The sequence below is a fragment of the Microcebus murinus genome, chromosome 1 (genome assembly GCF_040939455.1).
Source record: "Microcebus murinus isolate Inina chromosome 1, M.murinus_Inina_mat1.0, whole genome shotgun sequence".
In the NCBI taxonomy this organism is placed as follows: domain Eukaryota; kingdom Metazoa; phylum Chordata; class Mammalia; order Primates; family Cheirogaleidae; genus Microcebus; species Microcebus murinus.
The window spans coordinates 2,777,669-2,919,974 of NC_134104.1; the positions used below are offsets into that span (position 1 = coordinate 2,777,669).

The following is a 142,306-nucleotide window of genomic DNA, read 5'->3' on the forward strand; positions in this document are numbered from 1 at the left end:
GGCCCCGGCGTCCGGTCTGACCTCACCGGTCGGGTTCCCAGGCAGTTCCCCAGTTCCCACGGCTACGGGATGGAGACTGGCGTCCAGGGCACAGCTGCTGAGCGTCAAAGCGGACAAGGCAGGCCCCCACAGCCAGTGTGGCCGGCCGCTGTCACTGGCAGGCTCCCTGTGCGTCCCGCCCTCTCTCTGCCGCTCCTGCGGCACCTCCGCTTCCTAGCACACACCTCTGCGTGCTGCCCCAGGCCCTGCCGCCACTGCGACTCCACCGACTAGCATCGTGCACCTGGGCTGAGTCCCACCTCTGCAGGGAGCAACTCCAAAGCGTGTGATTGTGAGAACAGGCTTTTTGAAAACCAGTGAGCCAGAGATTTCATGGTATCTAGTTCTAAGACAGGCCAGGCGCGGTGGCTCACGCCTGTCATCCTAGCACTCTGGGAGGCCGAGGCGGGAGGATTGCTCAAGGTCAGGAGTTCAAAACCAGCCTGAGCAAGAACAAGACCCCCTGTCTCTACTAAAAATAGAAAGAAATTAATTGGTCAACTAAAAAAAAAATACATAAAAAATTAGCTGGGCATGGTGGTGGATGCCTGTAGTCCCAGCAACTCGGGAGGCTGAGGCAGCAGGATTGCTTGAGCCCAGGAGTTTGAGGTTGCTGTGAGCTAGGCTGACACCACAGCACTCACTCTAGCCCGGGCAACAGAGTGAGACTCTGTCTCAAAAAAAATAAAAATATAAAAATATTTCTAAGACAGTTTAATGTTTATCTCTCACAACCATTATTAAGAAATGGGAACCCAGAATGTCTCAAACCAAGCATTTAGTTCTTTAGAAAGTATGCTTTGAAGTGTGATAATAAGTGAGAGGAATGATTTGCATTTGTGTGGAGCTGTCAGCCCCAAACACTGTCCTCTGAACAAAAGGATCCTAAGAGCTAAAGCTGCACAGTAGAGAGCTCTACAGCCAAGTAAGTTTGCCAAGTACAGGGGGAAACAAAGTTACCTATCTTTTTGCAGGACTTCTCAGGGCCTTCAGTGTGCTGACAAGCATCATGTCCCTGTATCAGTTACAACTTGGTTCTGCTGCCAGTGCTAGAAAACCCTAGGTGACGATGGCTTCGTTCATTAGTTTCTCTCACGGAGTCAGTCCAGAAACCAGCAGGCCAAGGCTCATACGGCAGCTCCATCAGCAGCAGAAACCTAAGACCTTTCTACCTTGCTCACTCTCCATCCTCAGCACATGACTTCCACCTCATGATTCAAGGTGGCTGCTTGAGCACCAGCCATGATGTCCACATTCCAGGGAGGAGGGAGGAATAAAGAAGAGTGGACACTTCTCCCTTTGTGCACACTTCCTGAAGTCACGTGTGATACTTTCGTGTACTGTTGCATCCCATTGGCCGACTGGGCTGTCAGCCAACATAGTGCCTTCAGGTGAACCTGAAAACAGGAGCCTGTCTAAATGCAGCCCTGAGGGCACACAGCTTAACAGTCAACAGTGCCTTGTGCAAACTAGAAAAACAGCGAATGGGCCCCAGGCTGCCTTTCTGCAGCCCCACGCAGGGGACTTGCCTGGTCGAGGAGAGCTCAGACGAGTCCAGCCCTAATGTGCCCTGGCCGCCTCACGCCGTGCTCTGGGCTCACCCTACGCTGACGAGCACAGGCAGCCGCCCGCCTGCTGGCCCGAACGCAGCGGCCGCGCAGCTGCAAGGGAAGCTGGCAAGGCAGCCTTTACTCTGGAGGCCAGAGGCCCAGGTAAGAATGGGGCGGGGCTCTGGTCCTAGGGAAAAAGATTTGGCTCTGGTCCTAGAGAAAAAGATTTCTTTTTTTAAAAGAAAATTTTTGATGCCAGTTTCAGTCTCTGCACCTGCCCACGAGGGTCAGCACCCACACACCTTCCTAAGTGCCCTTGCAGTGACACCCCAGAAGTGACACAGGCGGCACAGGACTCTCGTGTCCCATAGGGTGGGTCCACGGAGCGCCGTGGCTCTAGCCGTGATCAGCCACGTGGCAGGCGGGCCCCTTGCTCCCCGAGCTGGGGTGGCGGGCTTCGGGCATGTCTGGCCAAGCCCGCCAGGCGGGGCTGCTCCGGGCTGTGATAGACTCACGTCATGATTTGCGTCCTGGTAGGAGACGGTCACCTCCCTTCCACACCCACCCTCGGGCCTGGACGGCGCTCACTACTCTCCCCCCATCGCCCCTGCAGCTGAGGCTTGGGAACCTGGCAGCGAGGCTGGCCGATCAGATACGCCTCAGGAGACGGGAATGCGCGGTGGCCCCGGCCACCAGGGAGGAGGCCGTGCCAGCCCTCTCTGCAGGATGTGGCTGCACACGGCAGCGGCACTCCTGCCTCCACCTGCCGGCCTCCACCTCACTCTGGGTGTGGCCCGGCGCACTGGCTTCGGGGCCACCCGGAGTCCTCACATCGGCAGTCCCCGCAGGCCTGTTTGCTAAATGGCCACAGGCTGTGTCTGCAGCGGGGCGCTGGGGTAGGGACGTTCCCTCCATCACGGACTGGGACGCCGTAGTTTTCGTCCCTCCCCCAGTCTCCGTCACAGCCGAACGCTCAGCACACCGGGCCCCCGAGGGACTCGGTCTTCCCCGAGTCAGGGCTGTGGGAGGAGCGGCCGGCTGTCTTGTGGCAGCTGGACACATGCTGAGGGGACCCCCGCCCTCAATAGCTCTTCCCCAGTTTTCTCAGCTCGCTTAAAACTCCGCTGATGGCGCCGCGTTCCTCAGGAGGCCGGTCTGACGCCGGCCGTTACGGGCACTCGGGCAAGCACGCTGGAAGCGAGGGTCTTTTTTGCCTGCGAGCTGACGGCCCAGGAAGGAGGGAGAAGACGCCGGGCAGCGGGGAGCGCGGCGCACCGCCGGCTCTTGGGCTCCACTCGGCTCCCGAAACCCCGGGCCAGAGGGGCAGGGGCGGCCTTTGGGGAGACAGCGTGGCCAGGCACAGGGCCCTAACAGATGCGCTCAGCACGGCTGCCCAGCACCCGCCGTGGGCCGGGACGGCTCCGGGCCCTGGAATCGGCGATGGACGACGCAGGGAAAGCCACCAGAGCTCCCTGCCCGGGAGAGGAGTCGAACATGACGCAAGACCAGCACGTGGCGCGGCCTGCGAGCAGGTGGCCAGCGCCGTCCGGAGCAGCCAGCAACCGTCAGATGGGCGGACACGCACGAGAGCTGTCAGCCAGCCTTGGAGAGGACACCCGGCCCCTGCTACAGCAGGGAGGGCCCTGGCGACTCTGCCAGGCGACCTGCCCGTCACCGAAGGACAGGTCCTGCGAAACCCACTCGTGTGAGTCCCCAGAGGGGCCAGACCCAGAGACAGTGGCGTGGTGGGGCCGGGGACAGGCGGGGCCGGGGAGTTGGTGTTTGACGGACCGAGTTCGGTTTGGGACAGTGAGGACGCCCTGGAGGACAGCGTGAAGCTGCACTGCCGCATGGACGTGCTTCCCGCTGCGGAGCTGTGCGTCTCAGACTGGCTCAGCTGATGCGTTTCACATGGATTTTACCACAGTTTAAGGAAACAGAAAAAGGCCTGGCGAGTGCTGGCAGGTGGGGGTGGCCCTCACCGAGGCCACATTGAGCAGAGACCAGACAGAGGTGACGGGCTGCCCGGTGGACACTGGGGGGAACAGACTCCAGGCTGCAGGCACAGCTGGCGCACGACCGAGTCAGGAGCGTGGCTGGCGGTCAAGGCAGGAGGGGAGGGCGAGGGCGGGAGCCACGGGTGCCGGCGAGGGCAATGGGGTGAGTCAGATTGCGGGAGGAGGGGCGGTGTCAGCAGGCTCTGCTGGAGCTGGCCAGCCAGGAGCACTGAAGTTGGAGGGAAGCTGAGAAACTCCGCACAGGGCTCTGCACGTGCCTGCCCAGGTGTAAAGTGACGGGCACAGAGGCACGAAGGTGTGCAGTCCACCACCTGCACGCCCAGCCACGGCGGCCCGGACTCCAGGTGGAGATGACTGCTCACGTCCTCCCCAAACCTCTGCGGCCGCTTATGATACAGCACCCCTCCCTCGGTTGTTGGTTATGGAGCAAGGAAACTGGAACTGACCCCCAGCCCCACTACGGAGGGGCCAGGCACGCAGACAGCCATGGCACAAAGGCTGGGAGGGGCCGGGTGCCGAGTGGTTTTCTAAATGTCAGAGCTCAGCCGGCTTCGTGTTCCTGGTCTCCAGGCATCTTAGCAACTGCTTGAATTGTGCCCTGGCGTCGAGCCTGCCCTCGGGGTGGGACAGTCTCTGTGGACACAAACAAGGGCCTTTTCTCTGCAGGCCAGCGACATCCTTGCGGGGTTGTGGCACGGCCCGGGAAGCCCCCGTCACGGCGCTGCTCCTCCCCGCTCCGCTGAGCAGAGGCGGCCAATGGGCGCAGCAGGCGGGGTTGGGGGGCCAGGGCACGCGGGAGCGACTAGAGAGTGTGTTTGTCCTGCTGCAGGGCCCCAGGCCAGGGCCCCCGCCTTCCTGGCACCCCAGCTGTCCTCAGGCGCTGATCTTTTGTCCGCGCTTGGCCCTGCTGTGCAGGCTCCCTTGGGCCAGTGGGAAAGCGGATCCCCAGCCTGCAGCCGCAAGCCAGGGATCACCGGCCAGGCAGAAGGGGGCTGGGAGCGGCTGCGCCTGGACGGGCTTCAAACCGACCGGCACGCGCCCTTCCAGGAGCCTGCACCACGGTGTTCCCGAGACGCCAGGGTTGTGTGGACAGGCCTTGGAGTCGAGGCAGTCACGGCCCCCGGGAACTGTGAGCCCTCCTGGCCTTGCAGTACGACAGGGCCATGCACAGCACCTGCACACAGTCGGTGCCCAATAATCACTTGTGCGTGAAGGCATCAGTTTCCACAGGGGCCGGACTGCACGCTCCCGGGCAGGCGTCACGGGGACAGGCGCCCGCAGCTACTTCCTCCGGATTCGCTACAGTTCTCTAATTAATTTTTCTAGTTTATAGTTAAGTCGGAATTTATGTCATGTGCAATAACAAATACATGCCGGCTATTTTTAACCTAGTTTAGTGGGTGAAACTGAGGCTTGCCTCTCACTGACCACATACTTCACGCGCACTACCTACATGAGGACGGAGAGGCGTGCGTGCGAACAGGACGGGCCGGCGGGGACCGGCAGCTCCCACGGGGCAGAGCTGCAGGCGGGCGCTGGGTGCTGAGGGCAGACCAGGAACTGCAGGGAGCCAGCAGAGCACACGCTGCAGGCCCGTCAGCCCGCCGGCCAGGGCGAGGACGAGCAGCCACAGACACGCCAGGCCCGTCGAGTCTCTGGGACCCCACGCAGGACCCTGCTGTGCGGGGCCGAGGGGCTCAGCCGGCTCTCACCTGACTGGCCCCGGCTGCGGCCCCCTCGGCCCACCGCCTTTCCCCGCAGCCCCGCTCCGGTCTCGCCAAAGCCCTCGCGCAGGGACGGAGGACACCAGGGGCGTGGACACTGCCGGCCTGCTGTGTCTGCCCTTCCTTCATCCACGGCCGTGGCAGGCGGGGTGGGCAGCAGTGGGGACTCCCTGTGGCCTGGAAATCCGTGACTGGCCACCAGGCCCCGGGCCTGGCCGGGGAACACGCACACACGGAGAACCGGAGTCAGCGGTGTGGAGCGTGGCCACAGGCAGGCAGCACAGGACAGTGCTCCACGACTGATCACACATGATTCCCAAACCTGAGTCTTCCTCTCCCTCACTCCGTGTGTCTCACTCTCAGCCCCGGCTGAGCGCAGGGTGAGCGCTCAGGGCCGCAGCCGCCTCACTGAGGATTCTCCCGACCCAGCCCAATGCCGCCCCTCCTGCCGGGCCGCCGGCATCTCCGGCGCGTGAGAATCCTTGCAGAGCCCAGTGTGTGCGGCGGGGGAGGTCTGCTTCTACTGCTTTTTGCTCTGCTCCAACCGGTCTTAGCATCTTGTTTCCAATTCCCACTCTGTGGCTCTGCTCTCGCTAAGACGCGAAGGCCCTGAGAAAAGTGCTTTTCCCTAACGAGGAAGAAACGTGGCCAGTCCACGGACTCTGGACTGCTCTTGAGCTCAGGCAGCAGCAAGGCCACGGAGCAGACTCAGCTCCAAAGAGGGGCCAGCCCCCACGGAGGGAGGGGCGCAAACCGGTCCCCTCCGGCAGCTCACAGGAGGGAGGGGCGCAAACCGGTCCCCTCCGGCCGGCAGCTCACAGGAGGGAGGGGCGCAAACCGGTCCCCTCCGGCCGGCAGCTCACAGGCCCAACAGCAGGGGAAGAACAGCCCGGACGTGGCCGACTTCTTACTGGTGAGTGTGGCAGTCAGAGTGAGCAGGGCTGGGAGCACAAGGGACGGAAACCCAGGTCCCACCCTAACTCAGGCACCGTCCTGCCCAAGCCCCTGCCCAGAGACAGGTGGCGTTTGGCGGCAGGGGCGGGCGCGGGCCTGTGCCGGGGTGCGGCAGCGCCGTCCTGAGGGGTGGGGCGGGCACTGCACGCCAGGCGGGACCTCGGGACCCACTGGCACCCACACCGCGCACAGCTGGCCGCAGCCACTGCTGGAGGACGGAAAGCCCGTGGCGTAGGGAGAGCAGCCCCACGCCTACAGCCCGCCCATCGGGGGACGCGCCGGGGCCCACAGAAAGGAGTGTCCGGTTCAGGCGCGAGGACCACCTGCCTGGGTCTGTGCTGTCTGCAGAAAGAACAACCAGCATCCGGCACAAAATTACGAGAGACATAACAAAGAAAAAGCCGCCCACTGCCTAGAAACACAGCTGCCAACAGGACAGGACCCGACAATGACCCCGGCCTCACATTTCTGGTGGCCAACTGCTGCCGTCACCCAGGCCCCAGGCGTAGGGACCCGCCACACTACACAGGCTCGCGCTGCCATACCATGCTTCAGCCAACGATGAAAATCTCGATCTGCCAGTACTGTCGTAGCTGCAGTGACTCTGCACAGTAGCTCATCGCTCACGGCTTGTGGTGCTGCCAGTTGTGTACATAAAAGTGCGAAATCCCAGGCTCGCACACTCGCTCACACTCACCCGCAGACTCACCTGCAGCAACTTCCAGTCCTGCAGACTATAACCTATGGCAAGTGCCCTGCACCTGTGCACCATTTTTCATCTTTTTTTTTTTTTTTTTTTTTGAGACAGAGTCTCCCTCTGTTGCCCGGGCTAGAGTGCCGTGGTGTCAGCCTAGCTCACAGCAGCCTCAAACTCCTGGGCTCAAGCAATCCTCCTGCCTCAGCCTCCCGAGTAGCTGGGACTACAGGCATGTGCTAATTTTTTCTATATAGTTTTAGTTGGCCAATTAATTTTTTTCTATTTTTTAGTAGAGACAGGGCCTTGCTCTTGCTCAGGCTGGTTTCAAACTCCTGACCTTGAGCGATCCACCCGCCTCGGCTCCCCAGAGTGCTAAGATTACAGGCGTGAGCCACCGCGCCTGGCCTAAATATATTTCTTATTTTCAGGATTTGCTAGACCATTATTCATTTCCTCACCTCTTTTTAGGTAGGATCTTATTAGTTATAACCATGATTTTAGAGCCAGAATAAACCTTATAAGCCAAATCGTTCCTGTCCACAAATGAAGCCTTGAAGCCTGGAGAGGTCAGGTCTGGCCCGAGGTCCTCGTGGACAACATTCATGTCCACCCTTCACCTCTGACCTAAAGCAGTGGAGAAACAAGACAGTGCCTTCATTTTCTGGAAATCAGTCAAAACATTTCTTTAAGCAATGTGCTCTTAGCTGTCACTCCTAATCACCAACAGGATTCACAATTTTGGATGTACTTTTAAAAAATACTTGAGTCTGCTGACGTACTCCAGCCTCAAAGCAGAAACAGTTGTTAGGAGTGACAGCAGTCTGGACACCAAGGGTCACACGCCCTCCGCCGTGACGACACGCCTCTTACACACGAGTGGAACCGCACTGTCAGGAGATTCGGCAGTGTGATCAAACCGTGGGAGGCAGCACACCACCGTACCGACGAACCGCTTCCTTCCCACTACTGTCAGAATGATGAGATTTACGGAAGACTACAATGAAAAACAAAGAAACCTATTTCATTTTCTTTCCTGGAAAACCAATGAAGGCAGCAACTTAAGAAAAGACTCGAAAATGCAAACGGGTCTGGCTGTCCCGTGCAGTGTGATCCTGCCCACTCTTCAGGCGTGCGGGGGCACCTGCCGTGTCAGCGCAAGGCATGCAGACAGCCTCAAGGTCGCACTCACGGCGGGAAAGCGGCTTTTAGTGACACGGGCTTTATAAAATAAAACATCCATAAAGCATGTTTCTATTTTTAATTTTTTTGCTTTGATAAATCAATTGCTTCACAAAAATCCTTTTTAAAGACAACAATCCAAGAAAACATATTGTTACAGTATTCACATTTTAAAGATTGTCAGTTTCAAAGACCGAAAATAACTAGAACAAAGGAAGATTGCGGAGTTGTTTCTGTCACTAACTGCCAGGCTGGGCCTTCCCGGCGGGCCGAGGCCGCGGGCGCCGCCGCGCGGGTCCGGAAGGAGACAGTGCTCCTCGCCTCCTGCACAGCTGGGAGGCGACCGCACAACAGGTCGCACGGAACGGTTCCCGGAATCCTTTGTGGTCAGGGCTCTCTGCACACTGGATAAACACTTCGACTTATTTTACTATCTGGAACTGAAATGTGGGAAACTGAGCCGGGCCGACGCCCGGAGCCTGCTGGGGCGCGGCACTGCCGGCCCAGCTATCTGCTCGACAGCCGCACGGGGGGAGTGACAACAACATGCTCGATTTGGGTCTCAAGACACGTTCAAAAGGGTCCTTCATAAGGAAGAATTTAACAAGAACAAAGTTGGGATAGAATCCGATAATTTAAAATCTTACAGGGGACCTCCTCTCACAGACTCCTCGCCGTCCAAGGTGGGAAGACAGGCGCCCGAGTGGTGCACGCTGGCACAGACGTGCATGGGGCGGCTGTTTCAGAAACTGCAATGGCTTGTGTGTACAAGCTGTTTAAAAGCATCTTAGTTATTCATGGAGAAAGAAAGGTTAAAGGGTGCACAAGCGCCCTCTCTCTAAATCTCTATCCTATTCATCTGAATTTAATAAGAAATAGAAACAGGTTTCTGCTGAAGAGAATCGCACCATGCCATTCAGCATGGAGTTCCACTCTGGCCAGAGCATCCCAATGCCACCAGGTCCCCAGGCAGACGCTGTCTCACCATGTCGCCCAGGCTGGAGCGCAGTGGCAGCTCCCAGGTGCAATCACAGCTCGCTGCAGCCTCGAACTCCTGGGCTCAAGCGATCTTCCTGCCTTAGCCTGCCAAGTCGCTGGGACTACAGGCGCACGCCACTGCACCTGGCCTGGGCAGCACGCGTGAATACCGTCTGCTGCTCCAGCAAATGTGATTTCTCCCAGGTGAAGAAATAGTGACCAATCCACAAGTCCACGTTCTGTGAATGTCTCCACTAATCTACACTGCAGAGCAGCAGCCAAAGAGACAGGCGTGAGGGAGGAAGGAGGAAGGAGGAAGGCTGGCTGGCTTTCACACGTGCTCACTTTAAGTCCAAGAAAGCTGGGACTTAAGTAAAGCTAAAATGATGTTTTAGACTTGTATAGACCTGACTTAAAATAGTAAAAACTGTTTATAAATAAGGAATGCAATGGCTGCTTAAAAATGTTATTCTCTCCCCAAAAGAGTTAATCAAGTTTTTCTTTTAGTTATAGATCTTGAAACATTTTTAAAGAAATTTCTATGTATATTTTGCTCACTTCAAAATTACCTAGGAAGTATTCCCTTATGATTAATACATTTTTGGGGAAAAATCAGTTACAGAAAAGAATTTGCACTGGCTGAAAATGTCTCTCAACACAACCCTGGTTTATAACCAATCATTGTTGCTGAATCTCAGAACTGTTGATTTTCCCAACCAACCCTATAACTGTCCTTTACTAACAAATGGAACCTCAGCATCCCGTTTAAGATGATATAAAGGGATTCCATTTGAAACAAGGTGCATGTTTTCTGCCTGAGAAATCCCCACTCCTAAGTAAACAAATCGAAACCAAAGAAAACAAAACCCAGCCTACTCTCTCAATTCATCTTGTTACCAGAAAACAGAAGTCCTAAAAAATCATTCCAAGTCTTGTACTAGAAAATGGAAGTGCAAAAGTTATTTCAAATCTCATGTGATCAGTGAGAAAGGGAAGGCTGTGGAAATTCTGAAACAACGTATAAAAAAATAATGACACCAGGAGACCAATTGCAAATGTGTGTGAACCAACCAGGTGGGAAGTCTGCTGTCATGCCACTGTCACAGTTCATCACTGCAACCTCATGCATGTCTGCTAACTATGGAACAAAGTTTGAATGTTTGCTACTTACCCCAGCTCTGAGCCGACGGGGTAGAGCACATTTTGTATTAGTTTATGATAAACATTCTATGCATGACGTACTTCGAATAAAAAAATCCTAAAATGATACACAGATACCATGGTAAAACAACCATGTAATTGTAGTCAAATTCAGATTAGACTGGAATATGTATGGGGAGAGCTCCTAGCTAATTACCGGCTACCATTCCATCTCACCTGAAGACGTGTTTAGCAACTACCTTCAGATATATGTTTAGATCAGGTGTAAAATGCAATCTGAGTGTCACATATAAACAAAAATTTGGAGATATCAGAATTTCATTGAATAGTGTTTTGTTTTATAGTAGTAAGTGTGAATTGGTGCCCTGCGAGAGCAGAGGACCACGGAATGGGGGCTGGCTTTGGGCAGGTTCACTAAATTTGGTCAATTCAGAACATTCCAAATTGAAACAGCAAGCATGTATTGTTTCTTCTCTAGAAATTTCATCCTCAATATAGTCATAATCCAATTCATAATGAATTTATAAAAATAGCTTTTTATCCAATAATTCCAGCAAGGTAAAAATAGGAGTTTCTTTTGATATATAGCAAACGAAACAGGCTCACTGGGTATGCGAGAACTGAGCTTGTTTACACTGCCATCCACTCGCTATGAATCACACTGAGGCTACACGGGGGCTGTCGCCGCCTCACACTGGCAGTTTCGGGTGCAGAAGCTTCTTTCAAATCCACGGGCCACGCAAGTAACCAGCCCGCCGAGATGTGCCGTAAACCACGGAACTAAATTAAAACTGCATAATTTCTTAGAAAATGGCAGCACTATTCCTTAATCTAACCAGGGGAGGGGTATGTCATTCGTCACATTTCTAGAGTTAAACCTGCAAAGAATCTCTTTAAAAACCCGCGCACACTCACTCGCACTCACACACGCACACTTGAAAGAAGTCGCTGCTCCGGCAAAGACGCGCTTGAAGCTTACTATGAAATACAAAAGTGCACTCTTCTATATCTACATATAAAACATATTAGAAATAAAACTGTGTAAAATGTTTGCTGTGCAAACTATAAAAAGTCAGGTGAGTCCGCGCCGCCCTACTGCAGCGAGTCGCTGTTCTCCAGGACCAGCCCGCCGATGTGGGCGGGGGCCAGCGCGGCCCCGTCGTCCTCCGCGCTGTCCACAGACTCGTCCTCGCTCTGCCCCGCCATCATGACCTGCTGCACCGCCAGGGTGGCCCCGTCCGAGGACAGAGACTGCAGGCTGTCCACGTTCATGTTCACGGGCGTGGTGATGGTTACGACGGCTCCTGCAAGGGACACAGGCGTGTCACTACTGAAATGAGCACTTGCAGAGAAAAGCAGCAGTGCTTCATCACTCGACTGGGTACCGTGTGCTTGCCTGACCTGAAATGGAAAGACCTCTATATGTTTATGGAACACTCGACAGGGATTTAAGAAAGCGTCTCTGGACTCGGCCTCGGGCCGTGCTCGGCTGACACGGCGTTGGCCTAAGGACGGCCTGGTGGAGCTCGGGACTGGGAGGCACGCAGGTCCCGAGGCAGGGAGCGCTGCAGGGAGAAGAGAGGAAGCCAAACCACAGGGCAAGGATGTACGAGAGGAATATGAACAGGGAACAAAAAGGATAGTAAGGTAGAGTAAGATCAGTTTGAAAGAGAAAAAAAGCAAACCTGTAACACGCAGATCCCTGTCGCACAGCCCAATAGCAAAGGAGGGAAACGGCCGTGGGCCACAGCGGGCCCACGTTGAGACGCGGACCCAGGCCGCCGTGCTGCGGTTAAACACCACACAGCCGGTCCGACAGGCCAAGTCGCAAACATCTCCAAAACGTGTTAGTGAGAGATGAAAGCAGGTGGCCACAGTGTTACATGCTAACGCTTGGCTGAGGGTTTGGGAGACACATTCACGCATGCGTGTCATCCACGCGCTGGGCTCGTGCAGGAAGCTGGTAACGACGATCGCTCTGGAGAAGACCAGACGCCAGGAGAAAGACAGAGTGATGCCTTTCTAACCAGTTCTTGGATTAAAAGAGAAAAAAACCTGAATATAAATTCTTTAAATATGACGTGGGACTACTTCCCACCAAAACCTAAATGAAGAAAGCAGAGCAGCACTTGGAAAACTTCACTTTAAATGCATACGGTAAACTCAGGAGAGGCCAAATGGGAACAACGCAGGTGTGATCACGGCCCCACCTAGCCGCAAGACCAGCACCCCCACGCCAAGTCCCCCGCATCCGAGGAGAACCATCAGCACAGGTGTGCAAGAGACCACCTGAGGCCGGGGAGGAACCATCTGGAAGGATGACGAGCACGGCGTGCAGCGCTCACAGAGCCGGCCTGGGAAGCTCCTCACCCCAGGCTCAGGAACTCAAGGAGGCCTGGCCTCAAGCGTGGGGGTACAGCCCTTGCCGAGCTCTGCTGTGGGCCACCAGACACCGCTCCCAAGTGACCTCACTGTACCCCAGAGCAACGCTCAGGAAGACATACAAGAACACAAACACAGCCTGCACCCAACAAGGCAAATTCACAGTGCCGAGCATCCTTTCGGGTTTACAGGCGTACAAACAGGCAGGAAAGCGCATAATGGGGAGGAAACCAAGCTGGTCCAGGACTGAGAGATGCTGGAATTAGCAGAGAAGGACAGCAAAACCGTTACTGACTGTATTCTGTTTTGAAACCTTAAGTAGATTCATGAATGATGTAAAAGACTCAAATAGAACCTCTGGAGAGATGAAAATGACAATGTCTAAGATGAAAACCATGCCAGATAGGATGGACTCAAGATTAAACAGTACAGAATAGAAGACTGGTGAAGCGGAAGGAGAGTAACAGAAGCCATCCAAAATGAAACACAAACAATCTAACAAACTGAAAAGAGCCTCAGTAACGTGAAACTTTAACCACCTGCTACGCACAGGCAACTCAAGTTCCTGAAAGGAGCAGGGGTCAGAAAACAGTTGATAAAACCATGGCCCCAACCCCCCCAACTTAATAGCCGTGTATTACTGCATGAGGAACAGTGGGAAGCAGAATGCGCTGACACCACCATTGACACACACGGTTTGGATTGGAAAAACAATCCAAACCACGAAGAACTCCTGCGAACAGACAGGTGCTCGTGAAACACAACAGACTGGGAGGAAGGGACAAGGTCCCGGGCAGCAAACGAAAACAGGAGAAGGGCGTGGGACTAAGAAGGGTAAGAAGTCACGTGGTAAGGACGGGGACCTCCCATCCCCTGCACCCAGAGGCGGAGGGAACAGAAAGCAAACACGGAGCGAAGGACGGGACACGCTGTCGAGGACTGTCTCTGACACGGCCGGTGAGCACAGATCCGGACTGTGCTGTGAGTTCTCTGCTGCCCACGCCTGCCCCCGCGGGGTCCCTCCCACACGCGTGCAGGACGGCTCGGCCGTTTCAGGTGCAGACACAGAACCCGTGTGTCTTGCTCGCAGCGTTTGCTAAAGCCCGCAGCTGGCCATGCCCAATCCCAGCTCCCGCGTCCCCCCCACCCGCCGCGTCCGGCTGGGGCCACCCGTACCTTCCGTCATGGCGAGCTCGCTGGGCGGTGGCTGGGCGACGCCCGAGGCGATGGAGTCGGGCCAGAACCTCTGCACCGGCCTGTTCTGAGCAGTCTTTTTCTTTGCTTTGGGGGTCTCTGAGCAACTGGAATCCAGCATCGGCTGCAGGATCCGTCTTCTGGCGTTGATGAACCTGGGAGCCAACGGGGCCTCCGTCAGGGCAGGCTGCGGGCCGAGGGAGCCACGCTCCAGCGACGCGCGCCTTGCCAGCGGGCTATGGAGAACACCCACACTCTCCCTGTGACCCGTGCTTAAGAGGAATCAAAGTCATTCTCAGTTACCTAAATTATCGCCTTAGAGTCCAGATAAACAGGGCCTGCTATTTTAAAAGTCATTCATTTAAATAAGGACCAACTCTTCCATGGCATCTTTTTCTTAGCCTCAACTGATTTGTTCCATGTCTGTGAATTAGACATTCATAATGACACTGATGATGCTGTTTTGTGAATTTGACATTATTTTCTCTAAGGAAAATAAATGTTAAAGCATCGAGACGTTATGATTCCTGTGGTCTCGCTGTGCGCGAGGCTGTCTGGACAGGCAGCTCGGCCGCCCCGGCTGTGACCAAGGCCTGCGTTTCAGGAAACGTGAGTGACGCCAGCCACAGGCAGGGATCTGAGGCAGGGCCTCCCCCTTGCACAGGCTGCTCCAGACCACGCGCTCTCTCCCAGACGCCCACAGCCGTGGCCACCCGGAGGTCACCACACACGGGGCTGGCAGTGCCAACGTGCTGGCAGCGCTGAAATCCCTGACAGACGTCAGCTGCTCCGTGACACTGAGAGCTCATGCTGGTGACACGACCCCACACAGAAAGAGACCAGCAGAAATACAGACTGGCGAGGCAGGCTCGGCCAGTGAATATGGCAGCAACCTTGAAAAACATTAAAAGACTGGTCTTCAGTCTCCATCCCTCTGGGTGCCCCGAGCTGTGCCTTCCAACGCGAGGAGTGTGGGAGGGTGCTGGTGCAAGCAGGAGACTGAAATCCCCAAACGGGCTCTTCCTCCTGCGGTCAGGGCCGTGTGCGGCAGGGGACGGCCTGGCCGGACCTGGCACTCCTGCCGCACTGCCATTCATACTCCCTGGGGCCACCTTGCTACAGTGATGGAAGGAAAAACAACAGCGGCCCCATAAACGTGCTCATCAAACTAGAACCTGTCCCGATTCCTGCCCATTCCTACCCTAACACAGGAACGGCCATGCCAACCAAGCTTAAGGACTCATCTCTGTCTTCTTTTTTCAGGAGTAGGAGTGACAAGGTGGTCCCCACTTGGGAGAGTCACACACGCTAATCTATTAAAAGCTACACCTCTGTGGACAACCGTGGAGTCCTGTTCATGGCATCACAGAAATAAAAGCATCGCTTTTAGACTCAGACTCCAGTCCGCTTTGTCACTGTGTGACAACTTCTCTTTTAATGCCCCCACCTGCAAAACAACAGGACTAGAACTGGATCGGCTCTAAGGTTGCTTCATTTTAAAATTATAAAGATTAAAAAAATATCTAGAATTACACGAGGACACATTCTAGTATTAACAAACGATAGTGACTTGCTGGTCCCGCAGTACAAGCGTGACCAGGAAAGCAGACTCGGGAGTAAAGGCCGGTGGCCCCGCAGCTGCCCATGACGCTGCCCCGCAGGGCAGGGCCTTGGCGGCCGGTCCTCACATGCTGCTCGAACCCTCCTGCTCTAACGCTCCTGCTACTAGGCAGCGGCACAGGCTAACGACTCGCAGGTGTGTCGATCTCACCACTCTGAGATGTAATTGTAAATATAAAAGGAAAGAAAGTCACACAAGGTAAAAGTAGTTATAGATATTAAAAGATTTTAGAAATCTAGAATTTAAAAAAGTAATGTTATTAAACTGTTATTAATTCTAAAATTTAAAAGCTGATACCTAACCTGGTTAAACTGTTAACGTAACAGAGTGGCACGTTGGGAACAAGGAAATCATGAAGAACAAAAGGTAACTGCAGCACCTGGATATCCACCCCCATTCAACCCAACGATCACTCAACCAAATGTGACGTTTCTACATAAGACCACATGGAGAGAACCCTACACACACTCGGTATGCTTCAAATATCACAGCAACTATCTACTTGAACCTTTAAATTCTTGTTAACACTATTAAAAAGATTGAACAGGAAATAACTCAAATAGCATGGTCTGTTATTGCTACCCAAATCTAAAATAACAGCCTGAAGGCAAGATAATAAAAACATTTAGTGCAATACCAAAATATACCTCCTGCATGTGTAATTGCATAAATAGGAAGATTTTATTGTTTATATTGGAACTTCAATAAGCTTACATTTTAGCCTCATTAAAATAAAAAGGCCGGACGGGTGGCTCTCGCCTGCAATCCTAGCACTCTGGGAGGCCAACGCAGGCAGATTGCTCGAGGTCAGGAGTTCAAAACCAGCCTGAGCAAGAGCGAGACCCCGTCTCTACTATAAATAGAAAGAAATTAATTGGCCAACTAATATATATAGAAAATTAGCCGGGCATGGTGGCGCATGCCTGTAGTCCCAGCTACTCGGGAGGCTGAGGCAGGAGGATCGCTTGAGCCCAGGAGTTTGAGGTTGCTGTGAGCTAGGCTGATGCCACAGCACCTCACTCTAGCCTGGGCAACAAAGTGAGACTCTGCCTCAAAAAAAATAAAATAAAATAAAAATAAAATAATAAAAATAAAAATATAATGTTTACAAGTGGCAGAATTTGTGCTTTCTTTTATGCATGCCAATTTTATTAAGCTGAAATTCCTTCCTATATCTGAGCAACAAGTAAATAAAAATGAGGTGACTAATGATCACAACGGAGCCCACCCCAAACCCCAGCACCACTCAGGAACGTGCATTACGTAATTATTTAAGGGAGAACACAGGGTCCAAGTGTCACTGCAAGGTGTGGCAGCAGACCTCTAAGAGGAGGCTTTTATCGATAAGTGCCAGCGACCCTCCAGGCGCCCCCGTGGCGCAGGTTTCCAAGGCAGGAGAGCGGCATAAGTTCCCCAGAGGTCAAGACCCCTGGCTGCCAGCGCCCACCGACGAGGCCCAGGCTTGTGCGGACGCGGGACCCGGGCAGTACCTCCCCGAGGAAACTGCAGCCAGGCGAGCAGGACACGGGAAGGGGTCCATGATCACGCCGTGATAATGAAAACTCAGGCTGAGAGTGAGCGCTGGTTTGCTCTTAAGTACCCCGCCTCCCATGCCAGCACCCTGACAACAGAGTACTGCCTGCTACGAGCACTCGCATTTTCAACGCCACTGTACCATGTGTCAGTGCCAGGGTTCCCAGCACCCCACTGTGTGACAGGCCCGTCTCAGTCGCCTTACCAGTTGTTGACTTGGAGCAGGGTCAGATTCGTTTGAGCGGCGATCTGTTTTTTCTCATCCTCTGTTGGGTAGGGATGCTGAAAACAAAAAGGAGGGTTACCATGACCTTTGACTGTTATACAGGACATCAAGATTATCCAGGCAAAATACGAGGATCAAATAACCATCACTAAAAACCTGTGACAGCGATAGGCTTCCAGCCAAAACCTACCTCTCGGCCCACAGACGTAGCCACCAAAGAATGTGCTGCGGCAGTGGGTCAGCACACACGCCAAGGCGTGACCGGCCACAGCATCTGAGGTTCAAAGGTGACAGTAACCACAGCCACGGACAGCACCGGGAGCGGCCGCCCAGCGACGATGGCTTCTCCGTGCCAGGCGCTGAAAGGCGGAACCCTCCTGGGCTGGCCGGAGGGGCCAGCGAGAGGCTGCAGGGCGGCGTCCAGCCCGCCCCAGCCAATCTCTCCCTCCTGGGAGCCCACCTGCCGCTGTGCCTGTGTGCACTCCCCGCCGAGAGCCACGCCTGGCTGCTCCAGACTGGCTGCCGGCCTGGGGGGTGTCCCTCCGAAAGCTGCCCTGGGTCAGCAGGCTGGCAGCAGCCACGTCACACAGGGTGAGGAGCATGTCCTTCCCGTCAACTTGGCAGGCATGTCCCTTTGCTGTGCCTCCTGAGGCCTCCTGGGACAGGGAGAACCTGCGGCTATGACCCAGGGAGGAAGGGCAGCGAACGCACACCCAGAACACACCGGGCAGACTCGGGCCATGTCAGACACGCCCACCGCTGACCCTCGTGGACATGCTCAACACCACGTCTGCATGTGTAACCTTGCCGTGTCCTTTCAAATCCAACATACAAAAACACAGCAACTCTCCCAGGTTTTGCCCAAACCCATCTTCCGTCTGCCCCTTCTCCAGCTAACCTCACCCCGCCCCAGTCGCCTTTGGTGGGCAGGGCCCGCCTCCCGCACGCGCAGTTTACGCGGCCACGTGCTCTCCCTTTCACCACAGCCCCTCGCTGCGCTGTGAGTCTTGAAGCAAAGGCCTCCATCCGTTGGCTGCCTCCCCTTCTGCCCCACGCTCCCCCGTCATGGACACTCCACAAAGCACGGATGCTGAAGGTCAGCCCCACCAGCCTACGAGAGCGACGTTTCCCACGACACGCAAGCCAGGAAGCAGGCCCCGGGCCCGCCGAGCGCACGCCGCGCCCTTACCCCTATGTGCTGGAAGAGCCACGACCGCATCACGTTGGTGGCGTGCTTCGGCAGAACTCCCCGCTTGTTCTTCGATGAGCCGTCATCTTGATGCAAGATGCTTAGATCTTGGTTTAACTGCAACTGAAGCTTTTAAACAATTGAGAAATCACGTTAGAAAGCACAAAAAAGACATACCCAGGTAGCTTCCGACCTCAGGTGGAGACAGTGACCTCGCTCTTCCAGACAGGTGACTTATGTACAGCAAGGGCCAATACCCGGGCCCTGCACACACTGACCCCGTGCGGGTCTGGCTCCTCCGCACGCAGCTCTTCACGCCAGCGACGGTCTGCACGGGCCCCGCACCTGGCACGGCTCTCAGAAGGCCGCTCTGCGGGCAGGTGAAGCCTGTGTCCTCTAGCCACCACCCGGTCCCACCCGTGCCTCCTGTGGTGAGGGGGAACATCAATTTCCTCGGCTAACAGAGACTTCCAGCAGCTGGTGGCAATGGACAGAGACGCCAGGAAGCTGCGCCCAGAGAGCAAGTTGTGCCAGGCGAGCGGGGGGACTGACGCACAGAGCACCAGAGGCCGATGGAGGGACCCGGAGCAGGAGGGTGACGCCCGTCCCCTGAGACACGGCGGCAGGCACTGAGGGAGGGCAAATGACACCCTTTCAATTCTATTTGAAAGAAAAGCACCAGTCTGGCCCTTCTTTGGTGAGTGTCTTATCAGAAAAGCATTAAGAAAAAATCTGTTCACAAGGCCATGCTTCGGGGCCCCAGCACGTCCCCCAATCGCAGCACCTCCGTCCCCGGCACGTGCAGAGACGACGTCATCGCTGCCCACCGCACAGAGCAAGGAAGGAAGGAAGCAAACCGTCCTGCAGGGCCACGGCACGGACACATCAGGCCGACATGAGAGCTCACATATGAACCGACCTAATAAATAAGTGACATCTAATTCTACAGGTCAATTTCAGTATACTGTATTCATAAATATGGTTTAAAGGATTTAGAAGTTTATTTTGGAGAAATTTTTACTATATTATTTTACCTTTACTTCCTCTGGATTTATACCTTTTTGGATATATTCTTCAAAAATCTGAAAACCAACATCTACAGAAACAGCTGACAGGGACTGAATTTTATGACCTTAAAGGACATACTAATATCGTACATCTTAAAACGCAAGATTATTACTAAGGGAGTAATTATTTCATGAATGTGTGTGTTTAAGGACTGAGAGCAAATCGTATTAAGAACTGCCTATAGCTCAAATTTGTGCATACAGGAAAAGGAATGGAAGTGAACTTTTAAAACGAGTTCCAAAGCATCAGGGCCAAACTTGAGTTTGTCTGCTGCGTCTGTCTCAGTCGAATCCACGATGGTGATCTTAATGAAACGAGACATGTGCTTCAGCGTTGACTTTTCCGGTTCGAGGCTAGAGCAAGCCTGGGCTCCTGGACAGGCACTGCGACACTCGACTTCCGAAGTGCTGCCCACGGGGTCCCGGGGCGAGGACTAATTCGAGAGAAGGAAGCTGGCTGAGGGCCGAGAGAGGACGGTCTGTTCGCCCCGCTCAGCTCCAGAGAAGCCCAGGCACTGGACACGGCCGGGCGTGGAGGCCGGGCCTGGCTGGAGTCTAAGCAGCAGCGAGGGCAGCTCACTTCTCCATGGGCCCACAAGGACGCGTGGGGGTTGGCGCGCCCGTCGAGGACAGTGGCTGCCACGGGGCAGCAGCTCTGGGCTGCAGCTCTCTGCAAGTTTGCTGTGGCTATACCAGGAAAGAAGGCATGTGCAGATTTCCATGGAAATTATGATTCTATGAAAGATTTTGAGGAGGTGAGGAAGGCTGGTATCTTCCAGAGTGCAAAGTGATTTTGGAATATAAAGAATTTCTTTGGGCTGATTTACATAGAAGTTTGTCACTGACCCGTGCTCCTGAGCTGTATGTGGGCTGAGCAATAATTTCTCTTGATTATTAAACTTAATTAACAAATACTAAAAAAACAAAACAAAACAGAACAAAACAAAACAAAACAAAAGCAATGAGGGCAGTCCTGGCAACCCATGCCTGTAACCCCAGCACTGTGGGAGGCCAAGGCAGGGGGATCACTTGAGCCCAGGAATTCAAGACCAGCCTGGGCAACACAGTGAGACCTCATCCCTAAAAAAAAAAAAAAAAGAGAGAGAGACAGGGACAGGAAGGTCTGCACACAAAACGGGAGCCCCGCCTACTGCCGCTCTGGGCAGGGATGGGGAGGCCTTCTCTGGAGAGACTGAGCGAGATGAGACTGCCGGCAGTTGAATCTGGGGGTCAGTCAGGGAAAAGCCGCTGGCCTCAGCCCAGCACCTGAGAAGCACCAAAGAACTTTCTGGGGGCTCGTGTCTAAATTTAAAAAGACAGCCAGGTATCCCCAAACACTTGAAAGCCTCTGCCACAACAAGCAGAGGCCACAGTGAATGAGCTCTGGGTGCAGGGGAAACGGAGAGCATGCAGGAACCAGAAGAAAGTCTCTGCTGCCCATGAACCTAGAGGTGGATGCTATTAAAAAGAAAGAAAAACATATAGAAAGCAAGGCAAAGCTCTTAGAAATTAAAAATACACTAGAAGGTTAAAACTCAATAGATGGGCTGGAAAGGAAAACACAATCTTTCAGAAAATAGGAGAAAAGTGACAGTTGGAAGAAAAAATATATTTAAAAAATCAAGCGAGTCGGTTCAGGAGGTCTAACGTTCAGTGCGTAAGAGCCTGAGAAAGGCAGAACGTGCGAGCGGGCTGGGGCAACACCGCCCAGAAAACTGCAGGGACGCACCGCAACTGCGGACTCTGGGATTAAAGGACACGGAGGGCCAGCCCAGCCCGCGAGGAGACCCCGCCAAAACACTCAGAGCACCGACGGGAAGAGGGAAGCGTCCCAAAAAGGAGAGAAACGCAAGCGGTGAGAAGAAAGGGTAACAGCCTTCTCAAAAGCAGCGCTGGCCACTGAAGACGAGGAAGCGACGCCCTCCCTACACCCACCGCGTGGGGAGCATTTTCAACCTGGAACTCCAGGCTTAAACAGACTCATCTCAAATACGAGACCAAATAAAGTCATTTGAGGATTTGCAAATATTTCTCGTGCACATTTTCTAAGGAAGTTTTGAGGGAGGGAATAAAAAGACGTGAGGGGACCCTCAAGGTGACACCCAGGCAAAGCTCCACCCACGCCGCCGGGCACAGTGCCGTGTCAGAGCTGCAGGGAGGACAGCCCAGCGCCGGTGCGTCCCCAGCTGCCGGGCCCACGGAAAGCTGCTGAGAGGCTGCTGGCGAGGCCGTGACGATCTGGCCACTGATACAACAGCTCAGCAAACGGACAAACACAAGACGACGACTAACTTGGGCAAAGAAGCCATTTGAACCAGAGCACCGCCACAGTCAGGGCAGGCGCTGGCTGGGCGGTGACACGTGTGGACTTGGAGGCGCATCCCCCTCCCCTCCACGACCAAACGCCAGAACAAGGGCCGAGTTAGGAGATGAGATTTTTCACTTGGAAACGAAAAGTGGGTAACAGATTTGTCTGGGCCTGGGAGGTGGACAGCTGTCAAGATCCGTTCTGAGCTCTTCGGCATCTCTGATGGCGGAAGCTACGACACATGGTAGCTGGATAAAAACATTAAAAATAACCACAGGCCGGGCGCGGGGGCTCACACCTGTAATCCTAGCACTCTGGGAGGCCGAGGCGGGAGGATCGCTCAAGGTCAGGAGTTTGAAAGCAGCCTGAGCAAGAGCGAGACCCCATCTCTACTATAAACAGAAAGAAATTAATGGGCCAACTAAAAATACATAGAAAAAATTAACCAGGCATGGTGGCGTATGCCTGTAGTCCCAGCTACTCGGGAGGCTGAGGCAGGAGGATCGCTTGAGCCCAGGAGTTTGAGGTTGCTGTGAGCTAGGCTGACACCACAAGCACTCTAGCCTGGGCAACAGTGAGGCTCTGTCTCAAAAAATAAAAAGTAACCATAAAGAGGAAACAGCCAAAAAACTAAAATGCATGAGTAATAGCTATACAAAGACTCTGCCTGGGAAGGGTGGGTGGGGGAGAGGGAACCAACGAAACCTCACCCCCTTGTTATTTCTCATGTTCTCAAAAACGGTTTTTACTGGGTTTGCACTAGAAGTATCACTGAAGACTTTCAGCGGGACAGCCTGGGAGATCCGCCCACCGACAGCCCGGCAGTGCGCAGGCCAGAGTGGCAGCAGGGTCCCTCCTGGCAGGCAGCTCCGCTGCACTCGAGTCACCCAGAAGCAGGGCTACTGCAAGAGCCAGACACGCTGCCAGCAGGGGACCCGGGAGACAGAACGGGCACTGCCGTGGGAAGAGGGTTTCCGGGTTATTACGACTGCCACCCACACAGCCGCCGTTCTGTGACCTCCGCTGCGACTACCGACGAGATTCACCCGTGAATAACGCTGGCCGTCAAACAGCAACGTGGGAGGAACAAAGACCGTCACCAATTTTTTGACAAGACCAACTCTGATAGTTTCTGACACAAAACGCAGAAACCCTCATCGGTGAGCTACCCACCTTACTTACCTGAAACACAGCAAGAACCCAAACTCTGGCTAAAAAAGAAAAAAAAAAGAGCCCAGAGTAGCCCAAGTAGCTACAAGTAGAACTGCAGGTATCATGTGTGGGTTTATCCAAAGAACACCTCCCTCCAGACCCTCGACCGAATCCACTTGCTTCCGCTATTCAGACACGCGTCGGCTCGGTTTGCCTTCCTGGCAAGAAACATAAACTCCGAGGGGCAGCCAGGGGCGGTGGTGCCTGTGGTCCCAGCTACTGGGGGCGGGGGCGAAGGCGGGGGGACCGCTTGAGCCCGGGGTTGGAGGTGTAGTGTGCCATGATCACACCCATGAATGGCCACTGTACTCCAGCCTGGGTGACACAGCAAGACCCCCCCCCCGAAAAACAAACAGAAAAAAAAACAAACATGGGGGGATGCAACGCGCAGGAAAGAAGCCAGACAGTGACCTGCTGGCCCCGTACAGACCAAAGCAGAGGCGGCTCCCAGGCGGCGACCAGGGCGTTACGTTCACTGGAGTCCAGCTATGGGGGCTGGAGGGAGTCACACCACGACCTCAGGTGAGAAAGTGTTCAGCTGAAAAAACTCAAACCCCGTAGGCTTGCAATTTAATTCAGTTAATCGGAAAACTTCTTTTTTGTTTTTTGATCCACTGTCTCACTCTGTCGCCCAGGCTCACTGCAGCCTTGAACTCTTGGGCTCAATCTATTCTCCCACCTCAGCCTCCCAAGTAGCTGGGATTATAGTCATAAGCCACCACACCTGGCTAATTAAAAAAAAAATTTTTGTTTAGAGACAGGGTCTCACTATATTGCCCAGGCTGGCCTTAAACTCCTGGGCTCAAGTAACCCCCTGACATCGGCCTCCCAGAGTGCCGGGATTACAGGCGTGAGCCACCGCGCCCAGCAAAACTTCCTTCTTAACAGGACAAATCGACCTCTACTAAGTCAGGCATCTGACTGTAAAATGTTTCCTCTGAAAGAGCATATTTGAGACGAGAAAACCACACACCAGACACTGATTTATTTTCACAGGCCTTTTAAACGGACAGGCAGGCGGGTCCCGGAACCCAGGCCGGCACTGGCAGCGGCACTGGGAGTGCTGGGCAGTCCCTACCGCCCACGGCGAGTTTGCGCTGTGACTCTGAAGCCCCGGCCAGGCCCTCTGCTATTTGCTATTGCATCCACAAAACGCCAGCATGCCAAGGCTGGGGCTCAAAGGCGCTGCGGCGGCAGAGGCGTCTGTGCGGGTGGGAGGCGAAAGCTAACGCGAAGAACAGATGGATGAGTCGGAGAGCTCTGGCCTCCCCGCTGGTCCGGCCTCGCGGGCGCGGGGTGGCAGAGAGGCCCCGGCGGCTTCACAGGGCGTGGGTCCGGCCCAGCAGGACGCGCTCCCGCTGGAGGCGAAACCCAGAAACCCAGCCTGGTGGCCGAGCTGTGCCCCCCGTGGGGACCCTGGGAAGAGTGTGCCTACAGGACCTCCCATCTCCTGATGGACAAGCGCGAAATCCAACGCTGACAGCGGACAGTGGCTGCTCCGGGGGTGGATCATGGGTTATTTTTCCCCACTGCTTCAGAATTTCCCAACTGCGCACACCCTCCACAGCGCGGGAGACGAAGAGCACAAAGAAACCAAATGCTGGCGTCGGGATTAACTGGCGATCACCACACCAGCAAATGCTCCCCGTGCCCAGGGACGGGCCGCTCGCGCTGCCTGCGCCCCACACCACGCAGCGCTGGCCCCCACACGCCTCCCACCACGCCACACGCACCTGGGAGTTCTGGATCCTGATCGTCCCAGGTGACAGCGCCTGTGTCACCACTTGGCCCTGGGGAGTGACAACCGTGACGGGCTGGTACACTGTGCCACCTTGAAAGGGAGAGGGAAAATAAGCCGCTTTGAAGTCTTAATGCTGTAAAACCTTCTTCCTGACGTACTCACAGCAGCACTAAAATCTCTAGTTTGACGAGTTTTAACCATGTCAGATGACCAACATCACTCTGCCAGTTGACTTGTCACTGTGAATCCTCAGAACTCCCTGGCGGGGAGGACGGGCGCCGAGCCTGACAGCACACGAGGCGCGGCCAGCCGGCGGGGCGGGCTCCGTCCTCTGCCCTGCCTCTGCTTTCTACTTTTCCTAAACATTTGGCCAAAGGCACTGAACAGTGCCTATCCATGCTTTCTAACTGAGCTTTCGAGCTCTTCCCTGCGAGCTCTTCCGTGTAACTTCTCCCCCGCCCGCACGCCCACCCGTTCTCACGGGGCTGCGCTCGCGACCATGCACCTGCACCGGGACCCTGGTTTTGTTCCACAAGTGAGACTAAAACTAAGACGGCGTTTGTATTTCACTGTCATCAGTAATAAAACTTAAGATTTCAGGGTGCTGCTAGAAGCACAATTAAAAACTATGATATCTGAAAATGATAACTGGTTTCTGCTATATATTTTCAACTCCCATACGAAACCTTTTTTCTTTCCAATATATTTTTCACAAAGAAACACAATTTACATAGAATATTTGTTATTAAGAATTAACAAGAAATGGGCAAAGAGTACCAGCTTCTAACACTACTCCATCACGGACTAGCATCAGTTAAAACCCATATTTATATATGATTTAAAACCCTCATTCTAACATACAGGACCTTTTCTCTGTAAAAGCTCACGGACAAAGTGTCCATCTGCCCGTCACCGTACCTGCCACGGTCGCCATGGCTACGTTTCCCTGCTGCAGCGCAGACGCTGGCACCACGATGCCTTGGGGGCTGATGGTGCCCGTGATGGCACTTTGAATCTGCTGCAAGTCAGAACACACATGTTGAGGCACTACTCGAAAACAGAAAACCCAGGTTTAAAACTTCAAAATAAGTGAGATGATGATATCGTTCATAAAGGAAAGAGACGCATGGGACAAACGGCGTGCTCAGGTGACAAGGCTTTCAGAAAGCATGCACCACATATGTGGAAACCAAGACGTGCAAGACGAACTGTGCATTAAATACAGCTGTCAGTACTGAAATGCGGGTTTGCACTGTGGCTCCAAAAGATTATTTTTCACCTCATTGCCATATTCCACACACCTTAAAGCCCTGGAGGTGTGACTAGGAAGACCCGATTTCTGTTACCCTGATCACAGCACAGACCACGTGTGAGCACCCCTGTTCTTGTCTGTAGAGTACTCGGGACTGGGCCTGCCTGCAGCAAGCTCTATGCAGATGTTTGCCAACTCTACCCATCGGGAATCATCCATGTGGGCTACATTATCCGTTTGCTATGATGGCTGGGTTTGCAGCTGGCAGGGGAGAGGGGCGTCTAGCACAAGGCCTGGCACAGCACGCACCCCAATTATTTGAGTAGTTAAATAGCAAGGTGGATATCAACCAAAGGCGATTCCTCTGTGGGCTACCATTGATTTGAGTGTATAAGCTTTGGTAGGCGTGCTTAAAATCTGCTGCATAATAAATGTTAAGCCATCAGACTCAATAATCTAAGCTGTAACCTTAAGATCCTAGTAAAAGAAAAACATAATGAACCCAAGGCAGAAGATAGGAAATGATTAAGATCAGAGCAGAAATAAATGTAATTGAAAATAAAATTAAAAAAAAAACAGAAAAATCAATGAAACAAAATGCTGGTTCTTTGAAAATTTCAAAACATAAGCCTCTAGAAAGACTGACCAAAAAAAAAAAAAAAAAAAAAAAAAAGAGAGAGAAAGAGAGAGACAGAGAGATGACTGATAGCAGGAACAAAACAGGGAGATGGCCACAGACCCTGCAGACGTGCAGAGGCTGAGAGGGAGTGCTGGACACTGCTAACAGAACTGTACACGCCTCAGTTTATCCCCTGAGATGGAACGGACCAATGCCCCAAAACACACCAACCACCATAACTCATCCAATATGAAATAGATAATTCAAACAGTCCTGTAACCACTAAAGAAATTGAATTCATAATTTTAAAACTCCTAAAAAAGGACTCTCCAGGTCCAGTTTTACTGGGGAATTCCATCTTTCAAATGTTTGAAGAAGAATTAAAAGCAAGTCTACATAATTTCTTCCAGAAAACAGAAGAGCAGGGGACACTCCCCAATTCATGTTATGAAGCCTATATTGTCCTGATACCAAAACCAGACACAGTAGGAAAAAGAAAAATACACATTAATACTCTTATGAACATAAACATAAAAATGCCTAACAAAATATTAGTCAATTGAATTCAGGAATATATATAAAAAGAATTGTGCGCCGTGACCAAGTGGAGTTTATTCCTGGAATGCATGGCTTGTTCAATGTTAAAATAAATAAATAAATAAATCCATGTCATCTCCTATTAACAGCATAAAGATGAAAAACCACATGATCACATCAATCCATGTAGGAAAAGCATTTGCTAAAATTCAATGTAATAAAAACTCTCAGAAAAAGAGGAATAGAGGGGAACTTCCCCAAATTGATAAAGAACATCTAGAAAAAACCTACAACCAGCATCATGAATGGTTAAAAGCTAAAAGGTTCTCCCTAGATTGTGACAAAGCAAGATGCCTACTCTTGTCACTCTTAGTCAAGAGAGCACCAGAGCACGGTCTGGCCAGTGCAACACAGCAAGAAAAAGAAAAGGCATACAAACAAACCAGGAAGAAAAAACAGAACTATCCCTATTTGCAGATGACATGACTGAATAGGTAGAAAATCCTAGGGAATCTACAAAAATATCCTCCTAGAACTAATAAATGAGTTCAGCAAGGCCACAGCATATAAGATAAACATACAAAAATCAATTGTTTCTCTATATATTTGCATGAATACATGGAAACAAAAATTAAAAATATAGCACCATTTAGAATCACTCAAAAACCTGAAATACTTCAGTATAATTCTAAACGCATGTATAAGACTTATGTGTCAAAAACTACAAAACACTGATGAAAGAAATCAAAGAAGATGTCAATAAATGGAGAGACACACCATGTTTGTGGATTGGAAAACTCAACATACTAAATAAAGACATCAATTCTCCCCAAATTGATGCACAAGTTTACTGCAATTCCTATCAAAATCCCCGTAAGATTTTTTTGTAGATCTAGACAAGATTATTCTAAAATTCATATGGATAAACAAAGGAACTAGAACAGTTAAAACAATTTTGAAAATAAGCTATAGTGATCAAGATTATATGGCACAAACACACAGATCAATGCAACAAAACAGGAAACACAGAAAAGGGCCCCACAAATATGCCCAATTGATTTTTGACAAAGGTGCAAAAAACAATTTAGTGGAAGAAGGATCGCTGTTCAACAGACGGTGCTGGAGCAAATGGAGACCCACAGGGCAAAAAATGAGCCTCAGCCTAAACCTCGTGTTTTATATAAAAGTAAACTGAAAATGGATCGTGGACTTAAATGTAAAACTATAAAACTTTTAGTAAAAAACATAAAATCTTTGGGGCCCGGTGCTAGGCAAAGAGTTCTTAGACTTGGCACAAAAAGTGTGACCCATAAAAGGAGAATAAATTGCACTTTATCAAAGTTAAAAGTGCCTGCACTAGGCCAGGCGAGGTGGCTCACGCCTGTAATCCTAGTACTCTGTGAGGCTGAGGCAAGAAGATCGCTAGAGGTTAGGAGTTCAAGACCAGCCTGAGCAAGAGGTGAGACCCCTTCTCTACTAAAAATAGAAACTTAGCCGGGCATGGTGGTGCATGCCTATAGTCCCAGCTACTTGGGAGGCTAAAGCAAAAGGACTGCTTGAGCCTAGAAGTCTGAGGTTGCTGTGAGCCAGGTGGACCCCATGACACTCTAACTGGGTCAGAGTGAGACTCTGTCTCAAATAAAAAAAGTCTCTACTCCAAAAGACTTGTTAAGAGTATGAAAAGAGGGCCAGGCATGGTGGCTCATGCCTGTAATCTAGGAGGCCAAGGCGGGAAGATCACTCGAGGCCAGGAGTTTGAGATTAGCCTAAGATCAAGAATCCATCTCTACTAAAAATAGAAAAATTAGCCTGTATTCCTAGCTACAGCTACTTGGGAGACTGGGGCAGGAAGAGCCCTCGAGCCCAGGAATTAGAGTTTGCAGTAAGCTATGATGATGCCACTGTACTCTACCCACAGTAACAGAGTAAGACTGTCTCAAAAAAGAGGATGAGGCCGGGCACGGTGGCTCACACCTGTAATCCTAGCACTTTGGGAGGCCAAGGCGGGCGGATTGCTCGAGGTCAGGAGTTCGAAACCAGCATGAACAAGAGCGAGACCACGTCTCTACTAAAAATAGACAGAAATTAATTGGCCAACTAAAAATATATAGAAAAAAAAAATTAGCCGGGCATGGTGGCACATGACTATAGTCCCAGCTACTCGGGAGGCTGAGGTAGGAGGATTGCTTGAGCCCAGGGGTTTGAGGTTGCTGTGAGCTAGGCTGATGCCATGGCACTCACTCTAGCCTGGGCAACAAAGTAAGACTCTGTCTCAAAAAAAAAAAAAAAAAAGAGGATGAAAAAGATACTTAGCTACAGACTTGGAGGAAATATTTGAAAACCACATATCGAGTAAAAAACTAGTATCTAGAATAACAAACGAAATCCCAAAAATCAAAAGTTTTTTTAAAAAAATTAGAAAATGGGGAAAACACATGAGCATTTTACCAAAGAAACTATACGAATGGCATATAAGCACATGAAAAAATATTCAACATCATTAGCCATCAGGGAAATTAAAAATTAAAACAGCACTGAAGGCCGGGCGCGGTGGCTCACGCCTGTAATCCTAGCACTCTGGGAGGCCGAGGCGGGTGGATTGCTCGAGGTTGGGAGTTCGAAACCATCCTGAGCAAGACCCCGTCTCTACTAAAAATAGAAAGAAATTAATTGACCAACTAAAAATATATATACAAAAAATTAGCCAGGCATGGTGGTGTATGCCTGTAGTCCTAGCTACTCGGGAGGCTGAGGCAGGAGGATCGCTTGAGCCCAGGAGTTTGAGGTTGCTGTGAGCTAGGCTGACGCCACGGCACTCACTCTAGCCAGGGCAACAAAAGTGAGACTCTATCTCAAAAAAAAAAACAGAACAAAAAAAACACTGAAGAGTCACCACGCAGCATCGTAATGGCTAAAGTGCAATAGTGCCTCAGCATGGGTGACACTTAATAGCATTTTGCTAAATGAAACGAGCTGGTCACAAGAGGACACTGTTCGATTTCACTTGTATGAGGGACCTGGCGTACTCACATCCGCAGGGACAGACGGGAGAACGGCGGGTGCCAGAGGTGGAGGAGGGGATGGGGACTTAGTGTTTAGCGGGGCTGAGTTTCAGTTTGGGAAGACGAGAGAGTTCTGCAGAGGGATGGCGCTGCTGGCTGCACCACGCTGTGACCGTGCTTCACACCCCTGAACTGCGCACTCACAGACAGGTAAGATGCTAACTGTTACGAATATTTACACGATCTTTAACAATAATAAACACACATTTTTAAAAGAAAGAAATTAATGGTACCGTACCCTCCACCAACGTGGGACTGGGGGCCCAGTACGCAGACTGAGGACTCACTGCGCACCCCGAGAGGGTTCATTCCCAAACCAGGCCGCGGTCAGGGCGCTACAGGGCCCTTCCGGCAATGAGTGCGGCGTCTGCCGGGGCGAGACGTACGCACCTGGGACTGCACGGGCGAGTACGGGCTCCCCGGCTCTCCACTCAGCAGCGTCTCACTGTTCATTTTCGTTTTCAGGCAAGCTATATATCGACTGCAGAAATCTTTGCAGAGTTCATTAACCTTTTCCAGCTCAAGAAGATGAATGCGCAAAACCTGGATTGCTTTTACCATCTAGAACAAAGAAAATAAAGACCTTCAGACAAGACAGAGGCAGCAGCGTGGTAAGCGACCACTGTCACACGTGCCAGCTCTTAGTCACCACGTGGAACCACCTTTACCGGCAGCGACAGAATGGACTCGCATCAGCAGCCGCACACACTGAAGTTCTAGTGCTGTGTGTCGGCTGCACCCGGGACACAACAGCGCCCGGTGCCGACCTCAGCACGCCCCGGCGCCGGGAGCGCGGGCTCTGGGCCTGTGGACAACCGGCTGGGGCCCAGCTCCAGCGCCAGCTGGCTCTGCAGCGGCCGAGTCACTTACCCTGGCTACTCCTGCAGCGGGCGAGTCACTTACCCTGGCTACTCCTGCAGCGGCCGAGTCACTTACCCTGGCTACTCCTGCAGCGGCCGAGTCACTTACCCTGGCTACTCCTGCCGCTGCGTCCATAAACAGGACGTGTCCACACCCACTCCTAGGTGGCTCTGAACTTTCATAATGTTCACTTTTGGAGCCCTAGATCTTAAAGATTTTCTCTTATGGTTTTTCTAGAAGTTTTTTATTTTTGTATTAAGTTGCTAATGGGGTAATCCGTCCCACAGCAATAGCCAACTAACATCAACAACAAAACCACTTTCGTAAGTGGCACATGCCTGCGAAGCAACAGCCCCAAAGCGCCTCTCCTTCCCTAGCAACGCCATGGTGGCGATCCACACGTTTCTGCACACGTATCTGCGCAACGAGTCATCAACTGATCAACAGCAAGAGTCACCGAGCGTCAGGCTCTGCTGGGCCCTGTGCTGACCAGTCACCAGTGAGGAGAACCTCGGTCCCTGCCAACCCCGAGGGGCAGTGAGGACACCGCCCGCCACTCACTGAGCCAAGGCAGGAGTGGGCCGACGGAAAGACGGTGCCCGACAGACTCAGGGCAGAGCGCGTTCTGACCGTCGCCCCAAAGGGCAGGCTCTGTTACTCTCATTTCGGGGAATGTGGAGACAGACTCTAAGTCAGACAGCTTGCTTATAAAATCTATTAGGTGGCCAGGCGCAGTGGCTCATGCCTGTAATCCCAACAGGGAGGCCGAGGCGGGCAGATCACTTGAGGCCAGGAGTTTAAGACCAGTCTGAGCAAGAACGAGACCGTGTCTCTATAAAAACATAGAAAAAATTAGCCAGGCGCGGTGGCGCATGCTTGTAGTCCCAGCTATTCAGGAGGCTGAGGCAGGAGGATCACTTGAGCCCAGGAGTTTGAGGTTGCAGTAAGCTAGACTGATGCCACGGCACTCTAGCCAGGGCAACAGAGTGATACTCTGTCTCAAAAAATAAAATAAAATCTGTTAGGTGGTTGGGCACAGTGGCTCACGCCTATAATCCTAGCACTCTGAGAGGTGGATGTGGGAGGATTCCTTGAGCCCAGGAGTCTGAGGTTGCTGTGAGCTAGGCTGACGCCACGGCTCTCTAGCCTGGGCAATATAGAGAGACTCTGTCTCAAAAAAAAAAAAACAACAACAAAAACCTATTAGGCAGTAGGGACTGAGTATATCATAAGAATTTTTATTTTTGTATTTTTTTTTTAAATAATAGACATTAACCCCAAGGAACCTTTACAAATACACAGGAGAGAACTGAATCCCCTAGACCAGGGGTCCTCAAACTTTTTAAACAGGAGGCCAGTTCACTGTCCCTCAGACCACTGGAGGGCTGGACTATAGTTTTAAAAAAAACTATGAACAAATTCCTATGCACACTGCACATACCTTATTTTGAAATAAAAAAACAAACGGGCAAAAACACCCACATGTGGCCCGAGGACCATGAGGACGCCTGCCCTAGACCAGTTAGGGTGGAGGCTCAAATTATTTATTTGGTTATTAAAGGGCAACTAGAGATAGCTAGAAGACGTAGGGACATCCAAGTTACACGCACTACAAAATAACTTATTCTATAATGACATGGTTCCCTCCTTTAGCAGAACTACAAGCAGTCCAAAGTTCTAATTATAAGTTTAAAACTCTACTTACTAAATTGTCAGTTTCTGGATCTTCACAAAAGAAGGGTTTCCCTTCTTTTTCTTGCTTCCTTACAAAATTTTCAATGTCCACATCAAAACTGGCAGAAGTTGTGCCTTCAGAGCCCTGGGTAGATTGTTCACATTTTTCAAACAACAAAGCTAATAATGGGAATAGTGGATGCCTGGTGGAGGAAAAAAAGAAGAAGAATAAACATGTGCTTTGCATCGCCATGAGAATGCTTTGGTATGTATGCATGCGTTATTTTATGTAACACTTTTGTTGGGCTATAATTCATATACCACACAATTCATCCATTTAAAGTGTAAAATTCAATGGTTTTCAGTATATTTATAGAGTTGTGCAACCGTTGCCACAGTCAATTTTAGAACTTTTCCATCATCTCCAAAAGAAACCTTGTACCCATTAGCAGTGGGTCCATTTCCCCCAAGCCCCAGCCCACCACAAATCTACTTGCTCTTTATATACATTTGCCACTTCTAGACATTTCATATAAGTGGAATCATTTAATACGTGGCCCATGGCGATTGGTGTCTTGTTTTTGAGGCTTATTAATGTTGTAACATGTACCAGTACTTCATTCCTTCTTATGGCCAAATAGCCCATCACATGGATGTACCATACTTTATCTGTCTGTCCGTCAGGTGATGGCCATGTGGTTATTACGGTTAACGCTGCTATGAACATTCGTGTACAAGTTTTTGTGTGGGCGTATGTTTTCATTTCTCTTGGTATGTGCATACAGTGGAACAGCTAGCTAGCTCATAGGTAACTCTACGTTTAATTTTTTGAGGAACTGCAGGACTGTTTCCCAAAGTAGCTGCGCCATTTTCCATTCCCACCAACAGTGTATGAGGACACTAATCTCTCCACACCCTCAACACTTGCTATTTTCTGTTTTTTTAACTACAGTCATCATAATGAGTGGTGTATCTCTGGTATTTTATTTTATTTTATTTAGAGTCAGAGTCTCACTCTGTTGCCCGGGCTAGAGTGCCGTGGCGTCAGCCTAGCTCAACAGCAACCTCAAACTCCTGGGCTCAGGCGATGCTCCTGCCTCAGCCTCCCAAATAACTGGGACTACAGGTGCATGTCATGATGCCTGGCTAGTTTTTTCTATTTTTAGTGGAGATGAGGTCTCGATCTTGCTCAGGCTGGTCTTGAACTCCTAGCCTCAAGCTATCCGCCTGCCTCGGCCTCCCAAATTGCTGGGATTACAGGCGTGAGCCACTGCACCTGGCCTTTGGTATTTATTTTTAATTACACAATAAATGAATACATACCTCTTAAAAAAATTCAGACCATACAGATCAAGCAGAAATCCTCTTGGGTACCACACTGCACTCCACCCCCCTCCCCTCTCCCCCAGAGTGGTCACTATAATGTTTTAATGGGTGGCCTCTTCCTGAGGATGCTGTACCTTCACACAGTTCTGTAACTTGATTTGTTCTTCAAAATGTTCGTATGTCACACAAACAGGACTGGCTTCATAGGTATAAGATTTGGGAGCTGCCCAGGGCCTCTACTCAGTGGAATGTTCTACTATTACTGTCCTTAAAACTCTGGCTGCATTTGGAACAAAAAGCACCACGCTTTCTTTTTGCACTGGGCCCCATAAATTCCATAGCCAGGGCTGCTTGCAAGACTGTGTCCGTACACAGAAATCCGTATCTTAACTGCAGCAATGCAGGACACAGTATGAAATTCCAACAGTGTGACCATTCATCTATTTGCTGGCTGTATGCAGATAATTACTGTTTACAAACACTGTAGGAGAGACATGGTATACAATTGCAATGACCATCCAGGAGCGCTATCTAGAAATGGAATCGCATACACATTATACAAGTTATTACCGTCACATGCTACAACAGGGATGCCTTGAGGACATTATGCTAAGTGAAATAATTTGTCACAAAAGACAAATATTGCATAATTCCACTTACATAAGTCTCTAAAATAGTCAGGTTCCTAAAAACACAAAGTAGGATGGCAGTTACCAGGGCTGGGCGAGGAAGGAGGAAAAGATGACTGACAGTTGTTTAGTGGGCACAGAGTTTCAGATCTGCGAGATGAAAAAGTTCTGATTTGTTTCACAGCAATGTAAATATACTTTATACTACCAAACTGTGCACTTAAAAATGGTTAAGGTGGTAAATTTGTTATGTGTTTTTTACTACAGTTAAGAAAAAAAGAAAAGAAAAAAATGGGATAATCAATTAAAAAGAGTTGTTTGAGAGCCAAAATGCTCTGCAGAAGTCAGCTCCACTCACAACGACAGAGATTCTCATGGGTCTTGTCTTATTTTGGCCAATCTGATGAGCCAAAAGTATATCCCACTGCTGAATGTTTTTTGTGTGTTTGGCCATTTACTTTCCTCTTCAGAAACCTGCCTGCTTTGTCACTTATAGGCTGTTTTTCTTTTATTGATCACTTTAAACTTTTAAGATATTAATACTTTGTCTTTATGTCATACAAATTTTCTCCCATTTTGTCACATAAATGGTTTATTGTGAACTATTTGAATTTATCAGTTTTTTTTCAATTTGTGCCTTATTTAAGAAGGCATCCTCAACTCAAAGTTATATAAATATTTTTTTAATTTCTTATACAATTTTAATCTTATAAACACTGGGATCTTTAATCTAACTGGAATTTATTTTTATGAACAAAGTGAGGTAAGAATCTCAGGTTTTTCCCCAAATAGCCAATAGTTCCTACAATATTTATTAGTTTGTCTTCTACTGATTTGAAACCTCCCATTTATTATATATTATATTTCCATACATATACTCAGCTCTGAACTCTCAGTTCTGTACACTGAGGCACTCCCTATGTGCCCTGCATTAATGTGCTGGTGAAATGACCGTGACTAACAGATTGTTTTAAATTTTGTGGTAACTTTACTTCCATTGTTCTTTTCTCAAGTTTCTTAGCTATTGTTGCACATTTTCTTCTACCAGATGAATTTCAGAATCAGTTTCTTTTTCAGTCCTATTTGGCGTGGATTATATCGCCTTCAATTTATAAAATAATTCAGGAAAGAGTGTGCTTGCATATGGGGACATGCGGAAGCTCTCCCCTGAATCAGGTTTTTGTTTACATTCTTCATTAAAATTGTCATAGTATTCTCTATGTAGTTCTTGCATACTTATTATAGGTTTATTCCTAGTTATTTTATAGTTTTTTTAGCTATTCTAAGTGGAATTATTTTATTTAAAAAATATTTTTGGGCTGGGCGCGGTGGCTCACGCCTGTAATCCTAGCACTCTGGGAGGCCGAGGTGGGCGAATTGCTCGAGGTCAGGAGTTCCAAACCAGCCTGAGCAAGAGCAAGACCCCGTTCTCTACTAGAAATAGAAAGAAATTCATTGGCCAACTAATATATATAGAAAAAATTAGCCGGGCATGGTGGTGCACGCCTGTAGTCCCAGCTACTCGGGAGGCTGAGGCAGGAGGATCGCTTGAGCCCAGGAGTTTGAGATTGCTATGAGCTAGGCTGACGCCACAGCACTTACTCTAGCCCGGGCAACAAAGCGAGACTCTGTCTCAAAAAAAATAAAAAATAAAATAAAATAAATAAATACATAAATAAATAATATTTTTGTTATTTTTTTCTTTCCATTTCCACAGGTATCAATATAAAAAATTTTTAATTGCATTAGTTCTAAGGTATATGAAACCAATTTGTTAAAAAATCTGACCATGGTATTTATCTTCCAAATTATCCAACAGTGAAGCTGACTGTCCTTGAAGTGCAGGCACATGAATTCAGCACGTGTGCAGCTGGCGCGAGCTCTACCGAGGTCAGGACACAGGGAACCCCACCTCCCCCCCACCCCACAGTCCGAGCCCCAACCCTGCAACCACCGGCTGGTCACCATGACTACATTTTGTCTTTTCAAGAATGCCATGTAAACGCAATCTCACAACATATAACCTTTCGGGAATGGCCTCACTCACGCGGCATGATGCAGCTAGAGTCCAAGTTGTTCCGGGTACCCACGTCCCTTCCTCTCTATTACCGAGAAACATGTCATTGCACGGTCACACGGAAGTCCTCACTAACCCTGACAGGTTCTTGGAAGCTGCTGCCTACAGCAGGTCCTCAAATAACACCATGTTGATGAGAAAAAACAAACTGGTTTCGTTACATGTCGTTTCGCTTCAAGTCACAGATTCCAAGTGGCTGGATGCTTAGTGAGGACTTACTATAACACCATTTGTCTGTCCATTCATCAGTTGGGAAACATTTGGGTTGTTTCCAGTGTCTGACAAGTATGAACAGTGTGCATGTGCAGGTGACAGATACTTGTACACCACTGTTCACAGCAGCAATACTGACAGTAGTCACAGGTGGAAACAACCCCAGTGTCCACTGACGAATGGCTAAACAACGTGGCAGATACACACAATGAAACATCACTCAATCTTAAAAAGGAAGAAGAATCTGACACATGCTACAACGTAGATGAACCCTTATGACATTACGCTAGGTGACATAAGGTTGTCACAAGAGGACAAATACTGTATGATTCCACTTATACGAGATACCTGGAATCATCCAATTCACAGACAGAAAGTGGAACGATGGTTGCCAGGAGCTGGGAGGAGGAGGAGGAAATGGGGAGTTAGTGTTGAGTGGGGACAGAGTTTCAGTTCGGGATGAAGCAGCAGCTCTGGACACAGATGGCTGTACAACAATGTGAATGAACTCAATACCAATCATACCCAAATAGGTTAAGATAGTAAATTTTGTTATATATATTTCACCACATTAAAGAAAAACTCATACATAGGATTTTGTGTGAATTTCACTTCTCATTTCTCCAGGGTAGATGCCCAGGAGCACTGGGGACGGCCCAGCCATATAGAATGCACGTGTTTGTTAGAGAGGACACACCGCTTCCACGCCCACAGCCCGTCGGTGTCCCACGGGCAGTGCAAGGGAGGCTGTTGCTCAGCACTCTCTGCCAGTGTTAGTTCCATCACTTTTTTCACTTCAGTGGTTCTAACAGATGCACAGTGGTACCGTCTCATGGCTTCCGTGTTCGTCTCCCTGACCACTAATAACTTTCACAACCCAAACCAGTCTTGCCTTCCTGGGACAGACTCCACATGGCCACTGTGCATTATTCTTTTCATATAGTGCTAGGTTCGACTTGTTAATATTTTATTCATCATTTTTACATCTAAGTTCGAGAGGAATATTGGTCCGTATTTTTCTTGTTTTGTGTTACCTCTGTCTGTTTTTACTATCAGAGTGATGCTCAGATCACAAAATGAGCTGGGAAGAGATTGTGTGGACTTGCTGTTCTTTTCTTCTTCATATGTTCAGTAGAATTTCCCAGTAAAACCATCTGGGCCTAAAGATTTCCTTTACAAAGTCATCTAAAATGTAGTTTAGGCTGGGCGTGGTGGCTCACACCTGTAATCCTAGTACTCTGGGAGGCCCAGGCGGGCGGATTGGTCGAGGTCAGGAGTTCGAAACCAGCCTGAGCAAGAGCGAGACCCCATCTCTACTATAATTAGAAAGAAATTAATTGGCCGACTAATATATATATAGAAAAAAAATTAGCTGGGCATGGTGGCGCATGCCTGTAGTCCCAGCTACTCGGGAGGCTGAGGCAGCAGGATTGCTTGAGCCCAGGAGATTGAGGTTGCTGTGAGCTAGGCTGACACCACAGCACTCACTCTAGCCTGGGCAACAAAGCGAGACTCTGTGTCAAAAAAAAAAATTAAAAATAAAATGTAGTTTATATTTCAAAACTTTTTAATAGATTTTAGAAATAACATCGTAATCTGAGATTTTCACCCACGTCATCTCTGCTCTGCCTGGCAGTAGCTCCAGCGTCCACCTAACGCGGGTCTCCATTCTCTTTCCCCCTGCGAGAACCCCGCCCGCCCCGCAGCCCTGGAGGGCTACCTATAAATGGCCTGCTTGTCTGCGTCCATCGGGGTCTGAGACTCCGCAGGGGGCGGGCTCACTCCTTCCGCATCAGGTTCAGAGCAGTTTGGATCTTGCTCTGTCTTTAACTCTGTTACTACTTGCATCTGTAAAGGAGGAGGACAATTTTTGTTACCAAACACAAAATAAACCGCTAAGTATTGTATTCTCCAACAGGAATGCAATCAGAATGGCAAATTGCCAGACAGTTATACGACTGGCAGCAACACATAAGGAATATTGCCAACAAAACTCTCTTCGATTTAATATGCTTTAAAAATAGATAAAAATAAAGGTTAAATTCCAAAACTGTTTAAGAACTGAGATGACCAACCAATATCTCTTAAATACTCACGATTTTTAAAATCAAAGTAACTGTACACTATTGAAGGGAATTCTTGCTACGTATCCTCACTTTTAATAATCCTACAGGGCCGGGCGCAGTGGCTCAGGCCTGTAATCCCAGCACTCAGAGAGGCCAAGGCAGGAGGATAGCTTGAGGCCAAGAGTTCAAGACCAACCTGGGCAACAGAGTGAGACCCCATCTCAACCAAAAAACAAAACAAAACAAAAACAACAAAATAATACTAGAATACAAGTAAGAGAAGTATGAAGTATAAAGAAATAGTCCAAGTTCTTATCATAAAAACAACTCAAACCCAACATGCTACGTATTTGGACAGGGATGAAATTCTCCCACATATACCTCAAATCTCAGGAATACATAAGCTATAAAAATGTTAAGAAATGTCACTGAATTCAGAACATAAAGGCCAGATGTGTTTCCTTAAAGTCTTAAAGATACTACCATCTAAATTGTTTTAAACAAGCTATGTGTTTATCACTTAGGTAAAAAGCATTTAAGTCCTTAAACAAAGAATTCAGTTTACAAAAATATTTTGCTCCAGTAAACTATTAATTATCCATGAGCAGCAGATTATATTGTCCTGACCTCAGATTCTTCAGGCCCAGCCTGGCCATCCCTCTGCCCCCAGCGGAACCAGCCTGCGAGGAGGGGACAGGCTGTGCTCTGTCCCTCCAGTGAGAGGAGACAACTGTCCTCCTACTGCCCTGGGATGGCACAAAACACCTGGGAAACTGGTTTTCTCCTGTCTCTTTGGAGACAGAATCTCACTCTGTCACTTGGGCTAGACTGCCATGTGATGCCTAACTCACTGCAACCTCAGACTCCTGGGCTCAAGCGATCCTCCTGCCTCAGCCTCCCGAGTAGCTGGGACCACAGGTAGCACTCGCCACCACGCCCAGCTATAGATGAGCATGTTAGAAAACAAATCACTTGTAAATGCTAAAGGACTTCCAGGCTGGTAAAGCAGGCTAAAACTTCATCATGGAACGCTCCTCCCTCAGCTCCTGTAAGAAGCAAAAAGCACTTAAAAAGTGCCAGTAAAGGCCAGCCATGGTGGCTCACGCCTGTGATCCCAGCACTCTGGGAGGCTGAGGTGGGAGGATCCTTTGAGCTCAGGAGTTCGAGACCAGCCTGAGCAAGAGTGAGACCCCGTCTCTATGAAAAGTAGAAAAATTAGCCGGGACAGGGAGGCAAGGAAGGCAAGCCCCCTCGGTGCCCCAACACCCTCCGCAGACGCTCGGGGCGGTGCCAGTGAGCCGCCCTGCCCTGCCCGACTCTGCAGTGAAAACCACTGCGCAGGGAAGCAAAGGGCAGGGCCGAATCTCTTCACCGGAGATGAGCTTCAGAGCTCCCGAGTCTAGCGGGCTCGGGGGACACACGGAGAAATGCTCTTGCCCAAATGCCTCAGCTGAGCCTCCTCCTGCCTCCTCCTCCTCCTCCTCCTCCATTCCTTCAGGTCACAGGGCACAATACGCAGATACTCAAGAACACAAGTACTGCAGCTTCCAGGAAAACAAAGTCCATCTCCAGCGGGAGGACAGCGCCATCCAGGCATGTGCAGGCAAGAGCGCGAGAAGCGGGGCTCGCACATGCATTACTGGGATGGCCCCGCGTGCTCCTAACTGCGGACACGAAACCACCGAATGCCCATTAGAAAGGTGACCGAGTAAGACATTCAGATTGGTGACTGGTCAACGTGGGAATCTGTGATTATCAAAACCAATCAGCTTGTCTTTAAAAGCAACAATACAAATTAATACTGATGTCAAAAAGGTAAATTCCAAAACAACTATCATGTTTGGAGGGGTGGGGTTCAAAATTACTGGCAATCTTGGTATCACGTAAGGAAATGATATGAATAATTCTACAGTTTATCTTTCTGAACACCAACATGGAGCAGGTGCATACCATACTTAAAATTGAACATGCAGCCTCATGGAAACTGCATTATAAACACACAAAGCACGTCCACGTGTTAGTGCCGGCCGGCTGTAAGGAGAATGCAGAACTAAGTTCGGGTCTCACTTGCTGCCCGTCCTGATAGCTGTCTATGCTCAGCGTCTGTGTGGCCATCATGGTTCCCGAGGGCTGTGCGAGAAGTCAGATCATCCTGAGTGGCGGCACATGGAGTCTGGGGACAAAAGAAGAAGAGCGTCAGTCAAGAGGCGGAGAGCGTGCCTGGTCTCCCTTCCTCCACAGCATCCATATAACTTTTTAAAAATACACACTTTTACATGGAGAGAAAAAACTCATCTTTAACACTATGTTCTAAGCCAAGTCTGGCCTGGCAGCATCTCACCTACTGAGCAATGACTTACTTCACTGTGCCGGGCCCTGACTTGCTGTTACATTTTCAGCCACCTGCGTTCACCACCCAACACCTCTGCCAAACACCGCCGGGTCCTGGGGTGCAGCAGCAAGACAGGTGAGCCCCTGTGTCCTGGAGCAGGGCAGGCGAGCAGGGGACCACACGCAGGGGAAGCAGCAGGTAGCAGCACGCCCAGGAGCACATCGCCGAGTGAGACAGGGCCGTGGGTCCCTTGCCCAGGCGGGTGGCCGGGTCAGGCCTCTCTGGGATGCTGTCATTTCAGCCGAGACCTGAACGACATGCTGAGATCGGGAAGACTGGTGTTCTGAAGAGAGGGTCGGGCCAGGCCGTAGACCCAGACAAGGGGGCCACGCTGAGCACTCTTCTAAACACAGGCACGTGATACAGACATGTAAGCAGTGGCTCATCTGCTTGATGACATAAAAGCTTGAACGTAAAGCCCTGAACTATCGCTCACAGGCTGCAGCGAGGGGCCGCCTGAAACGTGGATGCAGAACGGCACGCAGTGTCGGTGCAGGGCAGCCGGGCCCCAGCGCAGCCGGCACAGGACAGTGACATCGGGGGCAGGTCACACAGACTCAGAGTCTAGGCTACGCAGAGAAGGTCATGTGGAGCTCGAAGGTGGTTGTGCCACCTGTCCAGTACAAGCAAGAGCACCGGAGGTCCCCAGGGGAAGCAACACAGTAGGACTGTGGCACCCAATCCCCGGACCGTGGACGGGTACTGGTCCATGCCCTGTTGGAACTGGGCCACATGGCAGGCGGTCAGTGGCAGGTGAGAGCGAAGCATCATGTGTATTTACAGCTGCTCCCCAGCGTCACTGCATGAGCTCTGCCTCCTGCCAGATCAGTGGTGGCATTAGATCCTCATAGGAGCGAGAACCCTACTGTAACCTGCACATGCTAGAGGGATCTGGGCTGTGTCTCCTTATGAGGATCTAAGGCCTGATGATCGGAGTGGAGCTGAGGCGGTGCTGCCGGTGCTGCCAGCCCTGGGGAGCGGGTGCAAATGCAGATCGTCATTAGCAGAGAGGTTTGACTGCACAATAAATGTGATACTCTTGAATCATCCCCAAACCATCCCCACTCCCCATCTGTGGAAAAACTGTCTCCCATGAAACTGGTCCCTGATGCCAAAAAGGCTGGGGACCACTGCAGTAGGACACTGTGCTAACCAGAGGCAAATCCAGTCCACGCCAAGCATGGTGGGGAAGGAACAGAAGCATGTGCTAAATGGAACAGTTAACAGGAACAGGCGTCCAGCCCACTAACAGCAGAGTGAGGCAGCAGCCCAGCCACTGCCCGAGCCCCTGACACATCCTGGCTCAATCTGCCCTCACCCCACCCTGGAGGGAGGCACTCCTGGGGTGCCCCTTTACATCTGGGCACCTGAGGCATGTGGCCAAGGCTGTGGAGCCAGCCAGAGGCTGAGCTGGGACTCGACCTCAGCAGGAGGGACACAGGCCTCCCGGTTCTGTGGCCGTCACCAGGAACAGAGCCTCTCAGGGCCTGAGGAGTCGGCATGTGTGGGGCAGTCACACAGCATGACTTCATAAGGAGCCATGGGGCAAAAGATCCTTCCGTATAGCCTTCTGCAAATGCTTCTCATGTGCCCGGAACCCTCCCGTGCAGTGCCGGAGTGAGGGCTCTGGGGCACACGCACACACAGCAGGTACGCAGGGAAGTAAGGGGTGAGGGGTGCATGGGAAGGGGTAGAGTGAGTACACGGGGAGGGCGGGTCGGCGAGTGCACAGGGAGGGGAGGTCAGGGAGTACACTGGGAGGGGCAGATCAGCGAGTACATGGGGAGGGCAGGTCAGTGAGTGCACAAGGAGGAGCAGATCAGTGAGTACACGGGGAGGACGGGTCAGCGAGTACACAGGGGAGGGGAAGTCAGCAAGTACACGGGAAGGGCAGGTCAGCGAGTACACAGGGAGGGGAGGTCAGTGAGTGCACGAGGAGGGGCATAGGCACAATCCTGGTGACAAGTACGAAGGCAAATATCTTGCTTCGAGGGGGGGGGGACAGGAAAGGCCCTGCAAAGAAGGACCTGATGGTGCCGGCAGAGCCACCCAGAACAGGTGTGGCTGGGCAGAGCAGTGAAGGAGGTATGGCGGAGCAGGGAAGTGACCTGGTGACATGGGAGGGGACCACAGAGTCTACGTGCCACAGTGGAGACTCTGGGGTCTGAGCGGACGGGAAGGACTGAGCAGAAGGGCGAGGTGGCTCACGCCCTGACTATGTGAGAAGCACTGCCGTGTGACTTGGGGCCAGGACAGCTGGGCGGCTGTGGCTTGGTCGGGGCAGAGGCGGTGGGCACTGCAAAGCAGGTGTGAGGGTGGAGCCCAGGGCCGGCGGATGGACGGGGGCAGGGTGGAGGTCGGGGATGGGTGGGAGAGCAGAGCCGCGGGTTCCGCGTCGAGGCAGACAGGGAGGAGCGGCCTCCGTGGCCTCCGAGGGGAGAGGGAGGAGGGACACGCAGGTCTGAGAAGCTCCCCGGACGCCCGCGTGGAAAACCCAACAAGGGGCTCTAAGCTAGAAACACAAGCTGCATCACCAGAGCATGGCGGGTCTGTGCAGAGGGCTGAACTCCAAAAAGATGCGCCCAGGTCCCAACTCCCAGGACCTGTGAGGGACCTTATTTAGCAACGGGGTCTTCACAGATGGAATCCTGTTCAGGATCTCGAGATGAGACCACCCCAGATCTCAGATCCCGTGACTGGGCCGTGCAAGAGGCGGGAGAGGAAGAACCGAGGCACGCAGCGGGAACAGCACATGAAGCCGAGTCTGCAAGCCACGGGAGGCTGAGGACGGCTGGGCCGCCAGAAGCTGAAGAGGTAGGAAGAAGCCTCCTCTGCAGCCTCCAGAGGGAGCCCCGCCCTGCTGGCCCCTGGATCTCGGATCTCTGGCCTCCAGACCACGAGAGAACAAATTTCCGTGTTTAATCTACCCAGTGTGTGTTGCTGTCACAGCAGCCCTAGCAAATGAACACAGTGTGTAAAGCCCTAGCTGGGGGAGGCCACGCAGGCAGAGACAGGAGGCCGAGCAGATGTCCTGGAGGGCGGGAGGGCTCGGCAAGGGATGAGGAGCAGCAGCCAGTGGGCCACGAGTGGAACCACACGGAGCCCCTGAAACCTCATGGAGGGGACCAGGAGGCGGGAGTGCCAGCCACGTGACCGCTGAGGGTGGAGCATGGGGGTGGGCAGGAGAGCCTGAATGGGAAGGGCCATGACTGAGCAGTCCCAGTGCCAGTGCCGGGGTGACCCTATCGACACGACACAACGGCCACTCGCAGCAGCAAAGGCTGGAAACCACTTTCAACAGAAGCCTGGAACACCGGGTAGTGGCCACCCAGGAAATGGAGAATGTGCAATCAGAAACTGTGGAGAAACTTCACGAACTGCAGAATCATCATCAAAGTTGTCCTCTATTCCCCAGGACCCTACACATCTGCGAACTTGTCATTGCACATCTCCTATGGCCTCGCTGTGACCCACACTGGCTCTGCTCCAAAGCCCTGACCTCCAGCCTCACTGCCACCTGCTGGCCTGCCTAGCGCAGTGGGTTCGGCACGTCACCATCACCCCGCATCCCGCACCACGGTCGCCCCGATGGCCTCCTGCTGGTTGTGTGAGCCTCCTGTCTGCCTTCCTCCATCCTCCAAGCATTCTTTTTTTTTGAGACAGAGTCTCACTCTGCTGCCCTGGCTAGAGGGCCATGGCGTCAGCCTCGCTCACAGCAACCTCACACTCCTGGGCTCATGTGATCCTCCTGACTCAGCCTCCCAAGTAGCTAGGACTACAGGCATGCGCCACCATTAATTTCTTTCTATTTCTAGCAGAGACGGGGTCTCGCTCTTTCTCAGGCTGGTCTCAAACTCCTGAGATAACAGGTCACCGGCCCCTCCAAGCTTTCTAAACTGCAAGTCTGATCATGTGACTCACCTGCTTAAAGTTGCCTCTGCCCAACCCCTACCCTCAGGCATCAGCACCCCCACTGGCCCTCCCCTGCCCCGGGAGTTGTGTGAACAGTCCCCAGAGGCCACCCCACCTCCCACCCAGGCCCTCCTCAGCCTGGCAGCTCTGCCCACACACCGCCCCTCTGCACGGCCAGCTCAGGACCTCACTGCACCACCCATGTCACCCTCCCCAGAGTCTCCGGTGGGTTGCGCGGCCCCTAGCGTCGGGGCCTGCACACGCAGCCTCCGCCCGGGCTGCACAGTGCCCGTTGCTGAGGGAGCCTGTCTCGCTGCATCGCAACGAGCCCAGTCTCTGACGTGCAGTAGGTACGACATAAAATGCTTCTAGAAGAATGAAGCGTAGGCTTAACCTGAAACTAGTCGATGAGCGGACACATTTCTGGACACATAATGTGCAACAGCTCTGCTGCCTGGATCCCGAGTCTCCTTGTTCCGCTCACGGCCACTTGTAACCTTTCTTGTTACTTCGCGGGCTCTGGGTCTGCGTCGCCTCCGCCTGCACAGAGGCGGTGCCGGCTCGAGCACGGGGCCAGTAGCGGGCCGCCGGACGGTCAGAAGAGGGCGTGCGGGACAATCTACCGGAGGAAAAGAAAGGAAGGGCACACGGAAGAAAAACGAACGTTCCCTCAGCACCTCTGTCAGGAGGATCGGCCGCGTCTATTTTATTTGATCCTACACGTGCTGGAGGGAGGTGTGAACTCCACCTTCCAGGGAAGGCAACTGAGGCTGGGCCGCTGGGCCCAGAAATGAGGAGCCGACACGGAACCTGAGAAGCGGTTTCCAGCCATCAGCCACAGGAGGTGCGAATCTCTGAAAGTCTGAGCCTGGTAGAGATGGAAATGAGCGCTACTTCTAACACTTCCGTTCAAAAACAGGAAAGGACACTGAACTCCCTTCTGTGGCTGAGTCCCCTCCCCGGCCATGCTGGGCGAACAGAGTCCAAGTGATGAGTGAGCTTCCATCGTCAACGTCACCGAGGTACATCTCCCGGGACGTGGCCAAACCTAAATCGGATCCTACGGCAGACAGTTCTACATCAAAAGTCACGTCAGTCTAGAAACAGCGGTGCCAGTGTCAACTCTGCTCATCTACTGGGCTCCATAACGCGTGCTGCTCCCGCCCCGTTGTGCTAGCTCCCAAACAGCTGCAACTAAGCAGACGGCCAGCATCCGCATCCGGCGGCAGCCAGAGCCACACAATGCAGTCAGCCACTTTGTTGGGAGACATTTCTCCAGGAGTATTTTCAAGTCTCACCATCCAGGCTCTCTGAGCAAACTTGGTAAAAGGATGACGGACCCACAAACACGCCTGGGAAGGTAGGGTCGAGCGTGTCGCTCAGGAGAGACCAGACTCCCACCTCTTCCCATTCCGGAGCAGGGACACTAGGGACCCTGCCCTACTCACATCCTGAGTGGAGAGGCCTCATGCGTTCACACACACACGCTTGCTCTCTCCTTCCACAGTGGGCAGGACGGGTCCATGTTCAGGCACCCTGTGAGTTCAGTCTCATAATTTTGGGATTTCTCTCCTGGGGTGAACATCTGGTCTTCACCATATCGCCCTGCAGGGAGGTGGGGTAGGAGGAAAAAGAGCTGACCCAGAGGCCTTGCATCTCCTGCAAGAACATGCACACACCACACACGCGTGTGCACTCACACGCGCCACGCGTTTATTCCTGCCCTACAAGCAGGCGCGATGCTCGCCCGCACAGGAAAGCACGGTGAGCAGGCGGCACCACTGCCGTTCTGCACCGCACCCCCAGCGCGCAGAGCAGTCAGCTCGGAAACCGTTATCCTGCCAGCGACAACGGCCAGCCCTTCACTCAGGGAGCGAGCCACAGACACGCCCCACAGACAGAACACTCTGGCAGGAACACCTACACCAATAAAGACAATCAACTGACTCTTAGATGTAAAGAGCATATCTCTTTGGGTTCCTTTTTTTTTTTTTTAAGTTAATGGTTAAACATGCAGGAGTTCTTTTGAGATTGGGAAAGCTGTTCTAGTTTGAAAAGACTATAAAGATGTGGTGCGCACTGAGAGCCAGGGTTCTCATGACAGAGCCGGAGTGGAGAGGCTGGGACGCACCCTGCGGTGCTGGGATGGGAGCAGAACGCCCACGGGAGTTCCATGCGAGTTCAGGGCTTTTCACAGAGAAGGAAATAGAAATAGACACGGACAGCCAAGTGGCGGTGGCTCACACCTGTAACCCCAGCACTGTGGGACTGTGAGATGGCAGGAGCGCCTGGGCCCAGAAATTCAAGACCAGCCCAGGTAATAGAGCAAGACTCTACAAAAACATTAAAAAAATTAGCTGGGCATGGTGGCACACATCTGTAGTCCTAGGTCCTCAGGAGGCTGAGGCAGGGGAGCACCTGAGCCCAGGAGTTCAAGGTTGTAGCGAGCTATGATTATGCCACTGCACTCCAGCCTAGGCAATAGAGATCCTGTCTCTTAAAACAAAAAACATAGATACATACGTATATCATGTGTATATCACATACATGTATGCATGCACATACATGCACACCCCATTGCACAGCTCCGTCCATTGAGAGGGCCTAGAAATAATGATACCCCAGTAGTAATGAACATTCAGCACCTACATTTTGGGTGTGATATCACTTTCCAATAAAAGGAACCAAGGCTCCTTAGAGAAAAATCTGATTCAATTCCAGAGCTGGGACAGGAAAAGTTCAAGATGAGCCAAGAATTTGTTGGGCTCCAAAAATTATGAAGACTGGCTGGGCGTGGTGGCTCACGCCTGTAATCCTAGCACTCTGAGAGGCCAAGGCAGGAGGATCCCTCAAGGTCAGGAGTTCAAAACCAGCCTGAGCAGAGCAAGAGTCCATCTCTACTAAAAAAAAAAATAGAAATTAATTGGCCAACTAAAAATATATAGAAAAAATTAGCCAGGCATGGTGGTGCATGCCTGTAGTCCCAGCTACTCGGGAGGCTGTGGCAGAAGTATTGCTTGAGCCCAGGAGTTTGAGGTTGCTGTGAGCTAGGCTGGTGCCACAGCACGCTAGTCTGAGCAACAGAATGAGACTCTGTCTCAAAAAAAAAAAAAAAATTATGGAGACATGTCAAAGGGATGGACAAACCATCTTGCACGAGCTCTCACTGGCCAAATCTGAAACAATTTGAGCAAAACTATGACTGTAACTGGAACTAAAATATGAATCCATGAGTCCATACTGATATTGACAAAGAGCCTATCCTAGGCTAACTGTAGTCAGGCTCCTCTGAATCCTCTTCCCAACTAGGTGTCGACTTTTGGACTTCCGTGTTCATCTTTGCATTGCCTATTGATGAAACCTGCATCAGTTTTAGCCATTTAGTCATTTTAGCCAAAACCTCCCATTCTTGATATCTGAACACTATCAATATATAATCAAACTCCTCGTTCCCTGCCATCCCCCTAGTGATGTCTGAGCACACTTGCCTGTCTTCAGCAAAAATTCTGTTAGGCCAGTTTAGCAAGAACCTCCCAACCCCTAGTGTTTCCTCTTAGTAATTTTCCATCCACAGACTGCCCCCGACCTGCTCCCTGGCTATAAATTCCCACTTGTCCTTGTATCCAGAGTTGAGCCCGATCTCTCCCTCCTGCAAAGCCCCACTGCAGTCGTCCCTACGCCTGTCGCCACAGTCCTGAATAAACCTTTAACAAGGGTCGGAGTAACCTTTTCTTTAATAATATAAATACATAAATGAATAAATGGAGAAAAGGAAAACCTGAATTTCAACAGTTCCCTAACGTGCAGAGAAGGATAACTGCGTTCAGACACAGCCCTTGGCAGCCAGCATGATCGCTGCTTCAGGCGGAGCCACCAGCAGGTGCTGGCACCAGCCGTGGGCTCTGTGAGGATCGGGAGAGGCGTGCAATCTCAAAACACCCGCCACAGGATGCTTGTTAATGACAAAGGGAAAACAGCAACCTCACAGGGGAGAGACCTGGCCAAAAACACCTGGTTAAGGTGTTGAAGGGTGGGAATTACACCATGGGCCTCCCGACACAATGCACGGAAAAGGACAGTGCCCGGGGCCTCGGCGCAGTCCTGCCCAGAATGCGAGCCAGGAGTCTCACCCTCAGGATGTGCACGCAAACCCAAACTGACGACGCCCCATGCCGTGAGGAAGTCCCGCCCCAGTGCCATGAGAAAGCCCCCAGTGCTGTGAGGAACACCTCCTCCACCCCCGTGCCATGAGGAAGGCAGGTCACATGAAGAGTCCACACATAGGTGCGCTGGTCAACTCCCCATCTTATGTCCCAGCTAACAGCCACCAACTTCCGGATTTGAGGAAAAGCTTCCACAAAGACCCCATCCGTCAGCCATCAAGTCACCCCCCACCTCTCAGTCTTCCCAGCTGAGGACCCAAACGTCCTGGAGAGGGAATGGGCCGTGTCCTCTGTACCTTTCCAAACCCCTGGCCACAGGATCTGTGCGCTTCATAAATGTTTTATGCCACTAACAGAGTTACCGGGTTTACACCGGTGGTGACCAGACACTCCAGCAGATGCTTCGTAACAGATGTGCCCACTGTCCTCATTTCACCGATGAGGACACAGATGGCCAAAGAGGGGAAGTAACTTTCCTAGGTCAGTCTGTCTGGCTCTAAAGCCCTACCCAGAGACGTTATCTCTGAGAATAAAATAATTTTCTTCTAAGATAACATAGAACTCACAAAGAAATCAGGGCAGTAGTTAAGAATCTGTACAACTCTGGAGTCAACAAAGGTTAATTACCTCCATTCAATCTGTGAATTATGGTGTCCTTCAAAACACGAAACACTGCTTAAGTGAGCTGATGGAGAAGGCGGTCCGTCACTAAACACCTGGGCCGAGGCGGGAGGATCGCTTGAGGCCAGGAATTCAAGACCAGCCTGAGCAACATAAGGAGATCCCATCTCTACAAAATATTTTAAAAATTAGCCGGGCATGGTGGTGTGCTCCTGTAGTTCCAGCTACTCGGGAGGCTGAGGGGAGAGGATGGCTTGAGCCCAGGACTTTAAGGCTGCAGTGAGCTCTGATCACATACTGCACTCCGGCCTGGGCAACAGAGTGAGACCCCCCATCTTAAAAAAAAACACACCTTCATGAATGACTTTTGATTATGATGAGGATATATCTTTCAACGTTGTGCACGGTTATTTCTGCCCTATAAACACTGAGACTCTAAAGAAAATGATGGCCTATTTGCTGAACTGGCATCTCCCAATAACAGTGAAGGTCTGGAGGTCGAACAGCTCCAAAATACTGTAACACTAATGACTGCAAGGAAAGGAACGCTCCTCCTCCATGCCCCACCAAGACATGTAATAACCATATGAGGTAGTGAGCACATATGCTCTGAAACATACATGCATACGAAGGACTCTTGACACTAACATGAGTACATAAGGGTTAACATCTTGGGTAACAAAGACCCTGACTGCAATCATGAAGATTATTTTCCGGAATTTCACTCTGGAGAAGAGTCATCTAGCCGTAACCACCAAGTTTACAGAAACGCTCAATTGCCTCACAAAGAGTGGGTGAAGTACCCCCGCCATGACTCCAACCCCCAAATCCCCAGCGACGGCCCCTGGACCTTTTCCTTACACCACTCTTCCCACCCACACCCCCAACTCTGTGCCCTACCTTGTCGCCCCATGGTGGGATTTTAAACCCCTGCTTCTCTCCCTTTCGCTGTCAGTTTTCAGAATGATGCGCTAGTTCTCTGGTGTTCTCCCAATAGTGCCCAGTGAGGCTGTTTTCAGCACATTAAAATCTCATGAGTTTAAACGTTTTTAAAATGAGGTTTTTCACATATATGCATATTTTATGATGCTCCAAATTATCCCATCCTTGGCCAATGCAAGCCCCTTCTGTTAGCTCCCACCAGCTTTAACACAACCCTAGTAATTCTTGATAGCTTTCTTGCTTTCAGGTAAAACAAGATATTCCAGGTTCATTTTGTTCATTTTCTATGCTAACGCTGGACTCTGCATTTGTCCAAGGGGCTCTGATTCCTCACAGTGAGGATATTTAGAGACCATACTCTAGGAGCTATGTGTGCTTACTGCTACTGGTTGGTCACTGTTTGTAGGCCTTTTCAGAGAATGGAGATAGGAAATATTTTCTCATAAATGTTTTTAAAAAAATAAGTTAATATTGGTTGGGCACAGTGGCTCCTAGCACTTTGGGAGGCCAAGGCAGGAGAACTGTTGAGTCCAGAAGTTTAAGATCGGCTGGGCAACATAGCGAGACCCTGTCTCTACAAAAAATAAAAAGATTAGCTGGGTGTGGTGGTACATGCCTTAGTCCCGGTTACTTAGGAGGCTAACGTAGGAGGATCACTTGAAGTCAGGAGTTCTAGACCAGCCTGAGCAAGAGCAAGACCTCATCTCTACCAAAAATAGAAAAAATTAGCTGGGTGTGGTGGTGTGCACCTGTAGTCCCAGCTACTTAGAAGAATGAGGCAGGAGGATCACTTGAGCCAGGGAGTTCAAGGCTGCAGTGAGCTGTGATGATGCCACTGCACTCCAGCCAGGACAATAGAGCGAGACTCTGTCTCAAAAGAAAAAAGTTAACACTGGTATCTCCAATTCAAACTTAGGATTAAAAGGTATTTACTTAACTGCGCTGATTTCATATTTACTTCTCAGTCTTTTGGCTAAAATCAAGTGTATACCTTTTCTCTTACCCTAGAAGTCTTGTTTCCTAACAACAGTAAAAAGATGACTTATTTATCATGTGATGTATATATATTTCACAATAACAATATGAATATTATTGCTAATAATGTATGTGCTAAACACTGCCTAGGGTTTCTTTGTAGATACTGTCTTTAGGATTTACCCTGCTAGGATGTACAATACAATTTGTTTTGAAATCACTTGAAATAATTCTTCCCTGTACAGTTCAGCCACCAACTCAATTCCCTGTTAGGTTCTTTTGATTCGTTCTGCTTTCAGTTTTTGGAGACTACTTCCTTCCCCTCCACTTTGATTTAGTTTTATTTTAAAACTATATAAAAAACATTCATATTGTTTTGACAAAGTTCAGGACATATTATACTATCCCCAAATATGGCACCTTGGCATACTGAATATTTTAAGCTGAAAGAAACAGCATGTGCAGGATGGTCTTGCTGACTTTTCCCGATCCTTCTCCTCTGAAGCAGGTCCTAAAACCTAGGAAGGATTTTCTGACCTTCCCCTGAAGCAGGTCATAAAACCCTCACGGGAGAGGTGCCTCCCTACATTTGGGGGAAGGCAACATGCTTATCAAAAAAGAAAGGACACAGAGAGAAATCTGAACAGGCCTTGCTAAATTTCCCTAAGTTCATTACACTTAGCTCACACTCCCTTTGTCCAATCATATTTCCCCAGGACTTTTCCCTGTTCATCAAACCTAGCACAAAAACACTCAGGCTTAACCACTTCCTCAGGTCATTTTCTTATAAAGGCTCCCACATCATCTAAAATCTATATTCAATAAATTTGTGTGGTTTACTCTTGTTAACCTGCCTTTTGTCACAGAGGTTCCAGTCAATGAACCTAAGATGGGGAGAAGGAAAGCATATTTTTCCACCCTTACAGTTGTAAGATCAAAACTATAAGCTGGGTGTAGTGACTCATGCCTATAATCCCAACACTTTGGGAGGCTGAGGCAGGAGGATCACTTGAGGCCAGGAGTTTGAGACCAGCCTTGGCAACACAGCGAGACCCCATCTTTAAAAAAAAAAAAAAAATTATCCACACGTGGTGGCATGCATCTGTAATCCCAGCTACTCGGGAGGTTGAGGCAGGAGGATTGCTGGAGCCCAGGAGTTTGAAGTTGCAATGAGCTATAATCATGCTACTGTACTCTAGCCTGGGTAACACAGCAAGAACCCGTTGAAAAATAAATAAATAAAATAAACAAACTATAGAAGATATGGCCAGAAATCCAACCTATAACCTTGCCCTCTTCCTCATCCACAGAGAACCCCATGCTTACTAGTCTAGGGTTAGCTTATTTTTTAATCATAAGCCAATATTCATCAGCCTTTCCTAGATAAAAGGCCATATGCTACACAGGTGAGCCTTTTTTCACTTCCTATGTTAAAGATGCTTCCCAGCAGGGTAGAGAGCCCTTTCATTCCTGTTTAACACTGCATCATACTCTATTATGTAGACTGACCAGTTTCCTGGAGTGTTAAAGAGAGCTTCTGGAAACCTCAACCTGGTCATGATATACCTAAAACCCTTCAGGGGGGTTCCATTGGCTGCCAGATAACGATCATAATTCTTAACATAGCCAATTACTCTGGGGCCCTCGCCTTCTCCTCTTCCCTCCCAATCCCACCCCGTCCTTTTATTTAGGTGAGTCTTTGATTAACTTGCTCCTTTAATACTCCCGGGCAGGCAGGAACTCTGTCTGACTTTGTTCACCACCGTGTTCTCAGCCATGGCCACAGACTCTAGCACACAGCAGGTGCTCGGTTTTCTGTTTAGGACATGGTTGCTATAATTTACACCACACCGGAGTTACTTGTTCACAGACTTTGATCTAACTGATTCATCTGTGCCTAGTGCCTTTCTAGAGATAAATCTCTGACCACCTTCTCATTTTCATCCAAAGTCCTGGTCTGTACAGGATTACCACCCAAAGGTCAATTCTATCATTCATCTCCTCTTCACGTAAAATACCCACAGCTCCTCAAATTGATTGCCATCAAGTTGTACACGGTATACAAATCTTCACATCTGTATTTATAACCTTTTCAAAAATATTGTATTCTCATTTTTTTTTTTTTTAAACAGAGTCTCACTCACTCTGTTGCCCAGGCTAGAGTGCCGTGGCATCAGCCTTGCTCACAGCAACCTCAAACTCCAGTCAAGCGATCCTCCTGCCTCAGCCTCCCGAGTAGTTGGGACTACAGGAGCAGGCCACAATGACTGGCTAGTTTTTTGTTTCTATTTTTAGTAGAGACGGGGTCTTGCTTTTGCAGAGGCTTGTCTGGAACTCCTGACCTCAAGTGATCCTCCCACCTTGGCCTCCCAGAGTGTTGGGATTACAGGATTACAGGTGTGAGCCACCACGCCTGGCTAAGATTTGCCTCTATTTTCTTTGGATTTATTTTTCTAGTTTCTTAAGTTGAAAGCTGAATTCATTTATTTTTCTTGTTCTCTAATAAACACACTTTAAGCTATATACACACTTCCTTCCTCATCCCATGAGTTATGAAGTGGTACCCTCTTACTGTCATTCATTTACACAGAGTCTGAGGGGAGGTTTTGTTTGTTTGTTTTTGAGACAGTGTCTCCCTGTTGCCTGGGCTAGAATGCTATGCCATCAGCCTAGCTCACAGCAATTTCACCTCCTCTTTAGCCCAAGTGATATACAAAAGGGGGACTTAAAATGTCCAGATAGATATTTTAGCTATCCTTAGGTTACAACTAGGTGACATCACTGTGGTCTAAGATTCTGGCCTATAGGATATACTTTTTGAAACTTGAGATTTTTCTTTGTGGCCTAATATATGGCCAGCTTTTGTTAAATGTTCATATGATTGAAGAGAATCCATATTTTGTTTGTTGCATACAAATTTATGTACATATCCAATAGCTCCAACACATTAGCCAAATATTTAAATCTTTTACATCAGTGGTTCTCACCTAGAGACAACTGTGGCCCCCGGGGCAAATTTGGTGATGTATGGAAACATTTCTGGTTATCACAGTGAGAGAGGGGGTAACTATTAGCACCTACTGAGCAGAGGCCAGGAATGCTACTAAATATCTGAAAGTGTGCAGGGCAGTTCTCAAAGAATGATTCGCCCCAAATGTCACCAGTACCGGGTTGAGAACTCCTGCCCCACAGCCTGACTTCTTTCTGATATATTCGGTTTATGAATTTACTGAAGAGTCACATTAAAGTCTCTCCCTCTGTGTTTAGAACTGTTAATTCCTCCTATTTCTGTCAACCTTATAAGTTTTATTTTTAGGTATACAGAAGTTTATGATTATTAACTATGCCTCTGAGTAATATGTTAATATCCCTCTGTTTAATATTTTCACTTTGAGTTTAGCTTGTCTAACATTTTAAACCTGCTTTCTGTTAGGACTGATAGATTTTAATAGTTTTCCATCCCTTTGTTTTGCACGTACTTGTGTTAGTTTTACACATCTGACAATGTAGAGCACTTAGCTAGATGTCATTTTTCTACTAAATTTGAAGTTTTATCACCTGGAAGACTTAATCCTTTTACATTAACTGTGGTTCCTGATATATATGGACTTATCCATGCCATTTTAGTATTAGGGTTGTTTTGTTTATTTTTAAAATATATTGGGCTCATTCATGCAGTCTGTTGTTAATATACCATGCAAATGTCCTTGTTTTTTTCATTCTCCTTAACTTCCTTTTGCTGAAATGGTAAAGTTTTTCTTTATTTCATTTTTCTCCTCTGGTGCTTTGGGAGTTATATAGCCTATCTTCAGTCATCAGTGGTTACCCTCATACTACCTAAAATCAACACTTAAAACCTATATTTCAACTGGTTTCTAGAACAATCCTTGTATCATTAAATAAAGTTATGTTTGTTAAACTTCAAGATTTGAATTGGCACTCTTTGGCAACAGGGACTATGACTTATTCATCTTATTCTCAGTGCTAACTGTGAGTACATAACACTTTGGGAAGGCAAACACAGCTGGGATCATTTCAGAAACATTTCTCAAACCCTTAAAATGAATTTCAGGGCATTTAAAGGTTAAACTTTATTATCTGTGGGGCTCACTTAGCTGTAATGTTTCATTCCCAATGGATGCCATGTAACCTGTATAATATGATACATACACATTCCATACTATCCATGTTCACTCATACGGTACTGACTTAGTGAAGCATCTTACACACTGTAAATATTTTTGAGCATCTGATTATTTGGACTAGATTTCAGATAATTTAATGATACTTTCTTTATTCCTGTAGATCCTAACCCCCCATACTTGAAGTCAGCCTGCTCCCTGCCATCCTGAGAACTTGGCTTAAACAGCCAGGTATTCCCGCATCAGGCCAGGTGGCAAACAGTCAGACAGCATTTCCCATACACATCTCCAGTTGCCCTGTGCAGCCTCGCAGAGTAAAGCTACCATCCGCCGATGGCTTGCCCTGCTGGTGGAGGGGGAGGTGCCCAAGGAACAAGGCCTTTGGGTGATGGGTGATAATTTAATGATACTCTATCAGAAATAGAGTTAAAAAGAAAAATATTAAAATGTTTTGTTTAGGGGGAGGAGAGGAAAGGGCATTTATTGAAACTTTAAAATTTGTACCCCCATAATATGCCGAAATTAAAAAAAAAAAACTAAAGGCTGGGCGCGGTGGCTCACGCCTGTAATCCTAGTACTCTGGGAGGCCAAGGCGGGAGGATCGCTCGAGGTCAGGAGTTCGAAACCAGCCTGAGCAACAGCGAGACCTCGTCTCTACTATAAATAGAAAGAAATTAATTGGCCAACTAATATATATAGAAAAAATTAGCTGGGCATGGTGGCGCATGCCTGTAGTCCCAGCTACTCGGGAGGCTGAGGCAGGAGGATCCCTTGAGCCCAGGAGTTTGAGGTTGTTGTGAGCTAGGCTGACGCCACGGCACTGACTCTAGCCTGGGCAACAAAGCGAGACTCTGTCTCAAAAAAAAAAAAACAATAGTCCTCACAAATTCAAAAAAAACAAACAAAACAAAACAAAAAAAATGTTTTGTTTGTACTATGTCACTTTCAATATTATTTAATATTATATGAGAAAATTACATTAGAAAAACATTTTAAGCTTTGAAGGGAGAGGTACTGGGAAGATCCCATATTATGTATTCTATTCCATAGAAACAAATCCAACAACTGAATTCTCTACTTGGAACAAAATTCAGATAGAATAATTTTTTTAAATAAAAAAAATACATAAAATTGAAGAGACTTTTAAAGTCTAAAATAGATACTGATGATATTCTTAAGATACAGCAGACTAACATCAAAACCGAAGCAGAAATATATGTTTAAATAAGTAAAGGACATGCTCAGGCAAGTTAGCTAAACATTATCCTGACCAGTCAAAAGGTCCATGAGAAAGCTAACACAAAAGCACTGAAAAAAGAGTTGGGGATTATTCAGTCTCCTTTCTTCATTCCTTTTACAGAAGAAACTCTAAAAGAGACATGGAACAAAAAATACGGGGGAGGGAGATTCTACAAAGAAAGAAGCCCTGAGAAGCCAGAGAGGCCCTCACCCAACGCCACCACCCCAACCCTGCAGGCGCTGACCAGCCCTGACCAAGGGCTGCCCTGCTTCCCAGGGGCCTGGGGCAGCTCAGCACCACTGCTCTGGGTGAGGCCTGGAAGCCACAGGGAAGAACGTGACCCTCCACACTGACTTCATCAGCAGAGCAGGCTTCCCAGCGCTCAACGGGAACCAGTCACTAAGCAGACTTTAGCATTTATTTATAAGTATTCCTTTATAATTCTACTGATGCTTTAAGAGCTATCTCTTCAGGGATTATTTTTACATAGACAACATAGTACACCAATCACAGCAAGGTGTGAGTCCGCTGAGGAAGAGTATCTTACCTATTACCCATCTGTTGTTCACATTTCCCCAACAGTTATGCTATTTCATTCCATTTAGATCCAGACCAATTCTGATTTGTTTCAATTAAGAACTGGGGGGTTAGGGTTAGGTGTTGACCAGCAAACTTTTTCTGTACAAAGGGCCAGATAGTAAATATCTTAGGTTTTTGGGCCACATAGTCTATTACATATTCTTCTTATTCTTTCTTTACAGCTCTTTAAAAAAATAAAAATAAAAACGCATATACATACCATTCTTAGTCCTAGTGCCATACAAAAACAGGCCACAGTGGATTTGGCCCATAGACCTGTGGTTTGCCAACCCCTGGCCTAAATTATAGCTTTCCAAAGAGATGTTATGTTTTTTTAAAAATATATTTATATTCTATATTATATTTAAAAAATCTATACTTTAATCCATCTAAAATGTGATAACTCAGTTTGGTGACACTGTCCATGTGATGAGTCCAAGCAGCCTGTCCCCCTCAAAGGACCACCTCTTGCAGAGCAGCCACTCAGCTGCTGGAGCAGCTGCTCTCCAAAGCAGAGTGAATGAACGAGCACCCACAATTCCACCACCATCAAAATGTGGGAAATTCTGGGTCACTTCAGTTCCAGTACCTGCATAGGGCAAAAGGTAACCTGGAGACTCCGGAAAGGCGCTGGAGGTAACACACTGTAACTCCAGACTTTTCTGATACCAATCTTCCCAAAAACATTTAGTTGATGATCCTTTCCCAACTAAACCTGTGTATTAACACACCTACGAAAGCTGTCAAGGTATCCAAGAAAACTGCCAAAATTCTACATGTAAAAAAGATACCTTCTACAAGGTACCCTTTATGGATAGTTAGTGAACTTGTTTATCCCTATAGTTCAGTGAGTTTTCATTTTGTGTGTGAAAAATTTGGGCGATTATGGCTCAGAGCTTGTCCATCTCTCTTCAACGCTGGCCTTCACACCCCCTCCCAGAGAGCTGTTCGGTCAATAAATTACTCATTCCGAGGAAAACATTTGTCAAGAAATCACTTTATTTTTCAAACAAGGTTTGGGGAGATGCATTTGAACTTCAATATTCAAAGAAAATTTACAGATATTAAATCCTGTAAAACAAAATCTGTACAAAAAAGGATTTCTAACCCAAAGGTCCACATGTCCACATATATCCACAAAGCAAAATTTTATTAACAAAGGCATTTTAATGGTTTTACAATTTGTTTTAATAGACTTTGAGCTGGATGGCCTATTACAGATGGTAAATTTAAATTCATATCAAAACTTTAAGACTATCATTGGCATCATTAAACACTGACACTCAAACCTTTCATAATGCACTTATCATTAAGAATGAATATATTTTATGAAAAACAAGAACTCTAACCCTTTGACGCAAGGGCCCCTTTCCCACGTTGCTTAGTGGGTCAGAAGCACCTTAAAGTGCCAGCTTTAAGATGGCAAAACACATTATCAAAATCTAAATGCTCTAAAGGCTCTGAAATACCAGGCATGGCCATAGAACAATACAAAAAACCAGAATCACAAAAGTGTGTGAGATTTTAAATTTTTAAAATAAGAAATGGCAGATTATGTAAATATGTGTAAACGAGCCAACTAAAAATATAACTAGCTTAACTAGTTAATATGTTTAAAACGTATGCAAGTAAACAACCCAATTCAAAAATGGGCAAAGGACTTGAATAAGTATTTCTCCAAATAGCCAATGAACATGTGAAAAGATGCTCAACATAACTAATCACTAGGAAAATTCAAATCGAAACTATCATGCGATACTACTTCACATCCATTAAGATGGCTACTATCAAAAAAAAAAACAAGTGCTGGTGACGATGTGGAGAAACCGGACACTCTGTGCACACTGGCGGGAGTAGAATGGTGCAGCTGCTGTAGAAAACAGGATGACGCATCCTCAAAACATTAAAAACAGAATTCCCGTATGACCCAGCAATTCTGAGTCTGCACCCACAATGACTGAGAGCAGGGTCTTGAAGAAATGTTTGTACACTTACACTCATAGCAGCATTATTCACAATAGCCTAAAGGTAGAAGAAACTCAAGTGTCCATTGACAGGTAATACACAAAATGTGGTATAGACATTGAATGGAACATTACTCAGCCTTAAAAAGGAAGGAAATTCTGACACAACAACCATGAGGACATTATGGTAAGTGAATAAAGTCAGTTACAAAATGACAAATACTGTATAATTCTACTTGCATGAGGTCCCTACAGTAGTCAAATTCATAGAGATAGGAAGTAGAATGGAGGTTGCCAGGGCTGGGAGGGTGAATGGGGAGTTGGTATTTAACGGGTATGGGGTTTCAGTTTTATAAGAAGAAAAGAGTTCTGGAGATGGATAGTGGTGATGGTTGCACAACATGAATGAACTTAGTACCATTCTACTGTACACTGAAACATGGTTAAGACACAACATACATTTTGTTATGTGTATTTAACCACAATAAAAAAAATTGGAGGCTGTGTGCAGTGGCTCACGCTTGCAATCTTAGCACTCTAGGAGACTGAGGTGGGAGGATCACTTGAGTGCAGTAGTTCCAGACCAGCCAGAGCAAGAGCAAGACCCTCCCTTTACCAAAAAACCAAAAGAATAGAAAAAATTAGCCAGGTGTGATGGTGTGCACCTATAGTCCCCTTATTCAGGAGGCTGAAGCAGGAAGATTGCTTGAGCCCAGGAGCTTGAGGTTGCAGTGAGCTATGATGATGCCACTGCACTTTAGCCAGGGGCAACGAGGCAAGACTCTGTCTCAGGAAAAAAAATTTGGAAAAAAAGTACATAAACACCTAACAGAGTTTAAAAGAAATGTGAAGTCTGGCAATTTAATGTGTATTACATTCCTTTCTCCTGCAAAGTTAAATTCCTAATTTCTTTAATGCAAAAAAATGCAAATCTTCATTAAATGTCTCAGACAACATGCAATAAAATATATTAAGAGCCTACCAAGCTCTCAGATAGGCGATACTTTTATACCACTCTTCTGGAAACTGCAATCACAGACCCTACCAATCCACAGCCCTTCTAGGTGACCCAAGCCATTTGCAGGCCCTGCTGAAAGGGGGCCTTGTGCAGATGGCAGAAGCCACCCCTGCCCAGGCACCACTGTTGGGCCCAGGCAGCCGTGCAGCCCCCAGCCCCAGGGACAGTGTCTGGTCGGTGACGTGCAGGGAAAGAGAGCTCGGTCACTCTCTCTCAGAGGTGGGTACTGGGATAAAGGAAGTGGGCAGGGCAGGGAGAGCTGGGTGGGGCCAAGCTGTCCGGGAGACAGCACGCAGGAAGGAGCAGACAGTGGAAAGCACCAGTCTCACGTAGTAGGGAGAGCCAGGACTCCCAGTGGGCAGCGGGATCCTGCCAGAGCCCAAAGCGTGTTTCCACTGTTCACAGGCCCAGCAATATGGTAGTCCCAGGGATCCCACTAGATTCCTGTTTTCTTTATTCCTGTGAGATCCTAAACCCCCATACTTGAAGTCAGCCTGCTCCCTGCCATCCTGAGAACTTGGCTTAAACAGCCAGGTATTCCCGCATCAGGCCAGGTGGCAAACAGTAAGATAGCATTTCCCATACACATCTCCAGTTGCCCTGTGCAGCCTCGCAGAGTAAAGCTACCATCCGCCGATGGCTTGCCCTGCTGGTGGAGGGGGAGGTGCCCAAGGAACAAGGCCTTTGGGTGACGGGATCACCCTGAGCAGCAACACTCTCCCGCAGACAGGAGCACTAGCAACCCACGCTGAGCAGCTCACCCTGAGAGGGAAGGCAGGGCCTGGCCACATGACCTGTGGGGATTACAGCACCGTATGTCATTTTACATAAAGACCCAAGACAATAAAATGAATCTAAAATTTTTACTAACTCACAGACTCTCAGTCTCTCAACCTCGTAGGCAGTAGGCCCTTTTCTCAAAGAAATCTTAGGCAGAATTAAGAAGCGGCTCTGTCCCCTTCCCTAAGGCACGTCCTCAGATCCCCAGAGCTTTAGAGCACCTGGAGTTTTAAATCACAAGTCAGACAACACATCTGCTGTAATACCACACTGCCTTCTGTGTGAAGTTTCCAGAAAGCACAACTAAACCTGCAGGGTCTGACAAATGGAAGCAAAGGCGGACCGCAGGCCAGGACAGGGGCCCTGCAAGCAGGACCCAGCAGGGTCACAGTCTCACACCCAGCCTCTGCAGGCTTGTTGGCTCTTCCCACCAAGTGCCCCCAGCCCTGACACGTTGATTCTAACAATGTCCAGACTGAACTTTTTCCACTTCTCACGTCTTCTTAAACAGCATACACAAGATACAACTGCCCCTCATCCATTCGGAGCCATAACAACTGGGGCAAGACGGGACTCCCAAGTGGCTATGGCTATATCCCTCACCCCACGATGACCCCACACTGCTAGGCCTTGAGTTCCCTATCTGCACTGTCATTATCTCCTTGTCACCGCTGCCATCAACTAAGGAAGGAAAAACACGATACATACAAGTTCCCACTAACAGAGGGGCTGAGAGTTAATCAGCGCGTAGTGAAGAAGTTCTGAACTTGGAGTCTCTGAACCTCAGTGAGAAAAATAGGTCAGATCTTTATTTGCAATAACTTCTAGCTAAAATTTAGCAGTCTTTCAATTATGAAGCCTGGAGTTTTAGCAGGACCAGTGACAGGTATTTTCACAAAGCATTGAGTTGTTACAGAAATCTTACCACTATTAACACAAGAATTACCAGAGCCACTGCTGGATCTGGTTACTTAGTGAGCTAATAAATGGGACTCTCTCACCAGTTTGGTTCAATACAATATTTAGTTAACTGTATTCCAACACAACTGGTTCTCTTCTTTTTTTTTTTTTTGAGACAGTCTCACTTTGTTCCCCAGGCTAGAGTGAGTGCCGTGCCGTCAGCCTGGCTCACAGCAACCTCAATCTCCGGGGCTCAGCGATCCTACTGCCTCAGCCTCCCGAGTAGCTGGGACTACAGGCATGCACCACCATGCCCGGCTAATTTTTTGTATATATATTTTTGGTTGGTCAATTAATTTATTTCTATTTTTGGTAGAGACAGGGTCTCGCTCAGGCTGGTTTCGAACTCCTGACCTTGAGCAATCCGCCCGCCTCGGCCTCCCAGAGTGCTAGGATTACAGGCCTGAGCCACCGCGCCCGGCCTCTCTTCTTGATCAATTTTATTTTAACACATTGTTAGGAAGTGTCCAGCCCTCCTGAAGTCTATACTTTGCATCATTTTAGCAGCTACAGTTTCAAATAGTTTAACAATTTGCAACAAAGAGAAAGTTGCAAATAAAATGTTACTTCTCAAACCCAATACTTTTCTATTTCTACTATTCACAAGCACTACTTTGCTAAAGTTACAATAACTGTCACAGAAAGGTAAACATATACTCAGGAATCCCAACAAAATACCATCAATGAACCCAGTACCATTAACCACACAACCTGCTGACACTTAAATCATTAACCACGGAATATTAATCTTTGAAATAAGTCATACTTTGATGACCATGTTTCATCAATTCTAAAGTGCACTTTTAAACCTATGGAGTGGGAAGCGTCCTGTAACTGTGGTAAGAGCACCGTGTCAGTAGGTATCGTGAGCATTTTTTAGTGGTATATAATAAAATGGTTCATTTTAGATTCAATGAACTACACGTAGACCTTGTTTTATTTCGCTTCTTCACTTCTTGCCTCCCCCACACACACACAAATTGAAGGTTCCAGGCAACTCTGCACCCAGTAAGTCTGTTGGCGCCACCTTTCCAACAGCATGTGTTCACTTCATGTCACACTTTGGTAATTCTCACAATATTTAAAACTTTCTCATTATTCTATGTTATGGTGATCTGTGCTTACTGAGCTCTGATATTACTACTTTAATTGTTTTGGGGCACCACAAATTGCACCTATATAAGATAGTGAGCTGAATCGATAAATATGCTGTATGTTCTGACCACTCCACTGACTGACCACTCTCCTGTCTCTCCCCCTTCCCTCAGGCTGTCTCCATAACATGAAAGTGCAAGGTGAAACAGCGAAGGCTGATGCAGAAGCTGCAGCAAGTTATCCAGAAGACCTAGCTGAGATCACTGATGAAAGCGGCTACACCAAACAACAGATTTTCAATATAGTCAGACAATATAGTCTACGACTTTCATAGCTAGAGGGGAAAAATCAATGGCTTAAAAGTTACAGAGAACAAGTTGACTCTCTTGGTAGGGGCTAATGCAGCTGCTGACTTTAAGTTGAACCAATGCTCATCTGTCATTCTGAAAATTCTAGAGGATTTAAGAATTATACTATAACTACTCTGCCTGTGCTCTAAAAGTGGAACAACAAAGCCTGGATGATAGCATATCTGTTTACAGTATAGTTTATTGAACATTTTTAAGCCCACTGTTGAGATCTATTGCAAAAAAAAAAATAAAAAAGATTCATTTCAAAATATTACTGCTCATTGAAAAAGCACCGGGTCATCCAAGAGATCTGACGGAGATGTACAAAAAGATGAATGTTGTTTTCCTAACAAACCGCCATTTTGCAGCCTATGATGGAGTAATTTCAACTTTCAAGTCTTGTTATTTAAGAAATTCATTCCACAAGGCTATGGCTGCCATAGTTCAGTGATTCCTCTCATGGTTCCGGGCACAGTAAATTGAAAACCTTCTGAAAGGGATTCACCATTTTAGATACCTTTTTTTTTTTAGACAGGGTCCCACTCTGTCACCCAGGCTAGAGTACAGCGGCATCAGCCTATCTCAGGGCAACCTCAAACTCCTGGGCTCATGTGATCCTCCTGCCTCAGCCTCTCGAGTAGCTGAGACTACAGATGTGTGCCACTAACTCCAGCTAATTTTTTTTTCTATCTTTAGTAGAGATGGGGTCTCACTCTTGCTCAGGCTGGTCTCCAAATTCTGACCCCATGCAATCCTCCCACCTTGCCCAGAGTGCTAGGATTACAGGTGTGAGCCACCACACCCAGCCAAGAACATTTGTGATTCATGAAAGAGGCCAAAATGTCAAAGTTAACAGGAGTTTGGGAAAAGTTGATGCCAACACTCATAGATGATTTTGAGGGGTAAAGGAAGTAAATGTAGATGTGATGGAAATAACGAATAAGGAGTTGCTTTTTATGGATGAGCAAAAGAAGTGGCTTCTTGGCCAGGCACAGCGGCTCACCCCTATAACCCTAGCATTCTGGGAGGCCAAGGCAGGAGGATCAACACCAGCCTGAGCAAGAACGAGATCCTGTCTTTACAAAAAATAGAAAAATTAGCTGAATATGGTGGCATGTGCCCGTAATCCTAGCTACCAGAGAGGCTGAGCAGGAGGACAGCTCGAGCCCAGAAGTTTGAGGTTGCAGCAAGCTATGATGACACTGCTGTACTCTAATCAGGGTGACAGAGTGAGACCCTGCCTCAAAAAACAAAAACCAAACAAAAAACAAGTGGTTTCTTGAGAGGGAATCTACTCCTGGTGAAGACGCTGTGAACACTGTTGAATAACAAAGGATCTAGACTATTACGTAAACTTAGTTGATAAAGCAGCAGCAGTTTGAGAGGACTGACTTCAATTTTGAAGGAAGTCTTACTGCGGGTAAGACGCTATCAAACAACATTTCATGCTACACAGAAATTTTTCATGAAGGGAAGTCAATTGATACAGCAAACTTCACTGTTGTCTTATTTTAAGAAACTGCCACAGCCACCTCAACCTTCAGCAAACGCCACCTCACCATCAACATCGAGGCAAGCTCCCCCACTAGCAAAAAGGCTCGGATGAGCACAGCATGCTGTTGTTTGAGACAGTCTGTTTCTGTTGCCCTGGCTAAGCTAGAGAGCAGTGGCATCATCACAGCTCACAGCAACCTCAAACTCCTGGGCTCAAGTGATCCTCCTGCCTCAGCCTCCCCAGAAGCTAGGATTACAGGCGTGAGCCACCACACCTGGCTAATTTTTTCTATTTCTTGTAGAGATGGGATCTCACTGTGTTGCTCAGGAAGCTCTCAAACGCCTGCGCTCAAGCGATCCTCCTGTCTTGGCCTCCCAAAGTGCTGAGACCACAGACTGGAGCCACCACGCAGGTCCATCACTGGCTTAAGCCCTAAACTATCTTCTAATTAAGGTATGCACATTTTTTTAGACATAATGCTCCTGCACACTTACTAGGCTACAGTACAGTGCAAACGCAACTTTTCTATGCACTGGGAAATCAGATAACTCATCTCACTTGCTCAACACCTTTGCTCTACTGCAGTGGTCTGGGACCCATCTCGCAGCATCTGAGACAGGCCTGTGCTGCACTCTCCAATCCTTGGAGAGGACTCACACATTACTCTCCAGGCTAACTGAGGTAAAGCGATGAAAGGCAAATTTGAGTCAGCCTGCCATCTCCCAAAACAATGCACCGTGACTGGATTCCCGAGTCACCCATGACTGTAATTACGCCTTGCGGTGTTTAAAGACCCTCTCAACAGGGCAAGAAAAGCCATGAGATTACACCTCGCCAAAGCTGGGGGCTTCTTTCACCCCCAAGTGGAAAGTAACCACTTCCTAGGGAAAACCTCTTACTTTCATAGAAAGCTAACTCTCAAGGAAACTGGTTCGAGCCCCCTCGCCGCGGCTCCGCCGCCCAATTTGGGAAAGGCACCTCGCTTCTGCCGCCGCGCGGACGCGCCCTCGGAGAGCCCCTGGGGCCAGAGGAAGCCGACTCACTTTTCCCTCATTTCTCTCAAGTGACGGGGTTTCCTCGAAAGGAATGTGCAAATCCACCGAGCGGCGGCCCGCCAAACACTTCCTGTCACCTGTCGTCTGACAAGTGCCACCGCGCCGCCAACTCCGGGAGAACCGGGCCGCGAGACCCCGGCGGGGCGCCGCGGCCCGGCCCGGCCGAGCCCCCGGGGTCCCGCGAGTCGGCGCGCGCCGGGCCCCCGCTCGCCCCCGGGCCCGCCGCGCCCGCGCGTCCCCCGGCGCCGAGGCCCGCGGGGAAGGGGTCGGCGGCCGCCATCTTCGCGCCTCCGCCCGCGCGGCCCACTCGCGCCCGCACGCCGGCCCCGCCCCCCGCCCCGCCCCGCGGCCCCGCCCCCACAGCCCGCCGCGCGCCCCCGCGCCGCCCGCGCGCCCCCGGCCCCGCCCGCCCGCGCCCCCGCCCGGCTCGGCGCGCCCCCGCCCCCGCCCCGCCAGGGGCGCGCGCCGCGCTCCGAAAGGGACGGTTAGGAGCGCGCGCCCCGAGCGGGCCCAGCGCGGCAGCCGCGGCGCCTTCCAGAAATTTCCGCATCCCTAAACCCACCCCGAAGAACCAGCGGGGCGCGCCCCCGGCCGGCGGCGGGCGGCGCCCCCTCCCCCTCCCCGCGCGCTCCCCTCCCCCACCGCGCCCCTCCCCGCCCCCTGCCCCGGGCGGCGGGTCAAGTGCGGGCCTTGGGGCGCCGCCGGCCCGGGAGGCAGCGGCGGCGGTGGCGGCGGCCGCGGGCCGGTGTGATTGATAGGGACGGCGGCCGCGAGAGCGGCGGCGGCGGCGGCGGAGCGGTTGAGTGACAGCTTACCTGGGTGCCAATCTTCATCACACTGACAAGCGGCTGCAGCAATCGGGACCCGCAGTGCCGCGCCCGCGTCCAACCGTCACGCCGACGCCGGGCCACGCGACACAGCCTCGCTCAATGGGAGGAGGGCGACGCCGACGCGCTCCGCATCAATATTCAGGCGGGGGGCGGGGCCTGTCGGGGCCGGGCCCCGCCCCTCCCTGCGCGGCGGCGGGCGTGGGGTGGGGCCTGCGCGCAGGAGGCGGAGAGCGAGGCCGGGGGCCGGGCGGGGGCCGGCCACGCCCCCGCCCCCGCCTCGCGCACGGAGCCAGGCCCCGCCCCCAGGCGGCCGCGCCCCGACAGGGGTAGGGCCTGTCCCGCCCCGAAGGCCGAGCTTCCTGCCTCATGACTATGCAGCAGGGGGCGGGGCTAGAGCGTTGCCACGCCCCCGCGCGCTCTGCCGCCGCGGAGTGGTTGGCCGAGCCGGGCGAAACCATCCGCGGCGCTCAGGCGGGGAGGGCGGGCCGTACCATCTGACGCCAGCCCGGGCCGAACCCCCTGCCGTGCGCATCCCTTTTGGGTGCAGGCCCGCGGCAGCCTCGCCGCCTCCTCCCGGGCTGTGGAGCCCGGGCGGGCGCGGGCGGGAGGCAGGGTGGATGCGCACGTGCGTCCCAGCCCGGTGGCGGGTGCGTGGGGCACCTGAGCCCCCTGCCCAGGGCGGCTGATCCCAGGCGCCAGTTGCCCCTTCCTCGCGCTCCGTTTGGCGGACAGGCGCGCTTCCGCCGGCCTCTGGCCCTCCTGGAGCACACCTTCCGGCCCAGGTGACCCCAGCGGGCCCAGCCCCAGGTCAAGTGGCCTCCCTTAGGGGCACGTGGACGAGGGTGGGCTGCGTTCCAAGCTGAGCTTTGAAAGACGGCGCTCGCCGAGCCTCGGTCGCAGTGCACCGCCAGTCCCCGCGGCTCCCTCTCCGCGACCAGGGCGAGCAACAGGTCCCTGATGGGAGGGCCGCCGCTGTTGCGGACTTTCATTTGCACAGTGGCCCACCGAGTGCAGCCACTGCATTGAGCCCACGCACAGCGTGCAGAAGGGCAGCTCTGCGGGCCCTCGCACTGCCCCAGGAGGAAACGCAGGCCCAGGACGGAAACCGCTGGAGGCTGCCCGGGGCAGGTCTACGCAGAACAGGTGGGGAGGACATCCCTGTGTGTCCAGGGCTCCACAAACACCGTTCCCCGTGGCAAAGTGAATGCAGAGCCTATTTGCAGGAAGAAAGCCTGTAGCAGGGTCCCTAGGGGGAGGGAGGCCAGTGAGACACTCGCTTTAGGCAGAAAATTCAAGGAGACACAAAAAGCTTGGAAATCAAGGCCCCTGCATAATTTGCAGGGCCTAGTGCAAGGAGGAGATGCAAGGTCCCTTGCTCAAAAGGTTACAATATTAAGGATTTCAAGACCTTGGCCCCATTTGGTGGCTCATGCGTGTAATCAAAGCACTCTGGGAGGCGGAGACCAAAGGAGGATCTTTGGAGGCCTGGAGTTACAGACCAGCCTGGACAACACAGTGAGATCCCCATCTCTGCTAAAGATTAAAAAGTTAGCCCTGTGTGCGGGCTTTTGTCTGCGATACTGGGAAACTTTGGTCTTTGTATGTCCTTTGTATGTCCTGACATACAACACCTAAAATCCTTAGAATATCGTAAGTGATGTCTTTTGTCTGCTAATGATTGGTGGCCAGCAATCCAGCAGCCCGTAGGTAGCCTCAGGATAGGAGCTAGTCAGAGGAAAGACCATGACAGGACTAGAAGGTTGGGACTTTCAGCTCCATCCCCAACCTCCAGAGAGGGGACAGGGGCTGAAGGTTAATTTGATCACCAACAGCCAATGGTTTAATCAATCATGCTATGAACTAAAATAAAATCTTAAGCACCCCAGCCAACCGAATGTACTCCCTCCCGGCCCCAGAAAAACCTTAAAGCCAAATTGCGGACCTTGAGGAGAAGGGAGTTCAGACACACCTCATTATTCCCCCTCCCTTTTGGAGTTATTCTTTGTAACAGTAACATACTAAATAATTAACAGGCCTAAGGCCATGCAAGGCAAAGCTTAAACTACAGCTGCAGGTTGTCAATTTACTTAGCAGATCTCCTGAGTCTGTGCATATGTCCAGTGGATTGTCTCTGATTAGCAAGCTTACTTAACTTAAAACATTCCAAGCCTTTAGACAAAGCTTCATTTCTGTAACCAACAATAAGTCTTTAAACCCATCTATATACCCTGTAAGCCCCCTCCGCTTTGAGATGTTCTGCCTTTTGTATTTTATTTATTTATTTAGGCAGAGTCTTACTCTGTTGCCCAGGCTAGAGTGCTGTGGCGTCAGCCTAACTCTCAGCAACCTCAAACTCCAGGGCTCAAGCAGTCCTCCTACCTGAGCCTCCTGGATAGCTGGGACTCTAAGCACGCGCCATCAAGCCGGGCTTATATATATATATATATATATATATATATATATATATATATATATATTTTTCTGTTTTTAGTTGTTTGGCTAATTTCTATTTATAGTAGAGACGGGGTCTCGCTCTTGCTCAGGCTGGTCTCGAACTCCTGAGCGCAAGCAGTCCTCCCACCTTGGCCTCCCAGAGTGCTAGGATTCCAGGCGTGAGCCACCGTGCCCGGCCAGAGATGTCCTGCCTTCTGGAACTAAACCAATGTATGCCTCCCAAGTATTGATTTATGATTTTATCTGTAATTCCTGTCTCCCTAAAAGGTATAAAACCAAACTGTAACCTAACTACGGCAGGACCACTCGCTCATGGCTTCTTGGGTGTGGCTCTCGGGCCATAGTCATACATATTTGGCTCAGAATATTTTACAGAGTTGGATTCTTTTCCGCTGACAATGCTACTTTAATGCAGCCTCCAGAAAACTCCAAAAGGACAAGGTTCAGAGAGCTTGCGCACAGCTGAACACATACATGCAGGTTCCTGGAGGGCGGTGCGCCCAGGGAGGGCATAGACGCTGAGCCCCTCCCATACCTCGCCCCGTGCAGCTTTCCCTCTGTGTCCGTTGTAACATCCTGTATAATAAACCAGTGACCGTGCTTCCCGGAGTTCCGTGGGCCACTCCAGCCAATCGCTCAAATCCAAAGAGAGGGTCGTGGGAACCCCAACGTGAAGCCAGTCGGTCAGAAGTTCCAGAGGCCTGGACTTGAGACTGGTGTCCGAAGTGGGGCAGCCTTGGGGACTGAGCCCTGAACGTGTGGGACCTGACGCTGTCCCCAGATAGACAGTGTCCGAATGGAGCCGGAGGACGGCCAGCCGTGTCCACTGCAGAGCTGACCGTTCGCTTGCCGGTGGGGAGAAACCCACCGCACAGCGCACATTGGTCTGGAGGTCTGCGTTGGTTGCTGCCGTGGTGTGCAAGCAGTTTGCGTTTTTTCTACTTACGATGATGGAGTGAGTCCGGAGATGAAACAGAGGAGGCCAGTGACGAGCATGGCCTGCAGACCGTCCCATCAGGAAAAGAAGTGGCCAGGGGAGGAGGCCGAGGGCAGCCACAGGGAAGGCAGAAGTCTTTGCCACATGCAGCCAGACTGGCAAGCAGCTCCGGGCGCCTGGCCCGGCTCAGGCTGGTGGGGATGTGAGAGAGAGCAGGACGTGGACCCTGCCTGGCAGAGCCTGCCGTGGCTGCACAGGGCTAACGGCAGGCAGGTGCGGCGTGGTGCACGCTGGGCGGGGCATGGTGCAGGTGGGAATCACCATCCATACAGCCTGCGGCATGCCTAGACCCTTGTCCGCCCGAAGGCACGTGGGTGGCCCCTCCTGAAAAGCCCGAGACCTCCGTTGGTGGGAGAGATGGATTCGTCGCAGCTTCTCCCATTCTCCTGGCAGGATGTTTGTCATAGTAAAAATTCCTTTGTTCCTTGGCAATCCTCCTTGTCTCAATAATTGGATTTTTGTGTGATGAGCACCTGGACCTAGACGAAACCCCCCTTGCAGTTTCAACAAGCAGTGCCCTTATAAGGGGAAGAAGGGACCAGCGCTGTCTCTCCCTGCCGTGTGAGGACACAGAGAGAAGGCCACCCCCTATGCACCTGAGGAGGCCCTCGCCAAGGACCTGGCCCTGCCGGCACCCGGACCTCAGACTCCAGCCTCCGGAACTGCGAGCAATGAATGGCTGTTGTTTAAGCCTCCCGGTCTGTGCCCTTCAGTAGCAGCAGCCCAAACTCAGACACCTTATGACTTATTTCTTACGTCTGCCATACAACACATACTTCATCTCCCACCCCAATCCCATAAACATAGAATCTACACGCCATGAGAGCAGGAATTTCACTCTATTTTGTTTTTGTTTGCTGATGTATGCCAAGCACCTGGCAAATAAATATTTGTTGAATGCCTGAATGAGTGTTTCTAAGTTATCTATTACTGCATGAGAAATTATCCCAAACTTCATGGCTTAAAACAACGCAGATTTATGACCCTAGTTTCTGTGAATCAGGAGTCCGGGCATGGCTGAGCAGGTCCTCGCTTCAGGAACTCTCCTGAAACCACAGTCCATGTGTCGGCAAGGGCAGGGGTCTTATCTGAAGGCTCGACTGGGGAAGGATCTGTTTCCAAGCTCACATTGGTGTTGACAGACTTCGGTCCCTCGTGAGCAGATGATCGAGGGGCCCCAGTGCCTTGCTGGCTAGAGGTCACCTTCGGTTTCTGGCCACAGGGACCTCTCCATAGGAGGCCCCACATCCTGGCAGCTCGTTTCACTGAAGCCAAGAAGGAAGACAGTCTGCTGGGAAGATAGAAGTTACGACCTCCCGTCCCCTCTGCCATATGCCATCAGCCAGAAGCCAGTCGCAGGCTATGCCCACACTGGAGGGGAGGATGTGAGGACCAGGAAGAGAGGGTCGCTGGGGACCACCTTGGAGCCGCCCACATGTGTTTTCTTTCCTTGCGTAAGAGAGAAGGGTGTGGTGCAGTTAGAAGAGCCCCTGGGAGGCCCAGGCGGATCGCTCAAGGTCAGGAGTTCAAAACCAGCCTGAGCAAGAGCGAGACCCGTCTCTACTATAAATAGAAAGAAATTAATTAGCCAACTAATATATATAGAAAAAATTAGCCAGGCATGGTGGCACATGCCTGTAGTCCCAGCTACTCGGGAGGCTGAGGCAGCAGGATTGCTTAAGCCCAGGAGTTTGAGGTTGCTGTGAGCTAGGCTGACACCACGGCACTCACTGTAGCCTGGGCAACAAAGCGAGACTCTGTCTCAAAAAAAAAAAAAAAGAGCCCTGGCTTGTGCTTCTGCATGGGAATCCTGGCTTTGCCACTGGCTGTGTGAGTTTAAACAAGGTCATCTCCCCTGGGGGCTTGGGGGGGTGGGGAGTGAGCTGGTTCCCTCCATCTGCACCAGGGGGACCATGGATGGCACTTCTCTCAGGAAGCTGCACAGAGGAGGAAACGATAGGGAAAGCGCCTATGCTCCGCTGGTGGGAGCTGAGAACGGAGGAAGCAGCAAGAACACAGTCCCTCAGCCCCTAGCCTCAGCTCGCTCAGGGAAGCAATGCCACAATGACACCCCTAAAGAGGCCAGGTGGGAGGCCGGGCGCGGTGGCTCACGCCTGTAATCCTAGCACTCTGGGAGGCCCAGGCAGGAGGATTGCTCAAGGTCAGGAGTTCAAAACTAGCCTGAGCAAGAGCAAGACCTCATCTCTACTAAAAATAGAAAGAAATTAATTGGACAACTAAAAATATATAGAAAAAATTAGCCGGGCATGGCGGGTGTATGCCTGTAGTCCCAGCTACTCAGGAGGCTGAGACAGGAGGATTGCTTGAGCCCAGGAGTTTGAGGTTGCTGTGAGCTAGGCTGACACCACGGCACTCACTCTAGCCTGGGCAACAGAGTGAGACTCTGTCTCAAAAAAAAAAAAAAAAAAAAAAAAGACCAGGTGGGGATGCTGCCCCCACTAGCTATGCCTCCCCCACCAAGATCCCTGCAAGAGGTGGTGGGGAGCCACAGCCAGAGACAAAGCTTATGAAGGCGCCCAGGAAATGTCACCCCAAAATACGACTCTGTGATGCAAAGAGTATTTTGAATTCAAGGCCCTTCGAGATCAACAGGCCTTGGAAGGGGCTTTCCCTCTTTTTTTGTAAAAAACCAGACTCATCAAAAAGAACAACTGACTTCCCTTCCCCTCCCTGTTATCTCTACTATTGCAGGAAAGAAGATCAAGAATGCAGCCAGACCTGGCCCAGCTCATTTTAAACATAACACCTGTCTCTCAGGCTGATTCAATTTCCAGAGAGAATCCTTTACAAGTCAGTCTGTTTCCCCCCATCTGTTCCTTCTCCCAAGTGTCTATTCACCCTCCCTGGTCACAACTTACTGCCTCTAACCAGAGTTACCTATATTCCTCCTCTACCCGCCACTCTACAATGAGGGTATAATAAACTTCTGGCCCCCACTGGGCCACTGAGTCGTCTCTCTGTGATTATTCCCATGTGCAGAGTAAATAAATCTGTCTCATTAATCTGCCTTACCGTGAGCCGACCTTTCAGCGAAACTTCTGGACAAAGGGGAAGGTTCCCGTCACCCCCACACTTACCAGCATTAAAAAGTAATTTCGGCCAAAGGAAGAAAAAAGCCAGGACTCTCATACTGATGTGCAATGAACACATATGGCAAGTGTCTTACTGAACTCACAACCCAGCGAGGGACTGGTAAGATGTCACAAGCAGACCAATCAAAGAACAGGAAGTACGCGTCCCGTTGGGGTGAGCTCTCGAATCGTGCAAAACTGGCTCTTGGGCGGGAGGGTTGGGGGGTGTGGGGTTGTCCCTCCAGCTCACAGAATTCATGTGCATGTCCGTGGACAGAAACCACTAGAGTCCTCATCCATCCTCTGCAACTTAGACAGAAAAATAGCTCCAAGGCGGTGACAAGCCAGAATCCCTTAACCAGGAAGTGAGTTGTAAGGAGTGCAGGGCGTCCCATTCTTATTCCAAGCTCCTTACACCAGCTGTCTCAGTTCCGTAGAGCTGTCTTAACAGAGTGCCACAAACCCAGTGGCCTAAGCCACAGAGACTCACTGCCTCTCGCTTCTAGGGGTCTGAGGTGCAGGTGCTGGCGGATCGGTTCCACCACGTCTGGCTAATTTTTTCTATGTATATATTCTGTTGGCCAATTAATTTCTTTCTATTTTTAGTTAGAGATGGGGTCTCGCTCTTGCTCGGGCTGGTCTCAAACTCCTGAGCTCAAATGATCCGCCCACCTCAGCCTCCCAGAAAGCTAGGATTACAGGCATGAGGCACCACGCTTGGCCCAAATCTTTTTAATAGAAGACAGCTGAATTCTTCCAGCTGCTTCTGCATTTAGTCTGCGATCTTTCATTTTGCTTTATGTATTTGAAGAAAATTTGACATATGTGAAGATTTGTAAATGGAGAAGTATTTTTATAGCCTTTTCAGATAATTTGATACCCTGCCAAAACTCAACATGTAGATGTTTCTTAAAGGGGTGTTGTGATGTGGACTCCAACAGTACATCAATAGACTTTTCATGTTTAGAGAGGGTAAAAGCTATTGGTCTTTCTGGCACTTGGAATGGATCTATTACCCACATGTGATTTTGCAACATGGCCACTTGGAAAATATTAATTCCCTGAATTATGCAGATCTTCCAAAGGTTGACCCATTTCACTAGACAATATAAAAAATCACAGTTTTTAATATCACCACCTGCTTCATCAGAAAAGTCATTAAGCTCTGGGAAGTGGTCATGCTGACACTGACAGACCCAAGTTTTCCAGAATGCTAATTTTTGCTTAAGAGTTCAAATTTTGCCATTGATAGCAAATACTGTCCACTGGCTTCCTTGAAGTGACAAGCTTGCTTTGCTCATTTTTAACAAAATGTCTACCTAATACCCATGCATTAAAGAACCAAAAGTGTGTCAATCAGTTGTTCCTTCAGTTACAAACGGTGCCTCGTGGAAACCAGCAGCACTGAGCTCGCGGCTCCAACAGTGGAGCGAGTGCCAGGATCCAGGCAGACTTTCCCACAGTGGGAGAGCCTCTGTGCACATCCCATTTCCTCACATGGGATATTGAAAAGTTGAGCATTTCATAAAATGAACAAATTAATAAACTCTACTGATTCATCAAGGACCGTCTCGGTGACACTGTCAGTTTTTTACAGCAAGTGTGTGGCAAGGCGGAGCATGGTGTCAACCAGTGGCATCTTCACCGCTACATTTATCCATGCCGAGGCTCTCACCACTTTACCCACCGTTCCTTTTGTGCCATCATTGTCTGTGTCACCAGGGAAGAGGCGAGTGACATCTTAATATTAGTGTAAAAACAGTTTTGGCTGTGTACCCTCCCCGCACAGGTCCGGGGGATCCTCGAGGCCCATGAACCACTCTTGAGACTGGCTGGTTAGACCTTAATGTTGCACAGAACAACAACGTTCTTTGAACTGGTTTCTAATGAGTTATTCAGCAGGAGCTCTTTTCCTCCTGGATGTCGTTCACCTGCTTATGAATTTGAAATTGAGAGGGGATGAGGTGCCAGGTGCCGGGCTGGGTGCTAAATGTTAAGGGCACGCTCACCAACTTTTGTCTTCAGGGAACTTGAATTCTCACATGCCCCTCCGAGTTCTCACACACTGCACGGCAGAACTGCTTTGATATTGTAAGTTCATATGTGCTTCAACCGTTCTCCAAATTACTCAGGTGTACGATGTGATAAAAGCCAATTCAGCAAAGATGACGGATGAGGTCAATGAACAGTCTAAAAGTGATAACCGACAGCCCAACAGAGCAAGTCAGCAACGGAGGAGAGGAAAGCCTGGGGGACAGTGGAGGGACAAAGCCCAGCAAGGGACCCTGGAGGCCCTGATTACAGGGGACTCGCCATGAGCCAGGTATGCTCAGACAGGTGAATGGTCACTCAATATGCAAGAGCCGTGAAACACTGTGCGTGCTCCTGTGGGCTCCACGTATGGTCTTAGCTGCAGTGGGACAGGATATTTCCCTGCGATGGTTAACTGTATGTGCCCACAGCAGGGCCGCTTGTGCAAGTTGCCCTCCTGCCTGCACAGGCCCCCAAGTTCTTGGACACTCTGACCTGGAGGGGCTCTGGCCCCCCACAACCTGGCTGAGAAGGAGTGGGGGGCATGGAGAGGAGGGGGAGGGGTGGGAGGGAGCACTGTGGCCTGGCCACCGCCCACCTCCCTGAGGGCCAGCGGGGGAGGCTAAAGCTGAGTGCTCAAAGGCACAGGGAGGTGGGGCTGGCCCACCGCCCTCCTGTGTCCACACCACAGCCAGCACAAAAAGGAGCATCAATCTGGAAAAATTCTTGTTTTTCTTCTTAAACCAACCCCCCCAACCCCCCACCCCCGTTCCTGGCTGTTTTCCTAATTGTGCTGAAATGAATGTTTACCAGCCCTTGAGACATCTGAGAACACAGTTTCTGTTTCTGCAACCTACTTTCAATGAGGATAAAAAAAGAATGAAGCAGTCCGGGCTTGGTGGCTCACGCTTGTAATCCTAGCACTCTGGGAGGTTGCTGTGAGCTAGGCTGACGCCACGGCACTCTAGCCCAGGCAACACAGTGAGACTCTGTCCTCTCCCCCCAAAAAACACTCTGTACTTCTGCTTATAGATAGGAAAATGGTACTTTGCGATGAGACTGTCTGCCATTCTCCTCGTTTGCCGGCAAATTAATAAACGTCCCTGTCCTTCTCCTCAAACCACTTGTCCTTGTTCTTCTGATGTGGCCTCGTGGACAAGTGCCCAACTCCTTAATATGCCCAGCTAATATTTTGGATGGAGACAGTATCTCGCTGTGTTGCCCAGGCTGGTCTAGAACTCTTGGCCTCATGTGGTCCTCCCGCCGTGGCCTCCCAGAGTGCTGGGATGGAAGGGATGGAAGGCACGAGCCACCTGCCCTCCGTTGTGCGTGTGTAGTCGTCCTCCTCTTTCTGACACAGAGAGGGAAACGCCCTTACAAAGGGAGACTTCCTTTTTTTTTTTTTTTTTTTTTTTTTTGAGACAGAGTCTCACTTTGTTGTCCAGGCTAGAGTGAGTGCCGTGGCGTCAGCCTAGCTCACAGCAACCTCAAACTCCTGGGCTCGAGTGATCCTTCTGCCTCAGCCTCCCGAGTAGCTGGGACTACAGGCATGTGCCACTATGCCCGGCTAATTTTTTATATATATATCAGTTGGCCAATTAATTTCTTTCTGTTTATAGTAGAGACGGGGTCTCGCTCTTGCTCAGGCTGGTTTTGAACTCCTGACCTTGAGCAATCCGCCCGCCTCGGCGAGACTTCCTTTATAAATGTAAATTTCCCTGACAAAAAGGTACCTTACTCTCTGTTTTTAGAGCTTCTCCTAAGTCTGCTGGCTCTCAAAATAATTCTTCCTGGGCCGGGCGCTGTGGCTCATGCCTGTAATCCTAGCTCTTGGGAGGCCGAGGCGGGCGGATTGCTCAAGGTCAGGAGTTCAAAACCAGCCTGAGCAAGAGTGAGACCCCGTCTCTACTATAAATAGAAAGAAATTAATTGGCCAACTGATATATATATATAAAAAAAAAAATTAGCCGGGCATGGTGGCGCATGCCTGTAGTCCCAGCTACCCGGGAGGCTGAGGCAGAAGGATCACTTGAGCCCAGGAGTTTGAGGTTGCTGTGAGCTAGGCTGACGCCACGGCACTCACTCTAGCCTGGACAACAAAAGCGAGACTCTGTCTCAAAAAAAAAAAATAATAATAATAATTCTTCCTGGTTATGCTCTCTCGGGACAGCCGGGAGTCCTGGAGGCCTTGCGGAGGGGCAGGGACTGGCCTCGCGCCCCCAGCAGGGTCTTGGTGAGTGCGGACCAGACGGAGGGGTCTGGGAGGGAAGGGTGGCGACAGGATGATGAGGCGGTGAAGGAAAATAAAGTCCTAAGCCACCCACCGACTGGATGGACTCCCCGTGGGCCACAGGACCTCAGAAAAACCTTAAAACTGTCAACGGAAAAAAGGCAAACTCTGTAAAATAATTTTAAAGAGATTTATTCTGAGCCAAATTTGAGGACCATGGCCCCGAGCCACTGCCAAGAGGCCTTGGGCAAGTGGACTCAATATGACTGGGTTACAGTTTGGTTTTAATACATTTCTGAGAGGCAGGGGTTACAGGTAAAGTCATAAATCAATACACGAGAGGCATACATTGGTTTGGCCCAAAAAGGTGGGACATTTCGAAGGGGGGGAGGGCTTACAGGTTATAGGTGGGTTTAAAGATTCTTTGGCTGGCAATTGGCTGAGAGAGTTGGGCTTTATCTAAAAGACCAGAAAGGACATGCTTAATTTAAGATAAAGGTGTGAGCACTCTGGGAGGTCCAGACTGGAGACCGGTTCAACTTTAAGATAGGCATCTGCTAGGATGCTTGAGTTAAGATAGGGGCTTTTTATCTTTTAGGTGATGTTAGCCACCGCTTTATTTGGTTAACGAAAGCTGCTTACTGGGAATTTACCGTTTGTCAGCCTGACTCAGCTGGCCTCCTTAGGAAGGAGTTTTGAGCAAAAGAAAAAGATCAGAGTTTAGTCCTCCAAACTGGGTTCCTGGCCCTAAGGGGAGGGAGGTCCGACGTGCCTCGTGTGCCTCGTGTGCTGTACCCTCCCTCTGGAGTTCGGACCTAACACCCGACCAGCGTTACTGTTAAAACAGAGACCCTAAGACTGAAAAAATAGAGCCTTTGTGCAATAACATACTAAATTATTGACAGAACCCAAGGCCCTGCCAGGCAAAGGTTAAGCCCTGCCTGCAGGCCACCAATTTGCTTGCCTCCACCTGCCCCTGATTAGCTCACTTCCTTATCTTGAAACATTCCCTTCTACAGATTCCAAGCCTTTAGACAAAGCTTTATTTCTTTAAGCAATTCCAAATGGAAAACCTCTGAACCCACCTATAACCTGTCAGCCCCACCCCAGCCTTTGAGGTGTCCCACCTTTTCAGCAAACCAATTACACCTTCCACATACTGACCTGTGATTCCACCTGCAAGTCCTGTCTCCCCGAATGTATCAAACCAAACTGTGACCCAGCAGGCTCGGGAGCTCTTGCTCAAGCCTTCTTGGATTTGTGGACCCCTGGGCCCAATGGTCACATGTATTAGGCTCAGAATAAACCTCTTCAAATTATTTTACAGTTTGTGTTTTTTTACATTAACAAGACATTCTTTTCCTGAGTGTTTTGCCATAGATTTATTGCTAGTGTTTCGATAATTCTCTTTATACCATTATATAATAGATCAGCAATAATTTATTTTCGAATATACATCTTTCTTCAACTGAATTAGAGAACATAAAAACAAAACAAAATGAAACAAAACAAATATCCATCTTTCCAAGTAGGGACAAGGCTTGTGTTACTGATTTTTTTTTTTTTGAGTCGGGGTCTCACTATGCGGCCCAGGCTGGTCTTGAACTCCTGGCTACCCCAGCCACACACCACAGTGCCTGGCTGTTACTGGTTTTTAATAACATGCACACCATTACAAAACATACTTAAATGCTCTATCCTATGTAACCCACGCTGCACTTTTCACAGTATGGAGTTTGTGTTGTGCTAGCACAGTTTCCCTGATTGATTGGGTTCTTGCATTATCTCACGAACCATAACAGGAGTTGGGGTGGTGGAAATTAACCAGCTTTTGCAGGAGCTTGTTTTTACGCGGTGTGCTCAGCTGCCTCTGGGAACCAGTGACTTGTAAATAAAAATGTATTAGTTCTCATTTACGAGCCTGGCAATGTGACGCAGATGGAACTCCGGGAGTAAAAACTGCCAGCTCCGGGGCAACATATTTTGGATATATTGTGAATTAATTTCCTATACCAGGATGGTGCCCAGATGGGCTTCCCATTCTTCACGCTGAGACAAAAGCCTCCAAGTAGCAACCCATGCTTCGAGACTCTCACCGCCATTCTTCCCATGGGTTCCGATCTGTTTTCTGTCTCCTTGTCAACAATACCTCAAAGTGTGATGCAATAACGTTAGGGCCACAGAGTAACAACCTGATCTCATCTGCATGTGGCATCCTTCTCCAAGGAGCAAAGGTGCCCTGAGGACAGTGCTTGTGTCACCGTGTTCCTGTGTGTGTGTCGGGCAGGGCCGGGTGTTGTTATTTTCTTTTAGTTTTTATTTTGGAAATTTCCACGTACATCAAGGTAGAAGAGTATAAAGAACTCTGGACGGCCAGCATTCAGCTGTGAAATTACTAACATGGTGCCAGTCCTAGTGCATGTATTTCCCATCCCTTTTTCCCCTTAAGTATTTCAAAGCAAACCCCAGACATCATGTTATATTACTGCAGTAGGGGCAAGTATTATTTATAACATTTTACAGGAAAATAGGGGCACTGAAAAGTTAAGGATTTCATGCAAAATGATACAGAATCTGTGCAGAAGTTAAATGCCAAGAGTTAAATACTCTGCACTCCACCACACCAAACTGTCCCACCGAGCACCTTATGTAGATGTGTGGACGGACACAGTGACCCAGTTACACCCGGAAGCTTGTCACTCGCTGCAAAAGTCCAGTCGTGGCGACGATACTCAAACAGATTAATTAGAAAAATTCATTTGTTTCGGTCCATAAGTATTTAAATACATTAAGAGCTCACTTCCCGAAACTCAAAACCAGAGTCATTTTAAAGAATAAATAGCCAGCTCAATCCCCGAAGTCACATTTACTCACAAGAATGTTATTTAAAATCCAAACAGAAGGAGTCATGAAGAATAAATGCGTGACCGTGGGATCAGCTGCAACTCTAAAAATACTTTCAGTTGCCGTCGCTGTTCCGTTGGCGGCAGAAACGCGCCTGTGAGAATGCCCAGCTGTGGCTCGGCCGCCCCACCTGCCCCGGCTCCTCCTGAGCAGTCTCAGGCTGGGCACCGCGGGAGCCTGGCTGCCAGGGGGCCTGGGGAGGGGAGGCTGACTTGGGGGCTGTCTTTTGTCCCCGGCAGTGCCCCTGGGAAGCTGTCCTGTAACAAAGAGTTTGGCAGGTCTTTAAGTGATAAAAGAGCTATGTTAGATTTTATTGAACAAAACATTGTTCAAGGCTCAACTTGTAGAAGCTGTTAAAAGACACCTTCAGACAATCCCCACTTCCAGCGTAATTGAGCAGAGGAGAGCAATTGGAGGGGGGCAGCCCCGAGCCAGAGCAGGGTCGGAGGACTGCAGGGCCCCGGAGGGAAGGAAAGTGATGGACAGAAAGCGGAAGTGAGGTCCAGAAACAGCTGCACGGATGACAGCTGGGGGTCTGAGCAGGTGGGGGTCTGAGCAGGTGGCCGCCTGTGCTTGGCCTAGACCCGGCTACTTGTGACAAGAGTACGTCACAGTCCGTTTACACATGCGGTCTAGGGGACAGTTCACTATGCACACGGAAACCTTTAGGTTGAACTTAGAATATGAAAGAAGACAGCTTAGACTAAACTTATTTTAACAAAGAAAAACTGGCTGGGCACAGTGGGTCACGCCAGTAATCCTAGCACTTTGGGACGCCCAGGCAGGAAGATCTTTGAGGTCTGGAGTTCAAGACCAGCCTGAGCAAGAGCGAACACCCCGTCTCTACTAAAAATAGAAAAATTAGCCAGGCATGATGTTACGTGCCTGTAGTCCCAGCTACTCGGGCGGCTGAGGCAGGAGGATCTCTTGAGCCCAGGAGTTTGAGGTTGCTGTGAGCTGTGATGATGCCACTTTACTCCAGCCCGGGGAAACAGTGAGACTCTCTCTAAATGACAACAACAAAAAAGAGAGAAAGAAAGAAAAATAGACAAGCCAATGAACAGATATACCCTCAGCATCTCTTGGGGCAAGCCCCCACCAGAAGTGCTTCCCCCAGAGAGGGGTCCCCCTAAAGATCGATCCCCTTGGACAGGTGCTCCCCCTGGAGAGGTGCTCCCCCTGGAGAGGGGCTCCCCCTGGAGAGATGCTCCACCTGGACAGATGCTCCCCCAGGAGAGGGGCTCCCCCTGGAGAGGTGCTCTCCCTGGAGAGGTGCTCCCCCAGGAGAGGGGCTCCCCCTGGAGAGGTGCTCTCCCTGGAGAGGTGCTCTCCCTGGAGAGGTGCTCCCTCTGGAGAGGTGCTCTCCCTGGATAGGTGCTCCTGCTGGAGAGGTGCTCCTGCTGGAGAGGTGCTCCTGCTGGAGAGGTGCTTCCCCTGGAGTGGTGCTCCCCCTGGAGACGTGCTCCCTCTGGAGAGGTGCTCCCCCTGAGTGTTCTCATGCATAATGAGGGGCAGGACACAGGCTGGCCTGGTCCCCACAGAGTAGCTGGTGCTGGGGCCCTCAGTTCTTCAGTGTCCCCTGCTCTGTGCCCTCAGGGGCCACCCACACGGCTCCTCCCTGGGTTCCCTCCCCTCTGGGGTCCAGCGGGGCAGTGCCCGTGCGAGGCGCCTGCTGGAAGTCAGAGGCTGGGAGGAAGGTGAGGTCAGGGGTCTGCGCTGGGCTCCCCCGGCGCAGCGTCCCTCTGCCACGTCACGCACCCCCACCCCTAGGGTTCTGGTATATGCTCTCGTGGCCTTCGGTTGGTGGCTCCCAGCTCCTGCTAGCCCCGGGGACACCGCGGCACCCTTAGCCACCCTCGGGCACAGTGTGTTGCTGAAGTGTCCTCGGGTCTCGGGTCTGAGTGTGCATGCGGTGTCCCGCTGGACCTGAGGGACGCACAGGGATGGGGAGGCGGCGGCCTGGGCTTTGGTGAGCAGCAGTTACCCGCCCCGCACTAACTAATCAGTGGTCAGTCACCTGCCCGCCACTAACTAACCAGCGGTCACCCGCCTGGCACTAACTAACCAGCACTCAGTCACCTGCCCACCACTAACTAACCAGTTGTCACCCGCCCGGCACTAACTAACCAGCGGTCAGTCACCCGCCCAGCACTAACTAACCAGCGGTCAGTCACCTGCCCACCACTAACTAACCAGTGGTCAGTCACCTGCCCGGCACTAACTAACCAGCACTCAGTCACTTGCCCGCCACTAACTAACTAGCAGTCACCCGCCTGGCACTGACTAACCAGCGGTCACCCGCCCGGCACTGACTAACCAGCGGTCACCCGCCCGGCACTGACTAACCAGCGGTCACCGCTGGCACTAATGGTTGTCAGAGATGCCCTGAGAAAGGGGTGGGGCAGTGAAGGTCGCCTGGGAGGGGAGGCAGAGGCCGCGCCACCGGGCAGGCCATCCAAGCTGGGGACAGTCTGCATGCCATCAACATGGGGAACATGTAGGCCGGAGGGCCGCAAAGTTGACAAATCCTCCAAGGTTACGAATGCTCCTTGTGAGCAGAAATAACAGCGAGCCAGGTGACTCCTGGACGTCCCGGCCCCGCCCAAGCCCTACCTCGCTGCTCAGGTGATCGCAGCCGGCCAACACTGGCCACGGAGTGCAGCGGTGCTCCCCAGGTACGGGCAGGGCCTGGAGTGCTCTGCTGCGCAAAGCGGGGTCTCCCACAGTGCAGCCCAGGTCCGCCTGTCCTGAGTCACCCAAAGCGCAGGTTCTTGGCACTGCCTGCAAGGGGCTCACCTGGGCCTGCGCTCCGGGAAAAGCCACCTGGAGAAGCGCCCCCCCCCAGCCCCGCCTCCCCCGCCTGGCTTAGAAGGCTCACCCCGCCCCTTGTCTGCTCTAAGACTCCTGGAAGGCACAGTGTGTGGTGTGTACGGAGACAGGGCCAGAGCCAGGCCCTCCACCTTCCCCGTTTTTGTCTCCTGAACCACGGCACTTGTCCACGAGGCAGAAGAGGAACGAGGACAAGCGATTGGAGGAGGAAGGAAAGGGAGTTTACTTTGCCGGCAAAGGAGGAAAACGGCAGACATTCTTGTCTCAAAATCCCAAATTTTGTTAAGCACTCACAGAAACACAGAGCTTTTAAAGGATGGGCTCTCAGCTTCGGGCAATTACAGTTGATACTGCTCATCACCCATCTCTGCTGAGGACAATCTCCTGACCGCACAGGATCTCCCTCTCCCAGGCTGGGCTGGGCCATCTCCTGTTGCACAAATAACAGAAGACTCACCCTCCAGCCACCGGCCCGAGGTAGGGGTGCGGCTTTAGACACAGAGAATATTTTTGCCGTTTTTTTTCCAAGCCATTCCCTCTGTTACGTGACCGGCGAGACACAAACGTGCTGTTCACCTGAGACCTCCCCTGCTTGCAAAACAAACCACCGCCGGACATGCCCTCCCTGTGACTAGTCTGGTCTGCCCTATACACGGCTCAGGTGGAACCACCTGGCCAAGACCTGGATTTTCCCTCCTGTGGCTTCAACCTATTGCAGCCTCCTGCATACCATCAGCCTCCTTACTCGTATTTGAAAGCTCCCCGCCCCAGGCCTGCTAAATCAGAAATGGGCATTGAAGCCAGCACCCTGGGGCGGTTCCTGCACTGAGTCCAGCTTGAGCCCCACGGGGGCCAGGACTTTCACGGGAAGGCACAAGGCTGCACGGGGAACCTCAAACACCTGGTTTGTGTGAGCAGGCGTGGGCACCTTGGGAGCCTGCGCTCTCCCAGTTGCAGTTCTGTTCCCCGCCTTTTGTTCCCAGGCCACTCGGATTTGCCCTGGAAGAAACAGACCTCGCAATCAAAAGACTTGAGTAAGTCAATGGTAAGAATTCTGAGGCTGACACATCCCTCTTAACGCGCCCAGGGCTGTCTTCCTCCTTCCCCAGCCGCCCTCCCGTTGCCCCGTGACAGTGACTGAGTTCCTCGCTGGGAATGTCACAAGAGCTGCAGACACGGCCAGAATTCCTTGGCAGGAAATTCCTCTCTGAGTCAGAGCCCAACCCCGTTAGCATTGGGGAGGAACAGCTGCGAGGGCCACACATCTGCGAGCCACTTGAAAATTTTATGATGGATAAAAACTCTCCACGACACAGACTTGTACATTATATATTAACTGATACCGCTATGGGTGCACTGTCTCTTTTTGTTATGTTTTCTTCTAGTGGCACTCTCACTCCAACAATAAATTCAAAATACAAAAGTTTGACTGTGCAGTAATGCCACCTAAAATTTTCTATCCCATTGTCAAATCTTTAATGATAAAAACAATAAATGTAACATACACTGGGAGGAGAAAAGAGAAGCGGAAACCCCAAGAATGTCACAAGTAGGGAAAGAGAACTGCATGTTTTAGATTAAATAATCAAAACATGTGCAGAGAACATGGAAAAATGCTAAAAAATAAACCTTAAACATATTCCGAGCAGCCGGGCGCGGTGGCTCACACCTGTAATCCTAGCACTCTGGGAAGATGAGGCAGGAGGATCGCTCAAGGTCAGGAGTTCAAAACCAGCCTGAGCAAGAGCCAGACCCCGTCTCTACTAAAAATAGAAAAAAATGAATTGGCCAACTAAAAATATATATACAAAAAATTAGCCAGGCATGGTGATACATGCCTGTAGTCCCAGCTACTCGGGAGGCTGAGGCAGGAGGATCGCTTGAGCCCAGGAGTCTGAGGTTGCTGTGAGCCAGGCTGACGCCGCAGAACTCTAGCCCAGGCAACAGAGTAAGACTCTGGAAAAAAAAAAAAAAAAAAAAAAAAAAATATATATATATATATATATATATATATATATATATATATATATATATATTCCAAGCACCATAAGCTCTCTCAGGATGTCCCCTGCATGCAGATGAGGTCACTTTGCAACTCTGCATCTGGCTGTACAGTCAGGATCTTTGAAAGGACACAGTGGCACAGAGAAAAGGAGGAAGGGCAGAAACCAAAGGTTCTTTGGAAGGACAAGGCTGCTCTAAGTCCTCGCAGGCCCTAGCGAGGCCGCAGCGAGGCCGGGCTCTGGGCAGATGTACACAGGTGTCTCAGGGAGGGACCTTCCGATCCCCAGGGCTTAGGTCAGTTTGCAGGAATGCCCGTTTCTCTCTCTCTCTCTCTCTCTCTCTCTCTCTCTCTCTCTCTCTTCTCCATGAACTCCATAGTTTACAAATTGTCTTCTGGAAGACGGCGCTTGGCGGCGCGAGCTTTGCCGCAGGCCGGAACCTCCTTTCCGGAACCTTCTGCCTCGTGGCCGCAGCGGCCGCTTTCCGCACGTCCTGCAGAAGACAGTGTTTTATTTTGCCTTCCCCTGCTTGGCTCAGAGCTGAGGATAATATATTTTAAGCTCTACGTTTAAAAATAAAACCCTTGGCAAGGGTTCTGATGAACTGAAAGCATCAAGACACGCTTGTTTACCTGGGCTCCCATCTGTTTGGATTTCGTACGATTTCAAAGCCAGTGCTCCAAACATGGAAAAACAAAAAGACTAGCGGCGCCCACGCGGAGCAGCAGGCCCTCAGGCCTTGCAGCGCGGGTCCCACTCCCAGGACAGAGCGGACCAGCCCGAGAAGGCGCTCTGTGGCCCTTGGGATCCCAGGAGGCCCTTGCCCCGGAAGCCAGCTAACCAGGAAAGTGCAAAGCAGCTTCCCTCCTGCCAGCCACTTTCTTCCCAGGTTTGCAAGACGCTGGTCGCCTGTTGGCTCTGATTGGGAACAGCTGTCGCTGGCTCGGCTCCTCCCCAGATCTGTCCTGCCTGCTACCTTCCCTGCTCGGCTCAGGACTCAGCAGCCAGGGACAACAGAAGAGACATTTTCAACCTCTTTGGTGCAAAGACTTGCTTCTTAATTGGAGCCAAAGAGCCCACTTCCCAGGATGCCAGTTCTCACGGCCGCCCCCTCGCCGGAGGAGGAGGTCCTTGTGGTTTTCCCATTTTACCCCCAACATCGCTTAGGTTAATCCCTGCTTTGCAAGTAGTAAAGCCCTGTCCACATGAAAGGCATTTTTAATATGCTGCAGAGCAGCAGTCTCCAAAGGGAGACCTACGCAGAGAGCTCGCGGTGCCCAGCCTGGGCTGTTTGGAGGGACGAGTTTGCAGCCTCACCTTCCCTGGCCAGGTGTGCTCTTCCCGACAACGGGCGCCCCGAGAAGCCCTGGGCTGCTCCCCCACCTCTGTCACCAGCACCCTGTTCTCCCTTTACAGATGACAGGCTCGCCTCCCCCATCTGCAAGCTCCCTCTGGGGGCACCGTCCCAGGGATGCAAGCATCTCTCGGGCACCAAGGACACGACGTAAAACGCCGGGTGAAGGCTTCTTTCCTCGAGGCACCGCTATGTGGACGTCCCATGGCTATGTCTTCCCCGGTCTTTTGTTTTCTTTTATTATTATTTTCAACAGATACATAATAATCGCACATATTTATGGGGTACACTGTGATATTTTCATACAGGGACATGACACGTAACGATCAAACCAGGGTAATTAGCATATCCGTTGCCTCAAACATTTAACGTTGCTTTGTGCTGGGATTCCCTGGTCTTATATATAGATCTATGTCTGTTATGTACATCTACATTTGTCAACAACCACATGTGGCATTAGACACGCGGTATTTGGGGCCGAGTTGGAATGCTGGGTGTCTGGATGTGCACATCACAGGGAGAAGGTGGGAGTGAGGACGAGATCTATATATAAGACCAGGGAATCCCAGCACAAAGCAACGTTAAATGTTTGAGGCGACGGATATGCTAATTACCCTGGTTTGATCGTTACGTGTCATGTCCCTGTATGAAAATATCACAGTGTACCCCATAAATATGTGCGATTATTATGTATCTGTTGAAAATAATAATAAAAGAAAACAAAAGACCGGGGAAGACATAGCCATGGGACGTCCACATCGGGGTGCCTTGAGGAAAGAAGCCTTCACCCGGCGTTTTACGTCGTGTCCGTGGTGCCCGAGAGATGTCTGCATCCCTGGGATGGTGACCCCTGAGGGAGCTTGCAGATGGGGGATGAGAGCCTGTCATCTGTAAAGGGAGAACAGGGTGCTGGTGACAGAGAAGGGGTGGGGGGGGACCGTAACCGCGGCGTCTCCCCCTCCTAAGAGAGAACCAGGAAGAGCCCCAGGACCCCACAGCGGAGAGAAAGTGACACGTGCTGAAGGGAGACTCGGGTCATCCCAGGAGCAGCTCTTGGCAAACCCGAGACCTCACCCGGCTGTCTACCGCCCACCTTGAATGTCCAGCGTTTGCGAGAGGCACACGCGGGATGCCGGCCAGCCGAGGGGTGTCGCTGCGTCTCCCCCGCCGGGACGCGCTCGGGCGTGATGTCTCAGCGGGTCCCAGCTGCACATGTTGCGTGACTTCAAGGAGACAGGGAAAGAGCGTGTGTTTATTTCCGATGGACCCATGCGACATCCCCAAGTCAAAGAAACAGAGGTGACGAGTGCTCTGTGTTTGCTTACGGTTCATGGGAAGAACACACGGCTGGTTTGTGCCGGGACGTACCTGAACGCTGTCAGGCCGCACTCGCCTCCTTACCTGGGGCCGGCTCCCTGCTGTCCTTCGTCCCTACCACGTTCGGGCTGATTTAGATGAACTTGTCGGGGAAGTGCTGTGGCTCTTAATGTCAGCATGGCGTTCGACCGCCGCTAATGCCAAGCGTGGGGCTCAGCGGTGGGTTTCCCACGTTGCTACTGGGGAGGGGAGGGGCCGACAGTGGCTCCACGCAGTCGCGTGCTGCTGTCAATCTGCAAAGGTGAGCTGTTTTAGCCACAGACTATCGGTGTGGACCTTCCCCCTCCGCCCACTTGCTCACGTTGCCCTCTGTCTGCCACAGGCTGGTGGTGGGCACCCTGGGACCTGGGGAAGGGGGAGTTGAGTTGGAGTCGTCTTAGTTTATTCAAGATGCTGCAACAAAATACCGGCGGGGCGCGGTGGCTCACGCCTGTAATCCTAGCAATCTGGGAGGCTGAAGTGGAAGGATTGCTTGAGCTCCAGAGTTTGAGACCAGCCTGAGCAACATCGAGAGCCCATCTCTACTATAAATAGAAAGAAATTAGCCAAACAACTAAAAATAGAAAAAATTAGCTGGGCCTGGTGACACATGCCTGTAGTCCCAGTTACTCAGGAGTAGGAGTAGCCAGGAGTTTGAGGTTGCTGTGAGCTAGGCTGACGCCACGGCACTCTAGCCTGGGCAACAGAGTGAGACTCTGTCTAAAAAAACACACACAAAATACCATAAGCTGGGTGGCACAGAAACAACAGAAATGATTGTTCCTCATAGTTCTGGAGGCTGGGAAGTCCAAGATCCAGGTGCTGGGAGGTTTGGTGGCTGGTGAGGTCTGTTTCCTGGTTGTTTTGTATGGTTAAAATAAGGAGATGGGCCGGGCATGGTGGCTCATGGCTGTAATCCCAGCACTTTGGGAGGCTGAGGTAGAAGGAACACTTGAAGTTAGGAGCTCAAGACCAGCCTGAGAAACATAGGAGACTGCGTCTCTGCTAAAAATAGAAAAATTATCAGGACGTGGTGGTACATGTCTATAGTCCCAGCTAATTGAGAGGCCGAGGCAGGAGGATCACTTGAGCCCAGGAGCTTGAGGTTGCTGTGAGCTATGACTGCACCACTGCACTCCAGCCTGGGAAACAAAGTCAGACCCTGTCTCAAAAAAAAAAAAAAAAAAAAAAAAAAAGATGATCACAGTTATGATTTCAAAAACCACACAGTTCAACCTTGCAAAGAGAATGTTTTCTTTTTGTTCACAATCCTTACAGAGAAAGAGAGAGTAAGGAGGGCAACCTCACACGGAACACATGTGATAGATGAGGTACCTTAGATACTAGTGAGTGAGCCCCCAAATTATTAAAGACCAGGTCTCAGGATGGGAGCAGGCCGCTGTGGAAAGGCAAGTCTGAATAAAGTTTGAGATGTTCCTTTACTCCAGAGGTTCCCAGAGAGACTGGCATGAGCAACACAGCAGAGACCCTCAAGGACACGTAATGTCTCTCATCGCCAGAGGGTGGTGCCAGTGTCTGCAAGGCTTCCAGAGTGGCACAAAGGTCAACAGAGTGCAGCCTGTGGCCGCGCCCCCCCCCCCCCCCCCCCCCCCCCCCCCCCCCCCGAGCTCTCAGACAGTTCCCGACTCTTAGGTCTGCATGTACGATGGCGTCGGTAGTTAAGGTTGGGAGTTTCCCTATGGGGTTGGATAAGGGGTGATGCAACATTCTCCAGAGGAGGGGAGTATATTTCAATTTTTTTTTTTTTTTTTGAGACAGAGTCTCACTCTGTTGCCCAGGCTAGAGTGCCGTGGTGTCAGCCTAGCTCACAGCAACCTCACACTCCTGGGCTCAAGTGATCCTCCTGCCTCAGCCTCCAGAGTAGCTGGGACTACAGGCATGCGCCACCATGCCTGGCTAATTTTTTCTATACATTTTTAGTTGGCCAATTAATTTCTTTCTATTTTTAGTAGAGACGGGGACTCGCTCTTGCTCAGGCTGGTCTTGAACTCCTGACCTTGAGTGATTCTCCCGCCTCGGCCTCCCAGTGTGCTAGGATTACAGGCATGAGCCACCGTGCCCAGCCTATTTCATGTTTTTATCACAGCTAAGAACCTGTCACTCATGTAGCAAACTATGTAAGTGTTTGGAATCATCTCAAAGCTACATAACTCTGGTTCATAGATGGACATGGTCCTTCTCACTGTGTCCTCACTTGGCAGAAGGTGCAAGGCAGCTCTTGGGGCCTCTCTTATGGATCTTCATGACCTAATCACTTTCAGAGGCCCCACCTCCTCCTACCACCATCACTGTGGGAATTAGGATTTCAACATATGAATTTGGGGGGACACATTCAGACCATAGCAGGGGGACACTTAGCATGGGCTTCATGGGCTGTCTTCATGGGCTCACACTGACTCCCCTGTAAGGCTCAGCTGCAAGCTGTCTGGTATGGGGGTGGCCTCGGGGTACTTCTGCCGCCACTGAGTGACCCGCCCAGCACCCAATGTGGAGGTGGTATCAGAGGGTGTGTTGTGATATGAACATGAATGTGATGCGGCCATGTCTTCCAATGCTTGTAGCATGGGTAAGTAGGGGAAAGGAGAAGGAAATTTTGAAACACACAGAGCCAGAAGCTAGTTGGTGGAAAATTCTTTCAATCGTGAAAATTCTATGCAGAGGATTTTGTTCCTGTCCATATTCAGATGAATGGAATTTCTCTCCTCTCAGGAACATACTCCATAATTGCAGCATATACAATTAAATGTGTGCCTTACTTTTTCTACTTTGATGGAAGTCACGTGAAATGAAATTCATCAGAACTCCTGTGTTTGAAGTGAGGACATCTGTGTGTGAAGTCACATTTATTTTTTAGACACATGAGACGTGATCAAATTTTTATTTTTATTTTTTTAGTGAAGTCACATTTTTTATGTATCCAAACTACCAAAAAACAAGTTTTGATCAACTGTGTATGAGGAAAGACTGAATTACCTTTATAGTCTAGTGAAATAGTTTTATGAAATTGTCATTTGAAGAAGCAATCAAAAAGTCTGTAGCCAAAAGTTATTTTTATCAACCACCTGAAACATACAGAGGCATGTCAGGCAGTTGATATAAAAAAATGTTATTTTTGAAGATTTTGTGATGTTTATGGTATCTATTAGCTTTTAAAATTTATAAGCTATTTTTCTCATTTAGATACTATTTACCTTCATACCTAATTTTGAATTCATAATTCTATATTATTTTTATTAAAGAGAGCTCCCCAAATTCTATAATTTTCATTGAACTTGTTATAGCCCTAAGCAATATTTATTTATGGATATATGAAGTAATTGAGAAAAAAGTTCTAATCCATTTCATTAAGCAATGCATGTTCAATAAAACCTTACTTTTAAGTTTAAACTGTTTATTAAAATTTGACTATAATTATAAATAGGTTTATAAGATTTATAAACTTAAATCTTTAAGAAAAAATTAAGTTTTTAATAAGATTGGATATTAATTTTTTTTAAAGCCTTCCAAAGGTTTTCTGTACAAGAATCTGCTCCCATGCAGTAAAGAACTCATTCAACACTTTTTAAAAATGAAAAGCATTATTTCTGGGCTCTCTATTCTGTTTCATTGGTCTATGTGTCTTTTTATGTCAGTACCATGCTGTCTGGGTTACTATAGCTTTGTAGTATATTTTGAATATACTACTAAAAAGTGCCCAGAAATAAATCCACACATTTATGGTCAATGTAGTTTTGACAAAGGTGCCAAGAACACATAATGGGGAAAGAACAGTCTCTTCAATATAATAAATGGTGCAAATGAAACTAGGTGCTTATTTTCTCCCCATGTATAGAAATCAACTCAAAATGGATTAAAGATGTAAATATAAGACCCAAAACTATGAAAAAGCTAGAGGAAAAGTTCCATGACATTGGTCTAAACCCTGGATGATGATTTTTTGAATATGACCCCAAAAGCACAGGCAACAGAAGCAAAAATAGACAAAGGGGATTGCTTCAAACTAAACAGCTTCTGTACAGGAAAGGAAGCAATCAAATAACATAGTGAAGAGACAACCCATGGACTGGGAGAAAATATTTGTAAAAACCATACATCTGATAAAGGATTAATATCACACTATACAAAGAACTCAATGTAGTCAGTAACAAGAAAACAAATAACCTGATTTAAAAATGGACAAAGGGCCTGAATATACATGTCTCAAAAGAAAACATACAAATGGCTAACAGATAGATGAAGACATATTCAACATCACTAATCATCAGAAGAAATGCAAATTAAAACCACAGTTCAGCATCACCTCACACTTGTTAGAATGGCTATGATCAAAATGATGAAAGGTGTGGAGAAAAGGGAATCCCACTGTTGGTGGGAATGTAAATTAGTACAGCTATTGTAGAAAACAGTATGTATGTTCCTCAAAAAATTAAAATCAGAACCAGCCTATGATCCAGCAGTCCCACTACTGGGTGTACATCCCGAGGACTGAAATCAGTATGTCAAAGGGCTGTCTGTGCTCCCGTGTTCGCTGCGGCGCTGTTCACAACCGCCGAGGTATGGAACCAACCTGAATGTCCATCAGCGAGGGGATGGGTAAGGAAAATGGGATCTGTATATACCATGGAATACCACGAAGCCTTAAAAAAAGAAAATCTTGTCATTTGTGACAACATGGGTGAACCTGAAGGACAGCACGCTAAGTGAAATAAGCCAGGCACAGAAAGACAAGTAACTCAAGATCTCACTTATATGTGGAACCTAAACAAATTAAACTCGTAGAAGGAGAGAGTGGGGCGGTGTTTACCAGAGTCTGGGGTGGGGAGGGATTGTGGAGACGTTGGTCAAAAGGTAAAACATTTCAGTGAGACAGGAGGAGTGAGTGCAAGAGATCTATTGTGCAACATGGTGACCACAGTTAATAACAATATGTTGTATTCTTGAAAACTGCTAACAGAGTAGATTTTAAGTGTTCTCATCACAAAAAAAGTGCATGAGGTCATACATGGTAATTAGCTCAATTTAGCCATTCCACAATGTATCCATATTTCAAAACCCCATGTACATGACGAATACATATAATTTTTGTCAATTTAAAATTAATTTTAAAAAGCATTATGCATTAAATTATTAAATTTAACAGAAAGAAATTGAAGTAAAATGAGGGAACTAACTACTGAACTTTAGATAAATGCTTTTTTCAGGAGGTACTGGTTCCTAATAAATCCTGCTAAGATTAAAAAATAGTTTATGGGAACCATTAAGAGCTCAGAGTCTGCTTTTTTCACTCCAGGCCTCCCATGCACAGTACTGACCACCCTGCTCTGAAGATGAGCTGAGTAGCTCTTAGGCTGCCTCTCAAATCCCTCATCCCACCTCCAGAGTCTTGGTTTGTATTGTTTTCACTTTGTTAGGGTTTATAACAGTTTCTTCCTGACCTGCCATCATAATCTCCCTAGTTTAGTCTTAATTCTGTGTGCAAATGGGCTTGAGAGTTGGCCCCAGTCCTTTTAGAGTACACTTCAATTCTTGAGGTTTTTTTCTTTTGAGACAGAGTCTCACTTTGTTGCCCAGGCTAGAGTGAGTGCCGTGGCGTCAGCCTAGCTCACAGCAACCTCAAACTCCTGGGCTCAAGCGATCCTCCTGCCTCAGCCTCCCGAGTAGCTGGGACTACAGGCATGCGCCACCATGCCCGGCTAATTTTTTCTATATATATTAGTTGGCCAATTAATTTCTATTTATAGTAGAGACGGGGTCTCGCTCTTGCTCAGGCTGACCTGGGCAATCCTGGCCTCGAGCAATCCGTCCGCTGCGGCCTCCCAGAGTGCTAGAATCACAGGCGTGAGCCACTGTGCCCGGACTAACTCTTGAGTTTTTAATGTGAGTTCGTTTATTGGTTGGCTGGATTTCATTGTCTAGTTTTTCTCCCACAAAGGGCTTACGTAGGTGATAAGTTCTCTGAATAAAGGTGGTTAAAAGGTGGTATATATGGAGGATAGACAAAAATGGGATCATCAAAGGTTAAATGTCCAAGCAAATGGAAAAGGAATACAGAGGAAAATGTGTTTAGAGATATGCTACAGGAAAATTTGTTCAAAATGAAGGAAGAATTGTACCAAATAATTGAAAAAGCATATTGAAGAATATTCAGAGACACAGTTATTATCAAAGCAACTTGCTTTTTATGCCTCTAAGGCTGAAAAAACTACGCTCATCCACGTAAGGGTGGGTTAAGTTATCAGACTAGCAAATATGAGACCGATGCCACCTCCTGCTGGCAAGGGTATGAACAGATAGCTGTGTCCACAAACTCCTGGGAAGGTTATGAACTGCATTAGCTTCTCAGAGTGACAGTTTGGCTGCGAACATCAGAAGCTCGGAGTTACCTGGGCACCCTTGGAGGTGCTTCTTCTTGCCTGGGGGAAATCCCAGCGCCCCATTCCTCTCTCTGCCTCATGCCTTTTCCTTTCCTATTCCATTCTCCATATCACTAGCAGGATTATCAAAGTTCTTTTAATTATAGAAGTTTCCAAACACTTAAAAGACAGAAATGTGAACTCCCATGGTGCACATCACCAGTGTCAACAATTATCAACATTTTCCATTCTTTTTTCATCTCTGCTGCTGTACCCTCCCACTTTTTTGGGGGAGTTTTTCGGACAAATTATAGTTTGTTTTCTAAATAAAACATGATAGCTAGTTCTTCTCCTAGGCCTGGAGCCCACCCCTCCAGGTGCAGCCCCAGCTACTTACTCAGCCTGGGTCTGCTCTCAAACCACGGCCCCCACCACGCCGAGCGACTACAGCTTCCCAAGAACGCCTGAGGACCATCCTCCAGGACTCCCTCCACCTCGCTCCTGGTGACATCGGGTCAGGCATCAGGCTCCAGAAAGGCTTGTCTGATAAATACCCATCTTCATACCTTCCCCAGCAGCTCACCTCTCTGCTTCCACTTCTCTTACCGGGCACGTCACCGTCCAATGCCTTTCATGTGCCTCCTCCCTGCATCATCCCTGATGCCATGGCCTGGGCGCAGGGCCCAGCACACGGGAGGCATTTACAGTAATGTCTATTACAGGCTTACCAGAGTCAAAATTACTCTACAAGGAACACTGCTTTAGCTGTTAATTCCGTGTGCCCCAGTGTTTCAGATTCCTTCTAGAATAAAGGCAACGGGTGGGGGAGGACAGTCAGGGAGAGAAGGCGGCGGAACCGAGGAAGCCGGGCACCTAACACACTGCTCATTTTCATCTTACCTCTGACCAGCCCCTGTATTAAATTAAAATCACCTATGGTGGCCCCTTTAATACTGGGGTTGACGAACTACAGCCCCGCAGACAAACCCTGCTCACTGCCCCCTTTTGTAAGCTAGGTTTTACATTTTGGAAGGGTCATTAAAAAAAGAAAAGACTGTGTGACAGAGATTGCATGTGGCCTGCAAAGCCACATATTTACTATCCAGCCCCTTACAGAAAGTTTGCCAGCCCTGCTTTAACGGAACCAATCAATCTTGTGTAATTTAGAGCTCACGCATCTTCCCTGCAGGGTGTAGTAAATTCTGTGCGTTGGACTCATGTTACAAACCTTTGATTGTTTCCTGTGGGCAAAGGCTTAGGGCTATGGACAGATACCTTGGGTGGTGAGCTGTAACCCAATGAGCACCTCTCTGGGTTTTGAATGCAAGTAGAGAGACCGGCAGGAGCACATAACCCATTAAAACACAGAGCACATGCTCGCAAGCAGAATTAGGGGAGCGGGATCATCCACGGCTCGGCTCGTCAGTTACCAGCCAGCTGCCAGGGAACATTAGGGGAGAATCTCTAATTAGCAAGGGCTGGATGTGATTTACACACGATCTCCTCCAGCTCAAGGGCATTTGTACCGGGTGTAAGAGAGCAAATGTCTAGAAAGATGCCAAGGTTCAGGTGACAGGAAAAATATAAAAGGAGATAAAATGATTATTTAACACAAACGCATTGAACTAGCAGCAATGAAAGCAGTACTAGTGTTCACACTGATTCATCGGGTCAGCGTCTAGAAATGCATGTTAAGGAAACGACACAAAACACAGAATGAGCTATGTTCACACTGCTGTTCCTGGCAGTGCTCTTGAGAGAGAGACCTTGGGAATTAGTTGAGTCCCCAGAGTGTACTCTGTGGGTAACCACTGCATTGCCACCAGATGGAATATCAAGCAGTCATCAGCAGTGACGGTTAGAAAAGAGACCTCGCCTGGTGCTGGTTGTCACTTAAGCCCTTCCAACAGGCGGAGGATGGGAACCAAGTTCCCAGGCTGGAAAACTAGCCGGGGGGGGGGGGGGGACAGTTCTAATGGAAGAACTTTATTTAGGCTTCATGCTTCACCTTAAAAACATCTGCAAATTAAATACATTCATACTCACTTTAATATCAAAAGAACCTCAACTCCGAGACACCAGCAGTCCAGGCTTCCCACCCCTGGTGCATCACACACATCACAGGGGCTCCACAGACCCCGGGTTAAGCAGCAATTAAATGATATAAAACAAAAAAATCCAAACAGGATAGAAAACTGCACACACATAAAATGGCCACATCTAACCAAAACCACCGCCACTGGGGAAACATGTAAAATGTCAATAATGGCTGGGTCAGCACAGTGGATTTTAGATATAAGATTTTCTATTTTCTTTCTTTCTGTTAATGTGGTTTTATTACTTTTACAATAAAAAAATGTGCTCAGAATCATCTCGCTGAGTTGCTAAGTCTCTTGGGTGGCAACAAAATCTGAGGCAGATGATCACAATACTAGTTTCCAATTTTGGTATTCTTTCTTGGACTAATTTGAAGAAATGTAGGATCATAAAAATATGAATCATAAGTTACAAATACACTCTGTTGAGTGTGCTGTAAGTTGACTAGAGGCCAAGGACCAGAATTCAAATGAAATGAAACCTACGAGTTTGGGCTCATGAACAAGTCCGTGAAAGGGAGTGTGAGGACAACACTGCAAAACATGAAGAAATGTCACATACGCGCAGACTAAACACTCCCACTCTAGGCCCCAACACGGCGCCTCTGATGAGCGGATGCGAGTGTCTCACTGCAGCTCTCAGGCAGCAACGGCCTCATCCACACGTGGCAGTTTCTCCCAGACTGCGCCTCGCCCCACAGCACAGCGTGCCGGTGCCCAGACGCCTTGCGCTGCTCTCCGCCCCCGAAGGTGTGAGCGGAGCTAAAGTTATCGCAGGTGACGGAAGATTACCGGCCAACCCGGAAACCCTAAATAGCTGAATTAGATCAGGGTCTGCCCATGGCCAAGTGGGGGCAAAGCTGTCACTGGACTGTACAAAACTTTCCCCTCTTCCCTGTCTCACCACTGAAAAATTCCCCGATTTTATGTCAAATTCCTAATAGAGGTGAACAAAATGATTGCTCCTTTTCTGACAATAAAATGCTATAATTTAGTACTACTTCTTTGCAATGCAGTAATTAGTTAAAATTAATAAAACTCCTGTTTTCCAATTTATCAAAAACTAGGCCTATAAAACTAGAAGTCACTCTCACACTTATTGATACCTACCTGTTCATCAGTTTAATGCTAAAACTAAGCTCAGCATAGAATTACACTGCTCAAAAGCACTTAAAATTCTCTAATTTTATGAATTGCCCAGGTAGTCATAACCTTATAATTAAAGAACAATTCCTTGCACATAGTAGATATCCCTAAATATATGTCGAATACACAATCAGCAATAGTGTTCCTGATTCACCATTCACTATAAAAAGTGTAAAAGGGAAACCAATTATGCAGGTAGGGATTTGTGACTCGAGTGGATTTTATTTTTGCAGGCAAGACGGCAGCAAAGACGACGTAAATTAATCTTCCGACTGAGGGCTCTCAGTGTCGTGGTGACTCGCGCCCTGAAGAGGGCTGTGGCATCCTGAATTTGGAGAGGTCGAGGTTCAGGTCGAGGAAGGTGTAGGGGGTGTAGTCATGATGCTGCAGGTTCTTGTAGGTGCTGTTGTCAAACGGCTCCGCAGCCACCAGGGCGGGCTCTGTGGAGGGAACAGGACACTGTGAGAAAGCCCACGAGGACAGCTCTTCATGAATGACCGGGCTCCCACGCCTGTCTGCCGGCCATTCTCCAGCAGTCCTACCTGTGCAGAACAGACTGTCTAATCAGAAGAGAAAAGCTCATGAAAGCCACAGTATCTTAAAAGCAGAAGAAAGATATTAGTTGAAAATGTATCCTAAAACATAATAATTTAAGAAATGGAATAGTTGTTAGAATGTGTCTTAACATCATTCTTTGTGTACTTTTAGGGCTCAGACTTCTCAAAAGTTTGAAAATGCCAAAGACAATTATAGAGGGACTTTCAGGTCACTTAAAGATGTATGAAAAAAATTACTTCTGTAAGGTATCTGTCTACATAGAAATGAACCATTTATAAAAACTTTTTTTTTTTAGACAGAGTCTCACTTTGTTGCCCAGGCTAGAGTGAGTGCCTTGGTGTCAGCCTAGCTAACAGCAACCTCAAACTCCTGGGCTCAGGAGATCCTTCTGCCTCAGCCTCCCTAGTAGCTGGGACTACAGGCATGAGCCACCATGCCTAGCTAATTTTTCCTATATATTTTTAGTTGGCCAATTAATTTCTTTCTATTTTTAGTAGAGATGGGGTCTCGCCCTTGCTCAGGCTGGTCTTGAACTCCTGAGCTCAAACGATCCACCCGTCTCGGCCTCCCAGAGTGCTAGGATTTACAGGCGTGATCCACCACGCCTGGCCTATAAAAACTTTTGAAAAGCAGAAACTAGGGGAGCATTCTAAGTCTCTGAATACAATTAGATAAATTCTATTATAACAACAGAGTTAAGGGGAATGAAATGAAATCTGTAGGTTTTGTTGTTTTAACCTTTTTTGAAAAAACTGTTGGAATACTTTAGAGTAATAGGCTAAAAATACTAACTTTAGCTTTGTATCTTTAAATGGGAAAAACAATTAAAAACCATACGCCTACGCATCTGATAATCTTAAAGCCACAAGCATGGGGTCGAAGCAACAGAAACACTGCTGTCCTGCAACGTGGCACGCAAACTGATGGCAAAATGAAGCGTCCCGAGAGGATAGGCTGACATTTGGGTCAGGGTTCTCACCAGCAAAATTTCTGGAAATCAGGTCATTAGGACTGTCTCAACTTCTAATCATGCTGCATGCAAAATATGTATTTTTTCACTATTTCGATTAATATCAAAAGCTTTGTTTTTTGTTTTACTTGTGTTAAATAAAAATGATGTTTTACTGAAAGAGCTGACATCTCTTCAATCTCAACTAGCTTAATGTCTTCCATGCGGTGCAGGCACGACTTCAAAGTGGGAGGCACTATCACAGTGAACACAGAGAAGGTAACGGAAGGGAGGTGTGGGTTACAAAACTCTTATCCAAAACCAACCCCCCGGAAGGCGAGGAGCGCGGTGCGTGGGGCACGGACGACTTGGCGAGAGGTCCGTCTGCCCTGCACAGACACAGCCTGAAAAGTGGGCTTTGCTCTGGGGTGTCTTCTTTAGCCTTTGAAGGGCAAAGGGAGTATTTGAGAAATAATACATCCCTGAAACATTAGAAGCAAGTTTCTTTTCAAAAAAGTTAGCAATCTGAAAGTCCCCAGTTTTGACGATTTTCCGTCCTGCTGTTTTTGGCACTGCTCCCTGTCAGTCATGGAGCCGATGACTGCGGACGCAGTGCCAGGGACGCAGGCCTCACGGTCTGGAGAAGCCCGGCGAGCAGCGGCACTTTGCATAGCAACGAAAGAGGGAGCAAATGGAAAGGGAAGAAAACACATAAATCCTGTCAACATAACGTCACCAACAACAATGTACCAGGTAATACAAATTAGGCCCGAGGCGGCTTTAAAAAGAACGAACAGCAGACACAGAAGGAGCCGGATCTGTCAGCAATAATGCATTTTAAGGGAGTCTCAAAGAGCCACATTCTAAAATGCAAGAAGTCCTGCTTTTCAGGTTTGCCATGACCAACCTAAAACAAATTACATTTTTTCAGGTTTAGTGCCCAAGAAAATGGTAACATAATAGGAATAACACTATTACCCTTTAAGAGCCCTTCATAAATTCATTACAGAAGAATAAAGCGGCCTATGTGTATTTTCCAGGTAAGTCAGAGAAGGAAATGTCTAGTGAAAAGAAAGGTTTTCCCAGTCTGTGGCCGCCTTTGTGTGGTACCCACTGCTTTAGTGCACAAGGATGCTAAAGCAGCCATCTGGTTTGGCACCTGAACACTGTCATACCAACTGTAACCACTGGCCTCCACTGTGCAAGTTAAATAGGAGACCCCCCTTCTCTCTCACATGCTCTGCAAGCTCATGAAATGAACACTCAGGACACCCTCAAAATATAAGGGTGAAGACATTGAACTGCCAGTTTTCAAAGATATTGGTTAAGAAATAGTCAAGAGTGCCAAGGGCACACTCTTTCATTTTTTATTTTGAGATGGGGTCTTTCTGTGTTGCACAGGCTGGCCTCAAACTCCTGGGCTCAAGTGATCCTCCTGCCTCAGCCTCCCAAGTAGCTGGGATTATAGGCATTAGCTACCACACCAAGTTCATCTTAAAATAAATTTAAAATATCTTAGGTATTTTGTATATTAAGATGTGTTACCCAGAATTAAGACACACTTCTCTGCTTAGCTGAGCCAGTGTCACAGGCCATATTTCTATTGTAAAATCTGATATGAATACTACTTTATAATCACAGAGAAATGTAAACTAGTTCTTTAGAGTCTAACTACCCCTCAGGGAATGGAAGAGGTCACAAGCACAAGTCAAGGTATACCCTGTGTGCCGTCCTGGTCTCCCACGGGCATGGCGGGGTCTCCCACGGGCATGGCGGGGTCTTCCACGGGCATGGCGGGGTCTTCCACGGGCATGGCGGGGACTCCCACTGGCATGGCGGGGACTCCCACTGGCATGGCGGGGACTCCCACTGGCATAGTGGAGTCTCCCACTGGCATGGCGGAGACTCCCACTGGCATGGTGGAAACTTCCACAGGCATGGTGGAGTCTTCCACGACCTCACTCTCAAGCCTTAGCACCGTGGCCTGTTCATCAAGAACATCTTTATTCTTAGCAGGAACTGTCTTCAAATCCCTTATTGGTGCCTGATCTTCTGAGATCTCTTCTCTAGTCTTCACGTGCCCTCCTGTTGCCTGCTGCCTCAAGTGCTCTTTTCCGAGCAGGGCGGCTGCCTGCCCGTGGAGCTCTGGCACTTGCTTCCCCAGACGTGCCTCTCCAGCCCCAGGAGGAGCGGCTTGCGGCTGCCCTTGCACCGTGGCCTTCTCTCCCAGGGTGGGCGCGGGGCCGCTGGCCGGCTGTGCAGACAATCCTGATTTTGTGCGGCCAGGTAAGATTCCTTTAACTTCAAATGGCTTTTGGCTTTCTTTACCTATTTCATTTGATCCAAGTATGTTCTGCAATTGGTTTTCTTTTATATCTTGCCTTGCGATCTCTTCATGTACTTGTGATTTGGGCGCCATGATTTTGGGTTTAGTATCTTTCCTATCCTCTGATAGCTTGGCGGTGGGCCCTTTCTTCTTTGGCTGACGGGGCTTCTCTGGGGAGGCGGGGTCTGTGTGAGGCTTCTGCGGCCGGGTTTTCTCTTTGGCTGATGTCGCCGTTTGGAGGGCTGTGTCTCCAAGGGCACGGGAGACCTCTGGTTTCCGAGCCCCTCCTGGGCCTTTGCTCACCGCTCGAGGACCCGCCTCTGAGGCGTCAGTCTCCTCGTCAGACTCTGAATCAGAGGAGCTGGACGAAGACGAAGACGAAGACGAAGACGAAGCATCTGTCACTTTCTGGCCCTTCCGACGAGCTTCTGAACCGGAGGCCTGTTTTCTGAGTGGAGACGGAACTTTCTGAGGAAACTCTACCAAAGTCTTTCTTGGCAAAACTCTCGGAAGCCCTTGGTGTGTGCGCAGCGTGCTGTCATCGGGGCTGGGGCTAGCTACCGCCCCGCCTTTATTCTCGACTGACGGGTAGGGACGGGGTGAAGATACGTGTCTAGACAATTCAGCTGCTGCCGGGGTGGCTAGCAGCTTGCCCTTCTCCTTTGGTGCCACTACATCTAGGAAATGGCATAAAGAGGAATACTTTTAATATTTAACAAAAACAAGCTCATCAGTCAAAACCACAGACATTTCATTACACATCAGCTTGTCATTCGCAACGTCTGCACTGCGATCATCCGAGGACAACTCCGTGGAAACCGCTCGAGAGCGCCAGCCCAGCCTCGGGGTGAGAAGCAGGACGGAATGGAGATGCTTTCTTTGGTAGCTGAAAAACTTAAAAACGAGTATTTGCACTAACAGGAGCGACAGATTTGTTTCCATTTTTCACACTGACAGCTTCTCTAACCATAGTTACTTTTTAAACTCTTTTCCCCCCAAATTTAAGATAGTTAAACGATATTAAAAATATATTTTCAGATGACCATTCAAGTTTTACAATGTATAATTTATTTTTTTTTCTTTTTTTTTTATTTCGGCATATTATGGGGGTACAGATTTTAAGGTTTCAATAAATGCCCATTCCCCTCCTCCCGATGTATAATTTCTTGAATTCCTAAAACACTGGTGCTTTTCAAATATTAAAAAAAAATTCAGACTTGAACTTTCTGAACAGAACAGCGAGGCAAAAGTACAGGCAAGAGCCTGGTCTGAGGGATGCATGCACCTGTGACCAAACGGCATGGGGGTGATGCAGTTCAAGTCAAGTCACTCTAAACAGCAAGAACAGTTCTTCAAAATCACACAAGTCATTTCGGGATTTCTTCAGCCAAAAAAAAAAAAAAAAATATATATATATACACACACACACACACACACACACGCACACACACGTACATATATACGTATATATAGTATTACACTACCAAGGAAGCCTAAACTAATTTAACTTCATAGATATCACTGGAAATAGCAGATTTTCAAACTGTAAAAAATAAAATAAGTGGCTGGAGTGCAGTGGCATGGTTGTAGCTCACTGAAACCTTGAACTCCCGGGCTCAAGTGATCCTCCTGCCTCCCTAGGAGCAAGGACTGCAGGCACATGCCACCATGCCAGTCTAATTTTTAAATTAAATAGGGTCTTGCTACGTTGCCCAGGCTGGTCTTAAATTCCTGGCCTCAAGCAATCTTATTGCCTCAGTCTCCCAAAATGCTGGATTACAGGTGTGAGCCACCATGCCTGGCCCTCAAATAAAATATATATGTATATTTTACTTATTTATTTTTTTGGTGAGATAGAATCTTGCTCTGTCATCCCAGGTAGAGTGCAGTGGCATTATTGTAGCTCACTACAACCTCAAGCTCCTGGGCTCAAGCAATCCTCTTTACTCAGCCTCCCAAGTAGCTGGGACTAGAGGTACATACTGTAATGCCTGGCTAATTTTCCCATTTTTAGTATAGACAGGGTCTCCCTCTTGCTTAGGCTGGTCTCGACCTCCTGAGCTCAAGCGATCCTCCCACCTCGGCCTCCCAGAGTGCTAGGATTACAGGGGTGAGCCACCACAGCTGGCTTCAAATAATATAATGATTAGAGCTAATTTCATTCAATTTCCTCAGGTGGTAATACATCTTTTCCAACCATACAGAATAGAAGAAAAATATATGACAAATTTTTATAAATTACTTTTCAAATTTAAAATTCCAAAATTTTAAAATTATTGCAGATGAACAGCCCCTAAATCCAGCACCCTTATGTCTAGTAGTCTATTTTATACTAAAAATATCTCAATCCTACTTGTTTAAGCTGGAAAAATGTCCTCCTAACCACCCTATCTTAACGGTATCCAAATGGGTTTTTAATTGTTTTCTGAGTCCAGAAACCTATGTTTAATAGACTGAAAGAAAATGATCAAAAAGGCACATTGATGCCTGTGATCCCAGCACTTTGGGAGGCCAAGGCAGGAGGATCACTTGAGGCCAGGAGTTCTAGACCAGACTTGGCAACATAGCGAGACTGCGTCTCTACAAAAAAAATTAGCCAGGCGTGGTGGCATGCACCTGTAGTCCCAGCTATTCAGCAGGCTGAGGCAGGAGGATCGCTTGAGCCCAGGAGTTCTAGGTTATAGTGAGCTAATATCACACTACTGTCTCCAATAAAAAAGAAAGAAAGAAAATGATCAAAGAAAACTTAGGACTAACAATCAATCAGAAATGGGCACTGTGAGAGGCAATGGCTGAAGAGCCAGAGCAGCAGAGGAGTGTGTAAATCACCCCCAAACCGCACCCAACCCTGTCAGGGCCACCCCCACCAGAACCACCTCCCTGTCCCCATCACGGCCACCCCTGGGATGACCAGCACCACCTCCGTGGGAATCTGTGGCTCTGTGCTGGCCTGGAATCTGCATTCGGGCTCTCCAGAGTCGGTGCTGATGCAGGTCACTCTCGGAGCTCACACAGAGCTCCCAGGCATGTTAAACATAAAATGGGGTGAAGGGGTACGCTGACTTGATCTCTCTGTCCTTGTCCCTCTAAACCAAACCTGGTACAGCTGAGAAAGGCCTAACAGCTATGTGTGAGGCTGGCCTTCAACCCTGCCAGGTCACTCACCTGATCATTAATCTGTCTTTATTTTGAACGTGAATTTTCCAAGTATGAAAAACTAATTTAAAATAAGACTTAGCTGCCGGGCGTGGTGGCTCACGCCTGTAATCCTAGCTCTTGGGAGGCCGAGGCGGGCGGATTGCTCAAGGTCAGGAGTTCAAAACCAGCCTGAGCAAGAGCGAGACCCCGTCTCTACTATAAATAGAAAGAAATTAATTGGCCAACTGATATATATATATAAAAAAATTAGCCGGGCATGGTGGCGCATGCCTGTAGTCCCAGCTCGGGAGGCTGAGGCAGAAGGATTGCTCGAGCCCAGGAGTTTGAGGTTGCTGTGAGCTAGGCTGATGCCACGGCACTCACTCTAGCCTGGGCAACAAAGTGAGACTCTGTCTAAAAAAAAAAAAAAAAAAAAAAAAAATAAGACTTAGCTGAGATAGGCTACATTGAATGGAAAAATAATAACAACTGAATCTTCCAAAATTTGTTGTGGAGATTGTTTTAACTGTAAAGAACAGCAAAGCAACATTATAGGATGATTTATTACATACTGAAAATGGACAGAAAATTTAACACAGAAAATTTAAAGTGGGATTAACAACGAAATGACTTAGAAATTTTGTTTGGAAAGGAGTCGTTAGTCTATCACATGGAATGAGGATTTCCTTTGTTCATGCCGGTTACTGGGAGAGTCCCCTGGAAGGGCTAACAGACAGCAGCAGCTCATTTTGCTTTCTGCCGAGAGCCAGCCTCTGCCCTGCTGCAGCACGGCCCGGCCTCCTCTCTGTAAGGCAGAGGAAGCTCCGCTCGCCCTGCTGATCTGCAGCCGCTGCCAGTGACTCCTCGTCTGCACGCGGCAGCACAGGCCCGCCCGTGGCCATTTAGATCATTATTTCTTTTTCTTTGTACAGGGAATTTTAAAAAAAATTATGAGGTACCTACGTAATGCGCACTGAAGACAGTTTAGTTCTGAAAACTGTCTTCCCACTTGACAGCACTCAGTGATTTATGCAGCACACACACGTCACATGCCAGCCAGGCCAGCCACACCGATCTCGCTCAGACAACCACCCAGCCAGGCCAGCACACCGATCTCGCTCAGACAACCACCCAGCCAGGCCAGCACACCGATCTCGCTCAGACAACCACCCAGCCAGGCCAGCACACCGATCTCGCTCAAACCACCACCCAGCCAGGCCAGCACACCGATCTCGCTCAAACCACCACCCAGCCAGGCCAGCACACCGATCTCGCTCAGACAACCATCCAGCCAGGCCAGCACACCGATCTCGCTCAGACCACCACCCAGCCAGGCCAGCACACCGATCTCGCTCAGACCACCACCCAGCCAGGCCAGCACACCGATCTCGCTCAGACCACCACCCAGCCAGGCCAGCACACCGATCTCGCTCAGACCACCACTCAGCCAGGCCAGCACACCCATCTCGCTCAGACCACCACCCAGCCAGGCCAGCACACCGATCTCGCTCAGACCACCACCCAGCCAGGCCAGCACACCGATCTCGCTCAGACCACCACCCAGCCAGGCCAGCACACCGATCTCGCTCAGACCACCACCCAGCCAGGCCAGCACACCGATCTCGCTCAGACCACCACCCAGCCAGGCCAGCACACCGATCTCGCTCAGACCACCACCCAGCCAGGCCAGCACACCGATCTCGCTCAGACCACCACCCAGCCAGGCCAGCACACCGATCTCGCTCAGACCACCACCCAGCCAGGCCAGCACACCGATCTCGCTCAGACCACCACCCAGCCAGGCCAGCACACCGATCTCGCTCAGACCACCACCCAGCCAGGCCAGCACACCGATCTCGCTCAGACCACCACCCAGCCAGGCCAGCACACCCATCTCGCTCAGACCACCACCCAGCCAGGCCAGCACACCCATCTCGCTCAGACCACCACCCAGCCAGGCCAGCACACCCATCTCGCTCAGACCACCACCCAGCCAGGCCAGCACACCGATCTCGCTCAGACCACCACCCAGCCAGGCCAGCACACCGATCTCGCTCAGACAACCACCCAGCCAGGCCAGCACACCGATCTCGCTCAGACCACCACCCAGCCAGGCCAGCACACCCATCTCGCTCAGACCACCACCCAGCCAGGCCAGCACACCGATCTCGCTCAGACAACCACCCAGCCAGGCCAGCACACCGATCTCGCTCAAACCACCACCCAGCCAGGCCAGCACACCCATCTCGCTCAGACCACCACCCAGCCAGGCCAGCACACCGATCTCGCTCAGACAACCACCCAGCCAGGCCAGCACACCGATCTCGCTCAGACAACCACCCAGCCAGGCCAGCACACCGATCTCGCTCAGACAACCACCCAGCCAGGCCAGCACACCGATCTCGCTCAGACAACCACCCAGCCAGGCCAGCACACCGATCTCGCTCAGACAACCACCCAGCCAGGCCAGCACACCGATCTCGCTCAGACAACCACCCAGCCAGGCCAGCACACCGATCTCGCTCAGACCACCACCCAGCCAGGCCAGCACACCGATCTCGCTCAGACCACCACCCAGCCAGGCCAGCACACCGATCTCGCTCAGACAACCACCCAGCCAGGCCAGCACACCGATCTCGCTCAGACAAATACCCAGCCAGGCCAGCACACCGATCTCGCTCAGACAACCACCCAGCCAGGCCAGCACACCGATCTCGCTCAGACCACCACCCAGCCAGGCCAGCACACCGATCTCGCTCAGACCACCACCCAGCCAGGCCAGCACACCGATCTCGCTCAGACCACCACCCAGCCAGGCCAGCACACCGATCTCGCTCAGACCACCACTCAGCCAGGCCAGCACACCGATCTCGCTCAGACAACTACCCAGCCAGGCCAGCACACCGATCTCGCTCAGACAAATACCCAGCCAGGCCAGCCACACCGATCTCGCTCAGACAACCACCCAGCCAGGCCAGCACACCGATCTCGCTCAGACCACCACCCAGCCAGGCCAGCACACCGATCTCGCTCAGACAACCACCCAGCCAGGCCAGCACACCGATCTCGCTCAGACCACCACCCAGCCAGGCCAGCACACCGATCTCGCTCAGACCACCACCCAGCCAGGCCAGCACACCGATCTCGCTCAGACCACCACCCAGCCAGGCCAGCACACCGATCTCGCTCAGACAACCACCCAGCCAGGCCAGCACACCGATCTCGCTCAGACAACCACCCAGCCAGGCCAGCACACCGATCTCGCTCAGACCACCACCCAGCCAGGCCAGCACACCGATCTCGCTCAGACAACCACCCAGCCAGGCCAGCACACCGATCTCGCTCAGACCACCACCCAGCCAGGCCAGCACACCGATCTCGCTCAGACCACCACCCAGCCAGGCCAGCACACCGATCTCGCTCAGACCACCACCCAGCCAGGCCAGCACACCGATCTCGCTCAGACAACCACCCAGCCAGGCCAGCACACCGATCTCGCTCAGACAACCACCCAGCCAGGCCAGCACACCGATCTCGCTCAGACCACCACCCAGCCAGGCCAGCACACCGATCTCGCTCAGACCACCACCCAGCCAGGCCAGCACACCGATCTCGCTCAGACAACCACCCAGCCAGGCCAGCCACACTGATCTCGCTCAGACCACCACCCAGCCAGGCCAGCACACCGATCTCGCTCAGACCACCACCCAGCCAGGCCAGCACACCGATCTCGCTCAGACCACCACTCAGCCAGGCCAGCACACCGATCTCGCTCACACCACCACCCAGCCAGGCCAGCACACCGATCTCGCTCAGACCACCACCCAGCCAGGCCAGCACACCGATCTCGCTCAGACCACCACCCAGCCAGGCCAGCACACCGATCTCGCTCAGACAACCACCCAGCCTGGCCAGCACACCGATCTCGCTCAGACCACCACCCAGCCAGGCCAGCACACCGATCTCGCTCAGACCACCACCCAGCCAGGCCAGCACACCGATCTCGCTCAGACCACCACCCAGCCAGGCCAGCACACCCATCTCGCTCAAACCACCACCCAGCCAGGCCAGCACACCGATCTCGCTCAGACCACCACCCAGCCAGGCCAGCACACCGATCTCGCTCAGACCACCACCCAGCCAGGCCAGCACACCGATCTCGCTCAGACCACCACCCAGCCAGGCCAGCACACCGATCTCGCTCAGACCACCACCCAGCCTGGCCAGCACACCGATCTCGCTCAGACCACCACCCAGCCAGGCCAGCACACCGATCTCGCTCAGACAACCACCCAGCCTGGCCAGCACACCGATCTCGCTCAGACCACCACCCAGCCAGGCCAGCACACCGATCTCGCTCAAACACAAAGGAACCAAGGCTCAGAGGCCGCAGAGCCCACCGCGACCGGAGGCAGAAGCTCTACAAGAGCCCAAGGCCAATCTCCAGCTCAGTGTTCTCCATAACCTCACCCCAAACCGCCACAGGACAGAACACCCCATTTCCACTCCGCAACAGCACAGAAGCTGTGCCCCTCGGGAGATAACACTGTCACATGAACTTACACCATCTCGTGAACTTACACTCGCTCTGAGTGTAGGTACAACTTTACCTAGTCCACTGTTTTCATGGAATGTCTCACGTGTGTCTAGAGGCAGGATGCCAACACACCGACAGTTTTCACAGTGGCTTTCCTCGGAAGACAAGTACAATTGTCCCTCCGCATCTGCAGAGCCTGCATCTGATTCAACTGCCGACTGAGAATATTCAGAGAAGAAAAATTTGCTTCTGTACTGAACATGTATGGACTTTTTGGGGTCATTATGCCCTAAACAATGTAACAACTATTTACATAGCATTTATATTATACCAGGATTGTAAGTAATCTAGAGATGATTTAAAGTGTACAGAGGATGTCATAGGTTATATGCAAATCGTATACCACCATTTTGTATCAGGGACTTGCGCAACTTCAGATTTTGGTATCCATGGCGGGTCCTGGAACCGAGGGATGGCCGTGGAATAAAACACAAAGCCACCTAAATAAGCCTAGCCGTGTAGGCCTACCTCACAGCAAAAGATGGGGTTTTCAGGGACTGTTTCCGACCTTTCAGAGCCATAACAGCCTATGCCAATTGCAGGCGTACGAATGCCGTGCAATAAACAGCACGGGCAGGCGTTCCCCAAGTGCTTCCCTAGCCTCTCAAGACAGAACTTAAATTTCCTGAATCTCTCTTGCGCTCGGCTGAAAAGTGAGAGCATGACCTTCAAGTTTTTAGTGGTCCCTCTACCAAACGCAAAAATGGCAATGGTGTTAGCAATGGATTAGCAACCTTAAAATACTACCATATCTTGTCAACTGGTCACAAAACTAATTTCTGAGTCAAAGCACATTCAGAAATAATGGTGCATTTAAACATGACATTAAAGGATACAATGATTCAAAATTTTATATGGTAATTAAAACTTTCTCTTTTTAACAAGTATTTGACTATAAAAAGTATTTTTTTTTAGTTAACACATGAGAATTGAGATTTTACAGACGCAAGACAGGGATTAACCCTTTGCACTTTTGCACTCGCTTGCTTTTTTCTCATTATTCACTCGACATTATCCACACTCGACATCCGAGTGCAAAGGGTTAAAATACGAACTGCTGAGCCAGAACGCCAGGGTTCACGTGCAGGATCCACCACTCACCACAGTGAGACTCTGGGTAGCTCAGAGTCTCTTTGCGCCTCAACTTCCTTGTCTGTAACGGGGGAGAACAGGAGCATCTGCTCACAGGATTGTCTGAGACCTGGATAACATATGGAATGCGCTTAGAACAGGTCTCGGCACTGTTACGATTAAATAGCAAACAGATTCCTCACTTTTAAAACTGAAATAAGGACTGGAAGTGGATAATTAACTTTGGCTTCTTGACGGACTTGCTAAAAAACACAGGAATTACTCAAGCAACAGCTTATCACTGACTGTTGCAAAGTTCCGCCTGGTGGCTGGATTCAAGGAAACCACAAAGCTGCAGAGCCAGGCGGTTCCCGGAGAGGATGCACTTCTGAGCATGCCTGGACCCTGACACCTGTGCTGGCAGCTGTCCTCAGGGAACGCGTGTGCTGCAGGAAGCTGCGACTCTGGTGGAGCAAGGCAGAGCATGCTCTCCAGCCCTGGGGGCCTGCCCTGATGCCAGACCCTTTGACTGGATGTGACCCTAGCATGAGAGTTTCAGGTCCCTCCACCTGCATGCAGGAAACTTGTGCCAGCTCTGGTTTAGGGGGTTTGATCTGGCAGTGTGCCACGGGAGGGTGACAAGCATCTCTGTGTCTTACATTTACCAATCACAGACACTTCATGGGAAAACACAGGCATGCCTGTGTCCATTTAGATCATTATTTCTTTTTCTTTGTACAGGGAATTTAAAAAAAAATTATGAGGTACCTATGTAATGTGTTTAGTTCAGAAAACTGTCTTCCCGATTGACAGCACTCTGTGATTTATGCAGCACACACAAGCCACATACCAGTCAGCGTCACAACAACCCAGCCAGGCCAGCACACCGATCTCGCTCAAACCACCACCCAGCCAGGCCAGCACACCGATCTCGCTCAAACACAAAAGAACCAAGGCTCAGAGGCCGCAGAGCCCACCGCGACCGGAGGCAGAAGCTCTACAAGAGCCCAAGGCCAACCTCCAGCTCAGTGTTCTCCATAACCTCACCCCAAACCGCCACAGGACAGAACACCCCATCCACTCCATACAGACACATTTCCAAAAAGTGGGCTCTTTGGTTCTGCCATGATACTTTAAAATCTATTTAATCCAAATTCATAAATCTACGAAGTCAGATTGCAGACATGAGACTAAAATTCACCAAATGATATAATTATATTAGTAATGAACTTCAACTAATCGTTTATCAATAAACATTTAAACAATGTCAAAAACATGCCAGGTATAACATGCACCACTGGGCATGGTGGTGCATATCTGTAGTCCCAGCTACTTGGGAGGCTGAGGCAGGAAAATCCTTTAAAGCCAGGAGTTTGAGTTCAGCCTGGGCAACATAGCAAGACCCCATCTCAAAACGAAACAAAAAACACGCCAGGTATAATGCAGAAATTAACTGACATTCTTGTTGGAAACATTTTTTAGGTGTGATCATGGTATTGTGATTATGTTTTTTAAAAAGATACATATTAAACATTTGTACATTAAAAAAGAAAAGAGCAATGGGATTAAAAATGAGGCAGGTATTATAGGCTGGAACTGAACAGTGTTCCTGTGGAATTCAGGCCTCAAGTCAACAGGGTGAGTAGACGCCACCAGGACGGTGAGTTTCCACATCACCAAGACAAACACACTGGGAGAGGCACTTTGGGGCTGGAGAACTCTTACAAACCGCGTGTATTTAAAAACCTACCAATGTACTGTACACAGACCAAGGAGGAAGAAAACAAAAGATTCTAAATACTTTCAAACATTCAGACTGAGAAAATGGTATTTTGATGAAGAGTAAGACCAAACCCAATTTTCATCTTATGATCGCATTTGAAAACTAAAGATTTGCAAAGAGATAGTTAGCACTGTATGTTCTTTCAAGAGTAAACTGGGGTTTCAGCAGTGAAGGCTAAGTGCAATGTACCTGCATCATAACCAATTATTAATAATGGGCAGGGAGTAGAAAATAACATTATTCCCAGAAAAGAAGCATTTTAAAATATACTGTTGCATTTCTTAGTTTCCTTCAATAAGAATTTGCTACATTCCTACATTAAGGGAGGGAAAAAAAGTTTAAAAAAATGTAAAAAAAACAAAACAACAAAAAAACTGGTGATAAAAGTCAAAATGACTGCTGTAAGAAGTCAGCAATAGATCAGACATTATGCATCAGCAAAGTGAGTCACGGTGGGAAACTGCCTGCCCGTAACTCTCCCTCCAGCTATAAAATGATGCCTGCAGTCCTGGACTGTGATTCCGCAAAGCCTGGGAAACCACAGATGGGTTTCAAAGAGACGGAAAAAAGTTGGAATGGGGGAAGGAAAGTAAAGTGGGGACTCTCACTCATGTCATGGTCACCTAAATGCCACACAGCCTTTGCCAGGGGCAGGCAGCCTGCGGCCTTAAGGCCACATGTGCCTTCTAGGTCCTTAAGTGCAGCCTCTTGGCTGAATCCAAATTTTACAGAAAAAATCCTTTTATTTTTATTAATAATTTTGTTCATCCTTTATCTTTTTATTTTTAAAATGAATGTCTTTATTTTTAAAATGAATAATGAAATAAGTTTCAATGAAATAATCCTCTCCCCACATTGACTGGCACAATTAGAACATTCTTAAGACATAAAGTCTGCTACACTCATGATTTAGTTCTAACTTCCCTCATCTGACTGGTGCCACTCCTGTGCTAGGCTGGTTGGCCAGAGTTTATGGGGGTCAAGTATGCCAGTCTATTATCAAATTTTTTTTTTTTTGAGACACAGTCTCACTTTGTTGCCCAGGCTACCTTGAGTGCCGTGGAGTCAGCCTAGCTCACAGCAACCTCGAACTCCTGGGCTCAAGCAATCCTCCTGCCTCAGCCTCCCGAGTAGCTGGGACTACAGGCATGCGCCACCATGCCTGGCTAATTTTTTGTATATATATTTTTAGTTGGTCAATTAATTTCTTTCTATTTTTGGTAGAGATGGGGTCTCGCTCAGGCTGGTTTCGAACTCCTGACCTTGAGCAATCCGCCTGCCTTGGCCTCCCAGAGTGCTAGGATTGTAGGCGTGAGCTACTGCACCCGGCCCATTATCAGTTTTTGACAGCAGTGCACTGTGTTTCTGTTTTAGGTGGAATTTGTGAATAGCTGCAAAGCTAGACAGTAATTTTTAGTTCTGTCTGCTTAACAGCCCATCATGTCAAAGAAGACCAAGAGAACGCTGAAGGAAGAAAACAGATTTTTTAAATGAGGATTGGGAGTTGCAATGTTATCTTGTTTCTGCTAAAGATAAGATGATTTGCTTGCTTTATGATACTGCAATGTCAACATTAAAGAAATTCATTGCTTATCAGCATTATAACACACTCATAAGAACCACAAATATTTTAAATTAGAGAGAGAGGTGTGAAAGGTTGTATTGCAGAAATTAAAAGATGAAAAGCAAAAACAAAGACAATTATTTCAAGCAGCCACAGGACCTTGAAATAATGCCATGGAAGCAACTTATAAAGTAGCTTATATACTTGGGGAAAAAAGGGAAGCCATTCAGTGATATAGAAATTGTGAAAAAATGCACTGTCAAAGTCATAGGATGCTCAGAGCCCAGTAACGTTTCAAAGAACAAAGAACTGCCTCTTTCAAAGAGAACCATAACTAATCTGCAGCATGAATTAGCTTTCAACTTAACAGAACTTCGTGCAATACTTCAAAAGGAAAATATATACTATTCAATCACTTTGGATGAATCACCTGATACTACTGACTCTGCACAGTTTCTATAGTTCATTCGGGTCATAACAGAAGGGTTATTTGCTTTGGGCACTCATGCGAACAGAACCCAAGGAATAGATATCTTTTTTTTTTTTTTGAGACAGAGTCTCGCTTTGTTGCCCAGGCTAGAGTGAGTGCCATGGCGTCAGCCTAGCTCATAGCAACCTCAAACTCCTGGCTCAAGCAATCCTCCTGCCTCAGCCTCCCGAGTAGCTGGGACTACAAGCATTCGCCACCATGCCCGGCTAATTTTTTGTATATATATTAGTTGGCCAATTAATTTCTTTCTATTTTATAGTAGAGACGGGGTCTCGCTCTTGCTCAGGCTGGTTTCGAACTCCTGACCTCGAGCAATCCGCCCGCCTCGGCCTCCCAGAGAGCTAGAGGAATAGATATCTTCAACAACTTTCAAGATAAATGTCGTAAAGTTGAACTGAATTTGGTAAATTTAGTAAGTGTTATATACAGATGGTGCACCTTCCATGACAGGAAAACATGAAGGGTTTATTGCACAGATTATAAAAAGTATTAACAGATCCAGATGCTCTCATTTCTTTTCATTGTATCTTGCATCAGCAAAATCTGTGCTAAAGCTATTTTAAGTGACACTTGGCAACAAGTTATAAGTACTGCTAACTATATCCCTGCGAATGCAACACAGCATCCTCAGTTTTCCTCAGTCTTGTAACATGCTAAAGTTGCGGGAAGAAATATCAGTGTGGATTTGCTGTATCATTCTAAAGTGTGTTGGCTATGGCAGGGACAGGTGTTAGCCAAAATTTTCTCTCTGCAAGAACAAATAATTAAATGTTATAAAGGACAGAATCAGCAATGTGAGTTATTGAAAGAAGATTTCTTGGGAATGATAGTAAAAGGAGGTAAAAAAAATAAAAAAATATTTCCACAGGAATGCAGTATTTCTGTACGATTATCATGTCAAATCAAAATGATCTGAATATTTGATAGCAAGGTAAAACTAAGTCTATATATGATATGTGGCCAAAAATCCAAGCATTTCAGAAAAAAGCTATCTTTTTTCAAAATACTTCTTCAAAAGGAAATTTTGGATGAACATTTTTCCCAGTTAGCAGAGGTCACTGATGAGTAGGATGATATATGCGAATCATTTAAAGAATACCCAGCTGTTATAGACCTACTAACTGGAGAACATAATGAAAGGTTCACTGACTTTGAGAATCACGACACCACACTCTAATTAGCATCTCAGCCTCACCTAGTTGATATCCCCAAGGCACCCAAGAACCACAGATGGAATTGATTGAGCTCTCAGTAGAACTGAGCCCTCAGTAGATGCCAATTTAAAGTCACTGTTTGATGCTAAGAAAGATCCAATAGAAATATGGAAAAACTACAGAATACCCACGCCTTCAGCAACATGCCCGAAAAATGCTTTTCAACCACTTACTGCTGTGAATCTGCATTCTCCTACCTAACCCAAATCAAGATGCCCTCAAGGTCACAAATGACTGATGATACCCATCTAGAGAATCAACTGAAACTGCAGACCTTCACACTGCAACCAAATATTCAAATGCTTTCCAACAAAAAGAAGACACAGCAGAGTCATTAAAAGGTTAGTTAACTTTAAAATGAACAAATAGTTTTCATTTTTTGAAATCATTAAGTACATAGTAGTTAGACGTTTACAAAATAATGTACATTTTTAAGTGTATCTAATTGAAGTTTCTTGAATGCGGCCTCCTACATGAAGAGCCGCCCCCCCATGCCTTTACCCTTGGCACCACTCGCCCCATGTTGAAGCTTGGCAATTAGAGAATGCAGAAAGCATCAGTTTCAGGGCTAAACACGGAGTCAAACACTATTACATTACTGATGTGTTTGGTCTAAAATCTGTTACAGATCTATGTCTGATTATAATCTGGACACTGCTGAAAATGAAGAGCCATAAATTATAGCTGGTAAAATTCATTTTCATGCTTGAAAGGCTGAATGATCAATTTACTGTGTAGTCTCTTTCCCTTATGACTACCAATAAAATCTTACTTTTTGGTGGACTTTGCTTCTTGGAATTTGGTGGCATTTCCTTTTCACTCTTCCCTGATTCTGCAGAGAGAGGAACTGTAGAAGCAAATCCTTGAAACACCCGCGCTTCCAGGAACAGAGTCTGACAAAAGAATTAACAAATAGGGATGTTTAGAATATTCTTTATAACAGGAATTACTATATATGAATAGCATGTATTACTACTATATAAATGCAAAGTATTCATATGGCATACTTCTAATGGTTATTAAAATTTTTATAATGTATGTATATTATGGAAATTTTGGAAAATGCAAAAACTTTGTAAGAAGAAAACACTCAAGTTGAGGGCAATCACTATTAATACTCAGGTTACTGAAAGGGCAAGCAGAGATTCGTGTTCATTTCCTCTGAGAGGCAGCCCAGGCAGTGAAAAGTGCATGGATTGTGGTCCCACAAGTCCTGGGCTCTGACCCAGGTCACAGTGAGATCCTGAGCAAACGAAAACTTTCTCTAGGCCTCAGTGTCCCCATCCTCTGGGGGAAGCCAGCTTGATAATGAGCTATGCTCCAATCCTCTAGCTGAAAATTAGGCCAACACATTTTAAGTGGAATTCTTTCTACAGATGGGACACTCTAGCAAGGGTACTGGTCCTGACGTCCATTTTTAAGATACTCCAATATAGTTAAGAGAGAAATGCAGTGAAGTGCTTCTGGGCAGGGATCAGGGAAGACTTCTGAAAAGCAGGGAGTATTGGAAAGAGAGGTAAGAATTGGATCTGTGGAAAATGCTCTACCATCCAAGAAGAATGTTCCAGATAGTGCTCAAGCAAAAGCACAAAGGTGAAATAGCCAGGAGAACTGCAGAGGAAGTGGTAAATATTTCAATACCATCCTGATAAATGTTTATTCTGTGCTGGGGAGTAGAGATTAAAGAGTATGTGACTGGCCAGGCATGGTGGCTTATGCCTGTAATCCTAGCACTCTGGGAAGCTGAGGGGGAAGGAGAGCTTGAGCCCAGGAGTTTGAGGTTGCTGTGAGCTAGGCAGATGCCACAGCATTCTAGCCCGGGCAACAGAGTGACACTCTGTCTCCAAAAAAAAAAAAAAAAAAAAAAAAAAAAATTAATTAAAAAATAAAGCATATGTGATTGCAGATTCCTTCTGCTAAAAATAGCCAAGCCCCTTAAAAAATAAAATTTAAAACCTCTGGGTTTGTTTTCTAGAGATGGTAAAGCTGAATGAGAACTGACTGCCACTTAATGGCCAATGTATTTAACCTTTCTGATCCTCAAATTATTTCTAAAGGAGGGATAATAATGGTACCTATTTTATACAAATGAATGAGGTTAATTTGTATAAAGCAGCCAACACAGTGTATGGCAGGTACTACTAGTAAGGGGTTGATTTATCATTATTTTTTCCTATTAATAAACACTGAGATTATGATAGTGTCGTCTTCCATTATAGAACCTCCTTCTCTGTACAGTAAGCCACGTGGGAAGAGGAAGAGCAGGAGCGATAGGAAAAAATGTATAGGGAAACTTGACATTAACCTATTTGGTCCTCCCAAAATGTGGATGGCACATCACCTACCTACCCTCTCTTATTATACACATAACATCTTGTAGTATTTTTATCTGAGCGAAAACAAACATGATAATGTATACTTTTAAAAAATAAACTTTTGTAAAAAAAAAAAAAAAAGGCCACTCTTCTGTACTTTCTTTTTGTAGTCTCCAGTTATCTGTTAACCTACAAACTACTGTTTCTTTCCTTTTTAATTTTTTTCTTATTTCAGCATATGACAGGAGTACAAATGTTTAGTTACATATATTGCCTTTGCCCCACCTGAGTCAGAGCTTCAGGCGTGTCCATCGCCCAAATGGTGTACACCACACCCATTAGGTGTGAATATACCCCATAGCCTCCTCCCCCCTCCCTGACACTTGATGAATGTTATTACTGTATGTCTTGTCTTTTTTTTTTTTTTTAAGAGACATGGTCTTACCCTATTGTCCAGGCTGGAGTACAGTGGTGTGATGATAGCTCACTGTAGCCTCCAACAGCTGGGCTCAAGTGATCCTCCCATCCCAGCATCTGGACAGCTAGGACTATAGGCACATGCCTGTAATCCTAGCACTCTGGGAGGCTGAGGAGGGCAGATGGTTTGAACAGCTCAGGAGTTCAAGACCACCCTGAGCAAGAGTGAGATCCTGTCTCTACTAAAAAATAGGAGGAAATTAGCTGGACGACAAAAAATATATATATAAAAAATTAGCTGGGCATGGTGGCACATGCCTGTAGTTCCAGCTACTCAGGAGGCTGAGGCAGGAGTACTGCTTGAGCACAGGTATTTGAGGTTACTGTGAGCTAGGCTTACGCCATAGCCCAGGAAACAGAGTGAGACTCTGTCTCAAAAAAAAAAAAAAAATTTTTTTTTTGTAAACACGTGATCTCCATATTTTGCCAATTTCTACCAATGTAGAACTCCTGATCTCAAGTGATCCTCCCACTGGGATTATAGGCATGAGCCACTGGGCCTGGGCCAAAATACTATGTAACTTTCATCAGGTGTGGGGCAGATGGGAGTGGGGGGGATGGGATGGGTATATTCACACCCAACGGGTGCAGTGCGCACCATCTGGGGGACGGACAAATGTTTTCTTATATTTGGGAAGTATCTTTACTGAAGGGGGGGAAATAAAGTAAAGGAGAAGAAATACTATCTGGCCATTAAAAATGATGTAGATAAATAATAACTGCTTCAAAAGTGTTTGCAATATAAGTGAAAAACATTTTATATCATTTTAGTTCACTCAGCAGATACCAAGGCCTACTAAGTGCTGGAATAGTACAATGTTCTAGAAGCTAGACACAGAACAGAGGTGTCTACATGTGCACATATGAACATAACATTTATGTTTATGACTGTAAGCATGCTTATATTTACATATAAAAGCTGAAAAAAATTCTTAGGAACTAGATACTTGGAAGTAAATGGTGGACTGACGATGAATTCCCCTCATCTGTACTTTAAATTATCTTGCAGTGAATGGTAACTTATTTTGTAATAACAATTTTCATATTTTAAAATTGTGAAGTGGCTTTAGCTTTTTATGAGAAAGAAAGCCCTCTTTCCCCTTTTCACGGGTCAGGTAATGTAAGCTGGCTTCCTAACGGCTACCAGGTAAGTTACTGGGTCAACCAGGTCCCTGAAAGTTCCTTCCTGTGCTCCCTCGGCTGGGTAAGACAGACGTCGTCCCAGAGAAGCCGTGCGGTTCGGGCAGAATCACGGCGGCGCAGCAGGATCGCCGGGGGAACGTCCGCAGCCGTCTGCTGCCCAGGCTCGCACACCTGAGGAGCTCCCCAGGTGACCCAGGTCCTGCGGGGACACCTCCGCGCAGGGGGCCGGTCTGCACCGGGCGCGCGCAGTCTCAGCCCCGCGCCGCGGCAGGGGATGCGGGACGCCCACCCGGCCTGACCCCGTCAGGCCTCCTCGGCCTGGGCCCAGGCAGCGGGTCCGCGGCCGGAGGTCGCCCGCAGGCCCTGGCCTGGCCGGCGCCGCGCCCCCCACCCCGGCCCCCACAGGGCTCCAGGAGGCGCAGGGTTCTTTACCTTCACCGCCCCAGCTCGTCCTTGCCGCAGCAAAAGCGAGGCCGCCATGGCGGTGACACCTGCACGAACCCGGCAGCGAAGCGGCCGCTGCGCACGCACCGGCGCCGCAGGCCCCGCCCTTTGGGCCGAGTTTGCCAATCACAGGCGAGCTGGGGCGGGGCAGAGCCCACGAGCCTGCGCGCGCATCCCCAGCCGGGCTCCCTGAGAGTCGCCCCGAGGCCACGCCCCTGGGGCGGGGCCGCCAATCAGAGGCAGGGGCGCAAGGGTCAGCCCCGGGCAGGTGCCGGCCTGGACCGCCCCGGCTGCTGTCCTTGCAGTGTGAGGTGCCCTGCGCGCTCTTGCTGGGGTGCGTGGACCTCGCAGGTAGTTAGTTATAAGGCTGAATTCCCGCCTCGCCGCTTCTCGCTTTGCCTTTGTCGGCTCACCCTTGAGTCTGAAATCCTCCGTGGGCGCACAGCCGTACACACCGGGCCCTAGCGCTCTGGCGCTCCTGTCTTGTGGGTTTTAAAGCTCCAGCTGCGGCGTCAGATCAGATCCTCACCCTGCCGCCGACGTGGCACCACCATGCACTGCCCTTTCTGTGTGGCGCGGGCTTGTTCTTGGCCTATGCCAACACTAATATTAGAGTTAGGCAGATTGGAAATGGAGGGTTTATTTTACCTGAATGTTTATAGCTTTTAGAACAAACATTTTGCCCCCAAAGTTAGGCATAATTGTGGAGTAGGTGTAGTTTTCAGCTTCTCTTCCTATTCATTAAAGCTCCCCTGACACACACACACCCTGCACCCTGTATTTCATTTGTTAATGTAAAAAAAAAAAGCCAAACTCTGTAAAATAATTTTAAAGAGATTTACTCTGAGCCATATTTGAGGATTGTGACCCGGAGCCATGCCCAAGATGCTTGAGCAAGTGGACTCGCTGTGGCTGGGTTACAGTTTGGTTTTATACATTTCAGGGAGACAGGGGTTACAGGTAAAGTCATAAATCAATACGTGGGAGGCATACATTGGTTTGGCCCGAAAATGTGGGCCATCTCAAGGGGGGTTTACAGGTTATATAGGTGGGTTTAAAGATTCTTTAACTTGTAGTTGGTTAAAGACATGAAGCTTTGTTTAAAGGCTTGGAATGTTTTAAAATAAGGAGCTATTTTTCAGAGATATACCACCAGACATATATTTGTGTAAATTGAGGACCTGTAGGTTTGTCTTGCATACCAGTAGGCCTCTTAATGGGTTACAAAGGATGTCCTCAACAAGTGAGGGGGGACATGATGAGGCATGTCTGACCTCACTCCTCCTGGCAGACAATTTAGTTTTAGGATATTGCTTTGGCCATGGGGGCGGGTCCATTCAGTAAGTCGGTGGGTGGTTGAGTCTTAAGATTTTATTTTAGTCTATTTTAGTTCACCCTCCAACTTCCACAGGGAAAGAGGCCCTTCCTCAATTTAGATCGCCTGTGCAGAGATCTGTGACTCAGAGTTAGAGAGTCATTGAGAATGCAAACTAAACTGCTTCAGCCTCCTGAGTAGCTGGGATTACAAGCGTTCCCCAACACACCTGGCTAATTTTTCTATTTTTGATAGAGATGGGGTCTTGCTTTTGTTCAGGCTGGTCTCAAACTCTTCAGCTCAAGTGATCCTCCTGCCTCGGCCTCCCAGAGTGCTGGGATTACAGGCGTGAACTACCTCACCATGCCATAACACAGTAATTGGTCCCTCCCTGCATAAGGGTATGGATTCAAAAGACAAAGGCAGGTCCAATGTTCAATCTTGTCTATCACCCAAAAGTTTCATTAGTATTGTTGATTATTAGTGACATTATTTTGGACTGTATTTTTATTGGCAGAAAAAAACAAATAATTATCTTTTTCAGGAAATAAGACTTTGTTGGGAGTATAATTTTAAATAAATTGTAAAAGACAAGTAATATACCTGACAAGGAATTTGTATCAAGAATATATAAGGCTGTGGTGGCTCACGCCTGTAATTCTAGCACTCTGGGAGGCTGAGGTGGGAGGATCCCTTGAAGCCAGGAGTTTAAGACCAATCTGAGCAAGAGTGAGACCGCCATCTCTACAAAAAATTAGCCAGGCTGGTGACTCACACCAGCTACTTGGGAGGCTAAGGAAGGAGAATTGCTTAACCCTTTGCACTCGGATGTCAAGTGTGACTCGACACGGTTAGCATCGGTAGCAGCTCACATCATGAAAAATTATAGAGATTAAAATTACTCTTTGAATGTATCAATAATTTGAAATATAAAAAAATCCAAACAAGTTTGTATGAAAAGAAACTCCAGTTTTTTATTCTACTGCCGCGCTTTGTAAAATCTGGGGTATTTAAAAAATTAAATCCCGAGTAGAATAAAGGAATTGAGAAAAAAGCAAGCATGTGCAAAGGGTTAAACCCAGGAGTTTGAGGTTGCAGGAGCAATGCTAATGCCACTGCACTCTAGCCTGGGTGACAGAGAGAGACACTGTCTCAAAAACACACACACACAAAATATATATGTGTGTATATATATATATATATATATATATATAAAGAATACTTAGAGCTCAATAGCAAAAAGACAAATAACCCAACTATAAAACGGACAAAGAATATCAATAGACATTTTTCCAAAGAAGATATGCAAATGTATAATAAACACATGGAAAGATGCTCAACATTATCAGTCATTACAGAAATGCAATCAAAACCACAATGAGATACCACTTTACCACCACTAGGATGGCTGGGATCAAAAAGACAAATAATGACAAGTGTTGGTGAGGATGTGGAGAAACTGGGCCCCTCATGTGGTACAGGTGGGAATGTTAAATGTTGCAGCCACTTGGGAAAACAGTTTGGAAGTTTCTTAAAACTGACTCCACAATTCCATTCCTAGAGGAATGTGCGTAACAGCATTATTCATAACAGCCAAAGATAAATGTGGTATATCCATCCAATGGAATATTATTCAGCCATAAAAAATGAAGAAGTACTGATACATGTTATAATGCGCATGAACCCTGAAAACATTATACTCAGTGATAGAAGCCAGTCTCAAAACATCACACACATTATATGATTCCACTTATATGAAATGCTCAGAACAGTGAAATCCATAGGACAGAAAATAAATTAATGGGTACCAGGGGTTTGAGAGGAGGGAGAAATGGGGAGTGACTGCTAATGGGCACAGTGTTTCTTTTGTGGGTGATGAAAATGTTCTAAAATTGATTGTGGTGATGAGTGCACATTCTGTTTATATACTAAAAAACCGCTGTCATGTTTAAATTATCACACACTAGGTGGATTAAAACAATAACAATTCATTCTCTTGCATTTCTGGAGGCCCGAGTCTGAGGTCAGGGTGTTGGCAGGGCTACACTCCCGGTGAAGGGTCCAGAGGAGAATTCTTCCTTGCCTTTCTCCTAGCTTCTGGTTCTGCCCACAATCCTTGGCTTGTGGCCATGTAACTTCAATCTGTTTCCTTCTTCACATGGCCTTCTCCTCTGTGTCTTCTCCTTTATCATCTAAGAACACAAGTTGTTGGATTTAGGGCCCACACAAGTCCAGGATTATCTCATTTTGAGATGCTTAACTCAATGACACCTGCAAAGACACTTTTCCCTAGTAAGGTCGCATTCACAGGTTCCAGGGGTAGATATTTGGGGTAACCATTACAACCACTATAAAATTGATGGGTCTCTGTTTTTGTTTTTATACACTTAAAAAACACAACTCAAGGACCTTGGAACAATGCTTACTTCCCGTCTTGCCAGTATGCCAAGATTTAAATGCTGAGTTTTATGCCCATGATCCTATTATTCTAACTCAAGGATTCCCAGGTTGCTAATACATTTCACTCAGGACAGGACTAGAAATACAACACAAGAAACAATCCATAGGTTTCTCAATGGAAAAAGGAAGGTCCACACTCCCTGTAGGCTTATCTGGTAGATCAATTACAAAAGTGGCTGTAATGTTCATAAGGTTGTGGATCTGCGTATAGGACTACCATGGAGGTGTACATGCTACAGATATTTGTACCGAGAAGTGAGTGCTGCTATAACATGTGGCATTAGCTTTGGGACCAGAAGCCCAGAAAACCAGTGAAGAAATTGGTAGTGAATACTGGAACAGTGGTGAGAAAACTATAGGAGGTGGACAAATAGTGACTGATACTGTGTTGTGGCAAAAGATTTGGTAACACTGTTGCCCTGCAGCAACATGGACTAAAGAAAAAGGTACCTACTAAACTCTTTTGCACTTGGGCCAAATTCATCTCTTGGCATAATATTGAAATTACCCTGTTTCTTTTACATGAATATATTAAGACACTACAGAAAAGAGATGTGCTAAAAAACAAACAAAAAACCCCACAACTGGCCAGTTTTCAAATTGAATTTAGAGGATGTGCTGGATTGAGGGAGGCAGCAGATGCTCATCATCAGACTCTGCTGTTGGCAAAAAATTCTCAAAGTAAAAACTTGGGACCAATATCAAATTTGGGATGGGGCCTGTGAAATATGGCCTAAAGAATGATGTTGAAGCCAAGGTGATTTTAATGATTTAAATGAGGTCTAGTACACTCTTTCAGCAATACATAAGGATTTCTTAAAAATCTTAAAGGAGAGGCTTGTTTCAAAAGAGCAGTGGCAGTGGCCTCTTGAATCAGATCATGAGAAGGTCACAGAATATTTAATGGAGGTGTATTAGGCCGGGCATGGTGGCTCATGCCTGTAATCCTGGCACTCTGGGAGGCTGAGGAGGGCGGATTGCTCGAGGTCCGGAGTTCAAAATAAGCCTGAGCAAGAGCAAAACCCGGTCTCTACTATAAATAGAAAGAAATTAATTGGCCAACTAATATATATAGAAAAAAACCAGCTGGGCATGGTGGTGCATGCCTGTAGTACCAGCTATTCGGGAGCCTGAGGCAGGAGGATTGCTTGAGCCCAGAAGTTTGGTGTTGCTGTGACCGAGGCTGACACCACGGCACTCACTCTAGCCTGGGCAACAAAGTGAGACTCTGTCTCAAAATAAATAAATAAATAAAGTAAAATAAAATAAAATAAAAATAAAGGAGTTGTATTGAACAAAGCCCGGCTAGCTGGTGTAACGTGGACTGGACAGTTTAAAGTGAAAAAACGCCAGTGGGCCCTCAATTTGATAAAGGCAGGAAGTAGGTTGAGAAAGTTGCTCAAAGGGCAGTCTTCAAAACAGCAAGCAAAGTGCTGAAAAAAGGACACCCAAGAGGGCAAAGGCAAGACTCCTGCTGACATCAGGCCAGGGAAATCCTGCCAGCGCAGAATTCGGGCCTACTCAAGGACTACTTCCAAGTGGATTTCAGAATCGCTGTGGACCAGCGTCACTCTGTGTCTCCTGTCCTTCCCCCTTTTTTTCCCCACACAGACACGTTTATTGTGGTTACCATTCCCTGCGTCACCACCACACACTGAGTGTGTAGGGTAGACAATTCATCTTTCTACTGAGCAGGTCTCTGGCAGGAGAGGAGCTGCATGGGAGAAACCACCCCCCACCCTGAACAAACCAGGTGAGCCTCGATTTTAAGCCTGATGCTGCCATCAGATGAGACTTTGGGGGATCTTGGGAAGAACGCTAGAAGATAAACCGCAGTTTGGGTTGAAAATACCACTTCCACGGCCGGGTGCGGTGGCTCACACCTGTAATCCTAGCACTCTGGGAGGCCGAGGTGGGCGGATCGCTTAAGGTCAGGAGTTTGAAATCAGCCTGAGCAAGAGCGACCCTGTCTCTACTAAAAATAGAAAGAAATTAATTGGCCAATTAATATATATAGAAAAAATTAGCCGGGCATGGTGGCGCATGCCTGTAGTCCCAGCTACTAGGGAGGCTGAGGCAGGAGGATTACTTGAGCCCAGGAGTTTGAGGTTGCTGTGAGCTAGGCTGACGCCACGGCACTCACTCTAGCCCGGGCAACATAGTGAGACTCTGTCTCAAAAAAAAAAAAAAGAAAAGTTAAAGGAAAGGGAAAGTACCACTTGCAGGCGGGAGACTTGGAGGGCAAGGTGTTTCTGGAGTGCCTAAGTGCAGAGGTCAGGTAGGCTCACTTCCAGCACCCCAGCCCTCAGCCCCTCCCGGACCTGGCATTCACTCGAACGCACTAATTTCTTGGAGGAGCATTTACTGGGCACCAAGTGGGTACTTGGTTTTGTCCACGGCGCGCCAGCTACAGCGGAAGGAGATCCAGAGCCGGCCGTGCCCAGTCTGAGGGAAAAGACGAAAATGAGGCGAGCGCCTGCAATCGCGAGTGACGCGCGGAATTCCGTTGGATAAACTCTGGGAGCCGCCGAGCCCGCGCCCCCAACGACCCCAAACCGCCCGGGAGGAGCAAGGCACACGGCGCCTTCTGCGCACGCGCAAGGACGGGCGTCGCGTCACCTCCCGGCGCCTGCGCGTGACGCCACAGCCCGGCGCCGACCGGAAGGGGCGCACGTGTGCGGCGGCGCGGCATGGCGGGTTCCGCGGGGCTGGCGTTGTGCGGGCAGACGCTGGTGGTGCGGGGTGGCAGCCGATTCCTGGCCACCTCCACTGCGAGCAGGTGAGGCGGTCTGGGAGCGGGAAGCCCTGGCGACCCCGACTGCCCCGCGCCGCTGGGGCTGCTCCGCCCTGGGGCGCCTGCTGGGGAGCCCTCAGCCGCCTAGCCCAGCCGCTCTCCGGGCGTCAAGCCTCTGCCTTCGGCGCCCCCGCCCAGGCCCCGGCGCGCCCCACACCACTCACGGCGGGCCCTGCGCCCTGGGCGTGGTTCTGCGGCGCTCTGCCCGGGTCTCGTCCGGACGCTTCCGGACTCTGCGGCCGCTGCGCTGGGGCCGGGTGGGCCGGGTCACGTCAGGCGAGGCTGGCCAGAAGCGCTCTGGGGCACGCGGAGAACCGGGCCCGAGCCTCCCTGGGGAGAGGGGCTCCCCGTCGGCGCATCGTCACTGAGCTCCAAGCGCCTGCTTCCTCCGACCCTTCCACACCCTGGGGTGCAGCTCCCTAGTAGCCCGTCCGTCACACCAATCTCCTTTTGCTTTCTGTAATTTCATTCCCTGCCTTCGTTATCCCCACTGCGAGGACGACGCCGGGGATTTTTAAATCAGTAAATATTTGTTGATTGAATAATCTTGACCCAGGAGCCTCGCAGGAATGAGTTGTGGTCAGTTTCAGCCCCTTGTTTCTGTTCCCATGGTTCTTTCCCATGATTCTTTCCTACTGGAAACAGAACGTGTCTGTCAAATGAACAGTATGTTCTTTGAAACGTCTAGTTTCAGAAAGCCAATTTGATGTTTAATTTAGATCTCTAAAAAATGACTTCGGAACCTGTCATGTATCCCAGATTATTTAGTTTCAGAGATTCACAGTGTAATACATGGCACGGTTGAGCCACTGGCATATTAGACTCAATATACTTGCTTTAGTCTGTGCCTTTTGAGGAAATCTGGTGACTGGCAAAGTTTTGGACTTGGAAGACAAGTTCTCCTTCTACAGTCCTGTGTTCCACGTGGGAATTGTTTTGGTGCAATCACTGTAAAGACTATAAATACGTGTAAGATACCTTGTGTGTGACAGGGCGGGAATAAACCAAAGGGAGTCTAATCAGGGAGGAAGATGGGTAATTCCCATGTAGGTAAGTGTGTGGGGGTCAATGGGATCTTTTTTGGTAGGTGAGACATTTTTCTAAACAAGAAAGGCCGGTTTTATTTTTATTTTTATTTTTTTTATTTTTTTTTTTTGAGACAGAGTCTCGCTTTGTTGCCCAGGCTAGAGTGAGTGCCATGGCGTCAGCCTAGCTCATAGCAACCTCAAACTCCTGGCTCAAGCAATCCTCCTGCCTCAGCCTCCCGAGTAGCTGGGACTACAGGCATTCGCCACCATGCCCGGCTAATTTTTTGTATATATATATTAGTTGGCCAATTAATTTCTTTCTATTTTATAGTAGAGACGGGGTCTCGCTCTTGCTCAGGCTGGTTTCGAACTCCTGACCTCGAGCAATCCGCCCGCCTCGGCCTCCCAGAGAGCTAGGATTACAGGCGTGAGCCACCGCGCCCGGCCTAAAGGCCGGTTTTAAATGTGCAAAATCCCAGTGCAAAATCCCAGTGAAAACTCAACAATATCAGAACATATTTTCTTTTCTTTCCTTTTTTTTTTTTTTTAAAAAAAAGGGTTTTGCTCTGTCACTCAGGCTGGAGTGTAGTGGCACGATTATAGCTCACTGCAACATTGAACTCCTGGGCTTAAGTGGTCCTCCCACCTTAGCTTCCTGAGTAGCTAGGACTACAGGTGTGTGCCACCACGCCTGGTAAATGTTTAATAATTTTTTGTAGAGATGGGGTCTCACTGTGTTGCTCAGGATGGTCTCAAACTCCTGGCCTCAAGTAATCCTCCCACCTTGGTTTTCCAAAGGCCAAGGTGTGAGCCACCACGCCTGGCCCATAATTTCTTATAACCAGGTTGCATTGATGTTCTGGTGCCTGAAAGAATAGTATATTAATTCTGTTGCTTGTTTTTCCCCTATTTGTTTTTCTGAACTAATTTTATTTGTACAGAAACACGCAGGTTGTATGGGACAGATTCAAACGGCAGATTAAGCAAATAAAGCTCCTTAGCTGTTCCCTGCATTATTATGCCTAGACAACTTTCACGTCATGGATAAGACCCATAATTTAATGAATATGCAGATATTTTTTTGGGGGGGGGAAGTCAGCATTTTTATTAACAAAGGGCTCCTTTTGAAATCATTCTGTTATTTCTTTTTAGCGATGACAACAGCCTCTTCGTCTATGACTGCAATACTGCAGAGAAGAAGTCACAAGAAAATAAAGGGTGAGATGATGGGAAGCTTTTTTGGGGCCTGATTCATGGCTTGAATAATGAGACCAGAGAGCCTAAGAAATATTAAATAATTATTGCCTTACTTGCCGAATTAACTTCTGTCACTCGATTGAGTGGTAAAAACTAAGTACCACCTCAAGAAAGAAGTGTGGAAAAAACTTCCAGATCAGGCATTAAGTGTACGTTAGGATTTTTCTAAATACTTTTAGTTTCTTTCATCAATCAGCTCTCTTTTTTTTTTTTTTTTTTTAAATTTTTATTTTTTGAGACAGAGTCTTACTTTCTTGCCCAGGCTAGAGTGAGTGCCGTGGCGTCAGCCTGGCTCACAGCAACCTCAATCTCCAGGGCTCAAGCAATCCTGCTGCCTCAGCCTCCCGAGTAGCTGGGACTACAGGCATGCACCACCATGCCTGGCTAATTTTTTGTATATATATTTTTAGTTGGTCAATTAATTTCTCTCTATTTTTGGTAGAGATGAGGTCTTGCTCAGGCTGGTTTCGAACTTCTGACCTCGAGCAATCCGCCTGCCTCAGCCTCCCAGAGTGCTAGGATTACAGGCATGAGCCACTGTGCCCAGCCTCAATCAGATCTCTTACTGGCTCCTTGGAATAATGGTGAACATTTAAAATGCTGAGAAATTAACTTTAGCTCATTGAAGGATAAAAGAGTGTGTGATTTTGTGTGTGGTGGCTTTCTTTTGTATGGTCTGTGGCTCAGTTTGTTTTATCATTATTTTTAAGGTGCTTTTGTCCCTACCTCTGGCCTTGGATTAGTCCCTTTCCAGGAGGGGTGGTTCCTGGGCTCTCTGGGGGTCCTGCCAGCTCAGCTATTTGGGTTCTGGCATGTATGCTGAGTTTTTCTGTTCAGTTATGTTTCACTCCTGTCAAATTAGAGCTGTTTTGACCCTCCCCATCCCCTCCCCCCCTTTTTTTGAGACAGAGTCTTGCTTTGTTGCCCAGGCTAGAGTGAGTGCTGTGGCATCAGCCTAGCTCACAGCAACCTCAAACTCCTAGGCTCAAGCGATGCTCCTGCCTCAGCCTCCCGAGTAGCTGGGACTACAGGCATGCGCCACCATGCCCGGCTAATTTTTTTATATATATATTAGTTGGCCAATTAATTTCTTTCTATTTATAGTAGAGACGGGGTCTCGCTCTTGCTCAGGCTGGTTTCGAACTCCTGACCTCGAGCAATCCTCCTGCCTCGGCCTCCCAGAGAGCTAGGATTACAGGCGTGAGCCACTGTGCCCGGCCCTCTTAATATGTCTTAATATTCTGGCCACATGAACCTTTTAACTCTTACCATTTTCTACCTCTGCCCACATTAGAATTACCGAGCTGGCCATTGCGGAATGCAGCCGTATTTGCTCAGTTGGCGCCTAATCATTTTCCTGTTCTCTTTCTCAGGGAGGATGGGCCACCCTTCGTCCCGGGGAGCGGTGCGATTCTGGCATCCACCTTCTCCGAGTCTGGCCGCTATTTTGCTTTAACCGATGACAGTAAGCGTCTGATTCTTTTCCGTACAAAACCATGGCAATGTCTGAGTGTCAGGTATGAAATGCTAACACTGGGTAATTAAGATGTCATGTGCACTCCTTGTACTTGCATGCCTGTCACGATAGTGACAGTGGTGGTAAACACAAGTTAGGTACCAGACACTGTTTTCAGTGCTTTGTATTGTTAACTGATTCTGTATTAACGGATCTGATCCTCATATCAGCCTTGGGGGTGGACAGGGGCGTTATTCTCTTCCACATTTGGTGGCAAGCAGTTGGGTATCCGATCTCAGGTCAGCCAGCTTGGAAAGGCAGAGCCAGGCCCCCTGGCTAGTCACTCTGGCTCCAGGGTCAGTGCCCCTGGCAACTGTGCTGTCCCATATTCCAGCGTGCTGCTCTAGTCTTGTGATTAGCAGGAGCAGGATGTCAGCTTGTACTGTGTAGCTGTTGGGGTTTTAGATAGGTTAAGGCATCTGCTCCACAGTTTTAAGCTGGGTGGGTTTAGTGCTCTTATCTGTAAGTGTCTGAAGGGTGGGTGGGGAGGTCAGCAGCATGGGCCAGCACACTGACACCCTGGGCCTCCCCTTCCCCTGCTGTGCAGCAGTCCTGTAAGTGTTCTGCCTGCCTTACTGCGCCTGTGAGTGTTCTCTGTCACTTTCTTTTTTTTTTCCTTTGAGACGGGCTCACTCTTTTGCCTGGGTAGAGTGCCGTGGCATTCACAGTAACCTCAAACTCCTGGGCTCAAGCGATCCTCCTTTCTCAGCTTCCCGAGTAGCTGGGACTACATGCACCTGGCACCATGCCCGGCTAATTTTTTCTGTTTTTAGTTGTTTGGCTAATTTCTTTCTATTTGTATTAGAGACGGGGTTTCGCTCTTGCTCAGGCTGGTCTCGAACTCCTGAGCTCAAGCAGTCCTCCCGCCTCGGCCTCCCAGAGTGCTAGTTTTACAGGCGTGAGCCATTGTGCCCGGCCTCTCCTGGTTATTAATACACTGTAGGGTGATAGGTGCAGGTGGTAGGTAGTCAGGTGTATGGTTATTGCCAACCTCTTGGCATATTGCTCAGGAATTTTTTTTAAATTCCTTTAGAATTTTAGGTTTGTGGATTTTTCAGCATTAAGTGGATTGAAATGTTTACTTTTTCTCTAATGGGAAGTGAGAGATTTTTCTGGTAGGAGGAGTAGATTTGGGGGACAAGAGTGGGGAAAGGAAGGATAGTGGGGAGAGGTTTGTCCATTGGGACAGCAGGAGCTGCTTTTGTGGAAAGGACGGGAGGTGATTAGAACCAGCCTGGGGCTGGTCCATTTTCAGGTGGTTGGGAGGGTGCAATGCTCCCCTAACTGGTGGCCTTTTACTCTTTGGGGCATAGACCCAGGAAAACGCCTATCCTTTACATATCTGACCTGCAGTTCAATTTCAAGGGATCCTCACGCTCGTTTATCTACATTTGACTGACTGAGGAGGCCCTGCGCCCCTGCAGGACTCGCTCGAGCTGGGACCAACCTCTGCACTCTGTCCAGTGGTCTCTTTGTTGCTGGGCCGCTGCTTTCAAACTTAATGTTTGAGGGTTTTGAGGCACAGCCAAGAGGGAAATTGTGAGCAACAACCATTCCTTTCCAGGTAGCAGTTTAGAATGGCAAAAGGCCAGAGGATGTGTGACCTGGGCAGATCAGGAGACTCTCTTCTGGCCCATGGAACCAAGGCAGGTTTTCCGAACCAAAGATGAGGACATGGGGTGACGAATGATGCTTTCAGTTTTGACACATGCATTTATACCTGAGAAATCTTAGCAGTGAAGTCACAGCGTTTCAGAAAACGCCTGTGTGAGAATAGTAGCAGCACATGGAGCAGGCAGAGCCCCAGGAAGTCAGATCCGGCCTGTGCTGCCCGCAGGGGTCTGGCTGCTGGATGGGAGTCCTAGGAGCTTGGGCTGGAGCCGGCGTCCGCACTTGGAATCCTTGCTGCCCTGGCAGGATCTGAGCCCACGGCTCTCGGGAGGGTTCCGGGCTCAGCTGCTGGCCCCACTGGCAGAGAAGACAGGCCAGGCAGCCCTGCGGGGCCTGCGGAGAGGGTGCTCTTTGGCTGTGTTCTTCTGGGGTCTGGGCCGTGAACCCTAGGATTCTTTAGGGAAGTGCTGAGATCTGAGGCCCTGCAGAGGCCAGGAGATCTGCGGGCTTCAGCTCTCTGGGGTGCCTTCAGCTGGAGTGACGTGCCAGGCTGCTGCTGTCCTCTCTCCAATGACCTGCCCCATTCTGTGACCTGACTCCCTGGGACCCTTGCCCCCACGCCTGCCCATATGGCTGAGAATCCTGGAATCACTGCTAGGGTGCACTTAGCCTACAGCTGGAAGTCCCTAGCTAGCGAAGACAGGCCGGGATGAGGACTGCCACCTCTGCAGAGCTGGATAGGCGAGCATGGCCTGGGGTCCCATCTGTGCTGTTCATCTGCATGGAGGGCACAAGATCCTCAAGTCTGAGGCCATCACTCTTAGAGGATTTGTTGGGCTGCCCTTGGGATGCTGTGGTCACGTTTATGGCGTGGCGCTGCCTTCTGTTTAAATTACCGTGCGCTCTGAGAGCCTGGGTTGGTCTTGCCCCAGGTTTTTCTTTTGTCTTTTTTTTTTTTTTTTTTTTTAATTTATTTTTGCCTGTTCTGATGCTGTTGGATTTTTTTTTTTTTTTTTTTGAGACACAGTCTCATTCTGTTGCCCGGGCTAGAGAGCTGTGGTGTCAGCCTAGCTCACAGCAACCTCAAACTCCTGGGCTCAGCAATCCTCCTGCCTCAGCCTCCTGCGTAGCTGGGACTACAGGCATGCACCACCATGCCCGGCTAATTTTTTCTATATATTTTTAGTTGTCTAGCTAATTTTTCTATTTTTAGTAGAGACAGGGTCTCACTCTTGCTCAGGCTGGTCTCTAACTCCTGAGCTCAAGCAATAATCCTGCCTCAGCCTCCCAGAGTGCTAGGATTACAGGTGTGAACCACCACGCCCGCCCTTTTGTCATTGTTGTCTGCATATTTATCCTGTCATGCCTCCCTTCTGCAGCTTCACTGGCACAGGCACGTGGAGGGGGTGGCAGTGACTAGGGGTGCAGACAGAGGCCCCTCCCTGCTTTCTTCTGTCCTTTTGTCCCTCTGCCCCTGCGGGAAGTGCAGGGGTCCTGTTTGGTCCATGTGTTGGAGACAGGGCTCCTCAAGCTGCTCTCTGCATTTCAGGCTGATGTCTGGCATTCCATCTGCAGTGAGCGGGTGCCCTGTGGTGGCCTGCCTGGACGTGAGCTCTTTATCGGTAGTGGGCAGTGCCCTGGGGACAAGGAAGGCAGGGATGGTCACTCTTCTGTGAGGAGGCCATTCATGTAACTGTGTGTGTAAAGCAATGTTATGACTTGTATCAATGTAAAACACATTGCTACCTGGCTGTTTCAGTTTTGGAGAGAATGTATATACTGTGAAGAGATTCAGTAGAAACGACGTGAAAAGTGGTAATGGGAGGACATAGCATAACCCCTGACCCCTGGTTAAGGAGATGGAGTGAACCGTAGCTTGGTTTCTCATTGAACTAACTTGCAAAAGTGACACACCGAGTGGCTCTGGTCCAAGGACTGAATTCATGGGTGTGCTGATCCCCGAGTAGAGCGTGCCACGTGCTGCATAGCGGCTCACCTCCTTGAGAGGTGCGGTGCCACCTCACTGTTGCCCTGTGCCTCGTCTGGCCCCAGCGGGGAGGTGGAGGGTGGGCCGTCCATCTGGGCATGGAGTGCGGCAGTCCTTGGGGAGCTCCTGGTCTGGTGAGGCTGGAGGAGCAGCAGTGGGCTGGACATGGGACAGGTAGCCTACAGGGTGTGTGGCAAGGCTGGGAGGGCCCTAGGCGGCTGTGCCTGCTTTTGTCCTTGACAGTGCCACTGCCGGCAGGGGTGGGGACCCGTGGCCTTGGTGCCGTGTAGCCTTCTGGATCCATGTGTGCACCTTTTCAGCTGAATCCACATTTTACAGATTGAATCCTTTCATTGAAAGGTGCAGCGGGGAAGGATGAAGCTTTCTTGCCCCTTTATGCTTAAGAAAGAACAGTCTTGAAATTAGGAGGCCACAGGTTCCCTGCCCCTGATTGGGAGTAATTTCCTTAAAGGAAAAAATTATAAAAGTAAAATTTGTGTAAGGCAAGTCTGACTTTACTGGAGTTCTTTATGTTGCCTTTATTTTTCGGGCACTGTCTGCGCAGCTAGAGAAGAGCGTGTGGCTCGGGCCACAGAACGGGAAGCCCTGGGTGTCGAAGAGTCGAGCTCATGGGAACTAACCAGGAGTGTCTCTGGGCTTCCAGGGCCGTGGTGAGGAGGTGTACGGCCTTGACATTCACCGCCTCCGAGGAGAAGATCCTGGTGGCCGACAAGTCTGGAGACGTCTACTCCTTTTCTGTGTCGGAGCCACATGGGTGTGGCCGTCTTGAGCTCGGGCACCTGTCTATGCTGTTGGACGTGGTAAGTGGGGGCGCGCTGGATTAACGTCTGCCCCGGGCACGGCTCAGGTGTGGCGGAGGCTGGTGCATCCATGAGGAGAGGCCTGGGTCTGTATGCCCGAGTCTCTCCTGCGACGGCCCTCTGCATACTGGGGAGCAGAGGAGCGACAGGAACGGGGTTAGGAAGGTGAAGCAGCTGGCAGCGTGGACAGAGGCAAGTTAGGAGATGGGCAACGGTTCCAGCTGTGAGGAGCTGCTCTAGTCGGGCCCCAGGTGACCCCAGGTCAGGGGCCTTAGTGGAGGGAGATAGGAGGGGCAGGCGTGCCAAGAGCCCTGGGCTTGGCCTCCTGGGCCAGGCTGTGACATGTGCTTTACGGATGTCACCTCGATATTCCTCCCAGCAGCCCCGCCCCATGTGTCCCAGGCCCCTAGGGCCCCGGAGCTCCGTGAGGCTGCGTCCCACAGCTGGGGGGCACTGGGTCAGTCCACAGGGGACAGTCAGTAACATGGGGTGGGGTTGAAGGGAACCTCACAGGACGGAGTGTCTGCTGGATGCGTGACTTAGGGAAGGCAGCCTGGGGCACTGGAGACAAGAGGGTGTGGCAGGTGGAGAGAGGAGTTGGGTCCGAGTGTGCCTGGGTGCAGGGAACAGGATGGGCAGACCTGGCTCTGCCCCGCTGTGGGAACCTGGCCCAGCTCGGAGGAGCGAGGGCTGACTCTCTTGGCTGGGGACCTGGCCGGAGAGGGAGGAGGGCCCAGTGCTTAGGCAGCCTCCTCACTGGAGAAAATCCAAGTGTTTCCGTGGTGCCGCGCGAGCAAACAGGCGGCTCTTGCTTTCTAACCCCCTCTGACATAGGCCGTGAGTCCTGACGACAGCTTCATCCTCACTGCTGACCGGGACGAGAAGATCCGGGTGAGCTGGGCGGCGGCACCCCACAGCATCGAGTCCTTCTGCCTCGGGCACACTGAGTGAGTGTGCCCTTGCCCGTCCCCCAGCACAGAGAGGCTCAGGTTTCAGGCAGATGCAGGTGGAGCCTCGGTGCTGGGAGCCGTGGTGCGCTAGGGGAGCATCTTTGCGGAAGGGCCCCACGTCAAGTGCTGTTGTTGCTGGCGAGGCCCCTGCTTGGGTGAGACCAGCCCCCTGTGCTCGGGCGCCGCAGGCACCACTGGTTTGCGGCCCACAGAAGTCTGGTGAGAGCGGAGCTCACTCTGAGCCGGTGCCTCCTGTCTGTCCTCCCTCACTGGCCGGTGCCATGCTGGCCTCCTCACCAGGGTGTGTTTCTGGAAAACCCCATCCTCAGCATAGAGGTCTCTGGGCAGTGCCTGGCGGTCGTTAGTGTTTAGCAGGTGGATGTGCTTGGGGACGAGGAGCACACTCTGAACCCAGCCTCTGAGCCTTGTGACTCTCTCTTGTGGCAGAGGAGCTCTCGGTCGGGAGCTGGGTCCACGTGCGTGGGAGGTGTTCTGGAGTCCCGCCTTCTCAGGCAGAAGGCTGAGCAGAATTTGTGCAGAGGAAAAGTGCTTAATTTATTTATTGGCTGAAACGTTCTAAAACACACTGTTTGAGGCAGTGGGAGAAACTGGAGGGATTCAGTTCAGTCTTTAATTCTGAAATTGTTCGTGTTTTCTTGATGTTTGCATGGAACACAGAAATTCGACCTCTGAGAAGGCCAGTGGCCACTCAGTTTGTATCATACCTTGTGGTAGCTTGTTTTGACTTTTCTTTAATTCTGCAGCTCTGGGATTCTTATTACCTGCCAGCCCCTGGCCCTTTCCCCTCTGCTGTGTCTCACTTGGGTCTTTGCAGTTCCTGACCCCGCCGGGCACCGGCTCCTGCCTCAGGGCCTTTGCAAGTGCTGCGTCTGCTGCCAGGAGTGCTCTTCCCCACGCAGCTCCTCACCTGCGCTTTCCGCTCGGTGCTGCCTCTGCCTCAGGGGTCTCCCCATCCTCCCCCTTGGGAAATGCCCCATCACTTGGATGTACTGAGTTCTGTAGAAACAGAGCGTTAAAATCAATTTCACCTGTTTCTACTTTGTTTTTCAACATGGCCGCTGGTGAATTTTTAATGACATCCACGGCTCGCATTTGTGGCTGGAATTGTATTTCTGCCAGACAGTGCTGGTTTGAACCCTTGGCTGATACTTAACAATCTGTTTATCGCCTGTAGCATCCTGGTGGTTTTGTTGGTCGGTTTTGTTCAATGCTGTCTCCAGTCCTCAGCACGGGGCCTGGCGTGGAGTAGGTGCTCAGTAGATACTTCTGTGATTGAATAAATATTAGTGATAATTATTGTGTAAAATTGTATTTCAAACCTGCGGAAGTCGTGGTTTCTAGCCTTTCCTGTTGAGAACTGTGAGGCCACAGGCACCCTCTGCAATGCGCCTGCTGTACTCTGTCTGTCCTAGGTGTAGGGTTGTTATTTTTCCTTTTGAAGGACCTGAGAGTAGAACTTCAGCACCTCCGTGGGGGGCCAGGGTGGTCCTGGTGCAGGGAAGAAAAATGGGATCGTGCCCCTGCAGGTGCACGTTGGTGACCAGCATTTCCAGGTGGGTTTCAGGAGAGCTGGGTGGCTCGTTTTACTTTTGGTGGCTGTTTTGGTGGCAGAGTGGCTGGGACTTTGTGTCCTGTGCTGTTGCATGCTGAGCCCTTGAGGGTGGGCTGGGCAGGGCGGAGACAGGTCTGGCTAGGTCAGTCAGAGTCCTGCTACCCGGGCCACATTGTCATCAAGGGGCCGTCGGGGCTCTGATCCGTCACTGCCTGTGGTCTGATGACCTCTATGGTCCGTCCTCTGACTCTCACCTGGGTTCTGCTGTCTCCAGGCTTCAACATAGGTGCCTTGGGTCAGGGTGGGTCTCTGGGTGCTGCCAGGCACAGCTGGTTGGCAGATGTGGCTCACCCAGGGCCCTGCACCTGCTTGGAGGTTGTCATGTTGTTGGTGACCCAAGGGTGACACGGGGTATGGTCCGACTTGCCTTGGCCTGTGCAGGGGCTGTCACCTGGTTACATGTGCTCCTCTTCCCCACCCTGCCTGGTTTTGTTGGAGGTCAGGGGTTTGGGCCAGAGAAGGGCTCTCTCCCTGCAGTGAATGGGCGGCTGCCATGCAGTGCAGGTAGCTGGGGCGCTGACACCTGCTTCGTCTCACCACAGGTTTGTGAGCCGCATCTTCGTGGTGCCGGGTCATCCTGAGCTGCTCCTGTCCTCCTCCGGGGTAAGTGCTTTGCCCAGGGCCGCTGCGGGGAGGGGGCGCCTGTTGGGTAGGGGTCACCTTGCAGAGCCGGCCCTTAGTCCCCAGCTGTGGTCTGAAGTCTGGGTGTCCCCAGTCATCAGTGGCTGACACTGGATGGTGCTTGTTCCTTAGAGTGGCCCATGGCTTGCCCCTCACTCACAGCTGCTCATCCAGGGCCGTGTGTGTGTGCGCACGCGTGCGTGCACGTGTGTGCTGCGTTCACACGTGTGTGAACTGGAATGGGTCTGGAAGGCATCTGTTGCAAGGGCTGCTGCTCTGTCTATGACAGCGTCAGGGTCTCAGTGAAAGAAGTCGACAGGGAGACTGTCTCTGACTCTTAGAGGTCTGGCCCATCGCACGAGCTGCTGGACGCACCCACCAGCCTGCCTGGAGGGTGTACACCCTTGAAGCAGGGCACCTGCTGATCAGCTGTCGAGGTGCCTTGGGATGGGCATTTTTTTTTTAAGAGACTGGTTCCTGTTGTGTTGTCCAGCCTGGTCTTGCACTCCTGGGCTCAAGTGGTCCTCCTGCCTCGGCCTCCCAAAGCTCTGGGATTGCAGATATGAGCCACCACGCCCAGCCTAAAAATGATTTTTATTTTGTTATTTTTAATTTTCAAGAGCCATTTCTTGTCCTCAGAATGTATTTTACAGCTACCCGTCCTTGCACTCTGAGTGCAGCATCTTTGGATCTCACCCAGGTGGAGCGTGTGCTTTTCTCCTCGCAGCTGCTCCTTGCCGTGGGTTTGTCTCTGCTGCACGCGTGTCCGCCTTGCTCCTTGGAGGTTTTCCTCAGGTGTCCACAATCCCCTCTGTCCGCTGTGTCAGGGACATGTTGGAGGTGTCAGAGCAGTTGTCTAGGCACCGGCCCAGCAACCTGTGGGATTCTGCAGTGCACGTGGGGCCATCCGTCTCTTCTCTGGGTGCTCAGTGTCTCTGGTCGTCCTTCTTCCCTAGAGTTATAGCTTGTCCCCAGCGCCCTGGGAGGTGTCTCTGATGTCCCTGAGACCACAGCCCCTCTGGCTCCTCTTCCCCAAAGAGTGAACCTCCATCTCCTGCTGGCGTGGAGCGTGGAGCTGAGGGCAGGGACCGGGAGGTCCAGGTGCTCTTTGGGAAGACTTTGCACGGCTCCCCCGTCACCCTGCCCTCTGGCCAGCAGCCCCTGCCTGGTCTGCGGCTCATGCTGTCACAGGCGTCCTTCTCTGTGGACAGTCTGTCATTTGCTTCTAGTGTCACAGGTTTCCTTGACATCTTTTGGCTGTTGTCTTTTCCTCTCTTCTTGCCTATTGTCTGTCCTAGTGGGTTCGTGGTTTTTAAACACCTTTTTCTTGTAGAGAGGTTTGGGAGTGAGTGTGTACACCTGCGGGTGTGTGTGTGTTGATTTCACATTTATCTGCCAGACTCGTGGCAAGGGGTGTGCAGTGTGTGTGTGCCTGGTGTGTGGTGTGTGCATAGCGTGTATGGGTGTGGGGGTGTGTGTACACATACACTCTATTCCAGCACCCACTGGGCACATACGTACTGTTAACAGTTTGGGTATTTATCATACTTTCCATCTTTTTCTTTTGGTCATTTAACAGTGCTCACAAACGATGCCACTGTCCCCTCAGTTTCAGTCTGCGCCTGTCTGTGCTCAGTCCCTCAGGGGTCGCTGTGGTCAGTGCTGGCATGGACCTGCTCCGACTCCGAGTTTCCCATCACTCGCAGATGGGCCGGTTCTTTCCATTTCCCTCCACCGTGATCAGTGTTGGAATGACAGTTTTTAAAATACAGACTCTTTTTTTCGGATGATTGCTTTAGAGCCCTGGGGCAAATGGCAAATACTGTTGTCCTTGAAGGTAATGCCAGTCAACACTGTCCATGGTGGCCGATGGACCTGTCCTTTCCACCCACTTTTAAACTGAAGTGGGACGGCGGTGACATGCTCATGAGTACACATGTTCCTGTGTGAGTGTGTGATCCTTGCAGTGTCAGTGCACCCTTGTGTGTGTGCATGTGCGCATGCCTGGCCTGAGCACAGCAGACATGGCCTCAACCTCCTAGCGTGTGAAGGTCTTGTTGTCGCTGTCCTTGGCCCATTCCGCTGTGGGGTTACCTGTTTATCTCTGCGTGCGCTCTGCGTGAACTCTCTACACAGTGGGTAAGCAGGGAGCCTTTAATTTGTAAGGGGGTGCTGGCTGTCATCAAGTGCACCCCAGCCTCAGCTGTCCTCTGGGTCACCCACAGCTGGCAGAAGCCCTGTGACCCTGCTTGCTGACCTGTCCGTTTCGTGTGTACAGGATGGCACTCTGAGGCTCTGGGAGTACAGAAGCGGCCACCAACTGTACTGCTGTCACCTGGCCAGTCTGCAAGAGCCGGCGGAGCCCTGCAGCCAGAAGGTAGCAGTTTGTGTCCACCCTGGGGCTGGTGGGTGCTTGTAGGGTGTGGGAGGGTTGCTTAGCTGTCGTGCTGTCAGCACAGCCTTCCTCCAGCGTGGGAGAACCTCGTATTTCACGTTCTGAAGGTGTCTGGGCACGTGAGCGGGAAACGGCATGTGCCTTACTGTGTTCGCGTGAATAGCTAGTTCACAGAGAGGCCTCTGATCCCACTTGGCAGTGGGAAAGATAGTGGTTTTGAGCTCAGAGCTTCGAGGTGGATTTGCCAGCAGGGCAGGGCTGTCCACCTGGGAGTGGCCTCACGGCACCCTGAGCGCTGGCGTTGGTTAAGTGTCCTGGTGGGTCAGCCTTTCCCGCTGAGAACCGCAGGCGGGCACCACTTTCCCTCCACACATCAGGAGACTGGTTCATTTCCAGCATTTCCTCTTCCAGGAAGTGTGGAAGCTCATGGGCAGTTGTCTCTGTAACTAATAATCTTTTCCTTTCCACATGCATCCTCTTCTTCCCCCTCCTTGTCTTTTGACCTATCTGTTGGTTTTTGGAGGCATTTCACAGGCTCAGGGAGGGCCAGGGCAGCGGAGCGGCCTTTGCTGTCTATCTTGGCATTTGGTCCATTTGAGAACCAGGGAGTCACTGTTCCCCTCCTTTGCCCCTCTGCCTTCCAGAATGTTCTCGCATTACCTCCTCTTTCCCTCTGATGCAGTGTGGGATCTGTGAACGTCTTTTGGTTTGTTCCTGGTTTGGCTGGAGCGGCCCGAGAGGGCCCGACAGGTGGTCGCGGTTAATCAGCTGCTGTTCCTTTCAGAGGCTGGCCGCGTCCAGGATCGCCTTCTGGCGCCGCGAGGGCTGTGTCGCGCTGCTGTGCGACTGGTAAGCACAGACCTGCAGGGCGGTACTGGGTGTGGGTGGTTCCGTCGGCCCCAGGCTGTGTCCCTCAGTTCAGGGCTGTGGACGGTGATACTGGCACGACACCTCCCTCCGGGACGTGTCGATCTTTGATGGTCGCTGTGCGGGCTGTGGGTTCCTTTCACAGCTCACACTCGCTCGCTGTTTAACCCACGGGCTTAGCACGTAGCGGTGGCCTCTACGTGGGCCTTTGAGCGTGGTAGGTTTCCCCTGCGGTCCAGTTGTTGTCGCATCCACCTCAGTGAGTCCCACCGCAGAACCGTGGGTGACAGAACCCACCTGGGGGTCAGTGGCTCACGGGTGACGTGGGGTGTGAGCGCGACTCCCCTGGTGCTTCCTGAGCAGCCCGTGTTCTAGGACGGGTGTTTGGTGTTTCCTGCGCTTCCCGTTTTGTCCTCTTGACAAGCCTGTGGAAGTTTCTCGGCTTTAGAAGCCAGGACGCAGGTGCAAAGATGGCAGTGCTGTCCAGGTAGCACCAGAGTTCCGTCTGCTGCGA

At 49.5% G+C, this 142,306-nt stretch overlaps 3 protein-coding genes and 2 long non-coding RNA genes across 10 annotated transcripts in view; 2 read left to right on the forward strand and 3 right to left on the reverse strand.

Annotated features, from left to right (window-relative positions):
- Window positions 1-8,226: 8,226 nt before the first annotated feature.
- Window positions 8,227-67,753, reverse strand: PKNOX1 (PBX/knotted 1 homeobox 1). 4 transcript variants are annotated; one of them, XM_075999894.1, is made up of 12 exons: window positions 67,588-67,752; window positions 45,788-46,012; window positions 41,157-41,262; window positions 38,744-38,871; window positions 32,810-32,981; window positions 30,634-30,804; window positions 25,692-25,791; window positions 24,766-24,863; window positions 18,446-18,574; window positions 17,236-17,312; window positions 13,859-14,031; window positions 8,227-11,604 (listed from the first exon to the last, which is right to left on the reverse strand). In XM_075999894.1, exons 3-12 carry the CDS (start codon window positions 41,205-41,207, stop codon window positions 11,393-11,395), a joined length of 1,311 nt encoding a protein of 436 aa, XP_075856009.1. In that variant the 5' UTR covers window positions 41,208-41,262; window positions 45,788-46,012; window positions 67,588-67,752; the 3' UTR covers window positions 8,227-11,392. The 4 variants fall into 4 exon arrangements, with proteins under 4 accessions (XP_075856009.1, XP_012634574.1, XP_012634571.1 ...); XM_012779120.3 differs by lacking the exon at window positions 45,788-46,012 and having other exon boundaries at window positions 25,692-25,788; window positions 67,588-67,753; XM_012779117.2 differs by lacking the exon at window positions 45,788-46,012.
- Window positions 67,754-68,110: 357 nt separating this feature from the next.
- On the forward strand, window positions 68,111-71,959 carry LOC142868679 (uncharacterized). The gene is made up of 2 exons (XR_012917660.1): window positions 68,111-68,745; window positions 70,324-71,959. It is a non-coding gene; the product is annotated as an uncharacterized LOC142868679 (long non-coding RNA).
- Window positions 71,960-98,670: 26,711 nt separating this feature from the next.
- On the reverse strand, window positions 98,671-120,651 carry NDUFV3 (NADH:ubiquinone oxidoreductase subunit V3). 2 transcript variants are annotated; one of them, XM_020284726.2, is made up of 4 exons: window positions 120,526-120,651; window positions 116,931-117,051; window positions 101,695-102,978; window positions 98,671-98,908 (listed from the first exon to the last, which is right to left on the reverse strand). In XM_020284726.2, the coding sequence occupies exons 1-4, from the start codon at window positions 120,571-120,573 to the stop codon at window positions 98,751-98,753; spliced, it is 1,611 nt and encodes a 536-aa protein (XP_020140315.2). In that variant the 5' UTR covers window positions 120,574-120,651; the 3' UTR covers window positions 98,671-98,750. The 2 variants fall into 2 exon arrangements, with proteins under 2 accessions (XP_020140315.2, XP_012634579.1); XM_012779125.3 differs by lacking the exon at window positions 101,695-102,978.
- Window positions 120,652-123,820: 3,169 nt separating this feature from the next.
- On the reverse strand, window positions 123,821-126,873 carry LOC142869400 (uncharacterized). Its single transcript, XR_012918064.1, has 2 exons — window positions 126,655-126,873; window positions 123,821-124,044 (listed from the first exon to the last, which is right to left on the reverse strand). It is a non-coding gene; the product is annotated as an uncharacterized LOC142869400 (long non-coding RNA).
- Window positions 126,874-126,894: 21 nt separating this feature from the next.
- WDR4 (WDR4 tRNA N7-guanosine methyltransferase non-catalytic subunit) overlaps window positions 126,895-142,306 on the forward strand; it is a 19,368-nt gene continuing 3,956 nt past the window's right edge. Inside the window, exons 1-8 of one of the 2 annotated variants that reach the window (XM_012779123.3) lie at window positions 126,895-127,091; window positions 129,287-129,352; window positions 130,765-130,908; window positions 135,170-135,326; window positions 136,161-136,273; window positions 138,452-138,512; window positions 140,809-140,907; window positions 141,710-141,774. In XM_012779123.3, coding sequence (XP_012634577.2) covers window positions 127,003-127,091; window positions 129,287-129,352; window positions 130,765-130,908; window positions 135,170-135,326; window positions 136,161-136,273; window positions 138,452-138,512; window positions 140,809-140,907; window positions 141,710-141,774 — 794 coding nt within the window. In that variant the 5' untranslated portion in view covers window positions 126,895-127,002. Of the gene's footprint in view, window positions 127,092-129,286; window positions 129,353-130,764; window positions 130,909-135,169; window positions 135,327-136,160; window positions 136,274-138,451; window positions 138,513-140,808; window positions 140,908-141,709; window positions 141,775-142,306 lie in introns of those variants that run through there. The other variant, XM_012779124.3, reaches the window with a different exon arrangement.

What these genes read in the sequence shown, in the direction of transcription:
- PKNOX1 (XM_012779117.2), bottom strand. Translation starts at nt 41,207, where the DNA reads ATGATGGCCACACAGACGCTGAGCATAGACAGCTATCAGGACGGGCAG. An exon ending in AGCCATGGCGACCGTGGCAG is followed by an intron (nt 24,864 to 25,691) that starts GTACGGTGACGG and finishes CTCCCTTTCAAG; the next exon opens with GTGGCACAGTGTACCAGCCC. An exon ending in CTGCTCCAAGTCAACAACTG is followed by an intron (nt 14,032 to 17,235) that starts GTAAGGCGACTG and finishes GTTGGCTCCCAG; the next exon opens with GTTCATCAACGCCAGAAGAC.
- NDUFV3 (XM_020284726.2), bottom strand. Translation starts at nt 120,573, where the DNA reads ATGGCGGCCTCGCTTTTGCTGCGGCAAGGACGAGCTGGGGCGGTGAAG. An exon ending in GAAGCAAAGTCCACCAAAAA is followed by an intron (nt 102,979 to 116,930) that starts GTAAGATTTTAT and finishes GCCATTTCCTAG; the next exon opens with ATGTAGTGGCACCAAAGGAG. An exon ending in AGACCAGGACGGCACACAGG is followed by an intron (nt 98,909 to 101,694) that starts GTATACCTTGAC and finishes TTCCCTCCACAG; the next exon opens with AGCCCGCCCTGGTGGCTGCG.